This window comes from Ornithorhynchus anatinus, chromosome 4, assembly GCF_004115215.2.
Source record: "Ornithorhynchus anatinus isolate Pmale09 chromosome 4, mOrnAna1.pri.v4, whole genome shotgun sequence".
NCBI lineage: Eukaryota > Metazoa > Chordata > Mammalia > Monotremata > Ornithorhynchidae > Ornithorhynchus > Ornithorhynchus anatinus.
Genome location: NC_041731.1, coordinates 99,565,679 through 99,709,857, shown reverse-complemented (window position 1 = coordinate 99,709,857; position 144,179 = coordinate 99,565,679). Strand labels below are relative to the sequence as shown.

At 43.1% G+C, this 144,179-nt stretch overlaps 1 long non-coding RNA gene and 4 other non-coding genes across 5 annotated transcripts; 1 reads left to right on the top strand and 4 right to left on the bottom strand.

Annotated features, from left to right (window-relative positions):
• Nucleotides 1–14,544: 14,544 nt before the first annotated feature.
• Nucleotides 14,545–14,682, bottom strand: LOC114811419. The gene has a single exon (XR_003759123.1). It is a non-coding gene; the product is annotated as a small nucleolar RNA SNORA7 (small nucleolar RNA).
• Nucleotides 14,683–48,197: 33,515 nt separating this feature from the next.
• On the bottom strand, nt 48,198–102,660 carry LOC114811364. The gene is made up of 2 exons (XR_003759069.1): nt 102,620–102,660; nt 48,198–48,828 (listed from the first exon to the last, which is right to left on the bottom strand). It is a non-coding gene; the product is annotated as an uncharacterized LOC114811364 (long non-coding RNA).
• LOC114811736 lies at nt 65,279–65,416 on the top strand. Its single transcript, XR_003759432.1, has one exon. It is a non-coding gene; the product is annotated as a small nucleolar RNA SNORA7 (small nucleolar RNA).
• Nucleotides 100,122–100,259, bottom strand: LOC114811575. The gene has a single exon (XR_003759272.1). It is a non-coding gene; the product is annotated as a small nucleolar RNA SNORA7 (small nucleolar RNA).
• A 2,734-nt stretch (nt 102,661–105,394) lies between the features above and the next one.
• Nucleotides 105,395–105,533, bottom strand: LOC114811638. Its single transcript, XR_003759334.1, has one exon. It is a non-coding gene; the product is annotated as a small nucleolar RNA SNORA7 (small nucleolar RNA).
• Nucleotides 105,534–144,179: the final 38,646 nt, after the last annotated feature.

The following is a 144,179-nucleotide window of genomic DNA, read 5'->3' as shown; positions in this document are numbered from 1 at the left end:
AGTGCACCCTGAAATTCAAGCATTTCATTTTATTAGTAGAGCAATCTTCCAACTATTTTCTCACTTTTCCCAGTCCAAATATACTTATAAATGTAAATATATTTGCTTTACTTCATTCCATCTAAGTTGGGCTCTTAGTCCCCTTCCTCTTCCTCTTTAAAATCTGTTTTTAAGGGACCGAGCTTTGAAGAGGAAAAAAAAAAGAAGCAAACAAAGCAACAATTCAACAAATGTTCATTTTAAGATTTGTTGTTATAATAGCACTCCTGGGCATGGCTATTATACCTTGGCTTCTTTGGAAAACTGTTACTTTTTTGATGTTTATCATTTCTTTATTTAAACAGTTAAAGGAGGTTTTGCGGAAAACTAGACTTTGTCTCTGAGACCTATATTAAAACTCTAGACTAGACGTAAGCGAGAATGGAGTTGGAGGACTCAAGCTACTCCCTCATCAGCTTCTTCCTACATTATAAAATCTGCACTCTGGCACAAAGGAGAGGTGAGAAGAGAGGACGAAGATTCTGGGACTCACTACATTAAGAGCTACTGTGAAAACATAGAAGGAAGTGTTAGTTCTAGCTGTTAGCAAGGGGAACATCAGAGGTTTACACGTTATTCAGTATTCATATTCCTAGAAGATAGGGCCCATTTTAAAACTTTCACGGCACATCTGTGCATTGCTACATTTTTAAGGGCCTGCTAGGACTGGAATTATGGTAGATAGGAAGCTCGCTACTGAGCTGCCCTGGCAGAGCTACATAGGGGAATTAAGGATATTGAAGACTCGAAAAAAAATTACAGCTTCTGCAAAAGAGGCCCATAATAAAGTGATGGAACGGAGGAAGCCTCCAGCTTCACATAGAAGAATCAAATCGGGAGTACTATTGGACCCTGTCAACAGCAGCTGTGAAAACAGGATATATTCTCCTAATCAGAATTAGCAAATCAAACCCCAGGCACTGATTCACCCTCCTCTATTCTCCGGATCTGAATTGACTTGTTGCAGTCATCTTTTTCTTTTCTGCTAGGTATCCCAATAGCAAGGAAACAGGAAACTGTGTTAGCACAAAACTCACAACACAGCTGCTTATCGGACTACTTTACCTATATTTGATCAATAGCTGCCGTTGACATTGAGCAGAGCACTGTATTAAAGTTCTGGAGATTATCTGGACATTATTCATGCAAATGCAGCAGTCTTTGGCATACAAGGAGCTCATCATCTAAAAGGAGGAGTGGATGCAGGCGGGCACAGGGACAAATCAACAATTAGAATAATGCTTACCACTTATTTAGCTTTAATAGTTACTTTAGAAGTTATCGTTGGAAACTAAAATACAAGTTTTTGGGGTTTTTTTAATCACCATTAACAATGTGATGGACTAATGCCTAAATTCCAAATGCCTGTCAATCAGTCAGTGGTATTCATTGAGCACTTATACTGTGTGCTGGGCATTCATTCAATAGTATTTATTGAGCGCTTACTATGTGCAGAGCACTGTACTAAGCGCTTGGAATGTACAAATCGGTAACAGATAGAGACAGTCCCTGCCCTTTGACGGGCTTACAGCATTGTACCACTACCCTGAATAAAAGTTTTCTGAAAGATATTTTTCAATATTATTGCTCCAAGCCATTCTGGTATATTTAGTCATCTCTCTTTTATATGCTGAGACGGTGTTGGGCTGTAAAATACTTCCACTGTATCTCCTGGGAGACACATTCTCCTTAGGACAGAGGTTCAGGAGAACTTAGATCAATCTGGGATAGCTCATTTCTGAAACGATCCTGACCGATTCTGCCTTTCCCTGATTTCTGTTCACCACTGGAATCTGGAATCAGTGTTCATGCCTTCCTGAAGATAAACTCCTCTTCATGAAAATCCACTGTTGGGAACAGGTTTTAATTGGCTGACCTAGGCCCGCAGTTCTCTAATGCATAAATTTGCAACTGAATCCATCAGAAGAGTTGGGAAACACCCACCGATATAGCTTCATCGCATATGCATCTGGCATCTCATTAGTGACAAGGGAGCTCAACGGAGACTCAATAGCCAATCAGATTCTGTGATTTGGCATTCACTTTGGGTGTGAGTACAGAGAAGCAGCATGGCGTAATGGATGGACCATGGACCTGGAGGTCAGAAAGTCATGGGTCTAATCTCAGCTCCACCACTTGCCTGCTGTGTGTCCTTGGGCAAGTCGTTTCACTTCTCTGGGCCTCAGTTACCTCATCTGTAAAATGGGGATTGAGATCGTGAACCCCACATGGGAAAGGGACTGTGTCCAACCTGATTTGCTTGATTCCACCCCAGTGGTTAGTACAGTGCCTGGCACAGAGTAAGTGCTTTACAAACAACATAATTATCATCATTACTTTGGGGGCAGCCCCCTTTAATGAGTGAAGAAACTAAGGGGCAGAGGAGTTGAAGACCATATCCATCAGGTAGTGAGTTTGAGACCCAGTGGGGATTGGAATCCTTCACCACTGTATTTATAGTCTTCTATGGACAAGTGTTTGTGGTTTTGTTTTTTTTTCATAGCCAGTCCAGGATTGGAAGTAAGACAGAATGGGGCACTGGTAACACAATAGGTGCCCCTGCACCCATTCCTGAATGATGTATTTCAGCAGAAGGGATGTTTTGGCCATGTTGGACCACCAGGCTGGTTGTTCCCTTCCTGGTGTGTGCACCAGAGAGGGGTACTTGACCCCGACTCGGTGCCCAAAGTCACGGCTTGGGCCCAGAAAGCGGGTGTGGTGTGAGACCACTTTCTGCTCCTACAACATGCCAGCCTGGTCCTGGGTTGCTCATGTGGACTTCCTGAAGGTAAGAGTAATAATAATACTAACAATAATGGAATTTGTTAAGCACTTACTATGTGCCACCCCAAGCACTGTACTACACACTGGAACTGTCCTTGAGTTGAGAGGAAACCTGGTCCAAGGACGCAAGGTATAGCCCTAGTAGGACTGGTGGTGTTCCACCCATCCTCACCAGGCAGGAGGGTCAACTGGAGCAGCTCTCACCTCTACCACAGGCCAAACGACCTCCTCCAGCCCCTGTCCCACACTCACACTTGGTCTTATCAGAACAACCGGAATCTGAACCGCCAGGAACTGGATCACCGAATCCAGACCACTGGGATCCGAACAGTCAGGCGTGTAAGTGCTTCAGCCCCACCCCCTGTCCCATGCCTCAACAGATCCCACCACGAGCCAGAAAAGAAAGGAAACACTGACACTCCAACTGTCTACAAGACAAGACCTGCTGTGGGATGGGACTTCTCTCTTCAGCCATTCAGAATTTCCCCACTACTCCTGGGGAAGGCGAGCTTGCAGTCCAAAAGGTAGCACAGTCTAGTGAATGAGCATGGGCCTGGGAGGCAGAGGACGTGGGTTCTAATCCCAGCTCTGCCACATTTCTCCTGTGTGACCTTGGATAAGTCAGTTAACTTCTCTTTGCCCCAGTTACCTCATCTGGAAAATGGGGATTAAGACAGGGACTGTGTCCAACCTGAATACCTTATGTTCACCCTAGTACTTGACACATAATAAGTGCTTAAATACCACATTTATTAATATTTATTATTGGGGAACTCTGCTTTCTAAATCAGAACTATATTGATGCAGCACTCTGAAGCCCAGACATGCAAGGACAGGGCAATGCCAAACTCAGAGAGAATCCCAAGCCCACACGTTTCCTAAAAATGTTATTAGAAATGTCTCCTTTTCAATCCCTGAAAGTCGGCTGGGTTACTAGTTCATTCATAGAGTCATTCATTCAATCGTGTTTACGAGTGCTTTATGGGTGCAGAGCACTGTACTACGTGCTTGGGAGAGTATAATGCAGCAATAAATAGACACGTTGCCTGCTCACAATGATTTTATGGTCTAGAGGAGGGGACCATTCTTCTGGTCATCATTTCTTCAGTTGGACTCAAAGACATTTGTCTGAGCCTGAGCATATATGGAGCTTTGGTCAAGTGGTAATGAGATCATATGTGCTTCCCAGCGGCTCTGGGATTTTCTCGATTGCTATCCACATGGAGTCTGCATTGTCCTCCTCCCTTCCATCCCTCACCCCATTTCCAGTCTGCTCAAAGCCAGGCAGCGTGGCAGAGACCTGCCTGTGGGTTTATGGCCTCACAGTTCCTGGTGGAGGCAGATCCCAGAGAATGACCCCATCAACATTACCCAACCCAGTCTGCTCAGTCATATTCCACCCCCTTATATGCTGAGTGTTAGATTTGCCCCATGGAAATTTGGATCAAAAATGATTATTTCCAGGAAGAACATCCTTTCAAAAAGACACTTGTTCCGTGCAGCGACAACTCCTGTAATTACGCAGATCTCAACGCACAACAGCAGACTGAAGTAGGAGACGGAATGATGGCCCTCCGTGTCAACAATAAAAACACTGAAATCCTCTCCTAATCCTGCACATGTAAAATCTTTCTGGCGGAACATAAACATTTAATAAAAGTGTAAGTGTAAATCATCCCCAGAAACAAACCGTGGCAATTGTTCGATCTAAAACATGATTTTGTGCCCTTATTAACTGGTGATTATCGAGTCTGATCCACATTACAATTCAGTTGCAGACGTTACTGACATTAAGATGTATGATGCAGTGGCTACAGACAGCCTATTTAAGACAGGTGAATATTTAGCAGTTATTCAGCACATGCAGCACACAATGTCTTTCATAGGAGTTCAAGGATTTTCCCTCTTTTCTCCTTGCATTTTTATGTGAATGTTTATAAATAATATGAGAAATGAAAGTCCCTTTGGCAGCCATTTGATTTTCTCTAGCATAATAACCATTTAAAATTTCCCAATTCATCATTATACATTTCTTTCTCATCTGAGTTTCTGCATTTTACTACCCATCTTTATAAGAAATTCAGGCCAAGTTAATCTAACCCATCTATACCCCCCACCACGAAGAGCTGTAATGGTCAACTGGTAGCTCGTAAAGGAGGCTTTGCAGTCTTGCTAGTTTCGCTCTCTTCAGAAGACTGCTTTCCCACATCCCCTAATTTTTCTGAAGAAATCCTGCTTTTACACTTGCTGTGGGTAAGCCTCCAAATCTACTAAGTGCCAAATTCTAGGTTTCACCAAGGGCTAGGGAACTGGGGAATTAGTTAAAGCGAGGAGGCAGGATTCATAGAGCAGTTAAACTCTTGGGAAGAAAGGTTGAGGTGAGACCCTAGTTTCTTCAGAAGGAGGGAATAATAATAATAATAATAATGGTATTTCTTAAACTTTTACTATGTACCAGGCACTGTACTAAGAGCTGGGGTGGATACAAGCATTTTGGTTTGGACACCATCCTTCTCTCCCATGGGGCTCACAGTTTCAATCCCCATTTTCGAGATGAGGTAACTGAGGCATAGAGAAGTGAAGTGACTTGAAGTGAAGTCACACAGCAGGCAAATAGGGAAGCCCCTAGGTGTTAGAGGATCTAAACCAGTAACTTATGAGATAAAGTCATGGTTTCCTCCTTGCTTCTGAGAAGGAAACAGGAAGAAGGAAATGTGAGAGAATAGGGGAGAGGGAGAGAGAAGAGAAGAGTACCACCTTCTTTTTTCTATAGTATCTGTTAAGGGCTTACTATGGGCCAAGCGCTGTTCTAAGAACAGGTGTAGAAACAAGGTAATTAGGTTGGACACAGTCCATGTCCCACATGGAGCTCACAGTCTTAATCCCCTTTTTACAGAAAAGGGAACTGAGGCACAGAGAAGTAAAGTGACTTGCCCAAGTTCACACAACAGACAAGTGGAGGACCCGGGTTTTAGGACTAAAATCCAGGTCCTTCTGACTCCCAGGTCTGTGCTCTATCCACTAGGCACATTGCAGGTTTCAGTCTCCTAAAAATGAGCATAGGGTATTATTTTTAGATTCGGTGACTTCTCAATGTCATTCATATGAATGGACTCCTCTCTCTTTTCCTTGGCATTTCAGATTCTATTTCTCCCCAGTGTGTTAGCCCTACACCCATAGCCAAAATCCACCCAATTTTATCTTTTGCTCTGCCTTGTCCCAAAGTAACTATCCTGTCCTTTCCCCACTGCATGGTTCCCTGCCAGCCTCACCCTGCCAACTGGGATACCCTAAGCTGTCAGAATGAAAGTGAACCGGGGGCCAGTAGCAGCCACCACCACCCATCCCACTCTTCCTCTCCTGTCTGGTTCTGTCCTACCCTAGTCCGGAAGCTTTGAAGGTCTTAGGAGGCGCAGGCTGTGGGGGACCAATTGGGTAGGGACAGTCCTGACAAGACAAGTTAATCAAATAATCAAGCACTTAGTACAGCGCTTTGCACACAGTAAGCACTCAATAAATACGATCGAGTGAAGGAAATAAAGGCCAGTGGGCCAGTGATGTGCATGGGGAAGCCCCATGGAAGAGACAGGGAGCCCCTCTAATTTAATTCCATTATTATTTATAAAGGAACAAATCGTGTCCCTGATGAACTTTACCCGTAAGACAGTTGAAGAAAAATTGGCCAAAAATAGAGTTCTCTGTAAAACATGGCACTTGGGGTCAATCTAGCTTACCTCCACCCACCCTGAGGTTACCAGAAGGCTGGACCGAGGCATAACAGGATGATAGGAGATGGCGTAAATATCGTTTGTTTCCAGATCAACCAACACAGCTCCAATTACTTATACAAATCTCGACCCGGAGGCGAGCACGGTACCGATAAGGAGCGATGGGTTGCTATGAAACATTTTATCACGCTCCCAGGGCTAACTGCCAGATTTAATAAAGTGCCTTGAGCTCAGAGGGAAAACCCTACAAAAACACAAAATAATGATGAAGTTGAGAACAACAGTAATAAATGCTCCGTCTTTGTCAGGAACAGAGAAATTTCCATTTTGCAAAGTATTTCACACTTCCTACATCTCTGCATAACATATGGTATGTTCAACTGGAATTTAATTAAGGCACACATTTGACTTTTGATTCATGCCTATTTTGAGGCACAGTGGCGGGGAAAGGTGCTAGTACAATTTGGGAGCTATCACAGAATTATCACAGACAATTTGGTCTTTCCATTAGCCTGATATGCAATCAATTAAATTTCAAATTGTAAATTGCGTCAAAGTTACAGAAAGTAAAGGCTGCCAGTTAGTTGCCAAATTTTCCATGTTCAATCAACTACCTATGCTTGTCAGCTTTGTGACTTGGGCAAGTCACTTAATTTCTCTGTGTCTCAGTGACCTCATCTGTAAAATGGGGATTAAGACCGTGAGCCCCACGCGGGACAACCTGATTACCTTGCTTCTTCCCCAGTGCTTAGAACAGTGCTTGACACATAGTAAGCACTTAACAAATACCATCATTATTTTATGAGTTCTCCATTCCAGGAGACATGTGAATTCTTCTTATCAAAAATATGCAAAAATATTGTGGAATATTAAGAACATACTCTATTCTCCTTATGGGTATAGTGGTACGGTGGGGCTTCTTTGTCACCGTGTTACTGTATTGCCGCAGAATAATGTTCAGGTTCTATAGTGAGGTGCTTAAAATACAGTAATTACCGTTACAGAGTATGGAGGATAATGTAAGAAATGCATCTAGAGCAAATATGCTGAACAGTGATAGGACAAACAGCTGTAATTTTGTTTTAAATATGTTTATGAGTATTTTGAATGGTTTGAGCGTGCTGTGCAGTGTATGGCTTTAATTTTCTTTATAGATGTAGAGGAGCAATGAAATGCTGACTTTTGATACAATAATCTTTTGAGGTTTAGGAGAAACTATAGGAGGCCGGTCAGAGCCCTAAAATCTATACTTTATAAATCTCTCAGTGGTGGCTCTAAGTTAAAAGAAATTATACCTACTTTTCTTCAACATGTCTTGAACCTAAGATTTGAATGAGCCTTTGCAGTGGGTTGCTATGCTGGTTTAGGGAATCAAAGAACTTATATCACGTGTAGGTACACGTCTTACAAGCACATACTGAAATAACTACTTTCTTTGAAAAAGAAAAAAAATTAGCTTCTGAGAAACAAATTCAATTTCCTTATTTACTCTACACAATGCTCATGAAATGCTTGTTTTTACACTGAAACTCATATTTAGACAGACTTCAGGCAAGTGTAAAATTGGTCACTTCTAGGCAAACAATAAAGAAGATTTGGTGGTAATCAAAGACAAAATGTTTGCAACTGCAGTTACTGCAAGTTAATTTTATCTAGGCAGAAGACTCTCCCTGTTCAAGTTACCAGTTAAAAGGCTTGAGGAGGAAGAGAAGGAGAAATGGATTATCTAGGGAGATATGAAAAGGAATTTATAACCGGCATCTTCAAAAAACATCAATGGGGAGTGAAGGGAAGGGCTGGTAGTGTTCCCCGCCCAACCTTGAAGAGGCTATTTGGCTGAAGTAGGAAGGCAGGAAAATTCCGATTCACAAAGGAATCCCCACGGGGTAGGTCTTTGACAGGTAATTTCAGCTGCTCCTAAGAAATACCTTCCGGTAGTCGTCTTCTATGAGTACCGTACCTCTTATTTTTGGAATTGACAGTATTGCTTGGGTAGGATCCATTTTCAGTTTTTAAAAGCAAATTTGTCAATAAAGTATCCACGCTGGCTGTTCTTCTTTTGAAGTTCACACTGAATTCAGCTCAAGGCAGGTCTATCTTCAGTAGATGGTGAGTAGCTGGGGGAATTAACAGCTATCCTGCTAACCTGAAGAACAGTCATGTATATGGAAGACTAAACCAAAAGTATCCGATGGATCATTTGCCCAGTCAAGACAAATTAAAAAACCCAGTGTCCATTATAATTACACTACTATTAGTGTTGTGAAGAACCATGAATCTTGCCAATACAAGACTACAAAATGCTGCAAAAAGGTGGGTCTACTTGACATAACTAAGCCTTTGTTCTTGCTTAAAGACAATAATCATAGTATTCTTAAGTGTTTATTAAGAGCCAAACTCTAGGGTAGATATATGATAATCAGTGACCATCTCCGGGGGGGCGCACGGCCTAAGGGGGAGAGAAAATAGGTATTTAAGCACCATTTTACAGAGGAGGAAACTGAGACAGAGAGAATAATAATAATGTTGCTATTTGTTAAGCGCTTACTGTGTGAAGAGCACTGTTCTAAGCATTGGGGTAGATACAGGATAATCAGGCTGTCTCACATGAGGCTCACAGTCTTAATCTCCATTTTACAGATGAGGTAACTGAGGCACAGAGAAGTTAAGTGACTTGCCCACAGTCACACAGCTGACAAGTGGCAGAGCCAGGATTCAAACCCATGACCTCTGACTCCCAAGCCCAGGCTCTTTCCACTGAGTCACGCTGCAGTGTTGCCTAATGGAAAGAGCTTAGGCCTGGGACTCAGAGAGAATAGATTCTATTCCTAGCTCTGTCATTTAATAATGAAAATGATGGTATTTGTTAAGCACTTGTGATGTGCCACGTACTGTTCTAAGTGCTGGGGTAGATACAAGGTAATCACGTTGACCCACGTGGGGCTCACAGTCCTAATCCCCATTTTGCAGATGAGGTAAGTGAGGCACATAGAAATTAAGTGACTTGCCCAAAGCCACACAGCTGACAAGTGTTGAAGCGGGGATTAAAACCCATGACCTCTGTCTCCCAAGCCCATGCTCTTTCCACTAAGCCACACTGCTTCTCACAGTACAAGCCACTCAGGTTGGACACAGTCCATGACCCACCTGGGGCTCACAGTCTTAATCCTCATTAAGTCACAAGTCATTTAACTTCTCTGTGCCTCAGTTACCTCATCTATAAAATGGCAATTAAGACTGTGAGTCCCATGTGGACATGGATTGTGTCCAACCAGATTAGCTTATTTTTACCCCAGTGTTTAGTACAGTGTCTGGTCCATAGTAAGCCCTTAATAAATATCATTTTACTTTTTTTTTTTAAATTGATTTGCCCAAGGTCACACTGTAGGTAAGTGGTGAAGCTGGGATTGGAACCCAAGCCTCCTGATTCTCATGGCCATGTTCTTTCCACTTGGCCACACTGCTTCTCTGAGGACACTCTCTCCCCTTTTGCTCTCTCCCCTTTTGCTCTCTCCCCTTTTGCTCTCTCCCAAGAGGTCTTCCTATTCTCTCAATTTCCCCATCTCACTGGGAAAGGGAGAGGTTGCTGCCTGCTCTTCCTTTCCCAGTGTCAGTCTTGCTCTATCTTACCACCTCCCCTTTTCTTCTCTTCCTATGAATTCCACCTTGTCCATCTTAACCATCTTTTTCAGTTACTAGTCCCACATATCCCTATACTCTGCCATTTCCCAAGCAGTCCAGGACTCTTCACCCAGTTAAGCGCTCAGTAGATACCTTTGACTGTCCTGTCTTGGACTCATTCATTCATTCATTCATTCAGTTATATTTATTGAGTGCTTACTGTGGGAGAGTACAATACAACAATAAATAGACACATTCCCTGCCCACAATGAGCTTACAGTTTACGGGGGGTAGACAGACATCAATACAAATAAATAAAATTACACATATATAAATATGTGTTGTAGGGCTGGAAGGGGGGAAGAAGAAAGGCAACAAGTCAGAGTGATGCAGGAGGGAATGGGAGATTAGGAAAGGTAGGGCTTAGACTGGGAAGGCCTCTTGGAGGAGATGTGCCTTCAGTAAGCCTTCGAAGGAGGGAAGAGTAATTGTCTGTGGGATTTGAAGAGGGAGGGGGTTCCAGGCCAGAGGCAGGACATGGGCTAGGGGACGGTGGCAAGATAGGCAAGATAGAGGCACAGTGAAAAGGTTAGCATTACAGGAGCGAAGTGTGTGGGCTGGGTCGGAGAATGTCGGTATTTGTATTTGTTAAGTGCTTACTATGTGCCAAGCACTGTTCTAAGCACTGAGGTAGATCCAAGATAGGCTGCCCCATGGGAGCCTCACAGACTTCATCCCCATTTTCCAGATGAGGGAACTGAGACACAGAGAAGTGAAGTGACTTGCCCAAGGTTACACAGCCAAGTGGCAGAGTCAGGACTCGAGCCCATGACCTCTGACTCCCAAGCCCGTGCTCTTTCCACTCAGCCATGCTGCTTCTCTATAAAGGAGAAGGAGAGAAGCGATGTGAGGTAGGACGGGGTTAGGTGGTGGAGAACTGCTGATGGAGTGATTTAAAGCCAATGGTGAGGAGTTTTTGTTTGATGCGGAGGTGGATGGGCAACCACTGGAGTTTTTTTTGAGGAGCGGGTTGACATGTCCTGAACACTTTTGTAGAAAAATGATCTGGGCAGCAGAGTGAAGAATGGACTGGAGTGGGGAGAGACAGAAGGCTGGGATGTCAGCAATGAGGCTGATGCAGTAATCCAGAATAAGTGATTTCACTGACATGGTAACAGTTTGGATGACAAGGAAAGGGCAGATTTTAGTGATACTGTGGGACCAGCAGGATTTAGTGATGGATTGAATATGTGTTGAATGAAAGAAGAGTCAAGGATAATGCCAAGATTAAGGGTTTGGAAGACTAGAAGGATTGTGGTGTTGTCTGTAGTGATGGGAAAGTCAGGGGAAGACATGGATTGAGTGGGAAGATAAGGCGCTCTGTTTTGGACATGCTAAATTTGAGGTGATGAGAGGACATCCAACTAGAGATGATTTGAAGGTAGGAGGAGATTTGAGCCTGGAGAGAGAGAGAAAGATGAGGGTAGAAGATTTCGATTCAGGTATCATCATGGTAGTTGAAGCCATGAAAACAAATGAGTTCTCCAAGGGAGTGAGTGTAGATAGAGAATAGAAGGGGTTCCAGAACTAAACATTGAGGGACCCCCATAGTTAGGGAATAGGGGACAGGAGGAGGAGTTTGTGAAGAAGACCGAGAATGAATGGCCAGAGAGAGGAGAACCAGGAGAGGACAGAGTCAATGAATCCAAGGTTGGATAACGTTTCCATGAGAAGGGTGTGGTCCACAGTGTTTAAGGCATCTGAGAGGTCGAGGAGGATTAGGATGAAGTAAAGGTTGCTAGATTTGGCAAGAAGAAAATCATTGGTGACTTTTGAGAGGGTGGTTTCTGTGGAGTGAAGGGGATGGAAGCCAGGTCAAGGAAAGAACTGGAGGAAATGAATTTGAGAAAGAGGGTGAAGACAACTCACTTAAGAATTTTAGAGAGTAATAAATAGTAGGAGGCAGATGGGGTGATAACTGGAGGGAGTTGTGGAGTCAAAGGAAATTTTTTTTAGGGTAGTCGAGATGTGGGCAAGTTTGAAAGCAGTGGGGAAGAAGCCACTGGAGATCAAACAATTGAAGATGGCTGTTAGGGAGGGAAGAATGGAGTGGGAGAGGGTTTTGACAAGGTGTGAAGGAATGGGGTCGAAGGAGCAGGTGGAGGGGGTGGCTTTTGAGAGAAGGCAGGAGATCTCCTCTAGAGATATCGCTGGGAAGGATGGGAGAATGGAAGGAGGGGCCAGAAGGGGGATGGACTGAGGAGGTGTGTGGGCGATTCTAAGGAGCTCACACCTGATGGTGTCAATTTTCTTAATGAAGTAGGTGATCAGCTCATTGGGGATAAGGGATGGGGGGAAGCAAGGGGTCAGGGGGCTTGAGGAGGGGACTCTCACATTCAATCTGCCGTCAGTTCCTGTCTTTTCTTCCTGCACAACAACTCCCAGATACACCCCTTCTTCTCCAGCTGAACTGTTACCGCTCTGGTCCAAGCTCTGATCATATCACGTGCAGACTACTGCATCAGTGTCCTTGCTGGTCTCTATGCCTCCAGTCTTGCCCAAATCCAATCTGTAATAATAATAATTGTGGTATTTGTTAAGCACTTACTCTGTGCCAGCCACTGTACTAAGCACTGGGGTGGTTACATGCAAATGGGGTTGGACACAGTCCCTGCCCCCACGTAGGGCTCACAGTCTTAATCTCCATTTTACAGATGAGGCAACTGAGGCCTGGAGAAGTGAAGTGACTTGCCCAAGGTCTCAGAGCAGACAAGCGGTAGAGCCGGGATTAGAACCCATGACCTTCTGACTCCCAGGCCCGTGCTCTATCCACTACAAATCTGTACTACAGTCTAGCATGGATCAATCATTCATTCAATATTCATTCAATAGTATTTATTGAGCGCTTACTATGTGCAGAGCACTGTACTAAGTGCTTGGAATGTACAATTCGGCAACAGATAGAGACCATCCCTGCCCAGTGACGGGCTCACAGTCTAACCGGGGGAGACAGACAGCAACGCAAAACAGAACAAAACAAAAACAAGACAATATTATCAAGATAAATAGAATCAAGGGGATGTACACCTCATTAACAAAATAAATAGGGTAATAAATAATATATACAAATGAGCACAGTGCTGAGGGGAGGGGAAGGAGGAAGGGGGAGAAGCAGAGGGTCGGGGGAGCAGAGGGAAAGGGGGGGCTCAGTCTGGGAAGGCCTCTTGGAGGAGGTGAGCTCTCATTAGGGCTTTGAAGAGGGGAAGAGAGTTAGTTTGGCAGAGGTGAGGAGGAAGGGTGTTTCAGGACAGCGGTAGGATGTGGGCCAGGGATCGATGGTGGGACAGGTGTGAACGGGGGACAGTGAGGAGGTGAGTGGCACAGGAGCGGAGTGTACAGGGTGGGCAGTAGAAAGAGAGCAGGGAGGTGAGGTAGGAAGGGGCAAGGTGATGGAGAGCCTTGAAGTCAAGAGTGAGGAGTTTTTGTTTCGTGCAAAGATTGATAGGCAAGGTTGATTAGTTCAATCATATTTATTGAGCCCTTATTGTGTTCAGGGCACTGTACTGTACTAAGTGGTGGGAAAGTACAATATAACAATAGAACAAGCATATTCCCTGCCTACAGTCAGCTTGCAGTCTAGAGGGACAATCTTCCTGAGCATCACTTGGCCCACATCTCTTCCTCTCCTCCACTAACTCCAAGAGTTTCTCTGCATCAAACAAAACGTCCTCACAGTCGGTTTGAAGAGTTTCCTTAACCCACCCCACCTTACTTATGGATGGCCTTTGACTTTTCCCCAGGTGGATCCCTTCATTCCATCCAGGTCAACCTTCTAGCTGTTCATCACTCTCTACGCTCCTTCTCTCTCCTCCCATCTTGGAATTCCCTCCTTCTCCAAATCCAACAGACCACATACACCTTAAACAACTAACTAGCTCACAATCCCTAGATGGCAAAGACTGTGTATTCTCCTTTTGGCAAACACTCCTAGGCTCTGCTTTTGGTCCAGTGGGACAAGTTTCTAATTCCACCTCCACCACTTGTCCACTGTGTGACTTCGGCCAAGTCACTTAGCTTCTCTGTGCCTCAGTTCCCTGAGCTGCAAAATAGGGATTAAAACTCTGAGCCCCATGTGGGACAGGAACTGTATCCATCCTGATTACCTTATATCTATCCCAGTGCCTAGAACAGGGCTTTGCACATAGTACGCGCTTGTCTTGTCTTATGCTGCCGAGTCATCTCTGGACACACCTCTCCCAGTATGCCCCACTTCCATCTCCAACCGTTCTGGTAGTGGATCCATAGAGTTTTCTTGGTAAAATTATGGAAGTGGTTTACTATTGCCTCTGCTGCATAGTACAGGCTAGCTTTGACTTGTAGCAGATTGCCTTCCGCTCTCTAGCCACTGGCCAAGCTAGGAATGGAATGGACAGGCCTCTACCTGACTCTCCCTCCCATAGTCAAGACTGGTGGAGTACTGGAAACTCTCCAGGTCTAAACCTGAGGGGGCAGTAGCCTCTTAACAAATACCATAATTATTATTATTAAGAGCTTGACTCTGGGTATCAGAAGACCGAGATTCCAATCCCGGATCAGAAAATATAGGAATGCCTACTGAGGCTGCGTTACTAACGTAGATGTATTCTGCCAATAAATCAATCAATCGTATCTATTGAGCACTTACTAAGTGCAGACCGCAAACTGCTTGGGAGAGTACAATATAACATAGTTGGTAGACACGTTCCCTGCCCACAACCAGATTACAGTCTAGAGGGGGAGACAGACGTTAATATCAATGAATTACGAATAGGTACGTAAGTGCTGTGGGGCTGAGGGAGGAGTGAATAAAGTGTGCAAGATAGGTCCATCAAAAATGCTGAAATATCAGTCCCAACTACCACAACGGCTACCAAGACAACCACCCACTGGGATATGGCTCTGCCACACAGGTTCAACTCTACGCTACAGTCATTTTAGCTGTAAAATACAAAGTGCTTAGTACCATGCTCTCTACATAGTATGCTCTCAATAAATACCATTGATTGGTCAAATAAAATGGGCCCAATATGTGAAAAATCATCTGCATCTATTATTCAATGTGTTGTTCTCCTGCCTGCTTATTTCCTCATGGCGCTTGGTACCTGGGCAGAGATTTCACTTGTAAGACCAAGAGTTTGTGAGTATGACTGCTCAAACCACTGGCATCCTAATCAATTCCTCCAAGTGTATTCTCTGTCCTGCATCACCCTGACTTGCTCCCTTTATTCATCCTCCCTCCCAGCCCAGCAGTATATATATGTATGTACTTTTGTATGTATAAAACCCGTAATTTATTTCTGTATGTATATTAATTTATGTCTCCCCCTCTAGACTGTGAGCTCACTGTAGGCAGGGATTGTGTCTGTTTGCTGTACTGTACTCTCCAAAGCTCTTAGAACAGTGCTTTGCACACAGTAAGCACTTAATAAATACAACTGAATGAATGGCATCTCAGGAATGAGGCCTATCCACCATTCTCAATAGGACACTTCATCCCATGCCTTTCCCAGGGCTTAGTATGGTGTTTTGGACACCGTAAGCCCTCAGTACATACCACAGATTGATTATACATCATAATAAACACTGCAGGGTGGAGTGAGCCCCTGATGACCTGTACAGGGTACCACCTTCACCAAAATCATCATAAATCGGATACTATTTCTTTTGGTCCAAGTGGTATATACAATTTTTTCCTCATTAAAGCTGGTACTTATTTATACAGTGAAAAAGTACAGCATTTCTGATCTTTAACATCCTCCCTTTTCAATTATTCTCCCTACCTCCAAAGGCTTATTGAAGGTACATTTCCTCCAAAAGGCTTTCCCTGACTAAGCCCTCATTTTTCCTTTTTTCCCCAGCCCCTTCTGCATCACCCTCACTTGCTCCCTTTATTCGTCCCCCCATCCAGATGCCCAGAGTCATTTACACTCTCTTGTCCCTGACAGTAAAGTTCACACAGGGGCAGAAAGGGCACCTAGTAAGCAGAGGGGGAGGGAGTCAAGAAGTTGAAAATAGCCTAAGACATTCATTCATTCATATTTACTGAGTGCTTACTGTGTGCAGAGCACTCTACTAAGGGCTTGGAAAGTCCAATTCAGCAACAGATAAAAACAATCCGTACCCAACAATGGACTTCACCCCCATTGCCAGCTACTGGCAAAACTGGGACTAGAACCCATTATTCTTCACTCATCTCTCTTATTCAACCCAAACATTCATGAAATCCTATTGGTTCTACCTTCATAACACCTCTGAAATTTATCCTTTTAGTCTAGTGGATAGAGCCCGGGCCTGGGAGTCAGAAGTTCATGGGTTCTAATGCCGGCTCCATCACTTGTCTCCTGTGTGACCTTGGTCAAGGCACTTCACTTCTCCATGTCTCAGTTATCTCATCTGTAAAATGGGGATTGAGACTGAGCTCCTCACATGGGACAGGGACCGTGTCCGACCTCATTTGCTTGTATCCACCCGAGCACTTTCTACAATGCTGAGCACATAGTAAGTGCTTAAATACCATAACTATTATTATTATTATTATTATTGCTACTAGCATGCTGATCCAAGCACTCATCACTTCTCGCCTTGACTACTGTATCAACCTCCACACTGACCTTCCTGCATTCTGTGTCTCCCCTCTCCAGTCCATACTTAATTCTGTTGCTGAGATCATTTTTCTACAAAACTCTCTCTGTTTCTCCACTCCTCAAGAGCCTCCACTCAATCAGGTTTCTTCGTGCCACATAATCTTGCCGATCACCTACTACAGTCCCACCACACAATCCTCTCCTTTGCTACCAACCTACTCTATGTACCTGAATCTCATCTGTCCTACCACCGATCCCTTGCCCACATTCTTTTTTGAGCCTGGGACTCCCTCCAGCTTTATAACTGACAGTCCTCCACTCAACCTTCACTTTGCCCCTTTTTACGTCACTTCCCTTCTCTCGTTCTACAGCTCAGCCTGCACACTCAGCTCCTCTGCCACTGCTAACCTTCTCATTGGGCCTCATTCTCGCCTGTCCCACTGCTGATCCCTGGCCCACATCTTACCTCTTGCCTGGGATGCCCTCCCTCCTCACATCTGCCAAACTATCATACCTCCCCCCTTCAAAGCCCTAATGAGAGCTCACCTCCTCCAAAGAGGCCTTCCCAGGCTGATTCCCCCTTTTCCTCTGCTCCTCCTCCCCTCCCCATCGCCCTGACTCCCTCTCTCTGCTCTATCCCCCCTCCCAACTCCATGACACTTGTGTATATATGTACATATTTATTATTCTATTTATTTTATTAATGATGCGCATGCATCTATAATTCTATTTATTTATATTGATGCTATGGATGCCTGTCTACTTGTTTTATTTTGTTGTCTGCCTCCCCCATTCTGGACTGTGAGCCCATTGTTGAGCAAGAATTGTCTCTATTTGTTGTGAATTGTACTTTCCAAGCACTTAGTACAGTGCTCTGCACACAGTAAGCACTCAATAAATATGATTGAATAAATGAATGAATGAACCCTCCTTCAAAACTGTCCTAAAATCACATCTCCTCTAAGAGGGCTTCCCAAAGTAATCCCTTTATTTCCCCATCCTCCTTCCCCTTTGAATTAAGTACGAACTTATCTGTGTACCACTCACTATTAGCAATAATGATTGAGATATTTGTTAAGCACTTATTATATACCAAGCACTGTACTGAGCACTGGAGTAGCTACAAGATAATCAGGTCCTAAATGGGGATCACAGTCTAAGTAGGAGGGGGAAGAGGTATTAAATCCACATTTTGCAGATGAGGGAACTGAGGCACAGAGAGTTCAGTGACTTACCCAAGGTCAAACAGCAGGTACATGGAGGAGCCAGGTTTAGAACCTAGGTCCCCTACTTCCAGACCTGGGCTTTTTCCAAAAGGCAATGCTACTTCTCATATGCTTAAGTACTTTGATAACCCAGTCTCACAAAACTTTTGCAAATATTCTTATACTTGACTATTTTTCCTCTTCCTAAATCTCTTTAAATGTCTGTTTCCAGCTTTAGGCGGTAAGCTTATTGGAAACAGAGATCACGTATAACAACTCTAGTATATCATACTTTCTCAAGCACATGGTACAGTGTTCAGCACACGGTCACTGCTTAATAAATACCATTGACTTAGTGAAGTCTCTTGATTCCCAGGGGACTTTCCAGCATTCCAGAAACGACCATTTTAAAACAAAAAGTAGACTTGTTAAAACCAACAACCTGATTAAAGATGCCAATAAAGATCAAGTATTCACATTTTTAATTCATACCTCTATGAATTAGCCATCATAACTTTGTGAACAACCATACACTCACCAGCTTAAGCATACTAGTGTTTTTCAGCACTTCATTTGAAAAAATAACCAGAGGAAGTAAAGTAGAATGCCTATGCTCAAAGAGAAGCTTGAAATTTCACAAACTCTCTGAGAAATTGAGAAAACACTGAGCTCATTATGGGCAGGGAACATGCCTGCTGATTCTGTTGTAGTGTACTCTCCCAAGCGATTAGTACAGTGCTCTGCATAGAGTAAATACTCCAAAATACCACTGATTTATTTTAAGAATCAGTTCATGGAAAAATGTTTCCAGCTCCATAGCCACAAGATGGCCAAAAGCTTCAGTACCTTCCATATCTCAAAATGATCGCATCAATTCATAAAAAAAGTTACATAATCTGCGGGCTGAAGAATAAGCTGAATTCGACTGTGACTAACAGAAACAAGCTGGAGAACCCCCAACCTTCCATAACAGAGGGAGACAAGACATCACGCCACACCAATGGTAAGACGTAAAGTCATCTATCAAATGGAGTCTCAGACCAGAGAGACAAAAATGTCATATTGGATAAGAATGCACTTAAGTAACCAAGAGCCTTGTGTAATTCCAGAAAGCTAGACAAAGCCATAAAAAAGAACTTAGGCCGGATGGTTCAGAAGAGTCTTCTCTGACCCACTGAGATGGGGTCTGAGATGAAGGGCTCTCATTTCTCTGGCAAATTGAAAATCAACAAATAAAACAGATCTGGGTGGGACATGATTTTCTGGCAGACATCCAGAAACAAGTATCTGTCTCTGGAGAACCAACGCCACTTCAGAACGGTAACCTAAGTTATGCTCATTAGATCCTCTGACCCGTGACCACATATGTCTTTAGCTAGCCACAGACTGTCAAAAATTTACTATCAGAAACTAATCCCTTGGACGGATATTTAGGGGCCTCATTGGTAGATATGAAGAAGGGTGTCTGAAATCTTGAGTTACTATTTCCCCTTCAAGTGACACTGTAGAGCAATAGTAAAGAAAAAGTAGACACAGAAGTGTATTGCAGAAGTCTTGCACGATTTTTTAAAAGCAATGAATGTAAAAATATTGTGAATCAACTGCTGGTGCCAGAATACTCCGGTGGGTGGGAAAAATGGAGGGAAAATATGTATAGATATATATCTGTATATATCTGTATTTTATTTATCTATTTATTAATTCAATAATATTTATTGAGCTCTTATTATGTGCAGAGCACTGTACTTAGAGCTTGGAATATATAATTCAGCAACATATAGAGACTATCCCTGCCCAGTGACGGGCTTACAGTCTAATCGGGGGAGACAGACGGACAAAAACAAGACAACAAAATCACGATAAAGATTTATATATATATGCATTTATATTAACGTCTATCTCCCCCTAGACTGTGAACTCATAGTGGGCATGAATATGTCTGTTGTTATATTGTACTCTTTATGCATTTATATTAATGTCTATCTCCCCCTCTAGACTGTGAACTCATAGTGGGCATGAATATGTCTGTTGTTATATTGTACTCTCCCAAGTGCTTAGTTCAGTGCTTTGCACACAGTAAGTGCTCTATAAATACCACATACAAATGAAAGGATGAGAACAGCGGCCAACGCAGCTCTAAATCCCACCACCCGCAACAGCAAAGGACTTATGAAGGTCAAGGGAGGCTCAAGTCACCAATCAGGGGCTAGAAGTTTCCATAGCTATGGACTCCCTTTCTAGGTCACCCGACAACTATTTGGACAAGAATAAGCCTGTCCAGAGGGGTGAGGAGCCTGGGAACCTTTCATTTTCAGCACCGATGGACAACTATTCTTATTGTTTTTGTTGAATCATTTCTCTAGACTGTAAGCTCCTTGTGCCCAGGGAATGTGTCTACCTACTCTGTTATATGATGATGATGGTATTTGTTTAGCACTTACTATGTGCCACTCACTATACTGTAATCAATCTCATTTATTGAGCACTTACTGTCCGCAGAGTACCGTACTCAGCACTTGGAAGAGTACAGTATAACAATGTAACAGCCACATTCCCTGCCCACAATGAGTTTCCAGTCTCCCAAGTGCTTAGTAGAGTGCTCTGCATGTAATAAGCACTCAATAAAGATCTTTGATTGATGCTGCTTATTCAGTTCCTATGACTTCATTCTTCCCCACTCAGCCACCTAGCCCTCTGGGCGCTCAAACTGTCCTCATACCTGCTTCTCACGTTTTAAGTTCTTACTAAAAGCTGTTCCTTCAAATGTGTCTGCCAATTCTATCGTAGTGTATTCTCCCAAGCACTTGGTACAGTGTTCTGCACAGGGTAAGTGCTCAATAAATATAACTGATCTATTGATGGTTGATTTTCCTTCTGAGACTCCAATTGCTCTTAATTGAGGTTGATCACTCTTACCATAGTCTAGTGAAGTATTTGGTGAATTGCAGGGCACTTTTCATTATTAGCTGTGTGACTTTGGGACGGTCACTTCACTTTCCTATGTCTCAGTTCCTTCATCTGGAAAATGGGGATGAAGTCTGTGAGCCCCCAGTGGGGCAGCCTGACTACCTTGGATCTACCCCAGTGCTTAGAACAGTGCTTAGCACATAGTAAGAACTTAACAAAAACTGTTATAAGTGCTTAGTACAGTGTTCTGCACACAGTAAGGGTCAATAAATACAATTAAATGCATTGCATTTCCTAGAGCACAAGGCACTTGTGGGCAGTGATCATGGCATCTTGTGCTTTAGTTGAACTTTCCCAACCATTTAGTACAGCACATCTCACACAGTGGGTGCTCAATAAAGGCTATCACTATTTCTAACCCAGTGCACTGAAAGACTCTGATTTTATGGGATTATTACTCCCAATGAATAGTTTATCACTCTTACTCCTCAAAGCAGCATGATCTAAAATCCAACCATTAGGCTAGAGCTTGGGCCTTGGAGTCAGAAGGTCATGGGTTCTAATCCTGGCTCCATCCCATGTCTACTGTGTGACCTCGGACACATCACTTTACTTGTCTGGGCCTCAGTTACCTCATCTGTAAAATGGAAATTGAAACTGTGAACCCCACATAGGACAGGAACTGTATCCAACTTGATTTGCTTGTATCTACCCCAGCACTTAGTACAGTGCCTGGCACATAGTAAGTGCTTAACAAATACCATTATTATTATTAATTGGGCATTATGGCCTTGGGCATGCTTGAAGACAAATATTTCATTCTTCACGTTTCCCAGATATTTTCATGAATTCTCATTTCAGTAAGTCTGCCAATTTTGAGCAATTTGAAGAGCCATGTTTCTTATTCAGAGACACCTTTAATAAATACCAGCAGAACATAATCCTATTGCTATAGGTTGTGCTGGCAGAATACATTGATAGATCCAAGATGGGTTTGGATAAAATCACTGAAAATATAACCTAAAACTTTCTTATACCTTTTGATAAAATCTGTCTATACACTGTCCTGTGCTAATGAACTCCAAATGTTTTCAACCTGCCAAAGAGATAAATGTTTCCCGAGGTTTCCAGCTTCAGTAGGAGCATCTTGTTATGGTAAAGCTGTGTTTGTTTAACAATAATTTGGGGTCAGCCCTGAACACTTCTGGATTTTGCAAGCTTCAATCACATCCCTTCTCAGGCTTCATCCTTCTGTTGAAGGAATCTGAATCTTTTCAGGTTATTCTCTTTTTGAAGTTCAATTGGCTTTGGTGGTTAAGCACCTTGAGGGAAGGAATCAAGTCTAATAAATAACGTTATTGAAACCAAGAAGCAACATGGCCTACCATGCCACTGGGAGTCAGAAAGACCGGGGTTCTAATCCCAGCTCGGCGACTTGTCCACTGTGTGACCCTGGGTGAATCACTTCACTTCTCTGTGCCTCTGTTCCCTCATCTGTAAAATGGAGATTAAGACTGTGAGCCCCAACTGGGACAAGAACCGTCCAACCTGATTAGCTTGTATCTCCCTCAACACTTAGTGCTTGACACATATTTAGCACTTAACAGATACCATCATTATTAAGTGCTTAGCACAGCAGTCTGCACAGGGTAAGTGCTCTATAAATGCCATTGAGAGAGAGAGATTAATTATTTAGATGCAACAAATGTAGCTATCAAACTGGTTTGTGTGAAAAGGCTCGTGTAGATTTTCTGGTAACATCTAAACGTGTCGAAAGATGGCCTGATTTTTGAGATTCCGTCCATTCATAAGAATGGGATCCTTCATGGTATAACAGTATTTTTAGAGTGCTCAAGTCTTTGCATTAAGTATCTGTCCTTCACTTGCACTTTATAAGTTAATTTATAGAAATACACCTGGACAAACACCTAATGACCTATTTTAACAATTGTGATTCTGCTTTAAGTAGCATGATTAAACCCCATCAAGAAAACAAAGTGCAGGAGCCCTTCAACTGAAGCAGCTTCTTCGAATTCCCAAGCTCTGCCAATTCGAGTTGAGGTAGAGAGCCTGGGGGAAAGATTAAGGCACAATCTGGGGAAATAGGTAGAGGAAAAAAAAACAGTGAGCTTGCTGATGCTTCCTAGCTTCATTTGCTCTGCAAGGATAACAAGACAGGCATCCTACAGAGAACCTCGAATAGGTGAATGGAAACAGCCATAATCAGGTGTAAGGATCCCAGCAATTTCTTCACTTGAAGAAAATGCCTGATGCCAAGGCTTGGATGCATTACGGAGATGCCTGATCTTATCAGTTACATATCTTTGATGAGTACATTTTAATTTATAATGTGGAAGGTAATAGGAGAGTTCAGTGAAGAAAGTGGCTGAGAAGAAGTGCATGAAGTAAAAGACCAATAATCCATCCAGAATTTTGTCTAAGGCTCAGATGATTGGTTTCCTAGAGAAGCAGCCCAGCCTAGTGGGAAAAGCCCAGTCCTGGGAGACAGAGGACCTACTTTCTAATCACGGATATGACATTTGCCTGCTGTGTGACATTGGGAAAGGCACTTTATGCCTCAGTTTTCTCAAGTGTAAAATGGGGATTCAATACCTGTTCTCTCTCCTACTTAGCTTGTGAGCCCCACGTGGGACGGCGACAGTGTCCAACCTGATTAACTTGTATCCACCCCAGTGCTAGAATAGTGGTCACAGTAGGCGCTTAAATAAAAATCATCATCATTATTCTTAATACAGGGGAAGGGCCTTCCTTTCCCACCGTTTTTTTGTGAAATTCTAGCTATTTTTCTGGCATTATCTGTTACAGAATAATAGGGATAATCAGGAGAATGAGATTTAGGCTTTAAGATATTCTTCCAGGGCATTAACCAAATATTAGCCTTGAAGGCAGTGCAGATTAAGGGCAAAAAAATCATCACAACTGCAGGGAAAAGAAGGGTCAAGCATAAGGGGCATGTTCAGGATAAGCTGCAACCTCTTGCTCACTGGCTTTGAAATGTTACACAGTGTTACAATGTGTGATGTTGCCAGCTGGGGCTCAGAGTCCAATAGCTAGGGGACTCTGAGTGGGATCTCAAAACATCTGGTCCAGAACTGTAGCTCCTATGGTCTATGGCTTTGACCCAGAACATCTGATTTTCCATCCTGTGGTCACTATCCCCATTCAGAGCAGGAGCAATGCCAGAATAAGTCTTTTTCCTCTGCCAACTCAGCCAGCTGCTTCTCTCCTCTGGTTGAGAAATGTAACTACAGTGTCAGTTACACACAATATGGAACTCAGTATGTAGTGGACGACCCACTTAAAGACAAAATTCTCCTACGGATATCCATCTTTTACTTATCTACTATTTATTTCTATTAATGTCTGTCTTCCCCTCTAGGCTGTACACTCACTGTGGGCAGGGAACTTGTCTATCAACTCTGTTACATTGAACTCTCCCAAGTGCTTAGTATAGTGTTCTGCACATGGGAATAATAATGGCATTTGTTAAGCACTCACTATGTGCCAGGCTTTGTACTAAGTTCTGGGTGGTACAAGCACATCGGTTTGGACATAATTCTTGTCCCATGTGGGGGTCACAGTCTCAGTCCCCATTTTACAGATGCGGTAACTGAGGCCCAAAGGAATGAAGAGATTTGCCCAAGGTCACATGGTGAACAAGTGGCAGAGCCGGGACTAGAACCCATGACCTTCTGGCTGCCAGAACTGGGCTCTATCCTACTTCTAATACTTGTCAGGATGGCAGGGCAGAAAGCTGCAGCGACTAATTTCCACCACTTGGTTGGACCCCAGAAGGGAGGAGCTATCAATGTGTCATCTGGTATCTGCCCAAGCTTTGCTTCTTTTTACCTCCCAAGCACTTAGAAGAGTGTTCTATCCATATTAAGCACTCAGTAAATACCACTGATTGACTGGGACATCATTTAGTACAGCTCTCCGCACTCGGTAAGCGTTTAATAAATATGATCAAATGAATGAACGAATAATTGCTTAATGAAAACCATTAAAATGATTTTTTAAAAGGAGACTGTGTTAATAGAAAAACTATTTGATTCATTCATTCAATAGTATTTATTGAGCACTTACTATGTGCAGAGCACTGTATTAAGTGCTTGGAATGTACAAGTCGGCAACAGATAGAGACAGTCCCTGCCCTTTGACAGGCTTAAAGTTGATGCCTTTTGAGTGATGAATACTATTTTTTCTGAACTCAGATGCTACCTGTCACGGCACACTCACTGATTTGTTCTCCTGATAGTTCACAGTGTTCCAGAAGTTGCTTGGAATTACTAGTCCATTAAGGGGCAAATGACCTCAAAGTAATATGCTATCAGGCTGGGGTAAAGTGGCTACCAAAATACACTCCTCTGTGAAGCAGTTAGTACTTAATCACTTGTGGAATGGCAATTCTTGATTGCCTCAAATCACTATACTGTATTTGGAAAATAAAATCTGAATCCTCAAATTGAAATCTAAGAGCATTTTGACACTCTGATTTGAAATTGAAATTAGATTCAGAAGAAAGGCTTCTTCAGAAATAATTGCTCTGTGAGACATGCTTTGAGATCATCAGATAAAATGCCTATAATGTAGAATGATTTTTTATAATTACATATATATTCTATTCCACAACACTTAGAAAAAGGGGGGAATAATATTACTAAATATGGATATCATATTTGGTATTTACCTCTTCAGGTTTTTATTGCTATATGAATAGCATTCAGATAGTCTTCTGGAGCCAGGTCCTCTGTTTACTTAGAATAATAGATCTTGACTGAAACAAATACTATTGAAATCATCCCCACAAAACTGAAATGAAATAAATTTGACTCATCTTACACACAGCATAAAATGAAACAAGGAGAGGAAATATATGACTTTCTGAGGGCGATAACCTCGTGTCAGTGATAGGCAGGGCCCCTGGCAAAAATGGTCTGTCCCAGAGCACAGCTGAGGTTTTAGAGCCTTGCCTGAAACCTGGAACTTGGGGTGTGTTCAAAGCTGACATCAATACCCTCTTAGCCCTCATTCTCCTGACCTGCTTCCTCTCTTCCTCCCCTAGCACTTGTTTTCATTCTCTGTTGCCCAGTTGGCTGGTAGACTGCTCAGAGCCAAGTGGACCCTGGACCCCACTTTGATTTCCAGTTCCAGTCACTTACTCCAGCAGCAGTTGATTGTGAGCAGCCCCGAGGAATAAATAGGGCATCCAGTCATTCTCTTTTATACCAGTCTGGTTTTCAGATGGTCCAATTCAGTCCAGTACAGATACAGCACTTTGCTTTTATTTCTGGTACTTAGATGACTTCCTCCTCCATGGCTCCTTTCACTGAGTTCTTCAGATAGTGTGAAGGAATTGGGAGGGCAATGCAAGGACTGGGGAGCTAGAGGGGGGAGGGGAAAAGAGAGCATCAAATTTTCACTGAGAACAAAGCTAGAGGTTATTGAGACTGTACTTGGCCACCTTTAAGAAAATGGCACAGATTAGCATCAGTACCTACACAGGGTATTCAGCATAACACTTGTAATGTCACATGAATATCCAAAGGGGCCATCAGTGGCTGCCCTGAGGAATCTGAGACAAAATCTACATGAATCCAGGGAAAGGGTGAGCTTGGTAATTAGTACCTTCTATTTCCCAGGTTCCTCCAAAATACTGTTTGAACATCCACTACAAAACAGAACCTGCATGGTGGAGTGGATAAAGTAAAGGCCTGGGAGTCAGAAGGTTATCCGTTCTAATCCTGGCTCCACCAATTATCTGCTGTGTGAACTTGGGCAAGTCACTTCACTTCTCTGTGCTTCAGTTCCCTCATCTGTAAAATGGCAGTTGAGACTGTGAGCCCCAAATGGGACAGACACTATGTCCAACCCAATTTGCTTGTATCCACCCCTGCACTTAGGACAGTGTCTGGTACATAGTAAGTGCTTAACTAATACCATAATTATTACTAGTTGTGTTCACTAACTCACTTTAACAAATAATGGGCCATTACCTGGAAAAATCAGTTTTGAGTCAAGTATTTCTTATGGATGCTACCAATTTGCATGTCTCAGAAACAAATTTTAATTTATTATTATTATTATTACCTCATTTCTTAAGCACTTATTATGTGACAAGGACTGTTCTAAGCACTCGGTTAGATCCAAGTTAATCAGAGTCACTGTCCTGCATGGGGTTCACGGTCTAAGTAGGAAGGAGAAGGATTGAATCCTCATTTTACAGTTGAGGAAACTAAGGCACAGAGAAGATAAGTGACTTGCCTAAGATCACAGAGCAGGCAAATGACAGAGTCAGGATTAGAACCCAGGTCTTCTGACTCCTAGGTCTGTTCTTCCACTGGGCCGTGCTGCTTCTCAATTTCATAATCTATACTTTAGCAGCAAGTTAAATTTAAATCCTTTAATTCAACAGCTAATTTGGCAGCGGGGGCGGGGGGGGGGCGGGGAGGAGGCGGGCAGAAAGGAATGTCTTAGAAGGGTTGAAGACTGGGGTCCTGAAGAACTACAGGAAATAATGGAAGGGAAAACCAAAGAGACCTAGGTCATCAAAGTCACTTCCTGCTATTGAGTATGATTATGAAGTTCTAGTGTAGCCAAGTGGCCTAGTTAGCAGGAATGGTCCCAGATTTTTATAGGCAGTCCGAAACCCTTTTAGAAGAATGAGAAATCTCTTGGAGTTAGCAATGCCGAGCAAAATTTTTCAGCCTCATCCTTCACCAAGGTTTAGAACACCTTGTTCACTTGAATGCTTTAAGTGGCGAGGTGGCAGAACACCGGACTAGTAGCCGGTGGACCCAAACACGAGTCCGAGTTGTGCCACTAACCTACCATGAGACCAGGGGCAAATCACTTAAACTTCCCCTATTTCAATTTCCTCTTCTGAAAAATGGGGATAATAATGCCTGTCCTTCTTACCTACCTCACAGGGTGGTTGTGAGGGCCAAAATGAGCTAATTAGTGTAAGAGCGCTTTGGAAACAAAATTGCTGTAGAAAACCCAAGGTATTATTATTAGTACTCAACTATGATTTTCCCTCTAGACTATAAGCTCCTTGCATCTACCAACTCTGTTCTACTACTCTGCCGTTTAGTACAGTACACCGCACACAGTAAGCAATAAATTTGATTGATTGAATGACTCCCTCATTGGGGCTGATGCATACTCCCAGTTTGTGGTTCAGTTTAGGTCACAAAAAATTATGGGACTTGTCCCTGGAAGGCCTAGAATGATGTTAACCCTCAATTTCCTGTCTCCCATCTTCCCACATCTGCCCTCATTCTCAGAATGGCCAAGTAGGAATGTGAGGGCATAAACACAGGGACGGTGTTGGATTTGGGGTGACTCTGTATTGAATCTGGGGGTGAATTCAGTTCCTCTCCCACTGAACCAGAAGAAATTTATAGTGCCACATAGAAACTATGCAGACGACCTAATGGTTTCCTATGGTTTGGCTCCAAACCAGGCTAAACATAATTCTCTTTAAGCATTCAGTTTGTTCAGGCGGCAACTCAAAATCCTTGGGATGCAAACCCATTCAGTCTGCAGCCTAACAAAAGATTTGCTGAACTCTTTGCAAACTGAGTTCTGTGCACGCACTCCTGATATCTCCCATTATCTCTCTGATAAATCCAGCCCAATGAATCAAGTGCATAATACATACGAAATGACACATTAAAAAAAGATACCGAAAAAGATCACATAACTACATGCATAATTTTGTTTATAAATTCAGTCCTACCAGTTATGGGAAAATATAAAAGACACTACATTTCTAGATAGAAGCTGCTACACAATAGAAGATGGATTAGTTATTATTCCACTGTAATAACCGATTGTCTAGCGGCTAATAATCCCCTGGACTCAGTAAGGTATATTCTCAAAGGAGACCAAACTCCATCTCCAGAGTCTCCAGGGAGAAGTTTTAGCCTGATATCCTTACAAATTCAAAAATCAAACAATTATAGGACAAGATGCCTAGCGTCCTGCTTAGCTGGTGTTCTCAATAAGAAGATACACTATAATCATTACCATTAGGAGACTTGAGTCTAATTTTGCCTTTGCCCTTGACAGTGTAAATATCGAACAAATCTCACTCTTAGGAAGTTTTGCTGACTATAAATGGGAATTTTCTCACCCCTTCTGTCCTTAAAGCTTTATAGGAATTCACAAAAATGCCCAGACACAGCCCTGGGAAAGGAATCTTTCCTTGGGATTTGGAGAGACCTGATATGGAGGCAGGGCGGGACTCCCTGGACAAAATACAGTACCCCTATTTTGGCTCACATGAAAAATCTAAAGTACAGGACCACCTAATGATGCCCACTCCACCAGGGTGTACACTTGAAAATACCTCTAAATATTTTCTCTGGTTAAACTGCTATCTCAGTTAAAGAACAAAAATGAATCATATTTCTTGACACTCTCTACGGTCCTCACGAAAAGGGATGTCACCCCCACATTCTACACGGAGTCAAGTTCCTTATTGAAAGACATTATACTGGCAGAAAATGTTCTCTTTCAATTTCCTTTCAAGGGCTTTATTTCATTCCAAAATCATCCCCTTGAATTCTAGGTCCGAGCCTGGCTGAGTTTACATTGGCTTTGGGAATAAGTGGGGAGAGAAGGGAAGAAGAGAGGTAAGTTTATTCAGTAATATTAGTCCTGCAGAATAAAGAGGAAAAACTCTCCATAGCATTGGGGCAGCTCTTTCATAATCCCTCCTTATTCTGGCCATTCATTCAAATGAATCGTATTTTATTCAGTCATTGTTTCCGAGCCCAGGTGATTGCTCTTCTGGGATTCCTTTTGAGATCTAAGGTTTCTGAGTCCATCCAAGTGACAGCAGAGCTAGAGTGTGAACCCTGAATCCCTACCAGAAAAAAAAAAATCACTGCCCTACCCAACTGTGAAGAAGATTATCTCATTGGAAGAATATTTTATCCAAAGATATCCAAGAGATCTCGTTTCATTATCTGAGAATATGTCTCACCCCCATTTTACAGCAGGACAGCTCAAGGCACAGAACAGTAGAGGAAGCAGCAAGGACCAGCCAGTGGTGTCTGAGAATGAGCTGGAATTCGATCTAGAGAAGTCTGCCTTCTAAACGCAGAGCTCTAGCCGCTCAACCGTGCTGCTTCCCATTAAGGCTGTGCCTCTCATTAAGATAGAGCATAATCATTAAAAATCCTTTAGTTTCCTAATCTTAACTACCGTTGTGCATCACAGGTCTAATACTTTACGAAGACTTTGAAGTGCATTAGTCGTTTTATTTAAACACTACTTAACAAAAAGTTTAGAGGCATAATTTTCCATTGCAAAATAAGAACCAAAGAGACTAATTTGGTGGAGTTGTTAAGTTTTACAAAAGCTGAGCCTCAATCTTTAAAAAATATTGTACATTTATTTATTGAAGTGAATGAAACATTTGATATAAAACTATTCAACTGAAAGTTTGGTAACAAAGCATAATTTACTCTTCATTTACAGAACAATGAGAAGTGAAAAGAAATCTCCTCCAAGGTATTAGAATCAGGTACAGTTTCCTATTTGACTAAAAAATTATTTCCCCAGTCTGTTTTCTCAACACTAAGAATATGCAGAAAAGTATCACTTGCATTCATCATGAAAATTACTGAAAAATGACTGGAACTACTGAGAACATTTTTAAATAAAACATATAGTTATTATCTTTTTGTCTCCGTCATTGTAGTCTATGGTATACAGTACATTGACTTTCTCACTATTCCGCCCACTCAGAAATTTAATTTCACTCAGCTCCCAAAGTGTGGCAAGTCACAGAACTTCCATAAAACTTGAACTAGGCATTTCAATGTAAATCCACACAGTGTCCATGAATTTCTACTCTAAGTATCTAAATATCTCCTTATATTTAAGGGTCACAGATTTGGCTACAGGAAATTGTCACTGTGTCAGCAGATGGTAAGTAAAATCTGAGGTTCTTTATTCAAAATGAATTAAAGTTCAAAATTTGAGTGTGCCCCTTCTATCCATTTCTTGTCATCCTGATATGCATCCATATAGAGTTTCAACTCCAACACCAAGAAAATCAGTAACTGCTTTTCTGCCCACTAATTTAGAAGGATGAAGGGGGTGGAAATTTATTCTTGCAACTTCCCATTATCGGGACTTGGTTCCAAAAGCTCAGTCAAGACCTCCTGCCACCTTGAATCCCAGGCAGGAGAAACCAGACTCAGAGGCAACTTTGCCAAAAAAACCATAAAGTTTTGATGCCTAATGGAAGGCAGTCCTACGAATCAACAAGGTCTGTATGCAACCAAGACTCCTCCTGACAGTCAAGCTTCTCACGTAGGTATGCACATTCTGAGTACCTCTTTTGGGAAGATGGTTACTAAGGGAAATAATTGTTCTATTCATTATTAATAATAACAATGATGATGGTATTCATTAAGCACTTATTCTGGGCCAAGCTCTGTTCTAAGAGCCTTGGTAATAATAATAATAATGATAATGGTATTTAAGCGCTTACTATGTGGCAGACACTGTTCTAAACGCTGGGGTAGATACAAGGTAATCAAGTTGTCCCACGTGGGACTCACAGATTCAATCCCCATTTTACAGATGAGGTAAATGAGGCAGAGAGAAGTTAAGTGACTTGCCCATAGTCACACTGTTGATAAGTGGCAGAGCTAAGATTAGAATCCACGACCTCTGATTCCCAAGCCTGGGCTCTTTCCAGTAAGCCATGCTGCTTCTCAAGCATTTACTATGTGCTGCCAAACCCTGAACTAGACATTGGGATAGATAACTACTAATAACAATGATGGTATTTCATAAGTGCTTACTATATGCCAGGCACTGTTCTATAAATACAAGACAATCAAGTCTGACATAGTCTCTGTCCCACGCGGATCTCCCAGTCTAAGGAAGAGAGAACAATATTTTAATTCTCATTCTAGAGATGAGGAAACTGAGGCACAAATAAATTAAGTGATTTGCCCAAGATCATAAGGCAGGCAAATAGGGGTTAGAGCTGGGATTAGAATGCTCGTTCCACTAGGCCACACTTAGTCATGCTATTATTGCCATTGTTCTTGTTTTATTGCCATTGTTCTTGTCTGTCCGTCTCCCCGATTAGACTGTAAGCCCGTCAAACGGCAGGGACTGTCTCTATCTGTTGCCGACTTGTTCATCCCAAGCGCTTAGTACAGTGCTCTGCACATAGTAAGCGCTCAATAAATACTATTGAATGAATGAATATTAGTATGTCCCAGTGCCAGGAACACATCTGGATTGCATTGGCTGGGTAAATACCCAAGAATACAGACACTTAAACCTCAGGGACACTACCGGCAAACGTTCCCAATTTTGAATGGATTATTTCCACTTGTATCCATTAGTACGTCTTTATTTACCACCTGACGAGTAACGATGTAACGAAGTCCTGGCATCCTGACTCCAGAAGGAGGTAGAGTGAAAGCACACATTTACGATCAACCTGCCTAGGTCAACCTCTGCTTCACGTTTTCTTTGCTAAACACATGATGAGACATTGCTGAGAACTTGTACAGATGGCTGTGTGGAACAAGGACAGCTTTTCCAGGCTTGTCTCATCATCGATGCCATTATACCGCGTGCTGAGTGCTTGAGCTCCCCTTTTCTTCTGCTCCTCCTCTCCTCCCCATAGTCCCAACTCCCTCCCTCTGCTATACCCCCCTTCCCCGCCCTACAGTAGTTGTGTGTGTGTATATATATATATATATATAATTCTATTTATTTTATTAATGATGTGTACATATATCTAGAATTCCATTTATTTATTTTGATGCTATTGATGCCTATTTGTTTTGTTTTGATGTCTGTCTCTCCCCTTCTAGACTGTGAGCCCATTGTTGGGTAGGGATTGTCTCTATCTGTTGCCGAATTGTACTTTCCAAGTGCTTAGTACAGTGCTCTGCAAACAATAAGCGGTCAATAAATGATTGAATGAATGAATGAATGAATGCCAGGCATCACACTCAGCACTTGGGAGAGTCCAGCAATGCTCAGGGACCTCACAAGCGGCCTCAAGTCCTTGAGCCAACCCACAGAAGAAATGTATAAACCTGAAGCAGAGAAGAAAAACACATTTTGCTGCTGGGCATAAAACATCATCGAGCCATCAATCACTCAGTGGTTTTTATTGAGCGCTTATGTGTGCAGAGCATTGTACAAAACACCTGGGAGAGGACAAGCCAAAAGAATTGGTAGATACGATTCCTAACCACAAGAAGCTTATTGTGTTTCAAAAGTTCTGTTAAGGATTCTGCTTTGCCACTCTCATCCAGGCAGTGGTTCCATAAGATTCAAGAGTTTGATTGAATAATTTGGCTTTAACCTTCCTGACTTGCATTCAGGATAAAAGAAAAAAGGAGAAAAAGGGGAAAAAAATGTTCATTCCTTCTTGGAAATATCATTTTTGATTTGTCAGCTTCTAGCTACACTTGGTGTACCCCTGTCCAGACCTCTCAGAAGGCCAGGATCCACAGATTATGGATTTGCAGACTGTCTCCCAATGACTCATTTTCAATTTCAAAGAAGCATTATCTCCAGCCATTAAATTAACAACACTCTAGTGCACACGCTCTGTCATCCATCTGCTTAAGGCTCTTGTCAATTGACACCAGTCTTGTATCTGCAGTCTTCATCTGGTATTCAGAGCTATCAAACTTGGCTCCAAGATAGCCCACCTTCTGCTCCAGGCTAGAAAATTGACTCTGCGCTTTCAATTCTAATGCTACGGGCATTTTTTTTTCCATTAAGGAGCTGGTGTCCTTTGAGTACACAGACTCTATTCACTGCCTTTTCTGGGGATTAAAAGTGGTGGGGAGAGGTTTCGAAAAGAGGCTGAGGTGGCAGGTTCTTGCTGAAGTAAAGATCCTGATTTCCAGGCAACTGTTCTCTTGTCCCTAGTGGCACCTGTCAAATCAATTTGAACAGACCCTCAAAATCACTCCTGTTGGCAAATCGTGTCTGAACCAAAAACAGTCACCCCAGCATATAATTTAACCATCATGATCTATTTAGGTCTAGGTAATAGTTCCCACTGTAAAGGAACCCGACTCCAACACTTGCCTGCTGCGTGACCTTGGGCAAGTCACTTAACTTGTCCAAGTTAGAGTAGCGGCAAGGCCCAGTGGCAAGAGCACAGGCCTGGAAGTCAGAGGACATGGGTTCTAATCCCGGGTTCCACCCCTCGTCTTCTGTGTGACCTTGAGCAAGTCACTTAACTTACCTGTGCCTCAGTTACCTCATCTGTAAAATGGGGATTAAAATAATGTAGGATATGGACTGCATCCACTTTGGTGATCTTTTTTCTTTCCCAGCACTTAGTACAGTGCCTGGTACTTAGTGTTTAATGAATACTATTTAAATAAAAATTATGCATTCAACACAAAGAAAATCAGAACATTGGTGAGGTGGGGCAAAATGGGATGATGAAATAATAATAATAATGTTGGTATTTGTTAAGCGCTTACTATGTGCAGAGCACTGTGCTAAGCGCTGGGGTAGATACAGGGAAATGAGGTTGTCCCACGTGAGGCTCACAGTCTTCACCCCCATTGTACAGATGAGGGAACTGAGGCCCAGAAAAGTGAAGTGATTTGCCCACAGTCACACAGCTGACAAGGGGCAGAGTTGGGATTCGAACCCATGACCTCTGACTCCCAAGCCCGGGCTCTTTCCACTGAGCCACGCTGCTTCTCAAAGAGAGAGCCCAGAGTTCCCAGAGGTGTCTACAATCAGAGCAAGGAGGGATGGCACCACCAGAGGCCCAAAATGCCCTGGAGCTACCTCCTTTAAGCCCAGGAGCGCAGGGACACGATGCCACCTGATGCCGATCCAGTTCTGCAACCCCCGGAAAGACCAACCCCGGACAGAAGTCTGCCTTCAGATAGCTTTGAACGGTGGGGAGGCAGTGATCATTTAGAAACATAGACTGTGCCTGGAGCTGTGAGGAATTCGAGCACTCTCCCTTCCAAGGACTGTGTTTGGCTAATTTGTTCAAGCTCAGGTTGTTGATTTGTGACTGCACCGTGGTCTTGAATTCCACTGCTATTATTCTACAAGTCTGTTGTCCCCATGAAGACTTTGAGCCTCTTTTGGGACAGAGACTGTGACTCCTCTGTAAATGTGTAATTACCCCAGCCCAGTGCAAAGTGCTTTGTACATGGTAAGTTCATTCATTCAATCATATTTATTGAGCACTTACTATGTGCAGAGCACTATACTAAGCACTTGGAGTGTATAATTCAGCAACAGATAGAGACAATTCCTGCCCAACAGCGGGCTCCCAGTCTAAACGGGGGAGACACAACAATACAAAACAAGTAGACTGGCGTCAATATCATCAAGATAAATCGAATCATAGATGGTAATAACAATAATTTTGGTATTTGTTAGGCCATTACCCTATGTCAAACACTGAATTCATTCATTCAGCCATATTTATTCAGCAATTACGGTGTGCAAAGCACTGTATTAAGCGCTTGGGAGAGGACAGTATAACAGTACCAATTTACTTGTATCCACCCCAGTGCTTAGAACAGTGTCTGGCACATAGTAAGTGCTTAACAAATACCGTTATTATTACTAATATAATAACAACAACAACAATAAACAGACACATTCCCCGCCTGCAACAAGCTTACTCTACTAAGGGCTGGGGAAGAGACAGGATAATCGGGTCCCACGTGGGGCTCACAGTCTTAAGAAAGAAGGAGGTTCCCAATTTACAGTTGAGGGAACTGAGGTACAGAGAAGTTCAGTGAGTGGCCCAAGGTCACACAGCAAGTAAGTGCTTAACAACTACCATCTCTAACTACTAGGGTTAGGGGGAGTCTCCCTCAGATAGGAACAACACAATCCAAGACCTCCTCTAGACCGTATGCTCATTGTGGGCAGACAAATGTCTATTATACTCTCCCAAATTCTTAGTACAGTGCTCTGCACACAGTAAGTGCTCAATAAATATGATTGACTGACTATGATTGATTGATTCCATGATGGCAGAGCCTTGTAGACTACCTTGGACCATGTAATGGGCAAAGAGGCTTCCCAGGTGGTTTCAAGCTTATAGCACTTGTGCATATATGTATATATGTATAAATCTATTCATTTATATTAATGCCTGTTTACTTGTTTTAATGTGCATATATCTATAATTCTATTTTTTATTTTAATGCTATTGATGCCTGTTTACTTGTTTTGATGTCTGTCTCCCCGCTTCTAGATTGTGAGCCTACTGTGGGCAGGGATCGTCTCTCTTTGTTACTGAATTGTACCTTCCAAGTGCTTAGTACAGTGCCCTACACACAGAAGGCGCTCAATAAATATGATTGAATGAATGAATGAACGAGCCCCCTGCAGTTAGAACAACAGAAGAGCTATAGCATTTTCTGTCCAAACATTGTTAGCTGAGAAGCAGCATGGCATAGTGGATAGAGCATGGGCCTGGCAGTCAGAAGATCATGAGTTCTAATGCCGGCTCCACCACTTGTCTGCTGTGTGACCTTGGAAAGTCTCTTTACTTCTCTGTGCCTCTCTTCCCTCATTGGAAAATAGGGATTGAGACTGTGAGCCCCATGTGGGACAGTGACTGTATCCAATCCAATTTGCTTGTGGCAACCCCAGCTCTTAGTACAGCTCCTGGCAGAAAGTAAGTACTTGACAAATACCATAATTATTAATTAGTATTATCAGAAGTGTAAGTTCCCACAGCTTGTCCCCTCCATATTCTACTTAACTCACTTGTCTTATTGTTGATCTCTCTATTGACTGAAGTTTCACTTGTTTGCATTGACCATCATATCATATTTTTACTGTCCTTGGGTAAGTCACTTAACTTTACCTGTGCATCAGTTACCTCATCTGTAAAATGGAAATTAAAGCTGTAAGCCCCACGTGGGACATGGACTATGTCCAACTTGAGTATCTTTTATCTATCTACCTCAGTGTGTTTCTGGCACACAGTAAGCATTTAATGAATACCATTTTAAAATAATTAAGTTGATTTTTAACTTAAAAAATTAATGAGTTGGGACAAAATGTGATGATGAAAAGAAGAGCCAGGTCGCTTCAGTTGAAAACCTCAGTGGCCAGGGCCTGGGTCTGAATTTGACTTTAAGATCGATCAAATAATCAGTGGTATTTATTGAGCACCTACTACTGTGCTATGAGCTCGGGAAAGTACAGTACGACACATTTAGAACACATGATCCCTGCCCTCAAGGAGCTTTCAATTAAATTAGGAATAGGGGAAATAGTAGAGCATAAGAATATTTATTCTTGTTATTGTGGGGTTGCTGTGAGTATCAAAGTGCACAAGGAATACTCGGCCAAGTTCATGGTTGATGCAGAGGGGAGAGTGGATAGGGAAAATAAAGGGCTTAGCCTGGGGAGATGTCTTGGAGATTTGAATTTCGAAGGGTTTTGTAGATGGAGAGAGTGGTGCACTGTCAGATAGGAAAAGGGAGGGTGTTCTGGACCCAAGAGAAAGTGTAGGCAAGGGGTCGGTGGAGGTATAAATTAAGGTAATATATTGAGTTACAAGGAGTAGGTTGGTGTTAAAGGAGTAAAGTGTGTGGGGTGGGCAGCAGATCAGTGAGTCCAAGTATCAATCAATCAATCAATCAATCAATCAGTGGTATCTAGAGTTTTTACAATTTGCAGAGCACTATAGTAAGTGGTTGGGAGAGTACAGCACAACAGAATTAGCAGACATATTCATTCATTCATTCAATAGTATTTATTGAGCTCTTACTATGTGCAGAGCACTGTACTAAGCGCTTGGGATGAACAAGTCGGCAACAGATAGAGACGGTCCCTGCCGTTTGACGGGCTTACGGTCTAATCGGGGGGAGATGGACAGACAAGAACAATGGCAATAAATAGAGTCAAGGGGAAGAACATCTCGTAAAAACAATGGCAACTAAATAGAATCGAGGCGATGTACAATTCATTAACAAAATAAATAGGGTAATGGACATATATATAGTTGAGCGGACGAGTACAGTGCTGTAGGGATGGGAAGGGAGAGGTGGAGGAGCAGAGGGAAAAGGGGAAAAAGAGGGTTTAGCTGCAGAGAGGTAAAGGGGGGGTGGCAGAGGGAGGAGAGGGAGAAGAGGAGCTCAGTCTGGGAAGGCCTCTTGGAGGAGGTGAGTTTTAAGTAGGGTTTTGAAGAGGGAAAGAGAATCAGTTTGGCGGAGGTGAGGAGGGAGGGCGTTCCAGGACCGCGGGAGGACGTGGCCCGGGGGTCGACGGCGGGATAGGCGAGACCGAGGGACGGTGAGGAGGTGGGCGGCGGAGGAGCGGAGTGTGAGGGGTGGGCGGTAGAAAGAGAGAAGGGAGGAGAGGTAGGAAGGGGCAAGGTGATGTAGAGCCTCGAAGCCTAGAGTGAGGAGTTTTTGTTTGGAGCGGAGGTTGATAGGCAACCACTGGAGTTGTTTAAGAAGGGGAGTGACATGCCCAGATCGTTTCTGCGGGAAGATGAGCCGGGCAACAGAGTGAAGAATAGACCGGAGCGGGGCGAGAGAGGAGGAAGGGAGGTCAGAGAGAAGGCTGACACAGTAGTCTAGCCGGGATATAACGAGAGCCCGTAGCGGTAAGGTAGCCGTTTGGGTGGAGAGGAAAGGGCGGATCTTGGCGATATTGTAGAGGTGAAACCGACAGGTCTTGGTAACGGATAGGATGTGTGGGGTGAACGAGAGAGACGAGTCAAGGATGACACCAAGATCCCCTGTTCATAGTGAGCTTACAGTCTAGATGGAGAAGGAGAGAGCTGATTGAGTGCCTTAGTAGTTACTAAGGTAAGGAGTTTCTGACAGGATTTCATGACACTGAATGGATGGACTGAAGAAAAGGAACGAGTCAAGAATAATGGTTAAGTTTCGGGTTTGGGAAATCGAAAGGATGGTGGTGTGGCTTACTGTGATGGGCAAGTCTCGTGGTGACAGGGTTTGGTGGAAAGACAAGGAGTTCTGCTTTGGACATAGGAAAAACCTGTTCCATGTTCCATGAGTACATGGAACATTCAAGTAAAGATGGCCAGAAGGGAGGAGGAAATGTGAGAATGCAGGGATGGAGCGAGATCAGGGTTGGAGAAGGAGATCTGAGAATTATCCATATAGAGATGGCATCTGAAGCAAAGAGAATGGCTGTAGATGTAAAATAGAAGGAGACTCAGATTTGAACCTTGAGGCACCCCCACAGTTAGAAAGTCAACATCCCAGTCCTTAGTATGCTCCTCTGCAAGTGGTAAATGATGATTATTAGCCTTGTACTCTTCAAGAATAAGTTATCACCAGTGTATTTTAAAATGAATAAAATGGATTCAATAGAGAGAAGACAGAAAGTTTCCCTCCCCCCCAACCACCCCATCCTCCAGTTCTTTCTGCTTGGCAAAACCCTAGCCCAGTCAGAAGCCTACACCTAATCCAGGGGAGAAAAGGAAAAAAGAGGTGTCCACAGGACTTGGGCTCATCTTTTTGCTCTTTTTTGGAAAAGCAGCATGGCCAAGTGGAAAGAGCCCGGGTCTGGGAGTCGGAGGATCTGGGTTCTAATCCCAGTTCTGCTACTTGTGTGCTGTGTGACCTTGGGCAAGTGACAATTTCTCTGAACCTCAGTTCCCCCATCTGAAAAATGGGGATTCAATGCCTGTTCTCCTTCCTACTTAGACAGTGAGCCTCATGCGGGTTTATTACTTAGTAAAGTGTTGTTGTCTTGACTACCACATCAGCCTCCTTGCTGACCTCCCTGCCTCCTGTCTCTCCTCGCTCCAGTCCATACTTCACTCTCCTGCCACTAACTTCCACTTCAAAGCCTTACCTAAGGCACCTCTCCTCCAAGAGGCCTTCCCTGACTAAGCTCTCTTTTCCTCTTCTCCCTCTCTGCATTGCCATGACTTGCTCCCTTTATTTATCCTCATCTCAGCCCCACAGCACTTTAATATTCAATCATATTTATTGAACACTTACTGGGAGAGCATGATACAACAATAAACAGACATTTCCTGACCACAACAAGCTTACAGTCTAGAGGATAGCTGTAATTTGTTCATTCATATTACTGTCTGTCTGCCCCTGTAGACTGTGAGCTCATTGTGGGCAGGGAATGTGTCTATTTTTGTATTGTACTCTCCCCAGTGCTTAGTACAGTGCTCTGCAAGTAGTAAGTGCTCAATAAATATAATTGACTGACTGTGTTTGTTCATAGTAAGCGCTTAGCAAGTACCACAATTTTTTTTTCCTACAAGGCAAATGAATAAGAACTTGCCACAGATCCGCCCTGCCCCAGTTCCCCTACTTCCTACTTGTGGAAGCCAGCACGACCTAGTGGGTAGCGGGCAGGATGGGGTTCTAAACCTGGGTCCTCCACCTGTCTGCTGTGTGGCTTTTGGCAAGCCTCTTAACTTCTCTGTGCTTCAGTTACCACATCTGTAAAATGGGGATTAAGACAGTGGCTGTGTCCAACCCAATTGACTTGTATCCACCTTAGAGCTTAGTACAGTGTCTGGTACATAGTAAGCACTTAATAAATGCTATAATTATTACTTCCCCTCCCTACCCATAAAATAGATTCTGAACCACCCTCGGACACTGGTTCAGAGTGGACCAGAAATGCACACCACCAGCAAAGGAAAACACACAGCATATTCTCTGATCATATTCTCCTCATTTTATAATTGTGTTATTCATCTCGGAACCCCATTACAAGCCAAGACTGAGATTTATTATTCTCTTAAAGTGACAATGACCCCTTTCATTTCTCCTCTAGGGCACTACACTCAAACCTATCGAGAATGCCAATTGAATCATCCACTCTTAGTTTCAGCAACACCTTGAATGTTTCACACTTGGTCTCCCATCCATCCAATCATTCACTAAGTCCAATTTTGCCTCGGGCTTGGGAGCGCTACATTAGTCAATCTATATTTAGCTAGTAGTTCTACATTTACATAGCCGATCTATTTGGGAAATCTCCCAGGTACCTATTCCAGCTCAAAACGAATGCCAAAAGCGTGGAATTGGACAACCCACATTCCCATCACGAGACCAGAATAGCAATGCGAAAGCCGAGGTACATGAATCCCAAACAAGATAAGACAGTCCCTTGGCCGTATACGGAAACCGCTCTGAAGACAGGAGTGAAACCCCAAAGAAGCATTAAAACTGCAGCTGTAAGTAACGACAGGGCACTGACTTAGCAGGAGGAGTTAGAAGGGAACCTAAAAGAACTCCAACCCACTGTATATTATTTAAGGCACCACTGCCTTAAGATATATGACTTCCAAATCCCGACTTCACCGTTTTATAGATCCCACAGCTTCAGCATCACCTACCCCTGTCAGAAACACACACGGCATCAGGGTCGAGCATCAGTGGAGGCTGCAACTAGCAAACAACAATTTTACAGAAGCAAGAGGAGAGGGGAAAATAAAGTACAGACGCTCCATCAATCCAGATCATACCGTACAATCCATCTCTTCTCTTTCAATACCCGTGAACCGACAAAGCTAAATACATTAGGTGATTATCCATCTAGACAGACGGACATTTTAGACTTCTCGTGGATCTGAATTTCTATGCCTCCTCGGCAGTGGGAAAGACAAAAGCACCAATGTGGAGGCTCCTGCTTCACACGCCGAGGGCTCAAATGCAAGCGGGAGGAGGTGCACGCAGTTTCAGTTCTGGTTGAAGGTGAAAGGCTGACTTCACAAAAAAGTTTCCCCCCTCCTCCCCCCTTCTTCAGTTCCATACAACACCTGTCTCATCAGCAGGACCACTCTGAAGGGACAGGCCTCAAGGCACCTCAGTCCCAAGATTCTCCATGCCTCATTCTTCATCCACGCTGCTAGTAATGTACCATCACTGGCACAGTTACACCTGAACACTCTGGTGCTGCCAAACACCTGGCTTGATTTTCCACTGTCCAAATGAAAAATAAGCATAATCTGCTTTTTGAGGATACAGCAAATGAGGGAGTTCATGACAAATTGTGTTGGTTTATGCAGAATAGTGATAATAAGATACAAATGAGAATTTTTTTTTTTTTGCTTAATGAATAATACTAATCACGTTTCAACAAATGCTGTGCCCTTCTAATTAGAGAGACTGCATAAAATCAGCTTAATTTATTTGTGACTAGTTATACAGAGTTTAAATATTTACTAGAGATTTACTCAAATGTTTGAGAGGATTTTAAACATTTCCTATATAGTAAGAGCATCCTGCATGTTTTGCATTGTAGGGAGGGAACATGTCTAGGAACTCTGCTGTGTTGTACTCTCCCAAGCGCTTAGTACAGTACTCTGCACAGAGTAGGTGCTCAATAAATACCACCGACTGATTGATTATATAGCAGGTTGAAGTTCTAATGTGTGATCTCTCCTGTTATGCAGAATATGACATATAATTTCAGTTTTCAGATGTCAGAGGAAGGACATTATTGATATACATGCTAATTTTCCAACTGTTACTAATTTTCCTGATTCCGGCTTCCAAAATTGTACTCCCAACATTCATCATTGCAGTACACTAGAGGGGGTGAGCATCTTTTTCAATAAATTATGAGAACTATGACTAATTACACCGATATCAACTATGCAAAGTAATGTGTAACTTGAAATGGATACATTTAATCATTTCAAATTTTTCTTTTGATTTCTGTTGGCCTAATACATGTATATACTTTGGACACCATATAAGTACTATGCTTGCAGGGAATTTTGCTCAATTTTTTTCTCATTGCTATCATTATTATAGTTATTATTGCACCTTTTAAAAGCTATGTGTTAGTCATCATTTTAAATGCTGGGGTAGATACAAGTTAATGAGGTTAGACAAAGTCCCTGTTCCACATGGGACTCATGGTCTAAGTAGGAGGGGGAACAGTCATGGACTTCCCATTTTGCAGTTGAGGAAAATGAGGTACAGGGAAGTTACGTGACTTGCTCAAGGTCACACATCAGACAACAGTCAAAGCTAGGATTAGAACCCAGGTCCTCTGACTCCCAGACCTAAGCTCTTTCAATTAGGCCAGCCTGGTCATGAACATGCTAATTTAACTAAAAAACACTTAAACCTTCCAGGGAAATAAAAGATAGCAAAGATCATTAGCCTTTCTGTGGTAACATTTCCTCCTGGAAGCCAGCCCTGATTATTCCTCTTGTCCCCATGTTATATTCCACCTCCTACCACTTCAAGACTTCTGTGCCATCTATTTTTAATGGTATTTGTATGAAGCACTGTACTAAACACTGAGACAAACTAATCAGATTGGACATAGCCCATGTCCTATATGGGGCTCAGAGGCTTAATCCCCATTTTACAGATGGGGTAACTGAGGCACAGAAACACTGATTGACTTGCCCAAGATCACACAGCAGACAGGTGGCAGAGCTGGGTTTAGAACCCAGGTCATTCTGATCCCCAGGCCCATGCTCTATCTAATATGACATGCTGCTTCTCTGTACTTCTAATCACAGCCACCCATAACTTTCCTTCACGTCAATTTATATTCTCCACTATTTAAGCACTAAACTCATATGCATATCCAATTGTTTTTTCTCAGTTTAAATGAGGAATCAAACTGCCTTCTAAGGTTATAAGACTCTGCAGGAAAAAAAGAAACTAAATCCAATGTGCATTATAACAAATATGTAGAGGTGGGAAAACTAATTAATCAAGATAGAACTGAAACAAGCATTTTCTTAAAGGCTAATTCCATCACATAACCCTTTTCCTCAACTTGTCATTTCCAACATACCTGATGTGGAAGAAAGAATAAAAGGCTGGGTGGGAATTTGGGAGAAAGCAAAAATACTTCAGGTAACTCCTTAGTTCACCTTCTTCCAGCTTTGACAGTGTCTAAAGGATCCACCAAATTCAAATGCTTTAGACCATGCTCCATTCAGGGGCCAGACTGCAGAAAGAGCCATGAAGAATGAGAAAGTCCTCACTAGTAAAGGCAACACAGATAAATGAACATTTGTTTAAGCATCTCAGGCACTTCAATACATTTAGATGAGAAAATGCCTCAAGCAATCAATGGTATGTACTGACTCCTTACTATGTGCAGAGCACTGTACTAAGTGCTTGGGAGAGTACAGTGTAGGAAATCTCTGCAAAAATACAATGCAGAGAGTACAGGGCTATAGAAGCAGTGTGAGCTAGTAGAAAGAGCACGGGCTTGGTAGTCAGAAGATGTGGGTGCTAATCCCGGCTCTGCCATTTGTCCACTGTGTGACCTTAGGCAAGTCACTTAACTTCTCTGAGACTTGGTTACCTCATCTGTAAAATGGGGATCAAGACTGTGAGCTCCATGTGGGACAGGGACTGTGTCCAACCTAATTACCTTGTGTCTACCCCAGCTCTTAAAATAAATGCTTGGCACACAGTAAGTGCTTAATTCCATTATTATTATTATTATTGCAATACCACAGAATTAGCAGACATATTCCCTGCCCATGTAAAGAACCCTGCCATCACTTCCACATCCAGTCAAAAAGACAAGAAAGCAACTTCAGAGACCATCAATACACCTTACTACTCTCCACTGACTAGCACCAACTTAGCCAAAGATTTTTTTTAATGGTTTTTGTTAAGCATTTACTTTGCCAGGCACTGTACTAAGCGCTGGGGTAAATACAAGTTAATCAGCTTGGACATAGTCCTCATCCCATCTGGGACTCACAGTCAATCCCCATTTTCCAGATGAGGTAACTGAGGCACAGATAAGTTAAGTGACTTGCTCAAGGTCACACAGCAGACAGTGGCAGAGCCAGGCAATTGTATTTATTTAACACTTACAGTGCGTAGACCACTGTACTAAGCATTTGGGAGAATAGAATATAACAGTATAACGGACACATTCCCTGCCCACAGTAAATTTATAGTCTAGAGGGAAAGACAGACAATATAAATAAATCAATTATGGATACGTAAATAAGTGCTGTGGGGCTGGGAGGGGGGATGAATAAAGGGAGCAAGTCAAGGCAACAAAGAAGGGAGTTGAAGAAAATGAAAAGAAGGCTTAAGCAGGGAAGGCCTCTTGGAGAAGAGTAATTGAATGGAGGGAGAGGAATTGTCCACAGGATATGAGCGGGTAGAGTATTCCAGGCCAGAGGCAGGGTGTTGGCAAGATAGACTGAGACTGAGGTACAGTGCGAAAGTTACAATTAGATGAGTAAAGTGTGCGGATTGGATTGTAGTAAGAGAGTAGTGAGATGAGGAAGGAAGGAGCAAGGTGTTTGACTGCTTTAAAGCTAAGGGTGAGAAGCTAAGGGTGAGAAGTTCCTTTTGGATGTGGAGGTGTACCGAAAACGACCGGAGCTTCTCGAGGAGTCGAGAAACACGGTCTGAATGTTTGTGTAGAAAAATGATCCAGGGAGGAAAGTTATGTATGGACTAGAGTGGGCTAAAACAGGAGGCTGGGAGGTCAGCAAGGAAGCTGATACAGTAATCAAGGTGGGAAAGGGTAAGTGATTAGATTAGCATGGTAGCAGTTTGGATGGAGAGGAAAGGGTGAATTTTAGTGACGTTTAGTGATTAGAACCAGGTTCTTCTGACTCCCATGCCCATAGCTTCCCAGAGATCTCTCAGGATGATGACTCTAATTCACAGCATTTACTATGAGGTCCTTGAAATTTAATATAGCTGTAAAGGACACAGCAAAAGGAGGCCTTGAGAATTTATCCTGGGCGGGGAACATGTGGGTGTGGACTAGATCTTATCACCACGTTTCTGTCAATTTAACATGAATTTAAATCCAGTGAAAAAATTTCCACGAAGCAACTGCGAATTTACAAAACCACTGAGATTCTGACATTGCCCCCTCTTTTGAGGGTTGCACTGTGGGTCGAGTCCCCAGTTGACAAATCATCACGGATCTCTACCAAACACGATTGTGGCAGCATATCAGGTACAAGAGAAAGCAAGAAACAACATCAAGATCTCCACATGACATTCACTGACCTTACCAAAGCATTTCATATTATCAGAAGGCTTTGACTCTGACAGCTAAAGTAAGTCTAAAATGATTAAAACTCTAAAGGTCCTTAAATGAAAGGATTGATGGCATCACATTCAATGAAGCCAAATTTTGTAATAGGTCAAGTTTTATTCGCTATATTTATGCAACCCCTCTTGAAGATGCGAAAGGATTGCAGATGCTAGTTTTAGAAAATGCTTCTGGTCCTTTAGGAATTTTTTAGGATGCTTGGAATTTTAGTGGAAGCTTTGAAACTGAGATTAAAAGAAGAACCAGCACATCCTCTTCTCATTTAGCTGGCATTTTAAGACCTATTGCCTAATACAAGATTACTCAGAGCAGAGGGGCAGCAGAAGACAGGAGGGAGCAACAGGTTTTTGTCAAAAGGCAAACAATGCCTATTATATGCACTAATTAAATGGCCATTAAACCTCAAAATATTCAGAAACTGCTTTATGTTGTATGTTGAAGACATGACTTAGGAAACATCAATTCCAGGAGGAAGACATTCAAGAAAGTAGGAAGAGCTGAAGTCACATCTCCTTCAGGAGGACTGCACTGAGTAATTGCTGGTCTCCCCAATCTATGTCCCCCACAACTGCCACTTCATCGTTTCTATGCCACCAAATTACTTTTGTATTCTCAATAACTGCCCAAACCATTATGAAAATACCTTACTTAAGCAGTGTCAATCACTGATATTTATTTGAGTGATTACCTTTTGCAGAGAACTATACTAAGCATTTGGGAGAGTAAAATAGAATTGGTAGGCATGATCCATCCCTCAAGGGGCTTACAGCCTAGGTATATATCCCCTCTTCTTGATTTTTTATGGTATTTGTTAAGCATTCACTCTGTGTCAAGCACTGTTCTAAACCCTGGGGTAGATACAAGTAAATCAGGCTGGATACAGTCCCTGCCCCACATCAGCTCACAGTCAAGTAGGGGGAAGCACAGTTTTTGAATCCCCATTTTGCACTTGAGGAAACTGAGCATGGAGAAGTTAAGTGACTTACCCAAGACCATACAGCAGGCAAGTGTATTGCCTGCTTATTGACTCTTGACTCTTGACTTTTGACTCTATTTATTGCCATTGTTCTTGTCTGTCCGTCTCCCCCGATTAGACTGTAAGCCCGTCAAACGGCAGGGACTGTCTCTATCTGTTGCCGACTTGTTCATCCCAAGCGCTTAGTACAGTGCTCTGCACATAGTAAGTGTTCAATAAATACTATTGAATGAAAGTGTAGAGAAGTAGCATGGCCTAGTCGAGACAATATAGGCCTGAGTCTCAAAGGCTCCAGGTTCTCATCCCAGCTCTCCCAATAGCATGCCATGTGAATTGGGGCAGTCATTTAACTGGAGAAGCAATATGGCTCAGTGGAAAGAGCCCGGGCTTGGAAATCAGAGGTCATGGGTTCTAATCCTGGCTCTGCTGCATGTCAGCTGTGTGAGTTTGGGCAAGTCACTTAACCTCTATGTGCCTCAGTTACCATATCTGTAAAATGGGGATTAAAACTGTGAGTCTCACGTGGGACAACTTCATCACCTTGTATCTCCCCGCAGCGCTTAGAACAGTGCTTTGCACATAGTAAGCACTTAACAAATGACATCATTATCATTATTATTATTATTCTCTGTGCCTCAGTTTCTTCAACTATCAAATGGTAATTCCAAGGCTGTTTCATCTCCTACGCAGACTGCGAGACCCATGTGGGATAAGGGCTTTGTCCAACTTGATTAACTTGTATCTACCCCAGCGCTAAGAACAGTGCTTGACACATAAATAAGAGCTTACTGTAATGATAATAATCCAATGGTGGAGTTGGAATTAAAACTCAGGTCTTCTGGCTCCCAGGCCTATGTTTTATTGCCTCGACCACTGGCTCCCTATCAATAATTTTAGTGTCTATCTCCCTAGAAAAACTCTAAAGCTCCTTGAATGCAGCCTCATGACTACTAATACTATACTTTTCCAAGTGATTAGTGTCATGATTAGCACACAATAGGTGCTCAATAAATGCCTTTGATTGATGGATTGGAGGAGCTCAGAATCACAAGCGGCCTTAGGCCTGAGGTTAAGCCCCCCAAATTCCTCAAAAGTCCAATATGATATCAAAGATTTTCTTTGAAAATGAAAAGCTTCAGGTCATGACTACATTCAACTGTGTGGCAGCTTATGGTTAAAAAATGTTCTTCCAGAGTTGAATGACACGTCTGTGAAAATCAAACTAATAGTCAAGCTATGACACATTTCCACGGTGTCAAAAAATTGAAGTTTAATCATTAACAAAATCAATCCCCAAAGACTAGGTGAGGGCAGGGGTGAGGGTTAAGGAAGGCTATAGTTAGGTCTTGGGTCTAAAGTTCAAGAATGTTTGATGACTGCTTTAACTGACTCGGAGTGATGTTGATTTAACTTTTGATAACTGGATGGGGTGACGCTTAATCCATTAATTGCTTGACTCTTGATGATTCATCATCGTACCAAAAACTGGGTCAAGAAGGAGTTTCATTCTTCGAGAGGCTAATCAACAGTGTAGAAGCAGGCATCCTCAGGCTTGTGAGAGAGAGAAAAGATCTTCAAGAGCTGTGGTGAAGCATTCTTCAATGGCACGGAGACCTTCCTGGACGTTCCTCCCCACCAGATATCAAATCCACCTCTTCATTTTCAGAGATGAGGCTACTGATGGCGATATCTTATCCACGAATGGCGATGTGGTCAACACTCCCTTCTGCACCAGGCAGCCATAAAGTTACTTTCTTCACAAGGCAAGATCACCAATAATGAGATGCTGGAATACAGCCAGCGTCCCAGCATTGAAGCCATCCTTACTGCGCCTCGGTCCTGCTGGGCTAGGCATTGGAGGAAGATGGATGACACCAAAGCAGCTGCTAAACGGAGAAGAAGAAGAAGAAGGGCAATGAAAGGAGGGCAGCACATGAGCAATGAAAGGACATGCTGAGGGAGAACAATAAAGAATGACTGAGAATCACTAAGGCTGGGGAATAATTACTGACAGACCTGCAGCTAGCGAAGGCAGCAGGCTTATTTTCAGCAAAGTCACGTGCAGGCCAAGGAGAAAGACAGGTAGAACTACCACCAATATCAAGCCCAACAGGAAGTTACCTCAAAGCCTAGCCATGCATGAATGAGAGCACACATTGACTTCCCAAAGAGAGCACTCCGACAGAGTTTAAATCCAAAGGGCAGTTTCAAGAGGATTGAGCACAGTGAAAAATATAACTGGGTTTCTGATTTCTGACCCATTAGGCTGAAAAGAGAGTGTAGTTCTCTGGGACCGTGTACTAAGCTCACATAGATTTGATATATCAGTACCTAAGACTGCTTTCAGAGCAAAACACCAATCATACGGTGCTTCCTTCAGTGGTTGCTGAAGATAAGACTGCACATATATTTATTTGTTCAAGGTATGGACTGAGATCCCTTAAGTTACTGGGGAAAAGAGGAAAAAGGCATCACCCTGAAACCAACAGGAAGCAACAGTAAGGAGACAGGTTAGAATGCAAATAGAGGGTAGTCCTTTCCTGAAGAGATTTAAATTTATTTAAAATGGTGCCTCTTTGTCTGGACGTACACTCGGTTTCACACTTTGTATCACATCAGTTTTGTAACAGTAACACCTTCTGTGGCACTAGGCTTGGGTATATGGCCCATAATGGGGGTGAGGAGAACGTTCGGTCATGCTGCTTGCCTTTAAATTAGTGGTTTTGCTCATTGCCATGAAGCAGTGCTGTCCAATCCTGGGAGTCAGAAGGCCCTGGGTTCTAATCGCAGTTCCACCATTTGTCTGCTGTGTGACCTTGGGCTAGTCACTTTGCTGGGCCTCAGTTACCTCAACTGTAAAATGGGGATGAAGATTGTGACCCCAATGTGGGTCAGGGACTGCATCCAACCCAATTACTTTGCATCCGCCCCAGCACTTAGTACAGTGTAAGTAAGTGCTTAACAAATAGGACAGTCATAATTATCATCATCACTTCTTAAGCCTTCCTTTCTCCATCCTCCAGCTAGGACTAAGGGTATATGCTCTGCTGCAGAGTAACCAGGAGTCTCAGAATGGTCATTTTCCGGGCCTCTTCATTGACTCGTTTAGCTAGACGGAGGCAGACAGGCAGGTGGACTGATGGATGGAATAGATCTTGCTGCAGGATCTATTGAAATGAACCACAGAAAGCATGGAGACGCCATGATTGCAACTGGCTTTCCAGCTCAGGGCTCTGCTGGCTAATGTGGCAAGGCTTTTTCTAGGCTTGAGCTATTGGACACTCCTACCGCTGGTCAATCAGATGTTCTGCCCATGTGAATACATCAAATGACAGTTTATCAATCTATTGACAGTATTTATTGAGCGGTTACTATGTTCAGAGCACTGTGGCTCATGTTAATGATGCCCATTATTGATCTCTTTCCTATAATAATGTTGGTATTTGTTAAGCACTTACTATGTGCAGAGCACTGTTCTAAGCGCTGGGGTGATCAGGTTGTCCCACGTGGGGCTCACAGTTTTAATCCCCATTTTGCAGATGAGGTAACTGAGGCACAGAGAAGTTAAGTGACTTGCCCACAGTCACACAGCTGACAAGTGGCAGAGCTGGGATTCGAATCCATGACCTCTGACTCCCAAGCCCGTGCTCTTTCCACTGAACCACACTGCTATAGCAGAACCCATCATGCCAGCCACATGCTGATCTTCTCATCGGGCCTCTGGCTAAGACAGCCATCAGGTGGCACACACAGAATAATAATAATAATTGAGATATTAAGTATTTACTATGTGTCAAGCACTGGGGTAGATGCAATATATGCAGACTGAATGCAGTCTCTTTCCTCCATGGGGCTCAAAATCTCAGCAGGAGGGAGAAAAAGGATTTAACCTCACATTTTACAAATAAGAAAACAGAGGCAAAGAGAGGTGAAGTGACTTGACCAAGGTCACACATCAGGCAAATGGCAGAGTTGGGTTTAGAACCCATGTCTTTCTGAATCTCAAGCTCATGCTCTTTTCAAGAGGTCCTGTATCTTCTCAACTATAGCCTTCTAGTTTGGCAGACTTAGGCTTCACAGTCTTCCCATGTCCTAGCAGTGTATAGCTTTAATGAAACAATAACTCTTTCCCACCCGCTATTTCTATAATAATAATGAAAGGAATACCACCTTCAATCATAAAGCAACTTTCTTTCTAAATCTCATTAAAAACTAAAGGACCAGCAAACCAAAGCTCTTAAAAGGAAAAACAAAGAAGATACTTAGAATGGGTTTGGGGGTAGGGATAGATTTAGGATAGTGGGTGAAGCTGCATCATTTATGTGGAAAGGTTAGAGTAATCCAAACAAGGATTAGGAAAGAGACCACATTCAGATAGTGAGATAATGGTAGCCTTTGAGGGTCACCCATGCTTCAGTCTCTACCTCTCCAGGATATGATATGGGACGATAAGACTGTAAACTCACTATGGGCTAAGAATGTGTCTGTTTATTGTTCTATTGTACTCTCCCTAGCACTTAGTACAGTGTTCTGTACACAGTATGCACTCAATAAATATGATTGAATGAATGATAAATAGGCCATCTTTTTCTAAAGGGTTTGGGAACAGGAGTACTTTATAAATTAGAGGGGTTACTATTATCATCTTCTCAGGGGTAAGAACAATCCTGGTTATGACCTGTGCCCTCTGCCACTTTTGATGCAAATTTTCCTCCTCCTCTTGCCAGGAGTCTTCTGTCAGAGCCTCTAAGTCTTCAAGACTGCTGCAAACCACCTCCTCTCCCCTTTCCTACCCCCTGCAACCTCTCAGCACTCAAGAAATCAAATAATCACATTTATTGTTTGCTTAAAATGTGCAGAAAACTGTACTAAGCCTTTGGGAGAGTAAAGTACAATAGAGGAGGTAGATACTCTGCGTTCCTCCTGAAAGCACTCAGCCCACTGTGGAAAACGGATGGTTTGGGAAGATCTAGTTGGTGTTTCTCCAGATGGAGGAAGATGAGGGGTGGAGAGGAAAGAAGGATACGTGCATGGCTCCTGCCTCTCTTTAGATGTAGAATTGTAGAGTTATAAATGTACAGTTGGCTTTAGAAAGAATCCATCTCCAAAAGCTACATAGCTTGCTTACACAACTTCCCCTTGTATATAGCTACAGAAAGTCATTTAAGGAGTGGTGTGAGAGGAAGAATATGAAGAATTGAAGGGGTCATAGGAATGAAAACTGAGGAAACATAAGATATATAGGTCAAATGGGAATGACAGGGAGAGAAAGAGACTAACAAGTGAGTGAACAGCATCTGTGTGTATAAGGATGGCCAGTTTTCCAAATGGGAAAGCTAGGGCAGCCTAGCCTTGCCCCAAGCAAAGACTGAAAGATTCTCATACAGACCTGGCTCTGCTACTTGTCTGCTGTATGACCTTGGGCAAGTCACTTCACTTTTCTCAGTTAACTCATCTGTATAATGGGAATTAAGACCGTGTGCCCGATGTGGGACTACCCCAGTGCTTAGTTCAGTGCCAGGCAAATAGTAAACATTTAAAAAATACCATTAAAAAACTGAAAAAAACCACACTCTCTTGGAGGAAGATACTTGGAGTGCCTGGGAGTCAAAGCTTATTGTTCTAATCCTGGCACTACCACTTGTCTGCTGGCTGACCTTGGGCAAATCACTTCATTTCTCTGGGCCTCAATTACCTCATCTGTAAAATGGGGATGAAAACTGGGAGCCCAATGTGGGAAAGGGACTCTGTCCAAACTGATTTGCTTGTATTCCCCCCAGTGCTTAGTACCGTGCCTGGCACATAGTAAGCTCTTAATAAATACCACAGTTATTATCATCATTATATGTGCTTCATCAACATCACCAATTGATCTGTCCTTTTCTCCTTCCCTTGCCAGTAGAGCAGATGAAGGTCATCCTTTGGCGAAATGGTCATCTCTTGTTTGATATCACCCTCAGGCTCCTCCTGCAGTGGGAGCAGTGACCAGAGGGACATCATGTACAAGACACAAGAGAACTAGTAGAAGATGATTTGGGTAAGTTCTACCAGTGCATTTGTCTTTTCCCACTACATCCTTCCTATAGCTTTGGAATCAATCAGTGGTATTTATGGAGCGCTTTCTGTATGGAGAGCACTGTACTAAACATTTGGGTAAGTACAATGAAACAATATAACAGGTAATCCCTGCCCACAGTGAGCTTCCAATCTAGAAGAGGAGGCAGAGGGAATGGGGAGAAACCGTCCTCAGCAGCTCTGATTTGGCTCTCTCTTTTTCTCCTTTCCACCTTACCCCACACAGTGTTGCTTTCCTTTATTCCCAGAAACCAATCATAAAATCAGAAAAGCCAAACATGGTCAAGCCCACATTCTAGCGGGTACCATAAGAGGCCTGGGAAATAGTATGTATTTTCTACCACCCTTAACCTTTCCTCTATTAACCTACTATAAATCTACTGGCAATGAATCTAACTCATCATCACCAGTGGTATTTATAAAGCCCTTACTGTGTGTGTGGAACACTTTGCTAAGCACTTGGGAGAGCACAGAGTTGGAAGACATGTTCCCCTGCCCTCAGTGAGCTCAACTTAATATTCCTGTCCTTTCCCCCCTAATAACTCATCTTGGATCTATCACTCATATATTTGTCTAAAGCCTTCCTGAACCCACTGATATTTTCCCCCTAGACATCTTCTTGGAGTGGAAAATATGCTTACTATTCACTGTGTCTTTTGCCCACCTGTCTTTTTTCTCATGCTTCTTTGGTTCCCCCTAGCTTTTGTGCTAAGAGAATAGTGAGCCATTTGGTGTTCACTCTGATAGCATTCTTCATATCAATCAATCTTATTTATTGAGCACTTACTGTGAGCAGAGCACTGTGGTAAGCACTTGGGAAAGTACGTTAGATTTGGTTGACATGTTCCTTCACGTACAAGATTATAGCCCCCTCAACTTTAGTCTTGACAAACAATAGAAATCTATCACCTTCATTTTATCACCAAAAAACTCACGCCATCTTCAGTCTTTTACTGTCAACTTAGGTCTGGCTCAGGTGTTAAGAAAATCGTCATTATAATAAGTGATAAGAAGGCATTTTTCTGCCATCAAGTTTTACAGAAAACTTTCCTTAGCATAAAAGGAAGTTTTGTGTGTTAGATGCAACCTAGTGAATTTATAGTCTGTAACTCAGGGACCAAAGACCTTGAACATCAAGAAAATCTCTTACCCTTATTTATATACATTGTTCTTTATCAGAAAAGAATAGCTGGTACCCATCCCAAGTAGCCAATCGTTATGCAAGGAATATTCTGACTCAAACAGCATCTTTAATCAGCCGACACTGTGCCAATGGAGAGAGCCCAGAAAGAAGTCACAGCATCCATTAATAAAAAATGACTGGGGCTTTCTATCAACAGAAGCATCATTAGGAAATGTACGGTAGAAAAATACTGTAGGTGGTAGATTTGTGTGGCAGGAACAGCGGTGGAATACTAACATTTGTAACCTCTTAACCATATTTTTGAATGATGTTCGAATCTCAAGAGGAAACCCACTTGCTGTGTGGTCAAAACTCTTGCTAATTCGATCATTATGGAATGTGTGTCCATAAACATAAAGGGCTAGATAAATTCCACACACATACACACACACAAAAAAAATAGATACCTATCATGGATCTATGGAGCCAAATTATGTAGTGAATCCACTTTACTATTCTCGTGGTGTGAAGACATTTCAAGTGAAAACAACTGCTAAGTGGGGAAATAAATTAAGGTCAAAGCTATACTCCCCCAAATCAACTAATATCCCAGAGAACCAAGAGAATCCTGAACAAAGCTGTTAACCTCACATTTTACAAATAAGAAAACAGAGGCAAAGAGAGATGAAGTGACTTGACCAAGGTCACACATCAGGCAAATGGCAGAGTTGGGTTTAGAACCCATGTCTTTCTGAATCTCAAGCTCATGCTCTTTTCAAGAGGTCCTGTATCTTCTCAACTATAGCCTTCTAGTTTGGCAGACTTAGAGATAATGGTAGCCTTTGAGGGTCACCCATGCTTCAGTCTCTACCTCTCCAGGATATGATATGGGACGATAAGACTGTAAACTCACTATGGGCTAAGAATGTGTCTGTTTATTGTTCTATTGTACTCTCCCTAGCACTTAGTACAGTGTTCTGTACACAGTATGCACTCAATAAATATGACTGAATGAATGATAAATAGGCCATCTTTTTCTAAAGGGTTTGGGAACAGGAGTACTTTATAAATTAGAGGGGTTACTATTATCATCTTCTCAGGGGTAAGAACAATCCTGGTTATGACCTGTGCCCTCTGCCACTTTTGATGCAAAGCCTCTAAGTCCTCAAGACTGCTGCAAACCACCTCCTCTCCCCTTTCCTACCCCCTGCAACCTCTCAGGAAGGAAAAAATGCAGCAAGTTAAAATATGCTGCCGTATGTTATAAACCAGGATTATAACCCCGGTCCTTGTTTTCAATTTTATTTTCCCTTAGAATTTGTCAAGCCCTGGTCTAAGTGATAATAATAATAATAATGTTGGTATTTGCTAAGCGCTTACTATGTGCCGAGCACTGTTCTAAGCGCTGGGGTAGACACAAGGGAATCAGGTTGTCCCACGTGGGGCTCACTGTCTTAATCCCCATTTTACAGATGAGGTAACTGAGGCACCGAGAAGTTAAGTGACTTGCCCAAAGTCACACAGCTGACAAATGACCGAGCCGGGATTTGAACCCATGACCTCTGACTCCAAAGCTCCCACAAGTCCTGTAGGAAATAAAAAAGGTGACTCATGTTCTTGATAACATCTTGTTATTGAAGATACTTCTTGCTGCATTTTTTCCTTCCGTATGTATAATAATAACAGTGTTTATTAATTGATCAATGGTATTTACTGAATGCTTATCGGCACTTACTAGCACTGTTCTAAGAGCTTAGAGAATATAATAGAAGAGAATTAGCAGTCACACTCCCTGCCCTTAATGAATTTACGGTCAAGAGTTTGCAAATCATTCAATCAAATCAAGAAGAAGGGGAGAGAAGAGGAGAAGGCAGGGTAAAGGGGACAGAATAGGAAGACGGGAAGGGGAGAAGAGGAAAGGAGGAAGAAGAGGAGGGGAGGGGAAGCACTGATTATTATGTGCCAGACATGGGATAGTCAGGTCAACCCACACTGAGCTTTACTCTTGAAAAGAGGGAGAGCAGGAATCTTATCCCCATTTTTCAGGTGAGAAAACTACGTTTTATAAAAGATAAGTGACAAGATCACACAGCATGCCAGTGAGACAGCTGGGACTAGAACCCAGATGTCCTGACTCCCGATCCAGGGCACTCGGCTACCCTGCATACTCAGGTGACGGAAAATAAATTCTATCTTTAAAAACAAAGCTTTCCCAATTACTATTCTAAATTGAAATGGGACTTCCATTAACAGAAATCCTCTTTCCAACTGAAAAGTGCAAACCCTCTAAGAGAGATTTCCTGAGACATCCATCGTGTAGGAGCATTATACATTCCAAAACGATCCACAAATCTTCCTAAGGAGCTCTTCTCAAGTACTTCTCAGGGGGCTGCCTTGAAACCACAAGAATCCCATCACCACATAACTTTCTAAGTATTACTAATGTGTCACCAGTTAATTGACTAGTAGTATTTCTGCTTTAGTAGCATTTCTGCTCTGTCATTAACCCTAGCATGGTCCATAAAGCCACTCTAGTATCCACGGCAAAATAAGCTTATTTCAAGAGCACGTGATCTCCTTTCATCAGGGCAGCAGTGACAACTGGGAAAGAGTGATCACTTAGATTCTGAGATCTGTTATCATTATGCCACAGTTCTGGGCACCCCAGGAGAGGGAAAAAGCAGGATGGGGGTTCAGAATGCAGTCTGGGTCCTTAAAGAATCTAAAAAAGGTTGTGGCTCCAGCATCTGCTTCCCCACCCTGACTTTCAAGTGGATCCTGGAATGGGAAGGGCTTCCTATTGTGCCTTGATAGTCATAACGATGATATTTGTTAAGCATTTACCACGTGTCAAACATTGTTCTAAGCGCTGGGGTAGATACAAGCTAATCAGATTGGACACAGTCCCTGACCCACCTGGGGCTCACGGTCTTAATCTCCATTTTACAGATGAGGTAACTGAGGTACAGAGAAGTTAAGTGATTTGCCTGAGGTTACACAGCAGGCAAGGGTGGAACCAGGATTATAACCCCGGTCCTTGTTTTCAATTTTATTTTCCCTTAGAATTTGTCAAGCCCTGGTCTAAGTGATAATAATAATAATAATGTTGGTATTTGCTAAGCGCTTACTATGTGCCGAGCACTGTTCTAAGCGCTGGGGTAGACACAAGGGAATCAGGTTGTCCCACGTGGGGCTCACTGTCTTAATCCCCATTTTACAGATGAGGTAACTGAGGCACCGAGAAGTTAAGTGACTTGCCCAAAGTCACACAGCTGACAAATGACCGAGCCGGGATTTGAACCCATGACCTCTGACTCCAAAGCCCGTGCTCTTTCCACTGAGCCACGCTGCTTCTCTAAGTGCTGGGGTAGATACAAGATAATCAGGTTGGACACAGGCCCTCTCCCACATAGGGCTCTCATTCTAAGTAGGAGGAAGAGTAGTTATTGAACCCCACTTTTACAGATGAGGTCTCTGAGGCACAGAGAAGTGAAGTGACGTACCCAAGGTCACGTGGCCGGCAACTAGCAAAGCTGGGATTAATACCCAGGTTCTCTGACTCCCAGACTTGTGTTCTTTCCACTAAGCCATATTGCTTCTCGAAACTCAACTGTCAGGACACAGCAGAATGTGGTGCCAGAAAAAGGATTTACGCATGGATGCCGGGCATGGGAGCCAGGATGCCAGGCTTGCATCCTGGGATAACTGGCTGGTTGTTCCCAAAAGTAGTGACTGTCCTGGCTGGAAGCCCTTTACAGACTAGGTTGCAAACTGATGCTGAGGGTAAGGCTCAGTGGAAAGAGCCCGGGCTTGGGAATCAGAGGTCATGGGTTCGAATCCCGGCTCTGCCACTTGTCAGCTGTGTGACTGTGGGCAAGTCACTTCACTTCTCCGTGCCTCAGTTACCTCAACTGTAAAATGGGGATGAAGACTGTGAGCCTCATGTGGGACAACCTGATTACCCTGTATCTACCCCAGTGCTTAGAACAGTGCTCTGCACATAGTAAGCACTTAACAAATACCAACATTATTATTATTATTTACTATGTGCCAGGCACTGTACTAAGCACTGGGGTGGGTACAAGCAAATCGGGTTGGACACTGTCCCTCTCCCACATGGGGCTTACAACCTCAATCCCCATTTTACAGATAAGAGAACTGAGGTGCAAAGAAGTAACTTGCCCAAGTTCACAGAACAGACACCTGGCGGAGCCAGGATTAGAACCCATGACTTCCTGACTCCTAGGCCTGTGCTCTATTAACTGTGGCATGCTGCTTTCCCCATGGCTTCTAGCTGGTCCCAAATGCCACCCCTGCTTCACCTTCGAAAGATGGTTTGATGCAATGGCAAAAGGCTGGGCCTGTGCCAAGATATCCCAGTGACTCAATCATTCATTCATATTTACTGAACGCTTACTGTGGGCAAAGCACTGTACTAAAAGTTTGGAAGAGTACAGTATAACAATATAACATACAAGCTTATATAACATCAAGCACAGTGCTTTGCATTCCCTGCCCACAATGAGTTGACAGTCTAGAGGACTGGTAGATGGTGACTAAAGAAACCAACCTTTTCTTTAAAAGTAGTGGTGACCGTTTGCTATAATAATAATAATAATGTTGGCATTTGTTAAGCGCTTACTACTTGCCGAACACTTTTCTAAGCACTGGGGTAGTTACAAGGTAGTCAGGTTGTACCACGTAGGGCTCACAGTCTTCATCCCCATTTACAGATGAGGTAACTGAGGCACAGAGAAGTTGTGACTTGTCCAAGGTCACACAGCTGACAAGTGGTGGAGGTGGGATTAGATCCCACACCCTCTGACTCCCAAACCCATGCTCTTTCCGCTAAGCCAGTTTATGATGCCGCAGCAGTCACCAGGTAAGAAAAAGGTGGCTTCCTGGTCCAGGACCTGAGCGAAAAGGGTCAGTCAGTCAGTCAATCATATTCAGTGAGTGTTTACTGTGTGCAGAGCACTGTACTAGGCGCTTGGGAAAATACAGTACAACAATATAACAGACACATTTCCTGCCCACAACGAGCTTACAGTTTAGAGGGGGAGACGAATCTTAATATAAATTACAGATATGTACTTAAGTGCTGTGGGACTGGGATTGGGGGAGAATAAAGGGAACAAGTCAGGGAAGCGTAGAAGGGAGTGGGAGAAGAGGAAAGGAGGGCCTAGTCAGGGAAAGCCTCTTGGAAGAGATGTGCCTTCAATAAGGCTTTGAATGCAGGGATGAGTCTTTGTCTGTTGGATACACGGAAAGAGGGCATTCCAACCTCACAACCTTGTATCTACCCCAAAGTTTAGAACAGTGCTTGGCACATAATAAGCACTTAACAAATACCACAGCAAGAGAGAGTGAGAGAGAGACAATAGAGAGAAAGAGAGAATATATTTAGAGAGAGAGAGAATAGAGATCAAGGCTGGTTTAATCCTTTTTATCATAAGGGAATTAAACAGGGGAGGAATACTAATTGACTCCATTCTGAGCTTTGTCTAGCCTTTCTGAAGGCATTTCCAGCCCTGACATCAACTCCCAGGCAGTGCCTTCATCTTAGGGCAAACAGCTGTCAGTTTCATGAGTACAGTACCACTTTGGAGCATCTGCCTAAACGTTACCAATGTTCTAAAAATGTCTCTGAGATCGGCTTTAAAACACTCAATCACCTTGCCTCCTCCTACTTCACCTCACTACTTTCCTACTACAACCCAGCCCCCTCACTTCGCTCCTCTAATGTTAACCTTCTCACTGTACTTTGATTTCATCTATCTTGCAGCCAACCTCTCACCAAAGTCCTGGCTCTGGCCTGAAATGTCCTCCCTCATCAGATCCAACAATTAGCTCCCCTCCCCTTCAAAGCCCTAATGAAGGCACAACTCCTCCAAGAGGTCTTCTTTAAGCCCTTCATTCACTCTCTCTCACTCCTCTCTGCATTATCCTGACTTGCTCCCTTTATTTATTCCCCACTACCAGCCCCTCAACACTTATGTACATAACTGTAATTTATCTGTATTAATGTATGTCTCCCTCTCTAGGCTGTAAGCTCATTGTGTTAGAGAAGCAGCGTGGCGCAGTTGAAAGAGCATGGGCTTTGGAGTCAGGGCTCATGAGTTCGAATCCCAGCTCTGCTACTTGTCAACTGTGTGACTGTGGGCAAGTCACTTAACTTCTCTGTGCCTCAGTTCCCTCATCTGTAAAATGGGGATTAAGACTGTGAGCCCCGCGTGGGACAACCTGATTCCCCTGTGTTTACCCCAGCGCTTAGAACAGTGCTCTGCACATAGTAAGCGCTTAACAAATACCAACACTATTATTATTATTATTATTATTATTAAGGAATGTATCTGTTTTATCACTGTATTTTACTCTCCAAAGAGGTTAGTACAGGGATCCGCACAGAGTAAGTGCTCAGCACCAGACAGCAATCCACACTCTGTGAGCAGGGACCTCCCAGGGTGGTGTCAGTTTATGTCATATGATTTGGGGGCTGGAAGGAGGAAGGGAGCTCCATGCCCACTCTTTTGCCTCAGCATTGGTAGAATTGATAGGTTGCCCAGACAACTTCGTAAACCAACCAACCAGCTCTTCTAAAAATTGCAACTCTTCCTGCGCTGGTACAAGACCAAAAAATGGTCTCATAGGGATGGTGATACACTTATTAGCTGGTTGCCTGAGGAGCAGTTAATCAATCAGTGGTATTTATTGAGCACTTACCATGTGGAGAACACTGTACTAAGCTCTTGGGAGAGTATACTACAAATGAATTGGGAAACACGTTCTCTGCCCATAATAAATAACCCTCTCTGACCCCTCCTCCTGTCTCATTTGCTGGCTCATCTTCCACCCCACTTCTCCCTGACAGTGAGTTCCCACAGTGTTCTCTCCTGCATTTACACTTACTCTCTCAGGAAGCCCACCGCCTGACACAGCTTCACCCGCCTCCTCTATTTGGATGATTTTCCAAATGGATACCACCAACTTCTGATCCTGATCCTGTCATGTCATCTTGCATTTTCTGTCGTGTCCAGGACATCTCCACCTGGAATCCCACAGGCACCTGGAACTCAGCATGTCTAAATATGGGTCACCTTGGTGTCATCTTTGATTCCTCCCCATCTTTTAACCCTCACATTCAGTCTCTCACTAAATTCTGTCAATCTTTCTCCACAATATTTAAACAGCTGCCAACCTTGTTCGAGCTCTTCCCATTTCTCAATTACATCAATCAATAGTATTTCTTGCACTTTTACCAAATGTACTTTCACTAAATATTATTGATTGATTTTTGATTAGGTGGGGAGAACTATGTGGTTCCACAGAAGCTGCTTTCACTCTCTCTCTAGGAAACAATAATAACAATGATAATAATAATTGTGTTATTTGCTAAGTTCTTACTTTGTGCCAGGTACTGTACTACGTGCTGGGGTGGATATAAGGTAATTGGTTTAGACATAGTTTCTTTCACATTTAGGGCTCACAGTCTCAATCCCCATTTTACAGATGAGGTAACTGAGGCACAGAAAAGTGAAATGATTTGCCTAAGGTCTCACAGAAGACATATGACACAGCCAGAATTAGAACCTAGGTGCTTCGGACTCCCAAGCCCATGATCTCTCCATTAGGCCATGCTGCTTCTCTGGAAAACAAGGTGGAAAAAGGTACCTAAGCCAAAGTCTCCTTTTGCCCCTTTCCCAATTCTATTTTCCTCTTTCCTTCTCTCACTCGTCCTCTCTCCCATCTGGCCCTACGATTTATAAACTCCACCCATTTAAGTTCCACTCAGTCCTGCTTTAAACCCCAAACAATCTGGTCACTTGAAGTGTCAGTGAAATGGTGAGCTACTTTTACAATGGCCTTGGGCTCAGAAATGCAGCTGCTACAAGCATAGAATACCTCTCAAAGCTATCTCTCTTCCCCTGTTTTGGGTCTCTTCCTCTCTCTTTCTCTGTGCATCTATTTCTCTTTTTTTCCCTTTCTTTTTTTTAAAGACTGTAAGCTCATTATGGGCTGGAAATACGTTGGCTAATTCTGTTATATCGTACTCTCCCAAGTGCTTAAAACAATATTCTGCAAACAGTAAGTGCTCAGTAAATACCACCGATTGATTGTTGTTGTTTTTTTAAGGCCTTACTATGTGCCAGGCACTTCATCAAGTAGTCAGATTGCACATAGTCCTTGTCCCATACGGGGCTCACAGCTTTAATTCCCATTTTACAGATGTGGTAACTGAGGCACAGAGAAGTGACTTGCCCAAGGTCACAGAGCAGACAAGTGCCAGAGCCGGAATTAGAACCCAAGTCCTTCTGACTCCCTGATTTGTGCTCTAATCACTAGACCATGCTACTTCTCACTGGGATGTGTTTGAGTGTTTCTGTCTTGTGGAGATACAGGTGTCTCTTTCACTCTCTTCCTTTTCCTCCCCTAAATTTGCTTTTGGATGACCCCTGGAAACTCCATCTCCTCACCCCAGTAAATCTAGTCTCCACTTGACCATCACCTCACTGGTGCACTTGAGATTCACCAGGGGCCAGATCCTTGCTTGTAATCCCCAAATGCAGACCAAAAAAAAGTTTGGACTAAACCCTGTCTCTGAAGGCCCTGCTATAGCTGGGCTCCCTTCAGAGTTGTTAGTGGGGCCCCGAGAACAGGGGATTGATGTTTGGAGGGGGATAATGCTGAAAATCATAGGTAATAATAATAACAATTGTGATATTTGTTGAGTGCTTACTATGTCCCGGGCACTGTACTAAGCACTGGGATGGATACAAGCAAATTGGGTTGGATAGAGTCCCTGTCCCACGTGAGGCTCACGGTCTCAATCACCATTTTACAGATGAGGTAACTGAGGCACAGAGAAGTGACTTGCCCAAGGCCACACAACAGTCAAGTGGCGGAGCTGGGATTAGAACCCATGACCTTATGTCTCCCAGGCCTATGCTCTATCCACTATGCCCTGCCATTTCATTTTGAGTTTGGGGGCAAATAGGAGGTGGGGACTTTAGTAGGAGTGGAATATGGGAGGGGACATCCTTCAAAGCGCCAAGAAGACAGAGAGCCACCATTTTGAGCTCTGTCATTCATTCATTCATTCATTCAATAGTATTTATTGAGCGCTTACTATGTGCAGAGCACTGTACTAAGTGCTTGGAATGAACAAGTCGGCAACAGATAGAGACAGTCCCTGCCGTTTGATGGGCTTACAGTTTAATCGGGGGAGACAGACAGACAAGAACAATGGCAATAAATAGAGTCAAGGGGAAGAGCCTTGACTGGAAGCTGGCAGACCTTGTCAAAGACCTGGGATGAAGAAGGTTGGGGGTTCAGTGCCCAAACCTGTAGGGACCACCACCTCTGTTGCCCCTTTGGACTCCGCACCTACTCTGGCAATTTTAAATGACTGGATCAGAATACTACTCTTTGCAGCTCAGTGAGGCATCAGCCTAAATCAAAATACTTGAATCCCATCTCAAAATTATGTAGAAAAAACACTGTAAAACAGTTAATCCAGTGTAGACCCACTTTAGCGACTTCTTTTCTCTTCCCCACACAGCCAGCCCTTAGGCAATCCACATTCCCATTTACCACTAACCCTCTGAGCTGCTCCGTCTCTCTTTCTACCCGTACAAAATCAAAAATTCACCAAGGCTCATAGGTCAGCCATTTAAAATATTTTTAGGTTTTTCTAACAGCACTTTTATCCATTACAAATGATGGGCATAAGTGCAGAGCAAGTAATACAGTGTGGATTCCTAAGGAGAACACATTGTGCTTTGGTTCTTTACATGTACAATTCTCAAGGAGAGAACCAAGTCTTTAAGGATCTCAAAGAACAGCAGGGGGAATCTTTCCAGGGAAAGGCCATTTGAATAGGGTAAGAGCACAATTCTAGAAGGGGTGGGGGCTGGAACTGGTTTCTAGGAAGGATCAGCATCTCCCACTGGATCCTGAGGAATCCTGTCCCACTCATTTTTTCTCTGAACAGTATTTGAGGGCTTACTAAGTGTCCAGCACTGTACTAAATGCTGGGGCAAGTATATATTCCCTGACCCACATAGAACTCCAAATCTAGTGGTGAGGAAGCAGTGTGGCTTAGTGGATAGAGCGAGGGCCGGGGAGTCAGAAGGACCTGGATTCTAATATTTTTCTTTTCCTCAGATCCCCCTCTCCTCCCCATTGCCCCAACTTGCTCCCTTTGCTCTACCCTCCCTCCCCACCTCACAGCATTTGTGTATATAGGTACATATCTATGATTCTATTTATTTATATTAATTCCTGTTTACTTGTTTTGATGTGAATATATCTATCTATAATTCAATGTATTTACAATGTTGCCGTTGATGTCTGTTTATTTGTTCTGATGTTTGTCTCCCTCCTTCTAAACTCTGAGCCCGTTGTGGGCAGGGATTGTCTCTCTCTACTGCTGAATTTTACTTTCCAAGTGCTTAGTAAAGTGCACTGCACACAGTAAGCACTCAATAAATACGATTGATTGAATGAATGAATGAATGAATGAATAAATGAATAATCTCAGCTCCACCATTTATCCGCTGTGTGATCTTGGGCAAGTCGCTTCACTTTTCTGTGCCTCAGTTTCCTCATCTGTAAAATGGGGAATGAGACTGCGAGCCCTATGTGGGACAGAGACTGTCCAATTTGATCCCAGCTCTGACCCACATCTGCCGTGTGACCTTGGGCAAGTCACTTCACTTCTCTGTGCCTCAGTTACCTCATCTGTAAAATGGGGATTGAGACTGAGCCTTAAGTGGGACAAAGGACTGTGTTCAACTCGATTTTCTTGTATCCACCCCAGCGCTTAGTACAGTGCCTGGCACATAGTAAGTGCTTAACAACTACCATTATTGTTATTATAAGCTTGTACCTACTCCAGGGCTTAGTATAGTGCTTGGCACATAGTAAGAGCTTAACAAATACCATGAAGAAAACAGGTATTTTACCCTCGTTTTACAGATAAGGAAACAGAGGAACAGAAAAGTCAAGTGATTTGCCCAAAGTCACACAGCAGGCAAGTGGTGGAGCAAGGATTAGAACCCTCATCTTCTGATTGCCAGGCCTATAGGGCCTAGACCAAGCAAAACCTGGCTGCCCCATGTTTTCTGTGATGTACAAACCCCCTCTCAGGGTGGCACCTGGAGAGTTTCCAGTACTTTATCAGTCTCGACTATGGGAGGGAGAGTCAAGTAGAGTCCTACCCATTCCATTCCTAGCTTCGCCAGGAGCTAGCGAGTGGAAGGCAATCTGCTACAACTCAAAACTTAGCTGTGCTAGGCAGCAGCGGCGTGGGAGAGGGTCGAGGGCAGAGACTCAAATTTACCACGCAGAAGGCGGCAATGGTAAACCACTTCCACATTTTTACCAAGAAAACGCTACCAGAACAATTGCAGATGAAGGTGGAGCATTCTAGGAGACGTGTTCATCGAGTCACTGTGGGTCGAAGATGACTCAACAGCATAAGACAAAACAAGTGTACAAAAGGTATCATGAATCCACTCCAACGTTTTGGTCAGATAGTCTCACATCTGAGTAATTTACCAAGACTGATAATTTCTGAGGCAGTTTACTAAGTAATTATTCCCTTTCTCAAGTGTACAATGGTATGGCTTTGGCACTGCTAGCAAAGAGAGAGTTAGGGGGCTGGGGCAGGGAGGAAGCAGAGTGAATCAGGATCCTGTCTGGGTATTTTTTCTTTCATTCAATCATATTTATAAAGTACTTAATGTGTGCAGAGCACTGTACTGAGCACTTGGAAGAGTACAATATAACAACAAACAGACACATTCCCTGCCCACAATGAACTTACAGTCTAGAAGGGGGACAGACATTAATATAAATAAATGACAGATATGTACATAAATGCTGCAGGGCTGGAAGGGAGGATGAATAAAGGGAGCAAGTCAGGGTGACGCAGAAGGGAGTGGGAGAAGAGGGAGGGAGGATTTAGTCAGGGAAGGCCTCGGAGGAGATGTGCCTTCAATAGGGCTTTGAAGGTGGGGAAAGTAATCTTCTGCCGGATGCAGGGATTCACAGATATACAGGAAAGAGCTTGTGAGGAAAGTTCTTCTAGCTCCTCCCTGTGTGGGACCCAAGTCCAGCCACATCCCCTGAAGACCCCCATTAACCCCAATTTTCCTGGAGCTGGAGCCTGGGTCCCCACTGGACTCCTCCCCTCTCACCCCGCACCCCCATCCCTCGACCTTTCTCACGTCAGGGAAAGCCCATGGGTTTTTCAAGGATTCAGAGGGAAGCATGAGAAAATCTGCAGGAGAAAATAACATTTTCTGCTCTCCCACTTGTTTGCATTTTATTCCTGGCCCTTAAAAGGTATTGAAACTCCAACTGGCTCAGGGGAGAAAAACACCTCTCTCCCCTCTACCCCAAATTCCAGTGACTCTTCCTCCCACACCCTTTCATGATTTCCAATATCCCTTTGCACAGAGCCTTTGCTTTTCCTATGGAAAGAGCATGGGATTTGTAGTCAGGTGACCTGGGAAATAGAGTCCCTGCTGCCATTCTATTCCACAGGAATTGTACATTCCAAGCGCTTAGTACAGTGCTCTGCACATAGTAAGCAGCGCTTAGAGAAGCAGCGTGGCTCAGTGGAAAGAGCCCGGGCTTTGGAGTCAGAGGTCATGAGTTTGAATCCCAGCTCTGCCACTTGTCAGCTGTGTGACCATGGGCGAGTCACTTCACTTCTCTGTGCCTCAGTTCCCTCATCTGTAAAATGGGGATGAAGACTGTGAGCCCCACGTGGGACGACCTGATTCCCCTATGTCTACCTCAGCGCTTAGAACAGTGCTCTGCACATAGTAAGCGCTTAACAAATACCAACATTATTATAGTAAGTGCTCAATAAATACTATTGAATGAATGAATGCCATGAGGGGCAAGATATAGTGGGTTCTGAGTGCCCACCGTATCTACCTTCTCAGTTCAAAATCAGAGAGCAGGGGACGACAAATGCAGTTTTTTCCTACCAATCAGATTGCGATCAATACTTAACAGGCAGGATTGTCCACCTATAGATCCTGCCTGAGAACCAATCAGAGGGCAAAGTGCAAACCAATGCTTTAATTGGAAGAATCTGAGCAACAAATATTTCCCAGCAGGCTTTCATTTGTCGTGACATTCATAGCTTAGCAAACCCTGAACCTATTATGTACATTATGTACCTTATCTCTCCTTATGTATCTGTCTCTTCTCTTCTTTTATTTTATTTTTCTTTTCTTTCATTTTATTTTTAGATGTTAGCCCCCTGAGGGACAGGAACCAGATCTATTTCCCATTTGTAGTATAGTGTTCGTCACACAGTAAATACTTAATAAATACTTTATTGCTATCATAACTACTCCTGTAAAGACTAGTCTGTCTCCATAGCCGCAGGAAAATGAATATTAAGAAGCACCACTTCCATTTGCCTAACACCAAATATTTACCCACTAACCTTATCCTCTTAAGAACATAACTAAGCAGGTGGCACCACCTTGCAGATAGTTTTCAAGTTTTTTTAGGCTCTCAAGCTCGGGAAAGATGGAAGATCAACCCTGCCCCCTCCATATTTGCCAATAACGTTCCTTCCCAGGGTTGGTCTTCTCACTGGGTTGAGAAAACAAGACTCAGCTTCTGGCAAACCAACCAGTGAAACCTAGGCTAAACAGGAATAGCAATCAGAGCCAGAGTATTAATAATAATAATTATGGTACTTATTAAGCACTTACTATGTGGCAAGCGTTGTTCTGGGGTAGAAACGAGGTAATCAGTTGGACACACAAGCCCTTACCCAAAATGGGCTCACAGCCTAAGTAGGGGAGAGTATGATTTAATCACCATTTTACAAATGAGGTAAATGAGGCACAGAGAGGTGAAGTGACTTGTACAAGGTCACACACAGCAGGCAAGGTTTAGAAGCCAGGTCCTTCTGATTCCCAGGCCTGTGCTCTGTCCTTTAGTCTATGCTGTTTCTATACAAATATACAATGGTATCACATCTTCAGTTATGCCCACCAATTATTTTATGCTTATTATTTCTCTCTACTACCACCCGGCCTGCCCAGCCTCTTCCAGAGTCCCAAAATTTTACATTTGGTTTGACACTGCTTACTCTAGGACCTATAGGATATGGTGTGACATGCCATGGCAGCTAAGGTAGGTCAGAATTACAATTGTTCAGAGCCGGTCAGATAACGATGGTAGTTGCTAAGCGCTTACTATGCGACAGGCACCGTACCAAGCACTGGGTAAGATACAAGCAAATCGAATTGGACACAGATTCTGTCCCGCTTGGGGCTCACAGTCTCAAGCCCCATTTTACAGCTGAGGTAACTGAGGCATAGAGGGAGTGAAATGACTTGCCCAAGGTGACACAGCAGACAAGTGGCAGAACCGGGATTAGAACGCATGACCTTCTGACTCCCAGGACTGTAATAATAATAATAATGATAATAATGTTGGTATTTGTTAAGTGCCTACTATGTGCAGAACACTGTTCTAAGCGCTGGGGAAGATACAGGGGAATCAGGTTGTCCCAAATGAGGCTCACAATCTTCATTCCCATTTTACAGATGAGGTAACTGAGGCACCGAGAAGTTAAGTGACTTGCCCACAGTCACACAGCTGACAAGTGGCAGAGCTGGGATTTGAACCTATGACCTCTGACTTCCAAGCCCGGGCTCTTTCCACTGAGCCACGCTGCTTCCCTACAGTGCTTCCCTGCACTCTATCTATTACCTGATGCACCCAGGGAAGGAGTCACAAATATTAGTGATAGCAATGCACCTGTACTACCTTAAAATATAAACTGATCATGAAGTGGACTTGACTGATTGGAATCTGGGGCAGCTGAGAAAACCCAAGCCCAGTGGACACGACTATAGTGAAATAAGGTCCCAAACTCAGTTAACCAGTCAGCTGATCCACGGAAAAAGGGGGAAGGAGCAGGATGGAGTAATTCATTTCACTGGGCTATTAGATTTGCATTATCAACGTTAACACATTTAGTTAACACATTTATTTAACACCTACAACAAGCTAACGCTGCTAGAGAAGCAGCGTGGCGCAGTGGAAAGAGCACGGGCTTTGGAGTCAGGGCTCATGAGTTCGAATCCCAGCTCTGCCACTTGTCAGCTGTGTGACTGTGGGCAAGTCACTTAACTTCTCTGTGCCTCAGTTCCCTCATCTGTAAAATGGGGATTAAGACTGTGAGCCCCACGTGGGACAACCTGATTCCCCTGCGTCTACCCCAGTGCTTAGAACAGTGCTCTGCACATAGTAAGTGCTTAACAAATACCAACATTATTATTCCAAAAGCCCTCAAATCCAAGGCCACACAAATCTCCTGAAGGCCAGACTCCACTTCCTTTGAATACCATACAAATTGTATAAACACTTTGTCATTAAGGTTCAGAGTCTCCATTTCGCTCCTTTGCCCAGTGGCAATTCTGAAAGCCTCTGGAAAGAATCAGGTCATCTATTTTCCTCCCTCCTTTTTTCATGTATATATATGTATATATCATGTACATATATATATTTATAGGTGAAAACTGTGTGTATGTATGTATATACATATATATATATAAATATATATATAAATATATATATGTATACTTATGTATGTATTTTCCAGGAGATATAGATAGATCTATCTATATCTCCTGCAAACTTAAGAAAAGCATTAGAGTTGACAGAAGATCTGTATCCAGGCAATTCAAGTTTGGCATAGCTACATGAGTCCCAAGCAATTTCCCAGGGCCATTCAACATTTTCTTCTTTGATGGTTTGGGTGATTATAGGATCTTTTAAAACCCAGCAAAATTCTAGAGGAACAAGCATTCCTGCTGGGATGAGAGAGTACAATGCTGCCAAATCAACAGAGCTTGCCAAACGAGCATCAGGGTTATTTGTGCCTCCTTCCCCACCACACGCTACTCTACTGCCTCTTTGCTTCTCCAAGAAGAACTGGTTCCTACTAATCTACGTTAGAATACAGCCCACTCATTTCTCCATCACCAAAACCTGCCAGGCTCACCTTCGCAACATTGCCAAGATCCACCCTTTCCTCTCCATCCAAACTGCTACCTTGCTGGTACGATCTCTCATCATAACCCGACTGGATTACTGCATCAGCATCCTTTATGACCTCCCAACCTCCTGCCTCTCCCCACTTCGGTCTATACTTCACTCTGCTGCCCAGATTATCTTCCTATAGAAACGTTCTGGGCATGTCATCCCTCTCCTCAAAATCTCCAGTGGTTGCCTATCAACCTCCCTATCAAGCAAAAACTACTCACTATTGGCTTGAAAGCTCTCCATCCCCTTGCCCCCTCCTACCTCACCTCCCTTCTCTCCTACATAGCAGCCCACACACTCAGCTCCTCTGTTGCCACTAACCTCCTCACTAGGCCTAGTTCTCACCTGTCCCGCTGTCAACTCCTGGCCTACGTCCTACCTCTGGCCTGGAATGCCTTCCCTCCTCAAATCCAGTAAACAATCACACTTCCCCCTTTCAAAGCCCTACCGAAGGCTCCCCTCCTCCAAGAAGCCTTCCCAGACTAAGCCCCCTTTTTTCTCACCTCCCCCTCCCCATCGCCCCAACTCACTCCCTTTGTTCTACTCCCCTCCCCACAGCACTTGAGTATATATGTACATATTTATAATTCTATTTATTTATATTAATGATGTGTATATATCTATAATTCTATTTATTTTTATTGATGCTACTGATGCCTGTTTACTTGTTTTGATGTCTGTCTCCCCCCTTCTAGACTGTGAGCCCATCATGGGCAGGGATTGTCTCTATTTGTTGCAGAATTGTACTTCCCAAGCACTTAGTGCAGTGTTCTGAACAGAATAAGCGCTAAATAAATACCATTGAATGAATGAATGAATTTCCTTGGCTCTCCATGTCCTCTTAGAAACCTGACTTTGCAAGCCGTCATCCTAACAGACACACAGTCTCTTATTCAAACACTCACCACAGCTTCCCACCCAGTACTGAACCCTAGTCTGGAAAATTTATCAACCAGAGTCAATGAAAAGGTTAGATATACTTGAGCTATGAGCTCTAACTCATCCTTTCTTCTTTTCCAAGACAATAGCTATCATTTCTGAGTACTGGAGGAGCTCACTAGGAAAAATAGAAGCTCTTTCCAGTACTATGGCTGATTTTTTTTACCTCCGTAATCATGCCACGAGGGTAATTCAGATGCTGAAAATCTGGATTGAAAAAAGGGGGGAAAAGTGGTAACTGTGAGCCCGTCCTCTAGACTGTGAGCCAGTTGTTGGGTAGGGATTGTCTCTTTCTGTTGCTGAATTGTACTTTCCAAGCACTTAGTACAGAGCTCTGCACACAGTAAGCACTCAATAAATACGATTGAATGAATGAAGGAACTCAAATTTTTGAACCCTAGATCAGTCTCCAATACACCCAATTAAAGAGAGACTAGAGCTAGCCATGAGGGCTCATACCTCTCTTCCGTCCTCTTTCAAGTGAAAATAGGGATCCAAGTCAACCGGCTAATCACCTTTATTTGCTCCCAAAAGCCAACAGCCTCTCTGCTATGTTACATTTGTAGGCCGCAAGCTAGTTTCTAACGTAGCATCATCTACCAAAGATGCCAAAGATAAAGTTGATGAATGATGCAGAACCAGAGAACACGATATTTCCATCAGCTCCACGTGCCTTCACAAATGGTGGGATCCAATCTTTCACATGACTCTGCTGTTTATACCCTTTGGGTTGTTCAAACTTTTTCTTCAATTGCGGGAAGTGTCAAGACCCTTACTCGTTACAATTTAATTCTGTGCTGCTGAAGCAATTACAGTTCGATGAATGATGATTCAAACACACAGAACTTTTCATTACTCTTTGCTTAATTTGTCAGCTAATGCCTTTGAGTTCTACTCCTTTCTGGCAGTCTTAACTTTCGGTTAAAAACCTGTCATCTATTCATGGATTCTGTTCTTCTGAACAGTTTCTCCCTGCCAACCCTATCTAAAAAGGACCCTAAGGCTCATGTTCTGGGTATGGAAATTAGGAACTCACTCAAAAGAACCATAATCCGCGCGTCTGCTAAAATTGGGAAAAGGTTGGAATAATTCGGTAGTAGTGGTCCGTAAGACAAGAATCCTGCCATAAAGACAAGAAGTAAGGATTTCATGTATCACCTATAGATCAGAAGAATGTAGCTTGCTCTCGGTGTTTCTTAGTGCTTTATAGTTACTTGATAAATGTGGGTCTTTTACACTTCTCTTCATGTCACGAGCATCCATTACATTCACCCAGTTTATATTTCTTTAATATTTTTGCAATCCATTTCCCTGCATCGGCTGATGACATTTAATATAATGGTTAAGACAGTATAAAACCTTAAGTGCTTTTGCTTATTCTGGAAAAAATTGTGCACATAGATTGGATTTCAAATTAAAAACTATGTTGATGTACCCAGCATTTTTTTGCTCCTGCTATACATATTAAAATATAACTAAAAGCTTCTTCTTATGCAATACTGCAGCATCAGGACAAATACAAGCTCCTGTACTTACAAGCGAGCTATATGATTAAGGAGCTATTAATGAAGTGAAACAAAACCACAGTGCTAGGATGTAATAGTCCATGAAATTCTTATTGGGAGAAAGGGAATCCGTAGTAAATAAATATTAACCTAAATATTATAGAAAATACAAAGCAACAGGAAAGAAAGTGTATTTTTAAAGCCAAAATATAGGTAAAAACTGCTGACTACTTAGGGAAAGTCTATTTGCATACTACAGGGCTCCATCTGCTGTGGAAAATATAGGCTGCAAGAATGATTTAATATTTAATAGAAGTAGTGGCCGCTGTTAATTATAATTTGCACATTTACAAATCAGCACTGATAGCAATACAAATTATGAAATATAAGGGTGTTATGCTGGATACTGGAGAAAATAAGATGACAGACAAAGTTAATGGAGTATCCCTAACAACAGTTCTGTCAGAACACATCAGAGAACTAATCCAGTTACAAAGAGCCTGCAATGGAAAATCTATTTAAAATATTAAAATGCTGTTTGGTAAAAGCTTTTTCATAGTGCATTTTACTTAAACAGTTGCTTATTGCTCATGGGTCATTAGCTGTACACCCAGATGCATTCTGCAAACTGCCATTTGAAAGAATAGTAGAAATTAAATAAGAAATATATTTCTGCAGCATTTCTTCCTGAAACATAGATACAGTTTACCGCAGACCGAGAGATGGAAAAATATTAGGTAGCTGCACAGTTCTCGGGAAACTGCAGAATTAAACACTTCTACCTTATCTACATAGAGCCATAAAATTAAACACAACTTTTCCCTTTAGACCTAATCTTGTTCCCATTTTTACTTTGATGCTAACACCAAAACCACAAATTGACTCTTATTTAGTAAGATGACCGAAATTAGCATTGATTTTTTTTTTTATTAATTTTCTATTTCACCTCACTTTTCTCATCATCATCCAATACGGATCAAGGGTGGAAAACATTAGATCCTCTATGTTTTAATAGGAACTTTACTAAAATATGGATGCTGATAATTTCGGTCTTCCTAATCGTCACAGTGGTAACCATAATAGATAAAATATCAGCAGTAACTCAATTAACGGTCATTAGGAAAACCCTGCATTACAGTTAATGTTTCTTTTATGTAGTAAGGTTGCACTGAGCCTTTGTGAAAATGTGGCATTCAGCTGAAGGTGGACTAAGTAGACCGGCTCTACTCTTCATCTGAAGAGCTACCAAACTTGAAGGAGGAGGGCAGAGGGATGTAGGAACCATGATGGAGCCAGCTGAAAAGTGAGAGGAGGGTCTACAGAGGACAATCAAGGTAAGGGAAAAGTTAAAAGGCAGAATTAAGGAATTGAGGGCTGTGGTAATGAATAGTCGGGGGGGAGAATCTGTGTCCGTGGCCAGAGTTCACCAGATGTGCTAGGAAGGGCCACAGAGATAGCAGAAAGAGCTGAGGTCAACCAATCGTATTTTTTTTTTAGCACTTACTGTGTGCAGAGCACTGTACTCCTGGGGGAGTCTTCAAATGCAATCGTTTCCAATCCCTAGCAACTCCATGGACACACCCTCTCCAGGTCGTCCCCCTTGAGAAGCAGCAAGGCATAGTGGATGGAGCACAGCTCTGGGTTAGAAGATCTTGGGTTCTATTCCTGGCTCCTCCACTTGTCTATTGTGTGACCTTGGGCAAGTCACTTGACTTCTCTGGGGCTCGTTTACCTTAGCTGTAAAATAGGGGTTGAGACTGTGAGTTCCACGTGGGACAAAGACTGTGTTCAACCCAATTTATTTGTATCCACCCCAGCGCTTAATACAGTGCCTGGCACATAGTAAATGCTTAACAAATACCACAATTATTATTATTACCATAAATTAATTCTGGTATGTGCATACAAAGAGTTTTCTTGGTAAGGATATGGAAGTGGTTTACCTTGTCCACTTGGGAGAGTATAGTATAGAAATACAACAGAGTCAGGAGATATGTTGCCTGCCCATGACTGCCTTATCGTTTAGAGGGGCATAGGTGAGCTGAGGTGGTGCCAAGGCATTATCAGAAGTAGATATGACAGATAGCAATTCCAAGGGAATATAGGAGAGGAAAGGAAAAAGGACTGCTAAGAGCGAGTTGTAGACAGCCTAGTTTGTTTTTTTCCCCCACTCTCCTGCCGAGTCTCCCTCTAGCTCCCAATGGTCAGACTCACTCGGTGGACCAGCTCTCTCTCTAGTCCTGAGAAACAAGTCCTTCTGCTATTTTCAAGATGGTTTAATTCCATCTAACGCATGCTGGTTGGTTCTCCTCGGCTAATGCAAAGTGAAGTGTCGAGCAATTACTCAGTGAAGTTAGAGAGCACTGACATTTAGTGGGGATGATTCACATCAAAAAATCTCAATTGTTCTAACATTCCCCTTGCTCTGCTGAAGTTGAAAAACCACGAGACTGTGGGGGTGTCCCCTGTAACTGACTCTTCTCCATGAGAGGGTCTCCTGAAGTGATTCCATAAATTGATCCCAGAGCAGTCCCAAGAGGCTTTAGGCAGAGCTGTAAAGTTGGTTCAATCACTGGCGCAAACTTCTCCAATTTACGACATTATCCTATATAAAACAGATGGGGTCATTTTTTGAAAAATGTCATACAAAATGTTTCATACCCCTTCTCAAAAATCTCCAGTGGCTCTGCACTTCTCATAACAGGAAACAAAAATGCCTCAGCCTTAGCTTCAAGACTCACCTATCATCTCTTACTATATCCCAGCTCACAGTCTTAACTCCTCCCAAGGTTTCCTTCTAGCAAATGGCTCTTCCATTGTTCAAATCCTTCCCTCAACAGGTATCTTCCTTCTGCAGTAGCAGCGTGGCCTAGTGGATGGATCATGGGCCTGGGAGTCAGAAGGACCTGGGTTCTAATCCCAGTTCTGCCACTTGTCTGCTGTGCGACCTTGGCCAGTCACTTCACTTCTCTGGGACTCAGTTACCTCATCTGTAAAATGGGGCTTGAGACTGTGATTCCCATGTGGGACAGGGATTGTGTCCAACCTGATTTGTTTGTATTTACCTGAGCGCTTAATACAATGCCTGGTGTTTAGTAAGCACTTAACAAGTATCATTATTATTATTATTAATTACAAATATTTCTTACACTCTATTTTAATGTCCATCTCCCCCTCCTCCCAGTGTGCAGGGATCAAGTCTGCCAATTAAATTGTATTTTACTTTTCCTAAGTGTTACATATACTGCTCTACATACACAGTAAGCATTGACTGATTGATTACAGCCTGAATTATCAGTAAATTTGGGGGGATTTGAATAAATTTGTGGAGTAGCAATCCATAGTAATAACAATAATAATCATGGCATTTGTTAAGCACTTACTATGTGCCAGGCACTGAACTAAGCTCTGGGGTAGATACAAGATAATAGGGTCAGACACAGTCCCTGTCCCCAATGGGGCTCACAATCTTTGTCCCCATTACAGATGAGGTAGCTGAGGTAAAGTGAAATTAAGTGACTTGCCCAAGGTCACTCAGCAGACAAGTGGCAGAGCCAGGATTAGAACCCAGGTCCTCTGACTCTCAGGCCCATGCTCTTTTCACTAGGCCATGCTGCTTCTCAACAGGTTATTAGAGAGAAATGTGGGGCTGTAAAGGATAAAAATTAGGAATGCTACACCCTTAAACATTAGAATAGATGTCAGAAAGTGCAATGATCCCACTGGTCCTCCCAGCATCCTCTGTCACCCCTGGAGCAGAATACAGGGCTGAATGGACCATTGGCCTGAGCCAGCAATGGCAGTATAGCCTAGTAGAAAGAGCACGAGCCTGGAAGTCAGAGGATATGGATTCTAATCCTGGCTCCACCACATATCTCCTGTGTGACCTTGGGCAAGACACTTAACTTCTCTGTGCCTCATTTACCTTATCTGTAAAATGGGGATTAGGACTGTGAGCCCCATGTGGGAAGGGACTGTGTCTCACCTGATTACCTTGTATCTATCCTAGCGTTTAGAATAGTGTTTGGCACATACTAAGCATTTAACAAATATCGCAATTATTAAATGCGATGGTCTAACGAAATGAAATCATCATCATTATTAGAAGTGCTACTCTTGCTCTCCCCTTTGATATCCTGATTATTTGAACAGGGGAAGTATGGGTGGGAGGAGTGCAAAGACGATGGGTGGTTCTCAAAATCTTCCCGGGGCTGAAGAAAAAAAGGAGGGCAGTGACAGTATGAAAGAAAACCTTGAGAAACATTTCAATAAGATATAAAAATTCTGTGATTGGAAGCTTGAGCCCCTTACTGCCAGAGATTGACTGAATGACCTTCGGCAATTCACTTAACCTCAGTGAGTTTCTTAATTTGCTAAATGAGGAGAACAATACCCCATTTCCCTTCCAGGGTTGTAGTGCAAACTAATTAATAACTGTTGTATAGCACTTAAAAATACAAAGTGCTCCATGAATGCTAAATTATAAGCCATGGAAGATTGAAATTCTTACAATAAAGTCAAAATAATGAGTATTTTTGCTCCTCTCCAGATCGTGATACGAAAGTATATGGTTGATGGCCGTAGTTGTTTCAAAAATGGGGAACGTGATAGATTACTAATTTTATTCTAAAAATTTTTTTTTGTTAGTTCAGATTATTCATGTATCAACCCAAATGCCACCAAAATAACAGTGTACCTAGCTTTCGTCTTATGCTACAAAGCAAAATACCATTGATGGTTTCTCTAGGAAACCAATTCAGGGCTGGCTTTCCCAAGTTACACCACCTACCAACTTTACTATCCCATTTCTAAACTAGAAATGAGCATTTTTGTGCTTGTGATCTTACAGGGTAAAAATATCAATTCATTAATTCACTCATTTATTGAACGCTTACTCTGTGCAGAGCATTGTACTCAGGGCTTGGAACTGAGTCAGATCAGGTCAGTGCCTGTTCCTGGTAATATGGAAAGAGGAACAACCATGTTCAGAATGATACATTCCTGGAAGCATAAACGATCTCCAAGTAGGGTCACATTTTCCTGCAAATAACATTCAGAAAGCTCTTCTCTCAGGAAAGCATTAAAAGCAGCACTCACCCTCAGCAATTAATATTATCACCTGACATTTGGTACACGACACTTAAGCATTATCAGGATAACTGAGTAAAGATCGGCAATGACTCCTTGCTTATAAGGAGTTTACTATATGGGGAGTAGAGAACATCATAGAAAAAATATTTATCAAGAACTCTATCAATCAACCCATGGTATTTATTGATCACTTAATGGAAGTATGGAATAATGGGGAGCCCCTCTAGACTGTAAGCTCATTGTGGGCAGAGAATGGGTCTGTTTATGGTTGTATTGTATTCTCCCAAGCACTTAGTACAGTGCTCTGCACACAGTGCTCAGTAAATGTGTTTGAATGATTGAACGGAGAGTAGTGAGAATATATCTGGTCTCTTCTTTCAGAGGAGAGGGGTTCTCAGCTGTGATTTACAGATTTAAGGGCTGCTATTTTGTGTCTGGTGCTAGTGGAATTGCCTGAGCAGGGACTCAGAGGCAGAAAAGGAAAAGCTTTTGCAGTGAAAGAGTGAAACCCTTCATTGGAGTGAAGGCAGGAATTGGCTGGAGTGTATTGGAAAGTGATTATTGTAAAGGCAGTGAAATCAGCCGTTGGCATTTGTTCAAGATGTGTCACAATTTAAAGAGCCAATAAAGGATTTTGAGCACAGACCTGGGTGATCTGCAGCAGATCCTCTAGATTGTAAACTCATTGTGGGCAGGAATGTGTCTATTATATTGTTACATTTCACTCTGCACACAGTAAGTGCTCAATAAATATGACTGCCTGAGAAGGGGACTAGAAGAGAACACAATTCAAGAGCCTGTGCTGGAATGACATAGTACAGATGAGTGGGTTATTCCTGACTGAGACTGTTTCGTTCTGTACTCATAATTTAGGATCAATCCCATTCGTTCATTCATTCAATAGTATTTATTGACTGCTTACTATGTGCAGAGCACTCTACTAAGCGCTTGGAATGTACAAATGGGCAACAGATAGAGACAGTCCCTGCTCATTGACGGGCTTACAATCTAATCAGGGGAGACAGACAGACAAAAACAATAGCAATAAATAGAATCAAGGGGATGAACATCTCATTAAAACAATAGCAATAAATACAATCAAGGTGATGTACATCTCATTAACAAAATAAATAGGGTAATAAAAATATATACAATTGAGTGGACGAGCTCAATGCTGAGGGGAGGGGAAGGAGCAGAGGGAAAGGGGGGAAAAGAGGGCTTAGCTGAGGGGAGGTGAAAGGTGGGTAGAGGGGGAGCAGAGGGAGAAGAGGGAAAAGGGGAAACTCAGTCTGGGAAGGCCTCTTAGAGGAGGTGAGCTCTAAGTAGGGCTTTGAAGAGGGGAAGAGAATAAGTTTGGCGGAGGTGAGGAGGGAGGACATTCCAGGATAGCGGGAGGACGAGGCCCAGGGGTCGACGGCGGGATAGGCAAGAATGGGGGACGTTGAGGAGGTGGGCGGCAGAGGAGCGGAGCATGCGGGGTGGGCAGTAGAAGGAGAGAAGGAAGGAGAGGTAGGAGGGGGCAAGGTGATGGAGAGCCTTGTAACCTAGAGTGAGAATAATCCCAGTTATTCTGTATTTCAAAGGATCAGAGGAAAGATGGGTCTCAAAACTAAGCACATCCAGAATTCCCTGAATAAGGGTGTAAAGGCTTCTGTGACTAATGATGACTGAGCAGACCTACAAATTGGTAGGATAAACAGGATTGAATTGGAAGCAAAATTGAGAAAAATGACAGAGATTAAATTCAGTTAGTCAGTCAATCGTATTTACTGAGGGCTTACTGTGTGCAGATCACTGGACTAAGCACTTGGGAGAGTACGATATAACAACAGACATATTCCCCACCTACAATGAGTTTACAATCTAAAGATTTAAACTCACAAACTAAGACTTAGACCAATAAAATAATCTACAGTTGATCATCAACTCCTGCTTTCCTGGCCTACTTCCCATCTCCATAATCTAGCTCTCAACATGTTTCTCATTCACTCAAGATGAGAATGAGAAAAAAATAGACCCAGTTCAGAAACTCTTTCCACTTCTTCAAGATCAGGCTGGGGTTTGGCTCCACCCAGGACCACCCCTTAACAGGTCAGAAGTTCAAGTCCCTTTGTTTTCTGGGAAATGTAGTTTTTTTTCATTTCCTTCCATACAACTCCCTTTCCACCTTCAAAACTTCTGGATGACCAAGCATTGACCATAATGCAGCACCTACAACAGAGATAAAGGAGGCATGCGGGTCCAACAGTGGTTTGAGTATAAGGAAGGGCAAAATCTCCAGTGTGTTACAATTTCAGGCTTCTTCAGGCTGAGGCTACTCAGGGGAAGGAGAAGAAAGAAGGAATCAGTGAGGGTAAATCATATCAAGAGATGAGGTTAGTGAATTAACCTAGTGTATCAGCCCAGGTAGAATTTAGTTGGTCAATCATGGGGTGATGAAAGGAGGAGGGTCAGTTGGGCGAGGAGAAGAACACACCTCTGGGAAATTAGTTTGGCTACCCTGTTGAAGATCACAATGGTGTCGATCTCAGACCCCACCGAAGGGGTAGAGTGGACTGTGGGGCCGGCAAGGGAGTTCTGTTTCTAATAGCCATGCTTACAATTCAGTATTTGTAGCTACTCCTCAGTGGAATATGTTAAGCCTATCTAATACTCCTCTACTGCATGTGTTATTAGCAGCACCATTTCACACAACACTATTTATATTTATAACTTCTACTAAAATCTTCAAGTCATACCCTTCCTATAGGTTGAAAATATGCTAAGCGCATACCTCCCAAGGGATGCCATTGTTAGGATTTAAGTTAATGCCTGACCAATCCATAAATCTAAGTCTGAGCAGGAAGGCTACCCCTGGTAGGTAAAAGTGACAATTTTTTTTTGAAATGGAGCTTCGGCTCGAGGGTCTGTAAGGACATGCTAGGATCCAGAGGCCAGAGCGGAAGGCGGTGAATGGCCCCGCAACCCCAAGAAAGAGCTTTCAAATTCATTCAAAGACTCAAACATCACCCATCACACCTCATGTCGGGGAGGGGGGAGTCAACCACTCAAAGCATTCACAGACCTAAAACTAGGCAACCGTTGAGTAATTGGAGCCCCAAAGTATATTATTAAAGCCATAATAAAATATGCTTCGCTTGTTATTGTGGTTGGCTGATTTTGTCTAAGTTACTGTTCCCCAGACATTGCAGGATACCATAAAGTAAATAAGCAGTATTGCAAAATTGCTTTGTAAGTGTAAGTACAGAATACAATACAGTTATATCTTTAAGTATAAGCACAGAGCGCTCTCTACACTATTTATAACCTTTGAGGGGGACTGTACCCCAGATAGCGCCAGGGGAATTTACATTCATACATCCTCATAGGAGAAAGTGGCATTTGAAATGCCAGCTGAGACCACTGGACCTTCAGTTCTACGATTCTTCCCCTGACAGCGGCCAGGGTTTCCAAGTAGGGCAAAAACAAAAGCCAATCATTCTGCACCTGGTGAATTGTTCAAGGCTGCATAAGGAAGAATAGGGCCCCAGCAGGTAATCAGATTCAGCTTCAAAGCCCGAGATGTGATTGTCCTTATCAAAGCTTGTGTGATTGCAAATAGTATGCTGGTTATACTTGTCCTGTGTGAGTATCCAAAGATGTGTCAATGGGATCCTTAACAACACACTGACCCTAAAGTAGCCCATTGAGCTTTATGTGGGAAAATATCCAAAACTGGAACGACCTATCCTGTAGACTACAAGTCCATTGTGGGCAGAGATAGAATCTACCAACTTAGTCATTCATTCATTCATTCATTCCATCATATTTATTCAGCACTTACTGTGTGCAGATCACTGGACTAAGCGCTTGGGAAAATACAATATAGTAATAAACTGTAATATTCCCTGACCACAACGAGCATCTACTGCATTAAGCGCTGGGGCAGATGATACAAGATCATCAGGTGCCAGGTAGGGCTCGCAGTCTAAGTAGGAGGGAAAACAGCCATTGAATCCCCATTTTGCGGATGAGGGAACTGAAGCATAGAGAGGTAAAGTGAATTGCCCAATGTCAGGCAGCAGACAAGTGAGTCTGGATTAGAACCCAGGTCCTCTGACTCCCAAGACTGTGCTCTTTCCATCAATCTAAGCAGTTTCTACAGTTCTACTGTACTTTCCCAGGAATTTAGTAGAGGACTGTGAACAAAGTAAAACCTCAATAAATACCACTGATTGATCAATAATGTACATTGAGTGTCTACTGATTCTACAGCACTGTCATTCATTCATTCATTCAATCATATTTATTGAGCGCTTACTGGATGCAGAGCACTGTGTAAGTGCTTGGGAAAGTACAATATAACAATAAACAGTGACATTCCCTGCCAACGTTGAGCTTTCAGTCTAGAGGATGGGAATTAGATATCAATACAAATAAATAATATTACAGATATATACTTTAGTGCTGTGGTGCTGAGAGGGGGGAAGACCAAAGGGGGCAGAAGGGAATGAGAGAAGAGGAAAGGGGGCTTGGTCAGGGAAGACCTCTTGGAGGAAATGTGCCTTCAATAAATCTTTGAAGGCAGGGAGAGGAATTGTCAGATTTGAGGAGGGAGGGCGGTCCAGTCCAGAGGCAGGATGTGGGTGAGGGGTAGGCAGTGAGAGACGAGAATGAGGCACAGTGAGAAGGTTAGTATTAGAGGAGCAAAATGTGTGGGCTGGGTTACAGTAGGAGAGTAGCGAGGTGAGGTAGCAGGGGGCAAGGTGATGGACTGCTTTAAAGCCAATGGTGAGGAGTTTTTGTTTGATGCAGAGGTGGATGGGCAACTACGAAAATGTTCAGGACATGTCTCCCTACTCCTCAAAAAACTCTAGTGGTTGTCCATCCTAGCACTGCACATAGCAAATAGTAAGAGCTCAATAAATATGATTGAATGAATGAATTCATCCCCTGTTTCCAGCCCCGTGGCACTTATATACATACCTGTAATTTATATTAATGTCTGTCTCCCTTCTATACTGTGAGCTCATTGTGGGTGCAGAATGTGTCTGTTTACTGTTATATTGCATACTTCCAAGCACATAGTACAGTGTTCTGCACACAGTAAGTGCTCAATAAATCTGATCAACTGACCGATGGAGAAAAGGAAATGAATCCCCATTTTACAGATAAGGAAAGCGAGGCACAGAAGAGTTAGGTGACTTACTCAAGGTCACGCAGCAGACAAGTGGCGGAGCAGGGATTAGAACCTGGGTCAGTCCATCAATCAATGATATTTACTGAGAGCTAACTGTGTGCAGAGCACTCTACTAAGCATTTGGTATAGTACAATATAACAATGAACAGACATATTGAACTGCCTGCAATGAACCTACAGTCTACTTACATAAAAGCAGCATGGCTCAGTGGAAAGAGCCCAGGCTTGGGAGTCAAATGTCATGGGTTCGAATCCCACTCTGCCACTTAGCAGCTGTGTGACTGTGGGCAAGTCACTCAACTTCTCTGTGCCTCAATTACCTCATCTGTAAAATGGGAATTAACTGTGAGCCTCACATGGGACAACCTGATCACCCTTATCTATTCCAGCTCTTAAAACAGTGCTCTGCACATAGTAAGCGCTTAACAAATACCAACATTATTATTAATGGAGAAACAGACATTAATATAAATAAATCATTGATGGGTATGTACATAAGTGCTGAGGGGCCGATGATGGGGTGAATAATAATACAAAGGTACTTGTTAAGCACTTACTAAGCGCCAAGCACTGTTCTAAGCACTGGGGTAGATATAGATTCATCAGGTTGGACACAGTCCCTAACCCACATGAGGCTCATATTCTTAATCCCCATTTTGCAGAGGGGTGACTGAGGCCCAGGGAAGTGAAGTGAGTCACATAGCAGACATGTGGCAGAGTTGGGATTAGAACCCAGGTCCTTCTTATTCCCAGGCCCGTGCTCTATCCACTAAGCCACATTGCTTCTCAATACCAAGTGCCCAAAGGGTATGAGGTCCTTCTGACATCCAGGTGTGCGCTCTTTCCACTAGGCTACACTGCTTCCCAATTAGTAGAGGAGTACAGGAGGCAGAGGATGATTAAAACTTCAACTTCCCCAGCACAGGATGGGTCCCTTATCTGACTGTCTTGTGTGCTCATCCTACAGAAGTACAGCCTCCCCTAAACTGATAATTTCCTCCCCATCTTTTCTTTCCAAACTCCTCTTTTCTAAGCCCTCATTTCCTCTTCTCCCATTCCCTTCTATATCACCCTTATACTTGGATTGGCACCCTTAATTCACTCCTCCTTCAGTCCCACAGCACTTATGTACATATCCATCATTTATGGATATATATTAATGTCTGCATCCACCTCTAGATTGCAAGCTCGTATAGGTAAGGAACTTGTCTACCAACTTTGCTAGATTGTGCTCTCCCGAGCACTTAGTAAAATGCTCTGCACACAGTAAACGCTCAATAAAAAATGATCGAGTCATTGATGCCTCCGTTCACCCTTTCCCACCTAATCTTTGCAATGGACTACACTACACTAAGCACTGGGGTAGTTATAAGTTAATCGGAGCAGATGCAGTTTCCCCATCCCACATGGGGCTCACAGTCTAAATGGAAAGGGACAACAGTAATTTGAGTCCCATTTTACAAATGAGGTAATTGGGGAAAAGGAAAGTTAAGTGACTTTCCCAAGGTCACCCAGCAGGCAAGTAAGGAAGTCAAGGTTACAACCCAAATCCTCTGCCCTCAAGGCCTGTGCCTTTTTCACTAAGCCATGCTGCTTCCCCTGAAGAAATGATAGCTGAAGCCATCAGCAGATGAGCTCCCTAAACCATGAGTATAAATTATTATTATTATTATTATTATTATTATTATGGCATTTGTTAAATGCTTACTATGTGCCAAGCACTGTTTTAAACGCTGGGGTAGATATAAGGCAATTGGGTTGTCCCACGTGGGGGGGGGTCACAGTCTTTATTCCCATTTTACAGATAAGATAACTGAGGCACAGAAAAGTGAAATGATTTGCCCAAGGTCACACAGCAGACAACTGGTGGAGGCGGGATTAGAGCCCACGTCCTCTGACTCCCAAGCCCATGGTCTTGCCAATAAGCCCCACTGCTTCTCAGTGAGAACAAGAAGAGTAGACGACCCAGAAGGGTCCCTTAGGAGACTCCCCGCCCTCCTCCATTAAGGGTGAGAAGGCAAGAGACAAAGGAAGAGCCAGCCAACAAAACCGAGAAGGGGTGACCAGAGAGGTAGCAGGAGAACCATGGTGTGTCTGTTAACCCTCAAAGCACTTTATCGGAAAATCTTTTATAGGATAAAAATTTATATTTATAGCCACAAGGTATTATTGTTCATAGTACCATTATTTCCATTTTTTATATAGAAAATGTTAGGCAGAGTGACTAAAATGAGTAATAAATTCCAAAGGAGAAGCAACATAGCTTAGTGGACAGCAAGGGCCTGGGAGTCAGAAGGATAGGGGTTCTAATGCCAGCTCCGCCATATGTCTGCTGTGTGACCCTGGGCAAGTCATTTCACTTCTCTGGGCCTCAGTTGTCTCATAGGTAAAATGGGGATTAAAAGTGTGAGCCCCATGTGGGACAGGAACTGTGTCCAACCAGCGTTACTCAGTGGAAAGAACCTGGGCTTGGGAATCAGAGGTCATGGGTTCGAATTCCGGCTCTGCCACTTGTCAGCTGTGTGACTGTGGGCAAGTCACTTAACTTCTCTGTGCCTCAGTTACCTCATCTGTAAAATGGGGATGAAGACTGTGAGCCTCATGTGGGACAATATGATCACCCTGTATCTATTCCAGAGTTTAGAACAGTGCTCTGCACATAGTAAGCGCTTAACAAATACCAACATTATTATTATTATCATACCTATCCCAGCACTTAGAAGAGTGTTCAGCACCTAGTAGGCACTTAATAAGTACCATAGTAATAATTATTATTATTATAGGACATTGAAGTCAATGGAGAATCGTGACTTTTGGGCAACATGATAAATTAAAATTTAGAGAATCCCTTTGATATGCTAAGTCTAACCCAGGAGCATCACAGTTCAATATTAATGACATCTGCTAATGTCTTATAACCTGGGGAACGCTGTAGCTGTGGTACTCTACTAAGTGCTTAGTAAAATGCTCTGCACACAGTAAGTGCTCAATAAACACGATTTATTAGTTGACTGCAGCCATCACTGTTGGATTCGGAGCCTTGAGGAGCCTGGAACTCTGTTCTTTTAGCCACAGTGCCTCTTTTCCCTTATAAATATTGCTTATCTTGTTTTTTGTATTGCTTTCATGTTTTAAATTGTGTCATCCTTCCTTATGTATCTGTCACCCGTCCCCTTATACCTAGATTTTGAGCTTACTGAGGGCAAGGGACCACGTCTGATTTTCACCTGGGTATTTTCTTTCTCAGAACTGAGTACAGTATTCTGCACTCCTCTTGCGTGTCTTACCCTCAAAGAAAACATGGCAGACATGCATATCTACAGTTCTCTTTGGATGCTGCTTCTTTTTCAATACCTCCTTTTCCCTTTTTCTAGAGCATAGGGCAGACCTGGAAATGATTCACAGAGATGACCAGTCCAGAATCTAGATCTTAAAACTAGTTTAAACATCCATTATACTAGGCTGCTTCCCGAAACAATGAAGTCCAGAGCAACGAAGGTCAGAGGTTACAAGGCAGAGTAGAGACTGTAGCTGTATTTTCTGTGCATAATACTGGATAAATCCCTTTAAAATGCATTTGTCATGTTTTTCTATCCACAGCCATTTTGTGCACCTACATTCAATACAAGGATTAATAGGATCATGTTTGAAAAATGTCTTGAACCCTCTCAGCAGAAAAGTGCTACGAAATATAAATAATACTCTTCTAAGCAAACACGGTCTACTTAAAAGATTCTTGAGAGATTATTTTTTCAGTGGTTTGGAGCTGAATTCTATAAGTTCGTCCCTTATTGTTCTTTCCGTTAAAATACAAACACAAGTCAGAAAATGTTGCAATTTAGCAGAATTAGGAGCCTGTTCCTTAGCATACTTCAAGAGCACAATTAGCACAATTATAGCCCATTATTCTGCCCTTCCTCAAGCTGTTCTGTACCTAAAAGCCCTTTCAGCTTTACAATTCAAAAGCTGAATCTGGGCCATCAATTTATCTTTCTGTTCAGCTCCCAACATGCTTGCCAGAAAGAATCTTCAGATATGTGCAGGGTGGCTCAAGACGAGGAGACTCCATTGAGTGGATTGTTTTGATTTTTTTGTGTGTGTGTCTGTGTGTAAATGTGGGAGTGTATGTGTGTGTTGAGCACATCCAGTTCATAAGCAGAATAAGGCAGTCAACTTGCTACTGAGCAAGAATAAACCAGTTTGAGCAAGACTAGACAGCATGTATTTGTGGGAGTCTAAAGCAGTAAGGTTCATCATGCATCTAACAATCGAGACATGAAAAACCAAATGGGACGTTTTGAACTCTAGGCCATACAGAGTTTGGATAACCCAGCATACTGCCTCAACTCTTCTTCACCAACTAGAGTCAACAGAGTCTCAGCATGGGCTTTCAAGATAAGAAAATATAATGGGGGAAGGACTAACTCCACCATAGCATAATTATTCATACGTGACATTGTCTTCAAATCCCCTCCGCAGCCTACCTACTTCACCTCTGTCTCTACTCGCCCACCCACTCATTTCCCTTCAGTCAAGTCACTGGTTCGGAAAAGCAAAATCCTAGGGAGCAGGGACTGTACCTTTTGAATCCTCTGAACGGCAAGGAACATAATGTGGTCATTCAATAAACATTAAGCAATCAATCAAAACGGCAAGACAATGACATCAACATACCTTGTGCCATGTCAGGACGAGCATATAAAGAAGAAATTAATCTCTTCATCTCCTATCGTTTGCTGATTCCATCTGTTCAGTTGTTGTACCGCTCTCCCTGCTGATGATTTTCAAGTTTCTCCTAGGGGCAGTGGTTTCACCACAATGGTAGTGTTAACTTCTGAGTCTAATAGAAGCAAAACACTGAGCTGCAGCTTTCCGGTCTTCTTCACAGAGATGTGCTTCCCCAGGGAACTGGCTTTCTCTCAAGTTTGGGCTCCTTCATCTTAGAACGAGTCGTCTACAATCGATGCCTAGAATTCCTTAACTCCCATTCTCTCCTAGACCCCCTCCAATCTGGCTTCCATCCCCTCCACTCTACCGTGACTGCTCTCTCTAAGGTCACCCGTGACCTCCTTCTTGCCAAATCCAATGGCTCCTACTCCATTCTGATCCTCCTTGACCTCTCTGCTGCCTTTGACACTGTCGACCATCCCCTCCTCCTCCATACCTTATCTCACCTTGGCTTCACGGACTCTGTCCTCTCCTGGTTCTCCTCTTACCTCTCTGGCCGATCATTCTCGGTCTCCTTCGCTGGAGCCTCCTCCCCCTCCCATCCTTTAACTGTTGGAGTTCCTCAAGGGTCAGTTCTTGGCCCTCTTCTGTTCTCCATTTACACTCACTCCCTCGGTGAACTCATCCGCTCTCACGGCTTTGACTACCATCTCTACGCAGATGACACGCAGATCTACATCTCCGCCCCTGTCCTCTCCCCCTCCCTTCGGGCTCGCATCTCCTCCTGCCTCCGGGACGTCTCCACCTGGATGTCGGCCCGCCACCTAAAACTCAACATGAGCAAGACTGAGCTCCTCATCTTCCCTCCCAAACCCGGTCCTCTCCCAGACTTCTCTATCACCGTGGATGGCACGACCATCCTTCCCGTTTCTCAGGCCCGCGATCTCGGTGTCATCCTTGACTCGTCCCTCTCGTTCACCCCACACATCCTATCCGTTACCAAGACCTGCCGGTTTCACCTCTACAATATCACCAAGATCCACCCTTTCCTCTCCACCCAAACGGCTACCTTACTATTACGGGCTCTCGTTATATCCCGGCTAGACTACTGTGTCAGCCTTCTCTCTGACCTCCCTTCCTCCTCTCTCGCCCCGCTCCGGTCTATTCTTCACTCCGCTGCCCGGCTCATCTTCCTGCAGAGACGATCTGGGCATGTCACTCCCCTTTTTAAACAACTCCAGTGGTTGCCTATCGACCTCCGCTCCAAACAAAAACTCCTCACTCTAGGCTTCAAGGCTCTCCATCACCTTGCCCCTTCCTACCTCTCCTCCCTTCTCTCTTTCTACCGCCCACCCCGCACGCTCCGCTCCTCCGCCGCCCACCTCCTCACCGTCCCTCGGTCTCGCCTATCCCGCTGTCGACCCCCGGGTCACGTCCTCCCGCGGTCCTGGAACGCCCTCCCTCCTCACCTCCGCCAAACTGATTCTCTTTCCCTCTTCAAAACCCTACTTAAAAATCACCTCCTCCAAGAGGCGTTCCCAGACTGAGCTCCTCTTCCCCCTCTACTCCCTCTGCCATCACCCCTTTACCTCTCCGCAGCTAAAGCCTCATTTTCCCCTTTTCCCTCTGCTCCTCCACCTCTCCCTTCCCATCCCCACAGCACTGTACTCGTCCGCTCAACTGTATATATTTTCGTTACCCTATTTATTTTGTTAATGAATTGTACATCGCCTTGATTCTATTTAGTTGCCATTGTTTTTACGAGATGTTCTTCCCCTTGACGCTGTTTATTGCCATCGTTCTCGTCCGTCCGTCTCCCCCGATTAGACTGTAAGCCCGTCAAACGGCAGGGACTGTCTCTATCTGTTGCCGACTTGTTCATCCCAAGCGCTTAGTACAGTGCTCTGCACATAGTAAGGGCTCAATAAATACTATTGAATGAAGGAATGAATTTGTCCGGAGATGGCATTTCGGGTGAAACGTTCCAGTCAAATTAAGGGGAAGATGACGAAATAATGGATTTCCCAGAATCAAAGGTCACCAAGCCAAATGATGAGGGGCTCTTCTTCCGGACGATCTCCAAGAGAATATTATTACTCAATCATTTCTTTTCAAATGATCTATATGAATTACTTTTAGTTTTAACGTTTTATCCTGTTCCCTCGAGACTTGCACCTGGTTATGTGTGGGAGTTATGTCAATCAATCAAAGGTATTTATTGAGTGCCATCTCTGTGCAGTAGATTGAACTAAGAACTTGGGAGATTAAAATACAATCAATCAGTGGTATTTATTGAACATTTACTGTGTGCAGAGGACTCTAGTAAGCTCATGGGAAAGTACAACAGAGTTGGTAGACAAGTTCCCTTTCCTCAAGGAGATTACAGTATACAAGTTCAATCTACGTTTTCCCACTCCTCAAGAACCTCCACTGGTTGCCCAACCACCCCCACATCAATAAGAAACTCCTTACTAATGGCTTTAAAGCACTCAGTCACCTTGCCCTCGACTACCTTATCTTTCTGCTTTCCTTCCACAACCCAGCCTGCACATTTTGCTCTTCTAATTCCAACCTCAACCTCTTCTACCTCACCACCCACATCCTGCCTCTGGCCCGAAACAGTGTACTTCTTCACATCTAATGATCAATCTCCCCACTTTCCAGGCTTTATTGAAGGCACACCTCCTCCAAGAGGCTTTCCCTGAATGAGCTCCTCATTTCCTCTTATCCCACTCCCTTCTGAGCCACCCTGGCACTTGGATTTTCATCCTCAATTTACCCTTCACTCAGCCACCCAGTACTCATTTGCTTAGTAAAGTGGTTTGCACACAGTAAGAGCTCAGTAAATCCAACTGCATGAATATCCACAATTCAGTCTATTTATTTATATCAATATCTGTCTCCCTCTCTAGATTTTAAGCTTTTTTTCTTTGCAGGGAGGAGATACTTGTGGTATTTGTTAAACACTTATTATGTGCCAGGCACTGTATTAAGCACTGTGGTTCATTCATTCATCCATTCATTCAATCGTATTTATTGAGCGCTTACTGCGTGCAAAGCACTGTATTAAGCACTTGGAATGCACAATTCAGTTGATACAAGATAATCAGGTTGGACACAGTCCACATCCCATGTGGGAGCTCGGTTTTTTTAATTTTCATTTTACAGATGAGGTATCTGAGGCACAGAGAAGTGAAGTGACTTGTCCAAGGTCACCCAGCAGCTAAGTGAAACAGTTGAGAGTAGAACCCAGGTCCTTCTGATTTCCAGGCCTGTACCCTGTTCACTTGACCATGCTCCTTCTCACGGTCTAGTGGTTAGACCACGGGAAGCCCTGCCTGCTTTGTGGAAAGGGAACGTTTCCACCAGCTCGGTTATATTGTACTCTCCCAAACTCTGCACACAGTAATTGCTCAACAGATATGATTGATTGAGGGAAGACAGACATAAAAAAAATGAAGAATATTTACATAAGTGCTATGGGGCTGATGGTAAGGTATTGAGGCTGGGGTATCAAGTGTGTGCATGACGTATACATGCACACCATGTATGTCTGCTGCAAGAAGGCGTTCCTAAGTATTACTAAATGGGAAACAGCACGATCTAATGACTACTGCAAAGGCCTGGGAATCAGGAGGACCTGGCTTTTAATTCTGACTCCGCCACTTGTCTGCTGTGTGACACTGTGCAAGTCATTTCACTTCTCTGGGTCTCAGATGAGATCAGGAAAATGGGGATTAAGACTGAGAGCCCCATGCGGGACAGGGTCTGTAATCAACTTGATTACCTTGTGTCTACCCCAGCACTTAGAACAGTGTTTGACACATAGTAAGCGCTTAACAAATACCATTATCATTATTATTATTATTACATAAGTTGGCACAAGATACAGTTCTTTAAATAGATACCCCAAAATATATGCACATAACCACAATGTAGTGGATAGAGCTCAGGTCTGGGAGTCGGAAGGTCGTGGTTTCTAATCCCAGCTCCCCCGCTTCTCTGCAGAGTGACCTTAGGCAAATCACTTCACTTCTCTGAGCCTCAATTGCCTCATCTGAAAAATGGGGATTGAGAAGTGAGCCCCATGTGGGACAGGGATTGCGTCCAACCTGATTTGCTTGTATCCACCTTAGCACTTAGTACAGTGCCTGGAACATAGTAAGCACTTAAATACCATAATTATTATAACCACAGATTTTTTTTTATTGGCAACGCAGAGTTAATCACTGCCACCAAATTCAGCTACCTATGGAGCAAACTTACCAATGTGCAATGATATCTTTCTTTCGATCATATTTATTGAGTGCTTACTTTGTGCAGAACACTGTACTAAGCACCTGGGAGGATACAATAAACACAAGGAAGTAGAAAAACAAATCTACAAGGCTGGGAGACTGTGAAACAGAGTGGGGTAGTAAAATGGCCTCAGGGACTAGACCAGGTTACACAGACAACTACAGAGCTGTGGTGTTGTCTAATCTCTACATCGCTGACATCTGAACCCCTCACAGCAATGTGCATAAAGAGCTGTGCATATCTTTTTATTATATACTAAAAATTACTTATTTATATCAATGCCTGTCTCTCCCTCTAGACTGTAAGATCGTTAAGGGCAGGGAATGTATCTGTTAATTTTGTTGTACTCTCCCAAGACCTGAAGTTCAGTGCTCTGCACATAGTAACCCCTCAGTAAAAACCACTGATTGATTGAAGTCCAGCTCCTTGAGCTGTTTCAACAGCATCATTTATGGCCCATGCTCAAGTGGCAAGACAAAAACTCAACAAGGAAGCTCTGGAATTCATTCATTCAATCGTATTTATTGAGCGCTCACTGTGTTCAGAGCACTGGACTAAGAACTTGGAAAATACAATTCATCAATAAAGAGAGACAACACCTGCCCACAACAGAGACACAATTTAGATGGGGGGAGAGAGACATCAAAACAAGTAAACAGCATCAATAGCATCAATATGAATAGCATCATAGATATATATGCATCAAAACAAGTAAACAAGCATTAATATAAATAGAATTATAGATATGTACATATACACACAAGTGCTTTGGGGTGGTTGGGGTGGGGGAGTAGAGCAAAGAGAGCCAGTCAGGGTGATGGGGAAGGGATGGGGTGCTGAGGAAACGGGACGCTTAGTCTGGGGAAAAAGGGGGGCTTAGTCTGGAATGTAGTCAAGCATGGCTCAGTGGAAAGAGCCCGGGCTTGGGAATCAGAGGCCATGGGTTTGAATCCCATCTCTGCCACTTGTCAGCTGTGTGACTGTAGGCAAGTCACTTAACTTCTCTTTGCCTCAGTTACCTCATCTGTAAAATGGGAATTAACTGTGAGCCTCATGTGGGACAACCTGATTACCCTGTATCTACCCCAGCACTTAGAACAGTGCTCTGCACATAGTAAGTGCTTAATAAATACCAACATTATTATTATTATCATCAGACTATACTCACTTTCACATACTAAGAAGCAGTATCACTCAGTGGATAGAGCATGTGCCTGGAAGTCAGAGGTCCTGGGTTCCTATCTCAGCTCTGCCACTTGCCAGCTGTGTGACACTGGACAAGTCACTTTACTTCTCTGTGACTCAGTTACTTTTTCTGTAAAATGGGGATTAAAGCTCTGAGCCCCATGTGGGACAAGGACTGTGCCCAACCTGATCATCTTATTTCTACCCCAAGGCTTAGTACAGTGTCTGGAACATAGTAAGCCCTCAACAAATACCATAAAAATTGTGAGGAGAAAGGGCGATAAGCAGGATTTCCAAACAACTGCTACATGGGAAGCTGAAATTGGGAAACAATAATGTTGGTGTTTGTTAAGCGCTTACTATGTGCAAAGCACTGTTCTAAGCACTGTGGGGGGGAGAGACAAGGTGATCAGGTTGTCCCACCTGGGACTCACAGTCTTCATCCCGATTTTACAGATGAGGTAACTGAGGCCCAGAGAAGTGAAATGACTTGCCCAAAGTCACACACCAGACAAGCGGCGGAGCCGGGATTAGAACCCATGACCTCTTACTCCCAAGCCCTAGCTCTTTCCACTGAGCCATGCTGCTTCTCTGAAATGGAAATGGAAGGCAAAGAGGGCAGCAGTAATATTTGAAGGCAGTGTGCATTCACTCGTATTTATTGAGTGTTTACTCTGTGCAGAGGACTGTACCAAGCACTTGGAAAGTACAATTCAGTATAAAAAAAAAGCCTCCGACAATGAGGCATCTCGGTTGAGAACTGGGTGGGAGTCAATTGTTGAGGACAGACCCATACGGTGTATTGCCATCTGGAATGGAGTGGCTCTTTTGGGAGCAAAAGCTCAGACAAGGAGGCAGAAGAAAAGAGAGAGCCATACCTTGCAAACACTAAACACGGCAACCCACAAGGAACAGTTTTTTCTCTATATACTGTAGCTGGCTAGTGGGTCATATATTGGCCTTTTCGTCTACACACGCATTCTTGGTGGATTTCACAGTGCCTTCTTTGAATATGGAAGGGATTCCAAAGCATCAAGCAGCTCTGAGAATCAGTGTTGCCTAATGGAAAGAGCCTGGGCTTGGGAGTTCGGGGACCTGGGCTCTAATCTCCGCTCTTCCATTTGCCTACACTGTGACCCTGGACAAGTCACTTCACTTCCCTGGGCATTGGTTTCCTCATCTGTACAATGGGGATTAAGACTGTGAACCCAATATGGGAGAGGGACTGTGTTCAATCAATTACCTCATATCTATCCCAGCACTTAGTACAGCACCTGGTACATAGTAAGTGCTTAACGCATACCACAGAAGAAAGAAATAATAATTATTATTATGGCATTTGTTAAGTGTTTACTTAACTCGCTTACTCTGTGCCAGGCACTGTACTAAGTGCTGGGGTGACAGAAGCAAATCGGGTTGGAGACAGTCCCTTTTCTGCATAAGGCTCACACTCTTCATCCTCATTTTACAGATAAAATAACTGAGGCACAGAGAAGTGAAGTGACTTGCCCAAGGCCACACAGCAGACAAGTGGCGGAGCCGGGATTAGAACCATGACCTTCTGATTCCCAGGCTTGTGCTCTTTCTACTGTGCCGTGCTGATTCTATGGTATGTCTGTGCAGGCTTTTTCTCATAGGTTTTTCTGTCCCTCCACCTGGCACGTGGAAAGATTGGACTCAGAGGCACCTCTTTGGTGTTCTCTGGGCAATTGTCAGTGATATTACATTTAGATTGTGATTTTCTGTCTCCTGTTGTCTTTTTTACGGTATTGGTTAAGTATTTACTATGTGCCAGGTACTGTACTAAGAGCTGGGGCAGATGCAAGTTAGATCGAATCCAATCCATGTCTCACAAGGGGCTCCCAGTCTTAATAATCATTTTACAGATGAGGTATCTGAGGCTCAGAAGAAGTGAAGTGACTTGCCTAAAGTCACACAGCAGACAAGGGGCAGAGCAGGGATTAGAACTCAGGTCCTCAGACTCCTAGGCCACTGCTTTTAATCACTAGGTCGCATTGGTGCCTTCTACTCTTCTGGCTAGCAACTGACCACCTCCTACTACCTCAGTGTCTGGGGACGGTTGGGTGGAAAAACAGCTTCAGGAGCATGGTTTTGCTCTGCGATTGGTAAACCTTTGAAGCGGAGGTAACAGTGGGAAATTGAGTTCAGAAACTGATTGTGAGGTCTGTAGGACTATCCAGTTGGCGTGCCTGTAGAGTAAATTCAATAGCATTATTTCCCTGCAGACTTATAGCATGATCCCTCGTTGACTAGAGATTCTCATCTTTTAGCTTCTGATTGATTAAACACTCAGTGTTAGCCTTGTACAGTGCAAAGCAATGTACTAATAATGATCTTGGGAGAACACCACGGAAATCACAGCGTTACAAAAGAAACAAGACACACTTCCTTCCCTCAGGGAGTAAGTGGTCTGTAGGAAGAGATCAGCAAAAGTTCTATACAAATTATGTGTGTGTGTGTGTGTGTGTGTGTGTGTGTGTGTATAGCTAGAAAAGGGTCCAAATCACCTGGTGAAATTGCAAAAGCACTCAGTAATAAGGATAATTATGGTACTTGTTCATTCATTCCTATTTATTAATAATAATAATAATGTTGGTATTTGTTAAGCACTTACTATGTGCAGAGCACTGTTCTAAGCGCTGGGTTAGGTACAGGGTAATCAGGTTGTCTCACATGAGGCTCACAGTCTTAATCCCCATTTTACAGATGAGGGAACTGAGGCCCAGAGAAGTTAAGCGACTTGCCCAGTCACACAGCTGACAAGTGGCAGAGCTGGGATCAGAACCCATGACGTCTGACTCCCAAGCCCAGGCTCTTTCCACTGAGCCACACGCTCACTCTGTGCAGAGCACTGTACTAAGCACTTGTTAAGCACTTATCATGTACCAAGCACTATTCTAAGAATTAGGGTAGATATAAGGTAGTCAGGTTGGACACGGTCCCTGTCCCACATGAGGCTCATACTCCTAATCTCCATTTTACAAATGATGTAACTGAGGCCCAGAGAACTGAAGTGAGTTGCCCAAGCTGTCACACAGCAGACATATGGCAGAGCTGGGATTAGAACCCACGACCTTCTGACTCCCAGGCCTGTACCCTATCCATTAAGTCACGCTGCTTCTCTACAGTGCAGTCAATCAAGTGAATTTATCGCGTGCTTACTCTTTCCTAAAAGCTTGGGGTAAAATCATTCATTCATTCATATTTACTGAGCACTTCCCGTGTGCAGAGCACTATACTAAGCACTTGGGAGAGTACAATACAATAAACAGACACATCCTTGGCCCACAGTGACTTACATTACAGAGAATAACAGATTTGGTAGGCATGATCCCTGCCCCAAGTATTAGTAGTAATAGTAAGAATAATAATAGTATTTATTAAGCACTTTCTCTGTGCATAGCACTATACCAAAACTTTGGGAAACAGTACGGAGCTGGGAGACAGACCACCATGCAGCTCACAATAAGAGGCAGGGTGGTCTAGTGGCTAGAGCACGGGCCCGGGAGTCAAAAGGACCTGGGTTCTAATCCCAGCTCTGCCACATGTCTGCTGCGCGACATCAGACAAGTCATTTAAATTCTCTTTGACTCAGTTACCTCATCTGTAAAATGGGGATTAAGAACGGGAGCCCCAATGTGGGACATGGACGATGTCCAACCTGATTACCTTGTATCTACCCCAGTGCTTAGAACAGTGCCTGGAAGTTCTCTGCACATACTAAGCGCTCAATAAATGCAATTGAATGAAATAATAAAAGCGCTTAACCAATACCAAATTTAAAAAAAATCTAGAAGTGGAGACAACTGCTAAAATAATTTATGATTGAACGCACTGCACTTAGCTATCATTCAAATACCATTACTCTTAGTGATTGAATATGTGAATTAGTGTTCAGCCATCCAATCAGTAGTATTTATTTAGTGCTTACCAAATGAAGATCCCTGAACTAAGTCCTTTTTTGCCAATGGTAATTGGTGGAGTGTTTTTTCAAAAATGGTACTTTTAATGGTAGTTTTAATGCCAACCTACTCACCTTACCTCGATCTCATCTGTCTCACAACGAACCTCTTACCCACGACCCTCTTCTTAACCAACAGACCACCACTTTCCCCACCTTCAAATCATTATTAAAATCATATCTCTTAAAGAGACCTCCCCTGAATAAGCTCTCATTTCCCCTACACCCTTTCTCTTCTGCATCACCTATGACCTTGGAACTGTTCCATTTAAGCATTTACTATTCACCGCCCCCTCAGCCCCACAGCACTTACATACATATCCAGAACTTATTTTCATGTCCGTCTTCCCCCTCCCGACTGAAAGCTTCTGGTGGGTATGGAATGTGTCTACCAACTTTAATGTATTGCTCGCCCAAGCGTTTAGTGTAGAGCTTTGAACACAGTAAGCACTCAGTTAATATGACTGAACGATTGATTATGTTTCTGACAATATGTGGCAGTCTTCATTTAGGATACAGTATGATGCATTGTTGGAAAGAAGTCTGGTGCTCATGTGTATGTGTTAGTCAAGACAGCTGTTCCCGAGAGGTGAGTTTCCCTTAGATAAGCCTCACCAGAGGCTTAATTTACAGGAGGACTGAGTGTACTTGGACGTTTGTTTGTTTTTCACGGTACTTGTTAACCACTCTGTACCAGATACTGTACTAAGCACTGGGGTAGGTACAACATAGGCAGAGTAGACACAATCTCTGTCCCACACCAGACTCACAGTCTTCGTAGGATGGCGAACAGCTCTTGAGCCCCCATTTGATAAATGAGAGAACTGAGGCTCAAAGAAGTGAAGTGACTTGCCCAAGGTCACACTGCAGACAAGTGACAGTGCCGGGTTTAGAACCCTGGTCCTCTGACTCACAGATCTGTGCTCTTTCTATTAGGCCAACCTGCTCTTTCCCCAGAAGTCACTTTAGCCAGGGCATTGGCAATAGTGGAGAATAATGAGATGCTCGATGAGTCGCCGCCATCAGCTTTTTCTCCTTTTTTTCTTGCAGGCAAAAACAATAGTTGCATTTTTAAAAGTCCTGGTGCATTTTCTACATATGTCAAGGAAGAGTTCATGTAGAAAACAGCAGCACCTCATTTCCCTGCTTGAGTACCTTGACTACAGTGCTGATGTCTTCAAGAAATAACACAAGTTTTCACACTGTCACATTTCAGTAGAGTCTCTCCGTTGCTCAGCAGCTCAGCAGGGATGATAGGATGTTTATTAAAGAGATCACAAACTGCCAGTTTTGCAGAATTCCCTCTTTTCAGTGATGAGAATAGAGTCATCTGTGCTTATCAGAGGATCTGTGGTGATGATTGCAATTCAATTCTATTCAATAAGCATTTACTAAATGCCTTCAGGGTGAATGGCACCAGACCAGATAAAGGCTGCTTACTGCAGTTTAGAAAATCTTAGGCTGGCTGTTGGTCCACATGACTTTGAATAATAATAACAATAATAATGATTGTGATATTTGTTAAGTGATTACCATTTGGCAAGCCCTGCTTAAAGCTCTAGGGTAGAACAAGATAAGCAGATCAGAAATAGTCCCTATCCCAAATAATAATGATGATAATTGTGCCATTTGTTAAACATTTACTATGTGCCTAAACGCTGGGGTGGATACAGGATAATCTGGTCAGACATAGTCTTTACCCATTGTGGGACTCACTGTCTATGGGGGAAGGAGAACAGATATCTCATCTCCATTTTACAGATGAGGAGATCGAGGCATAGAGAAATTGTGACTTTTCCCAAGGTCACAACAGCAGTCAAGTGGCAGAGACAGGATTAAAAGCCAGGTCCTCTGACTCCCAGGCCCTGGTCTATCCACAGACTAAGAGGGAGGCAAAATCAGTTATATTATCTGAATTTTTCCAGATGAGAGACATGTAGAGAAAAGTTAAACAACCTGCCCCAAGTCTCAGAGCAGGCAAGTGGCCAAGCCAGGATTAGAACTCTGGATTCCTAAATCCCTGCCTGTCTCTCCCTACATCAGTCCGTATGTCCTCTGCAGCTAAAATCATCGAACAGAAACTCCACAGCACTCCTCTTTAAAGCACTCAATCAACTAGCCCCCTCATTCCTCACTTCTCTGATTACCTACTACAACTCAGTTCACACACTTTGCTGGTCTAATGCCAATTTACTCATTGAGTCTCAATCTCATCTATCTTACCACCGACTCTTCGCCCATGTTCTCTCTCTGGCCTGGAGCTTCCACTCCCTTCTTATCTGACCGCTACTCTCCCCACCTTCAAAGACCTCCAAAAATCACGTCTCCTCCAATAGGTCTTCCCTGACTGAGCTCTCACTTCCATTTTCTTTCCCTTCTGCATCATCTATACCTTTGGATCTGCACCCCTCACAACTTGATGTTCCCACAGAAATTACGTTCTTTTCCTTCTACTCTGCCATTTCCTTGATCTGGAATTTACTTAAATGCCCATCTCTCCCTAAGACCGTAACCAACTGTGGGCAGAAGTCATGTCTACCGCCTCTCTCCTACTGTACTCGCCTAAGTGGCTAGGACAAGGCTCTACCCACAGTAAGCACTCATTAAACATCATCGATTAATTTCAAGTCATGCTGCTTCTTGAAGTCCTGTCTCCTGCCGAGCAAGTCTCTAAAGTGTCAAATTGCGAGGGGATAGTTGCTCCCAAGTGTAACTGAGTCAGGAGTTCCACATATTGCTGGCATATTCTTTGTTACAATAATAATAATAATATTCATTAAGCACTTACCATGTGCCAATCACTCTGCTAAGCACTGGGGTCTTGTCTCATGCTGTCGAGTCGCTTCCAATCCATAGCGACTCCATGGACACATCTTGCCCAGAATGCCCCACCTCCATCTGCCATCGTTCTGGTTGTGTATCCATAGACGCTTCTTGGTAAAAATCCAGAAGTGATTTCCCATTGCCTCTTTCTGCGCAGTCAACTTGAGTCTCCACCTTTGACTCTCTCCCATGCCACTGCTGCCCAGCACAGAGGTGTTTTGACTTGCAGCAGATTGCCTGCCACTCGCTAGCCACTGCCCAAGCTAGGAATGGAATGGGTAGGCCTCTGCTTGACTCTTCCTCCCATATTCAAGACTGGAAGAATATTGGAAATTCTCCAGGTGCGACCCTGAGAGGGGAAAACACTGGGGTTGAAACAAAATATCAAGTTGGACTTGTCCCTGTCCACATGGGTTTCACATGGGTAGGAGGGAGAATTTAGGCCCCATTTTACAAATGAGGAAACTGAATTACAGAGATGTGAAGTGACTTGTCCAAGGTCACACAGAAGTCTAATAATAATCCCTGCGGTATTTGCTAAGCACTTACTAGTGCTAAGGACTGGGGTAGATATAAGTCAAAGAGGTCTCACATGGGGAATCACAGTCCAAGCTGGAGGGAGAGCAGGTATTGAACTCCCATCTTCCAGAGGAGGAAACTGAGACACAGAGAATGTGCCTTGCCCTATTTCACACAGCAGGCAAGTGGCCAAGGCAGGATTAGAACCCAAGTTCTCTGACTCCCAGGCCAGTGCTCTTTCCACTCATCCACACTGTTTCTCTAGCACTATGAGCAGAAGCTTGATCTCAATGCCTGCCATTCTTACTGACCTGGACTCAGTGCCCTCAGCACTAAAGTTAGGCTGCCTGAGAAAGAGCCCCTCCTTGCTATTTACAGCCACATTTTAAATGACAGTTTACTATTTCAGAGATACAGTCAAGGCATCCAAGATCTGAATTCAGTGAAAGTTGGTCTACCAGGATGGAAGAACTGGAAAAAAAACTTTATGACACCTTGTTCTTGGACAAGTCACTTCGCTTTTCTGTGCCTCAGTTACCTCATTTCTAAAATGGAAATTGAGACTGTGACTCTCATGTAGTACAGGAACTACGTCCAATCCGATTTGTTTGTATCCACCCCAGCACTTAGGACAGTGTCTGGCACAGCGTGGCTCTAGAGAAGCAGCATGACTTAATGGAACGAGCAAGGGCCCGGGAGTCAGAAGGACCTGGGTTCTAATCCCAGCTCTGCCACATGTCTGCTGCGTAATGTCAGACAAGTCACTTAAATTATCTTTGACTCAGTTACCTCATCTGTAAAATGGGGATGAAGACTGTGAGCCCCACATGGGGCAACCTGATTACTTTGTATCTACCCCAGCGCTTAGGAAAGTGCACAGAGCTTAACAAATACCATCATTATTTATTAACAAATACCCCAATTATTTTCATTATTATTACAATAACATGAGTGTGGCAGTTTGCTGAATCCCCATTTAAGGATGGCTCACTTTGTGATAGGGATCGTGTCTGACGGCTCACAATTCTTCCAACTGCATTACACTACACTTTCGACAGCACTAACAATAATAATAATGGTATTTAAGTGCTTATTATGTGTCAGGCACTATTCTAAGCACTGGAGTAGATACAGCACAATCGGGTTGGACGCAGTCTCTGTCCCACTTATGGCTCACAGTCTTAATCCCCATTTTATAGATAAGAGAACTGAGGCACAGAGAAGTTAAGTGACTTGCCCAAGGTCACACAGCAGACATGTGGCGGAGCCAAGATTAGAACCCATGACCTTACACTAGACTGTAAGCTCCTTCTGGGCAAAAAATGTTTCTATAAACTCCACTGTACTGAACTCTCCCAAGTGCTTCACACACCCTATAAACACCAGTGATTGTTGACTGATTCCATCCCCATGTCTTACTGTTTTCAGCCTGGTTTCCATCGCTGTGAAGACAGATCCCAACTTCATGTTCTGGCCAGAAACATAGTGAAAACACTTAGTGTTCAAAGACGTTTACTTAAAAGCACAGGGCTTGAAAAAGGAGAAAGTCCAAACAGGGCAAAACACTTACGCTATATTAGACAAATAATTGTGGTGTTTGTTAAGGGCTTACTGTGTGCCAAGCATTTTACTAAGCCCTGGGGTAGATACAAGATAATCAGGTCCCACGTGGGACTCACTGTCTAAGGAGGAGGGAGGACAAGAATTAAATTCCCTTTTTGCAGATGAGGGAACTGAGGCACAGAGAAGTGAAGTGATTTGCCTAAAGTCACACAGCCAACAAGTGGCGGAGGAGGAATTAAGACCCAGGTCTGTGGCTCAGCGGAAAAAGCACGGGCTTGGGAGTCAGAGGTCATTGGTTCCGATCCCGACTCTGCCACTTGTCAGCTGTGTGACTGTGGGCAAGTCACTTCACTTCTCTGTGCCTCAGTTACCTCATCTGTAAAATGGGGATTAAGACTGTGAGCCTCATGTGGGACAACCTGATTACCCTGTATCTCCTCCAGCGCTTAGAACAGTGCTCTGCACATAGTAAGCGCTTAAATACCAATATTATTATTTGATTCCCAGGCCCATGCTCTTTCCACTAGGCCATACTGCTTCTCTAAAGATATAAGCTTCAATAAATACAAGCAAACATGTACATACACAATAAAGCCTCCTGACCTGTAAAGATAAACTTCTGAGGATGGCTACTCACAAGTCAGCATTGTGGAAGAGGTCATCCAGCAAAAAATCAGCACATGACTCAGCAGGCTGGAATAGAGAGCAAGTGTTTCCTCTCTTGAATTTAAAGGTTCTGCCCTATTTGCTGATTGGGTCTCATTCCCAGACGATTCTGGGAAATGTAGGCCTCTGAGAAATGTAGTTCTCAAGCAGCAGGTGCCGCAACGATAAGTCTCCTTCTACCCTTTCGGCCCTCTGACCCCGAGGGTTCCCCAAAGGATCCCGAGCATTTCAACATCCACGCTCTGTCAACGGCATGGAAATGGCATTGATATGCAACAGTTATTTCACTAACAAATTTCTAGAGAAAGAATAATGATGAGTATAGTAAATAACTTGGTGCAAGAAACCCTGAAAATGAGCACAGACTACCGCAGATATCTGCAGTTCACCAGAAGGGAAGCAGTTTTTATTTTGTTAATGAGATGTACATCACCTTGATTCTATTTATTTGCTATTGTTTTAATGAGATGTTCTTCCCCTTGATTCTATTTGCCATTGTTCTTGCCTGTCCGTCTCCCCCGATTAGACCGTAAGCCCATCAAAGGGCAGGGACTGTCTCTATCTGTTACCGATTTGTACATTCCAAGTGCTTAGTACAGTGCTCTGCACATAGTAAGCGCTCAGTAAATACTACTGAATAAATGAATAAGGGAAAGCGCGAAAGTCTGGGAGTCAGGAGACCTGAATTCTAATCTCCGCTCTGCCATTTGCCTGCTGTGTGACCTTGGGTTTAATTTCCCTGGCCTCAGTTTTCTCATCTATAAAATAGGGATTAAATGCCTGTTCTCCCTCCCCTTTTGAATCCCATGTGGGACAGGGACTATTTCTGATCTGCCTCACAAGAAGCAGCATGCCGCGGTGGATGCAGCATGGGAGTCAGACGGACCTGGCTTCTAATCCCAGTTCCTCCACCTGTCTCTTGTGTGACCTTGGGCAAGTCTTATCTCTTGTACATTTCTATCAAATCTTATAATAATAAATATGGCATTTGTTAAGTGCTATACTAAGCAGTGTAGAGGATACAAGCAAATCGGGTTGGACGCAATCCCTTGTCCCACGTGGGGTTCACAGTCTCAAACCCCATTTTACAGAGGAGGTAACTGGGGTTCAGAGAAGTTAAGTGATTTGTCCAAGGTCACACAACAGACAAGTGTCAGAGCTAGGACTGAACCCATGACCTCTAACTCTATCGGGCCTGTGATCTATCCACTACATCATGCTGCTCCTATTTATTGTCCTCACCCAAGTGGTTTGTACAGTGCTCTGTACACAGTAAACATTCAATAAATACAACTGATTGATTGCCCAAGGTCACGCAGCATGCAAATGGAAGAGCTGGGACTAGAACCCAGGTCCTCTGATTCCGACGTCTGTGTTTTTTCCACTAGGCTACACTGACCCACAGAATTTATACATTTTGTCTGAGGGCAATTTCATGTTGGCTTATAAAGATTATAGGGATTGTCTCTATATGTTGCCGAATTGTACTTTCCAAGGGCTTAGTACAGTGTTCTGCACACAGTGAGCGCTCAATAAACACAATGGAATGAATGAATGAATATCCTAACAAGTTTACCAAAAGCCTGATGTGTTTCCTTCAGCCTGATTGGGGAGTGTGGAGGGGATGGGGTGCGATGGTCAATCAATAAATCGTATTTATTGAGCACTTACTGTGTGCAGAGCACTGTACTAAGCATTTGGAAGAGTATAATATGAGTTGGTAAACACCTTCCCTGCCCACAGCAAACTTACCTTCTAGAGGGGGAGACAGACATTCTGCGTCACCATGACTTGCTCTCTTTGCTCTTCCCCACCTCTCCCCAAACATGTGCAGCGCTTATGCATATATCTATAATTCTATTTATATTGATGCCTGTTCACTTGTATTGACGTCTGTCTCTCCCACTTTAGACTTTGAGCCTGTTGTGGGCAGGGATTGTCTCTCCTTATTGTTGCACTGTACTTTCCAAGTGCTTAGTACCGTGCTCTGCACACAGTAGGCGCTCAATAAATACGACTGCATGAATGAATAAAGAGGCATTTCACTGGCACCCAATGGAGCCGTGATACTTTTGACTGAAAAACAAGTACAATCAAACTAGCCTGTCCTCAAAGCTGAAAACTAATAAAAGCAAAAATGCAAATATACAAATAAATACATTTCATGATTTGTGGATAAATTACAGTATTTTGTCATGAAACAGTGCATCTTAATGCAAACAGCACAGGCCCGAGAGTCAGAGGACCTGGGTTCGAATCCCCACATCGCCATTTCTCTGTTGTGTGACTTTGGGCAAGTCACTTCATTTATCTGCATCTCAGTGTCCTCAACTGGAGACCTGGGGAATCAGTACCTGTTCTCCCTCCTACTTAAACTGGGAGCCCCATGTGGGACAGAGATTATGTCTGACCTGATCAATTTGCATCTGCCCCAGGGCTAAGAACAGTGCTTGACACATAATAAGTGCTCAACAAATACAATAATAATAATATTAACAATAATAATGATAATCTGTGGATACATTGTCTTATCCTGTCAAGTCATTCCATACCCATAGCGACTCCATAGACACATCTCTCCCAGAACGTCCCATTTCCATCTGCAATCATTCTGGTAATGGATCCATAGAGTTTTCTTGGTAAAAATCCAGAAGTGGTTTACCATTGCCTTCTTCCACACGGTCAAGTTGAGTCTCTGCCCTCGACTCTCTCCCATGCCACCGCTGACCAGCACAGTTGAGCTTCAACTTGTAGCAGATGGCCTTCCACTCGCTAGCCACTGGCCAAGCTGGGAATGGAATGGGTAGGCCTCTGCTTGACTCTCCCCCCCCGTATCCAAGACTGGTAGAGGACTGGAAACTCTCCAGGTGAAATCCTGAGAGGTTAGATTGTGCTACTGTTAAGAAATGATTTTTGCCCCACAATTAGTATTCAGGATCAAGTCTCAGAATTAATTTAATCCTGGAATATTTTTGTTAGAGCTAAGGCAGTTTAATATATGCTGTTTACTCTTCTGGGGGTTGGGCGAGGTCATAATGAAAGATGAACTTATATTTTTAAAAATAACCCCTCTAGCATGTTTTGTGTCATGTGATCTAAAAATGTAAGAAGCATCTCGCCACACACTGCAATGGCTGCCAACTTCCCACAGCCTTTTTTTGTGGGGGAGGGGGTATGATATGCTATAAAAGGATTGTAAGCATAAATTATCAGTAATCCTCATGGAAAAACAAATTTTTCTTGCTTTTTGTGGCTGTGCTTATGGGTGAAAATTCCATCACCACAGGCTATGGCTTTGAATCTTCCCAGACCCATCGCTATTTCATCTGTGACTTGTCCATTATTAAAAATCTCTTGATTTGTTTACCCCATGATGGATGTTTTGTAAAAAAAAAATTCCTTTCCTGAATAATGGAGGTCTTCTCTTCCCTGACTAAGCTCTCATAATAATAACTCTACGGATACACTATCAGAATGATTGCAGATGGATGTAGGGCACTCTGAGAGAAATGTGACCATGGAGATGTTATGGGGCAGAGACGACTCGACAGCATAATAATAATAATAATAATAATAATAATAATAGTATTTGTTAAACTCTTACAATATGCCAAACACTGTTCTAAGCTCTGGGGCAGATACAAGGCAATCAGGTTGTCTCATGTGGGGCTCACAGTCTTAATCCCCATTTTAGAGATGAGGTCACTGAGGCATAGAGAAGTTAAGTGACTTGCCCAAAGTCACCCAGCTGACAAGCGGCAGAGCCTGAATTAGAACCCATGACCTTTGACTGCCAAGCCTGTGCTCTTTCCATTAAGCCACAATGACAAGACAAGTGATAGTAGCAATACTAACAATGATATTTGTTAGTGCATGCTTTGTGACAAACACTGTACTAAGCACTAGAGTAGAGATAGTAACTGTAATATTTTTGTTAAGTTCCAAGAACTGTACTAAGTGCCAGGGTAGATAAAAGATAATCATGTTGGACATAGCCCCTGCCTCTCATGGGGCTCACTACCTTAATCCTCATTTTAGAGATGAAGTAACTGAGGCATGGAGAATTCAAGTGACTTGCCCAAGGTCACACAGCAGACAAATGGCAGAGTTGGGATTAGAACCCACATCCTCTGACTCCCAAGCCCGATCTCATTCCACTAGGCCATGACAACTTTCAGATTATCATGTATGACGAGGTCCTCGTCCACAAGGGCTCTCACAGTAATTAAATTGCATTTTGCAGATGAGAAAACAGGAAGGGAGAACTTCAGTGATTTGCCCAAGATTACACAGCATACAAGTGGAGGATCTGGGATTAGAACTCAGATCCTCTGGCTCCCAGTCCCAAGCCCTTTTGGCTGGGCCACGCTGCTTCTGCATCATGCTTCATGCTTTCACTTCCCCACCCTGTTTTCCTCACTACCATTCTATCTATGGACTTGAGTTCTAACATCGTAAGCACTGAATTATTCACCGCACCCAACACCCACATCACTTATGTATACGTCTTACGTGTGCTCCCTCTCTAGACTGTAAGCTCCATGTGAGCGTGGAACGGCTACCGACTTGTATTATATTCAACTTATACTGTACTCTCCCAAGCTCTTAGTAAATGCTGTGCGTACTGTTTGAGCTCAATAAATATGATTTGATGCTAATAATAATAATAATAATAATTGTGGTATTTCTTAAGTGCTTACTGTGTGCCAGGGAGAGGACTAAACGCAGGGTTAGATACAAGCAAATTGGGTTGGACACAGTCCCTGTCCCACATGGGGCTCACAGTCTCACTCCCCATTTTACAGATGAAGAAACTGAGGCACAGAGAATCGAAGTGACTTGCCCAAAGCCATGCAGCCGACAAGTAGCAGCTCTGGGATTTGAACCCACAACCTTCTGACTCCCAGGCACGTACTCTATCCACTACACCATGTTGCTTCTCCTGACCTTTAAACACCATTCCTTCCCCTATCCTTAATAATCCTATTTATCTCTTAGCTAAACTGTAAGGTCCTTGAGGGCAGCGATTATGACTATAATTCTATTCTCCCGAGCACTTAATACAGTTCTCTAAACAGGATAAGTGCTCAGTAAATTCTAATCATTGACTGATTGAGTAGGTGGTCTGGGGTGAAGAATAGTGCAAAGTGCACATATATAATTTGCCCATGTTAGCCAGCTACAGGCGAAACCAGGCATCGAACCCAAGTTGTCTGATTCCCATGGCAGTGCTCTGGACATGGGCTAACAGCCACACTCCCCTCCCCACCCTGACCCATATTGATAAAACAGCACAAGAAAGGAGGACTCTTGAGACCCAGAATCATCAAGTGAGCTTACTGATTCCCCAGCTGGCTTTCTGCTCTTGATGTATTTGAAGAATCTTTCCAATTAGCTTAGTTATCCTTCATTAAATCAATCAAACAATCAATCAGAGCACTCTATTAAGCAGTTGGGACAGTACAATATAACAGAGTTGGTAGATATGTTCCCTGCCCAGAATGAACACATTCTAGCATGGTTGTGGGCAGTTGACAAGCTAGCATGCTGGGTTGTAGTAGGAAATCAGTGATGTAAAATAGGAGAGAGACAAGCCCACTGAATGCTTTAAAGCAAATAGTAAGTTTTCAAGCTTCTTTTTGTCTGACTAGTTTCCTTCTGGCACCTGATCTGTCAGTCATTCATTCATTCAATTCAACGAGCATGGGTTTGGGAGTCAGCGGTCACAGGTTCGAATCCCAGTTCTGCCACTTGTCAGTTGTGTGACTGTGGGTAAGTCACTTAACTTCTCTATGCCTTAGTTACCTCATCTGTAAAATGAGGATTAAGACTGTGAGCCTCACGTGGGACAACCTGATTACGCTGTATTCATTCAATAGTATTTATTGAGCGCTTACTATGTGCAGAGCACTGTACTAAGCGCTTGGAATGAACAAGTCGGCAACAGATAGAGACAATCCCTGCCGTTTGACGGGCTTACGGTCTAATCGGGGGAGACGGACAGACAAGAACAATGGCAGTAAATAGAGTCGAGGGGAAGAACATATCGTAAAAACAATGGCAACTAAATAGAATCGAGGCGATGTACATTTCATTAACAAAATAAATAGGGTAATGAAAATATATACAGTTGAGCGGATGAGTACAGTACTGAGGGGATGGGAAGGGAGAGGGGGAGGAGCAGAGGGAAATGGGGGGAAAAGAGGGTTTAGCTGCGGAGAGGTGAAGGGGGGCGGTAGAGGGAGTAGAGGGAGAAGGGGAGTTCAGTCTGGGAAGGCCTCTTGGAGGAGGTGAGTTTTAAGTAGGGATTTGAAGAGGGGAAGAGAATTAGTTTGGCGGAGGTGAGGAGGGAGGGCGTTCGGGACCGCGGGAGGATGTGGCCCAGGGGTCGACGGTGGGATAGGTGAGACTGAGGGACGGTGAGGAGGTGGGCGGCAGAGGAGCAGAGCGTGCAGGGTGGGCAGTGGAAAGAGAGAAGGGAGGAGAGGTAGGACGGGGCAAAGTGATGGAGAGCCTTAAAGCCTAGAGTGAGGAGTTTTTGTTTGGAGCGGAGGTTGATAGGCAACCACTGGAGATGTTTAAGAAGGGGAGTGACATACCCAGAGCGTTTCTGCAGGAAGATGAGCTGGGCAGCGGAGTGAAGAATAGACCGGAGCGGGGCGAGAGAGGAGGAAGGGAGATCAAAGAGAAGGCCGACACAGTAGTCTAGTCGGGATATAACGAGCCCGTAGCAGAAAGGTAGCCGTTTGGGTGGAGAGGAAAGGGCAGATCTTGGCGATATTGTAAAGGTGAAATCGGCAGGTCTCGGTAACGGATAGGATGTGTGGGGTGAACGAGAGAGACGAGTCAAGGATGACACCGAGATTGCGGGCCCGAGAGACGGGAAGGATGGTCGTGCCATCCACGGTGATAGGGAAGTCTGGGAGAGGACTGGGCTTGGAAGGGAAGATGAGGAGCTCAGTCTTGCTCATGTTGAGTTTTAGGCGGTGGGCAGACATCCAGGTGGAGACATCCTGGAGGCAGGAGGAGATGCGAGCCTGAAGGGAGGGGGAGAGGACAGGGGTGAAGATGTAGATCTGCTTGTCATCTGAGTAGAGATGGTAGTCAAAGCTGTGAGAGCGAATGAGTTCACCGAGGGAGTGAGTGTAAATGGAGAACAGTAGAGGGCCAAGAACTGACCCTTGAGGAACTCCAACAGTTAGAGGATGGGAAGGGGAGGAGGCGCCTGCGAAGGAGACCGAGAATGACCGGCCAGAGAGATAAGAGGAGAACCGGGAGAGGACGGAGTCCGTGAAGCCGAGGTGAGATAAGGTATGGAGGAGGAGGGGATGGTAGACAGTGTCAAAGGCAGCAGAGAGGTCAAGGAGGATCAGAATGGAGTAGGAGCCATTGGATTTGGCAAGAAGGAGGTCACGCGTGACCTTAGAGAGAGCAGTCTCGGTAGAGTGGAGGGGATGGAAGCCAGATTGGAGGGGGTCCAGGAGAGAATGGGAGTTAAGGAATTCTAAGCAGCAATTGTAGACGACTCGTTCTAGGATTTTGGAAAGGAAGGGTAGTAGGGAGATAGGGTGATAACTGGAAGGGGAAGTGGGGTTGAGAGCGGTTTTTTTAGGATGGGGGAGACGTAGGCATGTTTGAAGGCAGAGGGGAAGGAGCCCTTGTAGATTGAGTGGTTAAAAATAGAAGTTAAGGAAGGGAGGAAGGCAGGGGCGATGTAACTACTCCAGCGCTTAGAAGAGTGCTCTGCACATAGTAAGCGCTTAACAAATGCCAACATTATTATTATTATTATTTATTAAGTGCTTACCATGTGCAGAGCACTGTACCAGGCAATTGGAAGAGTACAATATATCAATAAACAGACATTCCCTGCTCACAATAAGCTTACAGTCTAGAGGAGGAGACAGACTTTAATATAAATAAATACTTACAGATATGTGCATTCATTCACTGAATAGTATTTATTCAGTGCTTACTATGTGCAGAACACTGTACTAAGCACTAAGTGCAGTGGGGCTGAAATGGGATGAATGAAGGGAGTAAGTCAGGGAGACACAGAGGCAGTGGGAGGAGAGGAAAGGGGGGCTTAGTTAGGAAAGGCCACCTGGAGAAGATTTGCCTTCAATAAGACTTTGGAATGGGGGAGAGTAATTGTCAGATTTGAGGAGGGAGGGGGTCCTCCCTGCTTTATGGATCACTCTTTATGGAACTCCTTGTCCTGCTGGATAAGCTTTCCCTAGTTAATGGGATGTTGTTTTCCTCTGATAACCTCCTCTAATGACTTCCTCCAGTCTGCCAATGTCCATCCAGGGTTCTGTTGGCTCTATTAACTATTTTGGTACTGTGGCACTCATTTAACCCACCTCTTTAAAATAACAGGGCTTCTTTGATCTCTAGACTGTAAGCTCCTTGTGGGCAGGGAATGTGTTTACCAACTGTGCTGTAATGTACTCTCTCAAATGCTTAGGGCAGTGCTCTGCCAACAGTAAGCACTCAATAAATACCGATGATCGATTCGACACCTGCTAATCTTCATAAGTCATGTGGGGATTGTAGCTTGTGTAGCTACTGTAGAATTGTAGCTGTACCAATCTAAACATGTTTGTTATTAAGCTAATAATAGTGGAGGCAGTCATTGCCAGTATCAAGTCTATCACCTTGCTGTGTCAATGATCAGAGCCTGGCTCAAAAATCCCAACAAAAAATATTGCCAAAGAAGTAATGCTCATTTTCATCTTCATTTTGGAGCAGGTTCCCTTGCTTGGCTCCCAATAAGAATATTTTAGGATACTTTTATATTGAATCTTGAAAACGTTTCCCAGTTTCTAAAACGACATGATTTTCAGAAAAGAGCAGACCAAATGGTAAAAGGATGGACAAGATTGCAAACACTTTTAAAATCCATTTGGACATATTCCATGTATCACATTATATATGAACTGAGAAATGAAACATCTGTGACTAATACAAATTTGAATCTGTCTTAAATTACAATTAACAGCAATGAGTAGATGTTGCCTGTTCACTTCTTTATAGATATCATCATCTTTGTACAATTAAAAGTCTAAATCTATGATTTACTAGGAAGGGAATGCAATAACTGGATTGAGGGAGATATCAGGAGTGTGACCTCCCACACACATCTCTTGCCTCTCCAGAGAAATACTTTTAGGTTTGGGGCTTTCAAATAGACTTCCATATGATGTCATTAAGCTATACTGGGTACACATATAATAATAATAATAGCAATGATAATAATAATAATGTTGGTATTTGTTAATAATGTTGGTATTTGTTAAGCGCTTACTATGTGCCGAGCACTGTTCTAAGCGCTGGGGTAGACACAGGGGAATCAGGTTGTCCCACTTGGGGCTCACAATCTTAATCCCCATTTTACAGATGAGGTAACTGAGGCACCGAGAAGTTAAGTGACTTGCCCAAAGTCACACAGCTGACAAGTGGCCGAGCCAGGATTTGAACCCATGACCTCTGACTCCAAAGCCCGTGCTCTTTCCACTGAGCCACGCTGCTTCTCTGTTAAGCACTTAGTGTCTGCAGAGCACTGTTCTAAGTGCTGGGGTAGATACAGGGGAGTCAGGTTGTCCCACATGAGGCTCACAGTCTTAATCCCCATTTTACAGATGAGGTAACCGAGGCTCAGAGAAGTTAAGTGACTTGTCCGCAGTCACACAGCTGACAAGTGGCAGAGCTGGGATTCGAACCCATGACCTCTTACTCCCAAGTCTGTGCTCTTTCCACTGAGCCACACTGCTTCTGTTAAGTGTTTACTTTGTGTCAAGCACTGTTCTAAGCATCAGGGTAGATACAAGCTTGTCAGTTTGGACACTGCCCCTGTCCCACACGGGGCTCACAGTCTTAATCCCCCTTATATGGATGAGGTAACTGAGGCACAAAGAAGTGAGGTGACTTGCCCAAGGTAACCCAACAGACAAGTGGCAGAGCCTGGATTAGAAGGCAGATCGTTCTGACTCCCAGACTGTGTTTTATCTATTAGGCCATGCTTGTTTGCCATTTAACCCAGAATGGAAGGCAAGAGGAGTTGGGCTTCCGCTCAACTGTAAATTCACTTTGGGCAGGGAATGTGCCTACGAACTCTGTTATACTGCACCCACCCAATAATAATAATAATAATAACTGTAATAATAACTGATAAGCAGCAGGGCTCAGTGGAAAGAGCCCGGGCTTGGGAGTCAGAGGTCATGGGTTCTAGTCCCAGCTCCGCCTCTTGTCAGCTGTGTGACTTTGAGCAAGTCATTTAACTTCTCTGTGCTTCGGTTCTCTCATCTGTAAAATGGGGATTAAAACTGTAAGCCCCACTTGGGACAACCTGATTACCTTGTATTCCCCCCACCCGCCCCCCAGCACATAGAACAGTGCTTTGCACATAGTAAACGTTTAACAAATAGCATTAAAAAAAAACTGTAGTATTTGTTAAACACTTACTATGTGCCAGGCACAGTTCTAAGCACTGGGGTGGATACAAGAAAAGCGGGTTGGACGCAGTCCCTGTCCCACATGGGGTTCACAGTCTTAATCCCATTTTACAAATGAGGTAACTGAGGCACAGAAAAGTGAAGTGACTTGTCCAAGTTGAGTATTGTAATTTCCACATAGTAAACACTCAATAAATATGATTGATTGATTGATTGATTGTAAGCCATTATCCAACGCAAGGAGGTCAAAGGTCTGAGACCAGACTAGATACAGCTCCTTGCCCTCTAGATGGTAAAAAACTCACTGTGAGCAGGGACTGTACCCTTTATATTAATATATTGAAGTCTTCCAAATGCTTACTTAGTACAGTGCTCTGCACACAGTAAGAGCTCAATAAATACAACTGATAGGCAGACTAACTGTCCTGGAAAATATCTTCCCTGCCTTCACTAAGATAAGGCCAATGGAGGTGATTTCCCCAGAGTCTCTCAGCTCCTGATAAGATGCCACCAAGTGGAGGAAGAAGGGGAGATAAAGGGACAATCAATCACTCAATCAATCATATTTATTGAGAACTTCCTCCTTTATGCAGAGCATTGTACTAAGCACTTGTTAGAGTATGATAGAATTGGTAGACACCTTCCCTGTCCACAGTGAGTTTACAGTCTAGAGGAAGACGCCCAAGCTCCTATCCTCCTTGGGCATTCCCATGTGTCAGTGTTTTCTGGAGTCCTGATTTCCAGGAAGATCAGTGAGGAAAAATAACGTTACCACTAACATTGGTCTGGGGAGCAGGAATGAGAGGTATTTGAGGATGGAACATCTGCTTTTTAAAATGGCACTTTTCCTAATCTCCAGGATTAGTTTCAGGAGTTACTTTATCTGCAAATGGGGTTGCAGGTCCCAATTTGCTCCCCTTGTGGCAGTATTTCTACCTCTCATATCAGGACATTCGATTTCATCTTTATAGGGAAGGAAGCATAATTCCCGATCCAGCCAAAAAGTAAGCACACTAGCTCTGGTCACCAGATAAACTCTTAATGAAGGGATGCTCTACCTAGAGACTGTCGTTCAGTCTTTACTGTTACCTGAATGATCATTGCCCTCTCATAGACACTGTCTGTGATACAGAACACAAACCCAGTTAGTACAATTATTTGTTCAGAAGCCAGCGGGACAGCAGGCATACTTAACACTCCCTTGAGTCTGATCACCTTATCTTCCATCTACCCCAGTGTTTACTATAGTGCTTGGAACATAGTAAGCTCTTAAAATATATCACTCTGATTATTGATGATTTATTATTTATAAAATAATGAAATATTTATCATCATCATAATAAACCCCATAAATGAAGTAAATGATCAGCATTATATTCAGCCCTCTTCTCTGCTATTCAGGACCCCCATCTAACCCCTTTGTCATTATCCTAGTCCGAAGCCTGGCTCCTCTGTTCAAAACTGGGAAAACTTCCCTTGGTTCTTTTCATCTCCTTCCCACTCCTGATTCCGATCCTTCCATCAGAATGTCCCCCAGCAGTCAACCACCTTTGCATCCAACCCCACACCTCCTCCCCTTTCTCCTAAATGTCTCTCAAATCCCATTCCCAAAAGGAAACCTTCTCAGTCCACCTCCCTCAATCACTGGTGTCTAGCTTTGTCTTTCCTCATGGCCACATCAAGTTTACCAAACTGGACAAGTGATGGAGACAGAAACACAGCCAAGGACTCCAAACTCCAATAGGTGGTGCCGTTTATGGGCAGTTGGGGTGATGTGCCTATCCATGTAAACATTTGGCATCAATCAGGCAGGCAATAGCATTTACGGAGTGTTCAGTGTCTGCTGAACTCCCGACTCCACAAAATTCTCCAACGGCTGCCTATATCCCACTGCGTTAAACAGAAACTCCTTACCATCGGCTTTATAGCACTTAATTGGCTTGCCCTATCCTTCCTCACCTCACTGATCTTCTGCTACAGCCCAGTCTACACACTCCACTTCTCTAACACCAGCTTGCTCACTGTTCCCTGATCTCGTCTATCTCGCTGTCGAGCCCTATCGCACATTCTCTCCCTAGTCTGAAACTCCCTTCCCCTTTTTATATACCAGGCCACCACCCTCTCCTCCTTCAGACCATTACTAAGATAACATTTTCTCTAAGAGGTCTTCCCCAATTAAGTCTGCTTTTCCCCGGCTTGCACTCCCTTCTGCGTCATCTGTGCGCTAGAATTTGTGACCTCTGGACATTTGATATTCATCCATCTCCAACGTCAGAGTTTTTATCTTTAAATTATATGTTATAAATTCATACTATAGATAAACTATATATTATATATTCATGCCAATTTATCTCTCCCTCTCTAAACTGTAAGCTTGTTATGGGTAGGGACCATGTCTGCTAATTCTGTAGTACTATATTTTCCCAAGCGCTTAGTACGGCTCTCTGCACATAGTAAGCACTCAATAAATATCACCAATTGACTGATTGATTGCCGAACAAGAACGTAGGGAAAAAAACATGTGGTCTACTCTTCTTCCTACAAGCATTACATTGAGAGTGGTCACTGAACTCATTTCTTCCCACCACACATTGAAGGAACCAAGACCCTTTTGAGTATGAAAAGGGATGCAGAGGAAAGAAAAGTGAGAAGGAAGGGGGCTGAGTTCTGGGATTTCTTCCTAGGGGCATGGTATTTTCCGTGTGAGAGAAAGAGTAGCCCTTCAGTCAGTAGTATTTGTTGAGCAGTTACTGTGTGCAGAGCACTGTATTAAGCACTTGGGAGAGTCCAATATAGCAACAAACAGCCACATTCCCTGTCCTCATTGAGCTTAGATAGAGAATTGGTATGGTTCACATTGAACACTCCCTCTAAAAATGTCCTTCAGTGAAAATCGATGAATGCAGATGATGGTGCTGAGCACAGAGGATTTTGCCATTCCCCTGGGTACCTATAAAGAAACTTCTTGCTGAAGGAAAAGGAACTGAGGTGAATGACAAGGACGTGAGGCTTCTGTCCCACCCACCTACTACCAGAGAGGACACTGTGGAGGCCTGGCCTCAGGCCGCCACCACTCCTAGCTATGAAGAGAAGTTAATAATAATTGTGGTATTTGTTAAGAGCTTACTATATACCAGGCACTGTACTAAGCCCCGGGATAGATACATGCTAATCAGGTTAGACACAGTCTCTGTCCCACATGGGGCTCATAATCCCCATTTTACAGATGAGGTAACTGGGGGACAGAGAAGTTAAGACTTTTCCCAAGGCCACACAGCAGACAAGTGGAGGAGCCGGGATTGGAACCCAGGTCCTTCTGACTCCCAGTCCTGTGCTCTATGCGTGAGGCCATGTTGTGTGCCATAATGATTCTTCCAAAGGTCCAGTTCCAGTTGGTCAGTCAGTCAAGCGTATTTATTGAGCACTATCTGTGTGCAGGATATTGTACTAAGCACTTAGGATTTCTGAGATCCTGGAGACAATATAAACAGAAATCAATGACTGCTTCACTTTATTTTTTTTAATGGTATTTGTTAAGCACTTACTGTGTGCCAGGCACGTATTAAACGCTGGGGTGAGAATGACAGTACTTGTTAAGCACTTACTATGTTTCAGGCACTGTACTAAACATTGGGCAGGTTACAAGTAAATAGAGTTGGACACAGTCCCTGTCCCACATTGGGCTCACAGTCTCAATCCCCATTTTGCAGATGAGGTAACTGAGGCACAGAGAAGTGAAGTGACTTTGCCCGAGGTCACATAGCAGACAAATGGCAGACTTGGGATTAGAACCCATGACCTTCTGACTCCCAGGCCCATGCTCTCTCCACTACACCATGCTGCTTCTTGGACACAATCCATGTCCCACATGGGGCTCACAGTCTCATTTCCCATTTTGCAGATGAGGTAGCTGAGGCACAGAGAATTTAATTGACTTGCTGAGGGTCACACAGCAGCCAAGTGAAGGAATGGGGATTAGAACCCAGGTCCTTCTGATTTAGAGCAGTGGTAAGAATATTGTTATTTAGGATAATCACCAGAAGAAACCTTCCCTGTCTCAACCTAAAATCCATTTCTGTGACTGATTCAAGATCCTGCCTCCCAAAGATATTCATCCTTTCCAATAGAAATGCATTTAAAATATAGTCCCCAGGATCAGATATTACGATATTTGTATTAAAATCACTGGTTTAAAGTGTGATTAATTTGATTTGATATTCAAAATAGGCAGTAACGAAAGCCATTAACTATGTTGCAACGCAACATTGACTCAAGTATATATCAAACATAAAACCCCACTACAATAATGGTCACAGAGCTCACAGAGGCTAAGAAAAAAATTCCATGACTCATTTCACCACATCTCACTATATATAGAGAGTACCAAGTACTAGGGAATACACGAGATAGGTGAGACACAATTCCTAAATCACATTGGGCTGACAGTCTAAACAGGAGGGAGAACAGATATTCCAATCCTCATTTTACAGTTGAGGAAACTGAGGCACAGGGAAGTAGAGTTATTTGCCCAAGGCCACACACTGGGCAAGTCTGAGTACTGAATTTTCCACAGCTCTCTGTTGAAGGACCCCAAAAGAGAGGGTGAAGTTCCAGACACAACGTGGCGGAAGGAGCTAAAGAAACTCTGGCTATGATGACCTTAAATAGGTTGCCTATCAACCTCTGCACAAACAAAAACTTCTCACTCTAGGCTTCAAGGCTTTCCATCACCTTGCCCCCTCCTACCTCTCCTCCCTTCTCTCTTTCTACCACCCACCCCGCACGCTCCGCTCCTCTGCCGCCCACCTCCTCACCGTCCCTCGGACTCGCCTATCCCGCCGTCGAGCCCTGGGCCACGTCCTCCCACGGTCCTGGAATGCCCTCCCTCCTCACCTCCGCCAAACTAATTCTCTTCCCCTCTTCGAAACCTTACTTAAAGCTCACCTCCTCCAAGAGGCCTTCCCAGACTGAGCTCCCCTTTTCCCTCTGCTCCCTCTACCACCCCTTCACCTCTCCGCAGCTAAATCCTCTTCTCCCCACATTCCCTCTGCTCCTCCCCCTCTCCCGTTCCATCCCCTCAGCACTGTACTCTTCCGCTCAACTGTATATATCTTCATCACCCTATTTATTTTGTTTAATGAGATGTACATCACCTTGATTCTATTTATTTGCTCTTGTTTTAATGAGATGTTCTTCCCCTTGACTCTATTTATTGCCATTGTTCTTGTCTGTCCGTCTCCCCCGATTAGCCTGTAAGCCCGTCAAAGGGCAGAGACTGTCTCTATCTGTTGCCGATTTGTACATTCCAAGCGCTTAGTACAGTGCTCTGCACATAGTAAGCACTCAATAAATACTATTGAATGAATGAATCTAACAGCCTCCTTGTTGACCTCCCTGCCTCCTCTTTCTCCCCACTCCAGTCCACTCTTCATTCTGCTGCCCGGATGATTTTTCTACAAAAACGTTCAGGCCACATTTCGACACTCCCCAAGATGGTTGCCCATCCACCTCCGCATCAAGCAGAAACTCCTTACCATCAGTTTGAAAACATTTAAGGACCTTGCCCCCACCTCCTCATCTCATTATTCTCCTACTACAAGCCTTCCTTCACACTTCAATCCTCATATGCCAACCTATTCAACGAACCACTATCTCATCTATCTCACCACCGACCTCTCACCCATGTCTTGCTCCTGGCCTGGAACACCCTCCCCTTCATACCCGACAGTTACACTCCCCAAATTTATCGCCTTATTGAAGACAGATCTCCGCCAGGAGTCCTTCCCTGACTAAGCCCTCTTTTCGTTTTCTTCCACTCCCTTCTGCATCGCCCTGACTTGCTCCCTTTATTCATCCCCCCTCCCTGCCCCACAGCACTTATGTACATATCTGTCATTGTTTATTTTATATGTTTATTTATATATATTTATTTTATATAGTTTATTTTATGTGATTTATTCATATCAATGTCTGCCTCTCCCTTCAGACTCTAAGCTCAGTGTGGACAAGCACTGTGTCTGTTATCCTGTTATATCCTGAGTCAGAGGTCATGGGTTCGAATCCCGCTCTGCCACTTGTCAATTGTGTGACTGTGGGCAAGTCACTTCACTTCTCTTTGCCTCAGTTCCCTCATCCGTAAAATGGGGATTAAGATTGTGAGCCTCACTTGGGACAATCTGATGACCCTGTATCTACTCCAGCGCTTAGAACAGTGCTCTGCACATAGTAAGCACTCAAAAATACCAACATTATTATACTTTACTCTCCACCTTGCTTAGTACATCATTCTGCACACAGTAAATGCCCAATAAATACTATTGATTGATTGATTAATGATGCAACTTGTTTCATTTATTTATTCAATTAGACATTAATGTTTTTGCTGAAAATGTGATAGGGCTAAAAGAAAGGACAAAACCAGAAGCAAGAGCTGAAGCATAGAGGAAAAACTTACTGTGCCTTCATTTGTTTCCAGTTTAGTGGTACCAGATATAAGTCAGCAAATAAAACTAATCAGTACCAATTAAATTTCCTGGAAGTGAGAAGCCAAAAATAAAAGAGCGAACTATAAAAAGTACCTTCAGCTCTGAACAAGCAACTAATCTTCGGGTAGTAAAAATAACACGAAATGACATTCCTGACAAAATGCTAATTACTACCTGAAACAACACTCATAAGATACACCAGCAACTGGAAAATAGCCAGAAATCAAATTATCGGTGGTATCACTCACAGACTACCCAGCCAGATGCCATTTTCAGTGCCATCACCCCTAGGAATGAGATGTAGATGAGATGCTGCATGGCACAGTGGATAGAGCACCGGACCGGGAGCCAGAAGGTCTTGGGTTCCAGTTCCAGCTCTGCTGCTCATCTGCTGTGTGATCTTGGGCAAGTCACTTCTCTTCTCTGGGCCTCAGTTGCCTCATCTGTAAAATGGGGATTGAGACTGTGAGTCCTGCATGGGAAGAGATTGTGTTCAAACTGATTTGCTTGTATCCACCCCAGTGCTTAGTATAGTGCCTGGCATGTAATAAGTGCTTAAAAAATGCCACAATCATTATTAATATTATTATTAGAAATATGGTCTTGTAAAAATGAAGATCTCTTTTCCATGTTGGAACTCTCAATTCAGCTTCAGTGATTTCGGGGTTTAGTGGATAGAGCACGGGCTTGAGAGTCAGAAGGACCTGGGTTCTAACCCTGACTCTGCCACATGTCTGCTGTGTGACCTTGGGCAAGCCATTTAACTTCTCTAGGCATCAGTTACCTCATCTGTAAAGTGGCGATTAAGACTGTGAGCCCCATGTGGGACAGGGACTGTGTCCAACCTGATTAACTTGTATCTGAACTATAAGCTCGTTGTGGGCAGGGAATGTGTCTGTTTTTTGCTATACTGTACTCGTCCAAGCACTTAGTACAGTGTTCTAAACAGTAAGCACTCAATACATAGAAAAGTGCTTGACACATAATAAGCATTTAACAAGTACTATTGTTATTACTAGGGATAATAATAGTAGTAGTAGTAAAATAATAATAATAATAGTAAGATTTGTTAAGCACTTACTATGTGCCCAGAATACCTTAAAAAAGCACTGTACTGAGATAAGATACAAGATATTCAGTTTGGACATAGTTCTTATCCTACATGGGGCTCAAAGCCCAAGTAGAGAGAGTGAGGTTTAATGCAATGTAGAGGCTTCTAATAATAATAATGGTGGTATTTATTAAGCGCTTACTATATGCAAAGCACTGTTCTAAGCCCTGGGTGGGGGATACAAGGTGATCAAATTGTCCCTTGTGGGGCTCACAGTCTTAATCCCCATTTTACAGATGAGGTAACTGAGGCACAGAGAAGTTAAGTGACTTGCCCAAAGTCACACAACTGACAAATGGTGGAGGCAGGATTAGAACCCACAACCTCTGACTCCCAAGCCTGTGCTCTTTCCATTGAGACACACTGCTTCTCTGCTTCACTGCTTCTCTGTACCCCCTCTCTAGACTGTAAGTTCGTTGCAGGCAGGGAACAATTCTACCAGTTCTGTCGTATGTATTCACTCATTCAATTGTATTTATTGAGAGTTTACTGTGGCCGTGCTCACTGCACTAAGCTTGTGGGAGAGTACAATTCAGCAATAAACAGATACATTCCCTGCTCACCACATGTTTAGTACAATGCTCTACATTCAGTAAGAGCTCAGTAAATATGACTGATTGACTAATTGTTTGTTGGATACCCCACTTGCCCCATTACAATGGATAATTCTGCTGTATTACCATGGAAAGTCACCATCAGTATGGAAGCTATTAAAAATTAGGCTTTCTTTTAAGAAGGGAAACTCACGCAGAATTTAACACTTGGTTGTGTGTTGAGGAAGTGTTCTGAAACTAAAGACTATTAATATTCATGGAGAGTCTAAAATAATTCATGACTTTCTAGAGCAATGCGAGATGATGTATGATGGCAAACCGTATCATTTACATTGAACCTTAAAAATATTGACAAAGACAAGTTCCTAAACACTGATGAAACCTTGTATTTTGTGTTATGATTTCTTGGTTTTATACCGCAAACAGACTTTCAATTAACTGCACTGTATTCAGAGTAATTATTCATTTATTTTAGTCAGTTTAGATATGGTAAAGATTAGAGTAGTAAAACAAATCATTTTAGTGACATTGGCTAGTGATACATTGTTATTATTCAGATTTCTCTCTGCCTCTTGCTCGAAAAGATTTATAGCAACTGTTTTTAAATGCTAAGTCTGATTTTTTTAGTCTCTATTTTTATGTTGTTAAATAATTGAAAATAATCATAAGATTTGAATTCTTATTACCTATGTGATATATCAGTGCAATTCACAAACACGCGCACTGTTTTGAAAATGTTGCGATTAATTACAAGGAACTCTAGATTAGGCGAAATAAAGGACTTTTCTTTGGGAAATAATCAATCAGTGGTATTTATTGAAGGCACACTCTGCACAGAGCAATGTACAGAGTGTTTGGAAAGTACGATACAACAGCCTTGGTAGACACATTTCCTGCTCACAGTTTATAGTCAAGAGAGGGAGATAGACACTAATGTTAATAAATGATTTTTAGATAGGAACGTAAGTACTGTGGGGAAGAAACCAAATGCCCAGAGGGTAATGGATAATATTTAGGGGGTACCTTCAGTGGATAGAACATCGAACAAAGGATTTCCAGAGAACTATCAAAGAAGGAGACATAAGCCCTGTCCACAGGGAATTTACAATCTAATAGGTAGGAGACTGACATAAAATCATACTGTGTCATTCTCAGAGAAATTGAAGACATGAATATGCAGAGAATATTTTGAGAGAATTCTCTAATACCCCAACTGCACGTGAATGTAAAGAAAATACCTTAAGAGAATACATTAAGAAACTGCATTGAAACTGCAGTAAACAGTACATAATAGGAAGTCGAAAAGTATCTGGGCTTTGAGCCCCAGGGACTGTATCCAGCCTGATTGTCTTGTATCTAGCCCAGTGCTTAGTACAGTGGGTGGCACATAGCACTTAACAAGTTTTTTTTTTATAATTTTATTATCATTAAATCAATAGTAACAACAATAATAATAATAATAATGATAATGAAATAGGGCTAAGCCCAACCCTTCAAAATAACCTAAAGAGTGGTTTTCCCCTCTTGACATTTGCAGTGAGCCATTTTACTTATCTGACGGTTTTCCCTGTTTATAAAAATGTGTTAGATATCAGTAAAGTTTATTTTATGCATTATGCATTAAAGTTGTCATTAGGATTTAACAAAGCAGCTTGCATGGAAAGAATAGAAATGAAATCTCTGTATACCAAAACGATTTGGATAGTTTAGTGATGCTGGCTTCAAAAATATATAACATTTCACTTTCAGTTGCCACGCTTTCATACAAGAAGAAAAAGAGAACCCGTTAACAGAGCTGAAATGCGCAGCATTGTAGCTGATCTTCCTGTAGACAGTACTGTATAGCTCCCTTCCGTTTGTTCATTCTACTTCCTATTCATTGGATGCCCTATTCATTGGATGTAACATTTGTCTACTTCCTATTCATTGGATGCCCTATTCATTGGATGTAACATTTGTCATTTCAAATCACAAGAGGGTACACGCTAGCATTCCTTCTGTGAATCCTCATTGCTGGCAGGGGCTCTCAGGGAGAGGGGAGGAGCTTCACGGTGGAATTTCCACCACTCTCTGCCACCTGCTTGCTCCTCTCCATATGCCTGGGAGTTAGGAGACTAATCCGAGCTTGGCCACTTGTCTGCGTGACCTTTACCGGTACTTCAGTTTCCTCCTCTGTAAAAGCAGGTCAAGGTACCTGTTCTCCCTCCACATTAGAATGGGAGCCTTATGTGGGGCAGGGACTTTGTCTGATCTGATTGTATTGTTGCCTACCTCAGCCCTTACTAAGGTGTTTGGCAGAGAGTTAGTGCTTAAAATATGCCAATATTGGGATTACTGCTATTTCCTTCCCATGAATCCCAAACCCTGAGGACTTACACCTGCCCCTCCCAGGGAATACTCTTGCCTATTAGAATGAAGGTGTGTTTCAAGGGATCAATGCCCCAAAGTCTAGGAACAGTGAGGAAGAGTTCACTTTCGATGGGCGTTTCATGGACAAAAGTCATGAAAAGAAGTCACGTGGCCTAGAGAATAGAGCACGGGCCTAGGAGTCAGAAGGACCTGGGTTCTAATCCTGATTCCACCAACTGTATGCTGTGTGACCTTGGGCAAGTCACTTAACTATTCTGTGCTTGTTATCTCATTCATAAAATGGGGAGTAAGACTGTTTGCCCCATGTGGAAAATAGGCTATGTCCAACTTGACAAACTTGTATCTATCCCTGGAACAGAGCAAGTGCTTAACGAATACTTCACAAAAACTAACAAATAAAAAAGACATGGTTGCCTTGAGAAATGGATCAATTCTATCAGACTCCATGTTGGACTTTGGTGGCAGGTACAGGTGCTGTTTCCTCCCTAAATATATTTTTCAGAGTTGTTGCTCATGGAAGTATTTCTATTTATGGACAGATATTTCTGGGGAGAAATTATTCAAGTCTTATTTTCCCTTGATATGAGGCTTTTGGGCCAAGAGTTCAGTGCTGTTGTATTGTATTGTTGCATTATACTCTCCAAAGGGCTTAGTAGAGTGCTCTGAACACAGTAAGCATTTAATAACTACCACTGATGAAGATTATGATTATGATGATTATGATGATGAAGCAGCATGGCTCAGTGGAAAGAGCACGGGCTTGGAAGTCAGAGGTCATGGGTTTGAATCCTACCCCATGTGGGACAACCCTGATCATCATGTATCTACCCCAGCACTTACAACAGTGCTTGGCACATAGTAAGCGCTTAACAAATGCCATTATCATTATTTACAGACATTAATGTAAATAAATAAATTACAGACATGTACATCTATATGTACACATTGGTCTGTTCTTTCCCAAGTTCCTATCTGGACCTTCACTTACCTTCACCTTCACATTGGACCTTCACATTGGGAAGCAGCACGGTATAGTGGATAGAGCGGGGCCTTGGAAGTCAGAAGGTTGTGGGTTCTAATCTCAGCTCTGCCACTTGTCGCTGTGTGAACTTGGGCAAGTCATTTTACTTCTCTGTGCCTCTATTTCCTCATCTATAAAATGGGGTTAGAGATTGCGAGTGTCATGTGGGAAAGGGACTGCATCCAACTTGCTTTGCTTGTATACACCCCGGAGCTTAGTTCAGTTCCGGGAACGCAGTAAAAGCACTTCACAAATACCAGAATTATTGCTATTATTATTAGCAGTATTCTATGCCCAAAACAATCAGAATCCTAGAAAGAGGTGTATAACAAAGTTTGATTAGACAAGATGCCTTGTCGTTTTTAAACTGTTTTCTTTCTAGGACACACAGTTCAGTATGTATCCGTTCTGTGTAGGGACATTTGGAAATTAGGTAAATGGAGGAAATGACGCAAGATAAGCTATTAATTTAGGCCACTGAAAAATGTTGTCTTTACTTTTTTTTTAAATGATCACCCCTGAATGTGCACTGAAGTTATGTGATTACTTCTTTATTGAAATTGAAGCACTTAGAATTCAGCCTAATAATAACAGTTTATCAGAGAGTAATTGAAGTTATCCAATTCCTTCCCATTGAAAATGACCTAGAGAATATAAGCACACAAACACACTCACAAAATCTGTCATGCAATTTCATTTAAACTGAAGTAAAAAGGGGATACAGGCTTAGCTGCTATCCAGGCATTTGACGTCTGCTAAGCGATGATCTGGTAAGAGAAAATTATCTCTTTCTCTTATGTACCCCTTGACAAATTCTCAGCTTCTACCACACCCCACAGAGCCCTGAGTGATTTCAAAGAAGAGGTCAATGGGGTACAGAGCGAGATGTGAATTGGGCCCCTTTGCTCAAACTCTTTGTGCCTCTGCCTCATTCACAACATACACAATAAGCACTAGATTTGAAAAGGCTCCAACAGAAGCTGATAATGACACTCAAATGATCCCGTATCTTCTTAGAGCACTAACAATATGGACAATTCTGCCAGAGGAAACCGCTGCTAACTTTTTCAGAGAGTCCACGCTAACTCATTGTAGTTATCATCTCCATCATCCTTGGCGTTGTCATTAATATTTATGCATTATGATCATCAAAATAACATTCCCACTATGGGTTGTGTTTCCCAAGTCTCCCAAAAGGTCCATTGCAAGAGATGGAACACATCTGAAAAAACATAAATTCCTTCCCCGGGGACTTGAACCACCTCAAGGCACAAAGTTTCATCTCACAGGTCAGGTTACCACAAGATGGTTGTGTTTCACATGGGACAAGCCTAACCAGAAACTGATAAGCACTTAGTAGAGTGCTCTGTACACAGTAAGTGCTCAATAAATATGATTGAACGAATGAATAATGTGTCACAGAATCCACATGCCTCTTAATGACCCTAATGACCTCATTTTATCACATTAAAAAGCACAGCACCACATTAAAATTGCCCTGGGTGGTGGATGGTATGTGTTAAGTACTTACTGTGTACCAAGCACTGCATGCACCAAGCTCTGGATAATCAGGTGCCACAGTGAGCTCACAACCTCGTTGTGGGAAGGGAAAGTGTCTGTTATATTGTCCTCTCCCAAACACTTAATACAGTGCAGTGTACAGAGTAAGTGATCAATAAATACAAGTGATCTACAGACTGATTGAAGGAGAACAGGGATTGAATCTGAGAGCTCACCTCCTCCAGAAGGCCTTCCTAGACTGAGCCCTCCCTTTCCCTCTGCTCCTCCTCCCCTCCTCATCGCCCCTACTCCCTCTCTCTGCTCTATCTCCTTCCACTCCCCACAGCATTTGTATACATTTGTACATCTTTATTGCTCTATTTATTGTATTAATGATGTGCATTCATCTATAGTTCTATTTATCTATTTTGATGGCAGCGATACCTGTCTACTTGTTTTGTTTTGTTGTCTGTCTCCCCCTTCTAGACTGTGAGCCCTTTGTTGGGCAGGGATTGTCTCTATCTGTTGTCGCATTGTACTTTCCAAGCGCTGCACACAGTAAGTGCTCAATAAATAGAAAATCTGTTGCCGACTTGTTCATTCCAAGCGCTTAGTACAGTGCTCTGCACATAGTAAGCGCTCAATAAATACTATTGAATGAATGAATGAATGAGTGAATGAATCCCCAGATGAGAGGTGAGGTATAGAGAAGTTAAATGACTTGCCTGAGGTCACACAGCAGATACGTGGTGAAGTCAGGATCAGAACCCCAGTTCTTTGACACCAAGACCTGGCTCTTTCCACTTCTGCTTGGCTGCGTGGGGTGAGGGAGGTGCTCCTCAATAGGTAGCCTCAGGTACCCAGGTGCTGCAAAAAGGTTTTTATATTTTCACAGCAATGGAATAACATATTTCCTGAACTTCCCTACTGTCAACAATAGGTAAATTTATTTTACTTGCTCAACAGCGGTGACGGGTTGAGCTGAGTCGTTTGCAGTCTCAATCTGTTAACCTATAGTGTCAACCTGGATGTCACTTTATCAATTGCCTCATCAATCAATCTATCAATGGTATTTATTGAGCACTTCCTATGTGGAGAGTACTGTATTAAGCATTTGGGAAAGTACAACAGAATTTGCAGACACATTCCCTGACCATAACAAGTTTACAATCTAGAGGGGGAGATAGATATTAATGCAAATAAATAAGTTATAAGTGATTATTTATCACTTATTACCTTAGACTGTGAACTCTATGTAGGACAGGAGCTTGTCTTGTAACTACCACAGCAGGTAGTACAGTGCTTGGCACAAACCCCCACAACGTGGATGATTCCCAAATCTACATCTTCAGCCCTTCTCCTTCTGTGCACACTTTCATTTCCTCCTGTCTTCCCACCAACTCATCAAACTTAGCATGTCCAAAGTAGAACTCATCTTCTCAGCCTAATCCTGTCCTCCCTCTGAATTTTCTATCACTGTAGACAGCACGACCATCCTCCTTGTCTCACAAACCCTTAGAGAAGCAGCGTGGCTTAATGGAAAGAGCACAGGCTTGGGAGTCAGAAGTCTTGGCTACTAATCTCAGCCCCGCCACTTGTCTGCTGTGTGACCTTGGGCAAGTCACTTAACTTCTCTGTGCCTCAGTTACTTCATCTGTAAAAATGGGCATTAAAAAAATGTGAGTCCCACATGGGACAATCTGATTACCCTGTACCTACCCCAGCACTTAGAACAGTGCTCTGCACATAGTAAGTGCTTAACAAATACCATAATTATTATTATTATCATTATAACCGTGGCATTACCCTCTACTCCTCTCTTTCATTCAATCCACACATTCAATCTGTCACCAAATCCTGTCGTTTCTACTTTTACATCGCTAAAATCCACCCATTCCTCTCCTTCCAAACTGCTACCACAATGATCTGAGCACTCAATTCCCACCTTGATTACTGGATAATCTTTTCGCTGACTTCTGCTTTCCAATTCTCCAGTTCCATACTCTACTCGGCTACTAAAATCGTTTTTTCTGAGAAAACTTTCAGTCCACATCTCTCCACTCCTAAAAAACCTCCAGTGGTGGCCCATCCACCTCTGCAACACACAGAAACTCCTTACCATCAGTTTTAAAGCACCAATTCTGCTCTCCCCCTCCTAACTTACCTCACTGATTTCCTACTACGACCTAGCCTGCACACCTCACTCCTCTAAATTCTAATCCCAGTTCCTCCACTTGTCAGCTGTGTGACTTTGGGCAAACCACTTAACTTTTCTGTGCCTCAGTTACCTCATCTGTAAAATGGGCCAGACATGGGACTACCTAATTAATCTGTATCTACCCCAGCACTTAGAACAGTGCTTGACACATAGTAAGTGCTTAACAAAAAACATCATTATTATCATTATTATTGTTCATTCATTCATTCATTCAATCATATTGAGCACTTAATGTGTGCAAAGCACTGTACTAAGCACTTGGAAAGTACAATTCAGCAACAGATAGAGAGAATCCCTACCCAACAACGGGCTCACAGTCTAGAAGGGAGAGACAGACAACAACAAAAAAAAACCAAGTAGACAGGCATCAGTGGCATCAAAATAGATAAATAGAATTATCGCTATATACACATCAGTAATAAAATAAATAGAATAATAAATATGTACAAATATACCCAAGAGCTGTGGGGTGCGGAAGGAGATAGAGCAGAGGGAGGGCGTAGGGATGATGGGAAGGGGAGGAGGAGAACAAACCTACTCTTTATACTTTGGTGTCATCCAACTCACCACTGACCACTTGCTCACATTCTCTCTTGGGACTGGATCTCCCTCCCTCTTCAAATCTGACAGACCATCACTCTCCCCACCTTTAAATCCCTGTAAAAATCACATCCCCTCTAAAAGGCTTTCCCAGACTAAGCCCTTTATTTCCATTATCTGTCCTTCCCTGTGTGTCGACTATGAGCTTGGCCTCTGATACTCTCCCCAGTACCACAGCACTTAGGAAATATCCTTTTCCTCTTCTATTTCCCCTATGCCTTAACCACTTTAGTATCTGTGTCCCCATGAAGACTGTAATCTCCTTGTAGACAGGGTTCATGTCTACCAATTCTGCTGAATTGCACTTTCCCTAGCGTTTAGCACAGGGCTCTTTACACAGTAAGTCCTCAAAAAATGCCTTTGATCAACTGACTGATAGTAAGCACCTAACAAATGCAACCATTATTATAATTGATTCATCATTTTTCAAAATGATGATAAGCAGTGTGACCTAATCGATAGAGGAAGGGCCTGGGAGTCAGAAGGACCTGGGTTCTAATCCCCATTCCACCACTTGACGGCTGCATGACCTTGGACAAGTCATTTAATTTCTCTGTGCCTCGATTACCACACGTAAAATGGAGACTGAGACTGTGAGCCCCATGTAAGATATGGACTGTGTCCAATCTGATTAACTTGTATCTACCCCAGTGCTTAGTACAGCGCCTGGCACATAGTACGCACTTTACAAATACCATAAAAAAGTCTTAGCTTCTAGCAAGAAATGGTGACCTTAACCAGGACTACTCTGACTCATCTGTTGTATATACCACTGTTGGGTGAAACTTCCCTCTCAGAATCACACCTGGTGAGTTTCCAGTCCTCTACCAGTCTCAACTACCGGAGGGAGAGTCAAGCAGACACCTGACCATTCCATTCCTAGGTCGGCCAGGGGTTATCGAGTGGAAGGTGATCTGCTACAAGTCAAAACTCAACTGGGCGGCTTGGGAAAGAGTCGAGGGCAGAGACTCAAGTTTACATCAATGGTAAACCACTTCCATATTTTTACCAAGAATACGGTATGGATTCACTACCAGAACATTTGCAGTTGGAGGTGGGGCGTTTTGGGAGAGATGTATCCATGGAGTTACTATGGGTTGGAGATGACTCGACAGCATAAGACAAGACAATACAACTTGGGTGAAGCATTCGGGTCTGCCGCACAAATCACTGAGGTGTTCACAATTTAACCTAGTAGAGTTTGGTGCTCAATGGAGTAAGTGGGTGTGGTATACCTCATAAAGTGCTCTGGATGTTACACGTCATAATCATTCGATTCATTCAACAGTATTTATTGAGCACTTACTACGTGCAGAGCACTGTACTAAGCACTTGAAATGTACAATTCGACAACAGATAGAGACAATGCCTACCTAATGACGGGCTCACAGTCTAAATGGGAGAGACAGCGGAGCAAAACAGAACAAAACAAAAACAAGACCACATCATCAAGACAAATAGAATCAAGGAGATACACCTCATTAACAAAATAAATAGGGTAATAAATAATATATACAAATGAGCATAGTGCTGAGGGGAGGAGAAGGGGAAGTGTAGAGGGTGGGGGGAGGAGAAGGGAAGGGCGCAGAGGGAAAGGGAGGGCTCAGTCTGGGAAGGCCTCCTGGAGGATGTGATAGGAGCCATAGTATCTTGTAGTGGATAGAGCACAAGCATGGGAGTGACCTTCTGGTCATGGGTTCTAATACCTGTCTGCCACTTGTCTGCTATGTGACCTTGGACAAGTCATGTCATTTCTCTGTGCCTCAGTTGCCTCATCCGTAAAATGGGGACTGAGATTGTGAGCCCCACCTGGAACAGTGTCTGTTTCCATCCTGACTACCTTGTATCCACCCCCACGTTTAGTACAGTGACTGGCATATAGGAAGTGCTAAGCAAATACCATAATTGTTATTATTATTATTATTAGGCCTATGGGAAAAAAGCCAAACACAAAATTTTCCCTACTTACTAGTTATCCTGGCCATATTCCAATTCTTGAGACATTATCTGCTTTCCCCCTACAACAGCCCATTTTTTTCAGGATGCTCAGTGCAGAAAAACACTGCCAAAGACAGCCCAGAACAGAATGACAATACATACTGTTTGTTAGTTATTTTGATTGTATGTTTGCCCCTCTTGTCTTCTGTTTAAAGGGGTCATGCTTATCCTTTAAAGCATATCCTAAGGGGTCACATGCAATCGGTCTCTGGAGGTGTGTAATAATTACTTTCAGGTAATGATAATATATGGCTTTTATTGTTTTAATTCTCTTAGGGAAGACTATTCTCTCAATGCAGAGGATTACAACTGGAAAGAAAAAATCAGAGGAAAACTTAATCAGAGATTCTGTAAATGGAAATACACTGGTAGAATTGTACTCGATTTGTGAGGAGAACTTTGGAAAGCATAATCATCATTTACCAAGGGAAAAGGAAAACAGTCTCAAAGACAGATCAGAGTCTCTTAAAGACCAAGGTGTGCTTTGGGCTTTTTTTTATCTCCAGTCTCTGCTGCACAAGTTTATTCCTTAGGCATGTAATTCATCTACTGTTGCCTCGTCATTTTTCATAATCCCAGTTTCTAACGGATAATCACATTCTTAACCAGAACTACTGTCCCTTCATCTCGCTGATGTATATGATGAGCTAAACATTTATGCATTTATTTATGCTCATTCTATGCACTTTATCAACTGTATGACTTTGGGCAAGTCATTTAGCTTCTCTGTGCCTCAGTGACCTCATCTGTAAAATGGGGATTAAGACTGTGAGCCCCATGTAGGACAAGCTGATTACCTTGTATCTACCCCTGCTTAGAACAGTGCCTGGAACATAATAAGCGCTTAACACACAGCAGCAGCATCCTCATTATTATTACATGTATACTGGTCCAACTGTCAATTTTATTTATTTTGATTGTACTTTTCGTGAAGATTTCCATCAAATGTCCCCTTTCAAGTGTAAGTTTGTTGCAAACAGGGATCACACCTTGGGCTTTTATACATCTATAAATGCACTGCACTCAATAAATGCTATTACTGATTACTATTACACCAGGGTATGTTTGCAATTCACCTACGACAATGAATTAACAGCACCAGTAATTACAATAATGTCGATTCGCAGTTTTGAAGTATTCCCCTCTAAGGGGCTCATAACACTTCAAAGCTCAATTATACTCGTATTCAGATTCACAGTCTGTAGGTTGAATGAGGAAGCAATCTTGCCATTCCCATATTATATATCACTTGGGCCCAGGGCAGTTAAATAACCTACAAAAGGCCACACAGTAGAGTCAGCACAAGAGATGAGAATAAACCCTTGGTGTGTCAGGAAGCCTGCTGGAGAAGGAATAAAACTTCTCGCTTTATGCAAATACAATATATACAAATGCCTCTTTGCTCTTGATTGGATTTCCACCAAACCTCACAGAGCAAATATAAACAGGACATCTGGATTTCTAGACATTCAAAATAGGAGAGGAGGGTGGCCGGACAGAGGTAAAGAGGGGGCATCGGAAGAGGAAACAGAGATTGACACAATCAATTGTATTTCAATCAACCGCATTAAAGCACTCGCTGTGTACAAAGCATTGTACTAAGCATTTACAGAAAGACAGAAGAGGAGGAAGAGAGAAGGAAACCAGGATCCACCCCTTCTGAGCCCGTTGTTGGTAGGGATTGTCTCTCTTGCCGTATTGTACTTTCCAAGCGCTTAGTACAGTGCTCTGCACACAGTAAGCACTCAATAAATACAATTGAATGAATGAATGAATGAATGAAATTCAAATGGTCACTATGCTGGTCCAGGCACTTGTCATATTCCCGCTTAACTATTGCATCACTGTCCTCACTGTCCTCCCTGCCTCCTGTCTCTCTCATCTCCAGCCCACATTTCACTCTGCTGCCTGGATCATTTTTCTAAAATATCCTTCTGAAAACATCTCCCCACTCCAAAAACCTCCAGGAGTTGCCCATTCCTCTCCGAATCAAGCAGAAACTCCCGACCATTGGCTTTGAAGCACTCAATCAGCAATCTCCCTCCTACTTAACCACTGTCTTCTCCTTCTATTCCCCAGCTAGCGCTCTTCATTCCTTACAAACTAACCTACTAACTGTGCTCTGCTCTCCCCTCTCCTGCTGGCAACCTCCTGCTCACATCATTCCCTCTGCCTGGAACTCCCTCCCAATTTATATCCAACAGACCACAGCTCCCCACATCTTCTGAAATCTCATCTCTCCTAGAATGTCTTCCCTGATCAATTTCTAATTTCCCAAGGCATATCTCCCCTAGTGCCCCTTCGTGACGTCTGTGCCATCTAATCCTGGCTCTGCCACTCGTCTGCTGTGTGGTCTTGGGCAAGTCACTTAACTTTTCTGTGCTTCAGTTCCCTCATCTGTAAAATGAGGATTAAGATTGTGAGCCCTCTGTGGGCCAGGGACTATGTCCAACCCGATTTTCTTGTATCCACCCCAGTGTTTAGTACAGTGCCTGGCACATAGAAAGTGCTTAATAATAGAGAAGCAGCGTGGCTCAGTGGAAAGAGCACGGGCTTTGGAGTCAGGACTCATGAGTTCGAATCCCAGCTCTGCTACTTGTCGGCTGTGTGACTGTGGGCAAGTCACTTAACTTCTCTGTGCCTCAGTTCCCTCATCTGTAAAATGGGGATTAAGACTGTGAGCCCCACGTGGGACAACCTGATTCCCCTATGTCTACCCCAGCGCTTAGAACAGTGCTCGGCACATAGTAAGCGCTTAACAAATACAAATACCAACCAACCAACCAACCAACCAAATACCATAGTTATAATTATTATCTAATCATTTAAATACTCTCAACATCCTGGGACAAAACCTTACCTCATTACTTCTATAATAACTCATGCACATGTGCATCTTTTTCTTCTTCCTACCTATCTGGGATTTATTTTAGTGTCTGACTTCCCCATTAGATGATAAACTCCTTGAGTCAGGGACCATGTGTACTTATTCTACTGTATTCTACTGAGCAGTTAAGTACAGTGCTCTGTGCAATAAATAACATTGATTGATTGATAGAAAGGGGGAAAGTGGGATTAGGAGAAAAAGGAAGAGAGGAAGTGAAATTAAGAAAGACAGGGGAGATGGGAGAGTAGATGATGATGATGGTATTTGTCGAGCACTGTTCTAAGCACCCTGCTAGATACAAGTTAATCAGGATGTTCATCTTCCGTGTCCCACATGAGGCTCGCAATCTTAATCTCCAGTTTCCAGATGAGGTACTGAAGCTCAGAGAAGTTGAATGACTTGCCAAGGTCACATAAGACAAGTGGCGTAGCCGAGATTAGAACCCAGGCCCATGCTCTATCTACAAGGCCATGCTGCTAACTCACTGAGTCAACAAGGTGCCTACTAATAATTGAAGTACTTGCTAAGCACTCACTATGTTCTAAGCACTCTAATAATGGTATTTATTACATGTCAGGCACTGTACTAAGCACTTGGGTGGATATGAGCAAATCGGGTTGAATACAGTCCCTGTCCCACAGGGAGCTCAGAGTCTCAATCCCCATTTTTCAGATGAGTTAATTGAGGTACAGAAAAGTGAAGAGACTTGCCCAAGGCCACACAGCAGATAATTGGTAGAGCTGGGATTAGAGCCTGTACTAAGCACTGGTGAAGAAACAGTAAATGCATGCTCCTCCTCCCCTCTCCATCGCCCCGACGTCCTTCCTCTGCTCTACTCGCCACCTCTCTCCACAACATGTGTATATATACATATATATATATAATTTATTTTATTAATCTATTTATTTTATTAATGATGTGTATATATCTTTAATTCTATTTATTTATATTGATGCTATTCTTGCCTGTCTATTTTTTTGTTTGTTTGTTTTGTTGTCTGTCTCCCCCTTCTAATAATAATAATAATGTTGATATTTGTTAAGTGCTTACTATGTGCTGAGCACTGTTCTAAGCGCTGGGGTAGACACAGGGGGATCAGGTTGTCCCACGTGGGGCTCACAGTCTTCATCCCCATTTTACAGATGAGGTAACTGAGACACCGAGAAGTTAAGTGACTTGCCCAAAGTCACACAGCTGACAAGTGGCCGAGCTGGGATTCGAACCCATGATCTCTGACTCCAAAGCCCATGCTCTTTCCACTGAGCCACGCTGCTTCTCCAACCAGTGCTTCTAGACTGTGAGCCCATTGTTGGGTAGGGAATGTCTCTATTTGCTGCTGAATTGTACTTTCCAAGTGCTTAGTTTTGTGCTCTGCACACAATAAGCGCTCAGTAAATTCAATTGAATGAATGAATTAATGAATATAGTCTCTGTACCACATGGGGCTCACGGTTAATGGGGAAGAAGAACAGGTATTTAATCCCCATTTTACAGATGAAGAAATTTGGGCCCAGGAAAGTTAAGTGACTGCACAAGGTCACACAGTAGGCAAGTGGCAGAGCAGGAAATAGATCTCACATTCTCTGATTCCCAGGTCTGTGCTCTTTCCACTAGGCTACACTGCTTCTCCCTCTGTTTACAATAGTCCATTTCTGATCAACTCCCCAGCCAGCAACTCCCCTGCTCCTATAACTCCCTAATCTGTTGTACTCCACCTGTTTATGGTCTCCTCTCTGCCACCTTCTGTCCTCCATCCCAAGAGGCCACTCCTCATTTGGCTTTAGGAACTATTTTATGATTTATGGCAGTATCGGCATTTAATGACTTTTTAACCCGAATGTTAGATGCACTGTAGACATTTACAACTAGACTGGACACAGAGAACTTGAGAGCAGTGTATAAAATGATCCTTTCCCCGGGGGGAAAAGTGAATAGTCCAATAGGTCTTCAAACAATCAATCAATAACATTTATCGAGCAACTCCTATGTGCACAGTGTTATATCAAGTGCTTTGAGAGTACAATAGAATTAATTGACATAAAGATTTAATAGTTTAGAACTAGGCAATCCACCCAGCCCTATAAAGTCAGACGTAAGTGTCGAAAGCACACGTACACATTAAATTTCTGCAACAATCCTTGTCTTCCGTGGCTATAAGTGGGGGAAGATTATCCTTTTAGCAGGGATCATTTTATTTTTCACAAGATATCTATCAAATAAAAGAGTACAACAGAGCAGCTGAACACTGGAACCTACATAATGTATTGCACATTTTAATCATGTTGGATACAACACTCTTTATATGGATATCAATTATACTAATGACTCTTATATAATACCCTCATGTGCCAAAGGGATATATGTTGTCACCTCTCTTTTGTCATAAAAATAGTTAGTAGTTCTGGTTCCACACTAAAGTGGTTGCTTTCATTTTTATATAATGAATGAGTAACAGTGTAAAAAAAAGTCATTTTATCCCATATTAGTTTAACAGAGTGAAGAGATTTCACATATGACAGTGCTAAATATACTCTTAAACTGCTAATAAAGACATTGCCCGAGGGGAAAAATTCAAATGATGAGCAATGCCAGAAGTTTGGATTTCTGAAACTCAAGCAAAAACGTTCCATTCGGATATCATTTCAAATCCAGCTTCAGAGGAACCGGGAATCCTAATAATTTGCTTTCTGATAAATCTCTTCAGTCAATTTGCAATAATCTGGTTTCAGATAAATCTCTGCGTTCAGTTGTAAGTGGAAAACAATTTTTTTTTTCCGATGAATGTTTCAGGTAAAACTTCTTTTCAAGCAGTCTAAAATTAATAATGATAACAGGCTTTGTGATTCATAACAGAATCACAGCATGCTTTGTTTCTGTCAGGAGCGCCAGAATTTCCTGTAGAAGAAAGGGAAGACTATCCATACAAAAACAGAGCAAAGACAAACGCCAAACAAAGAACCCAGAGTTAATTCTTCAGGTGGAGGTCTGCAGTGCCACAGTTAAGAGTCTGATAACTCTTCCATCATTATGGGGTCAGCCCCTGGCATCTCTGGACTCGGTACTAATGATAATGGCATTTATTAAGTACTTGCTATGTGTCCAGCACCCTTCTAAGCACTGGGGTAGATACAAGGTGTTAGATCAGACGCAATCCCTGTCCAACATGAGGCTCACAGTCTAAGTAAGAAGGAGTCCTCCCCGACCTAGAGAAGCAGTGTGGCCCAGTGGAAAGCCTTGGGAGTCAAAGGACCTGGGTTCTAATCCTGACCTTCCACGAACCTGCTGCGTGATCTCAGGCAAGTAACTTAATTTCTCTGTGCCTCAGTTCCCTCTGCTGCAGAATGGAGATGCAATCCTTGTTCGTCCTCCTACTTAGACCGAGATCCGTGTGAGACTGATTATCTTGCATCTACCCCACCACTGAATATAATGCTCAACACATAGTAAGCACTTAAATAACACAATTATTTTTATTTGCTGCTGTCAATTCCTATTTCCCCTCTAGAGGGTAAGCTCGATGAGGGCAGGGAATGTGTCTGTATGTACATATCTGTAATTTATTTACTTTATTCAATTATATTAATGCCTGTCTCTCCCTCTAGACTTTAAGTTCACTGTGGGCAGGAAATGTATAATAATAATAATAATAATAATGTTGGTATTTGTTAAGCGCTTACTATGTGCCGAGCACTGTTCTAAGTGCTGGGGTAGACACAGGGGAATCAGGTTGTCCCACGTGGGGCTCACAGTCTTAATCCCCATTTTACAGATGAGGGAACTGAAGCACCGAGAAGTTAAGTGACTTGCCCACAGTCACACAGCTGACAAGTGGCAGAGCCAGGGTTTGAACCCATGACCTCTGGCCCCAAAGCCCTGGTTCTTTCCAGTGAGCCACGCTGCTTCTCTGTATCTGTCTGTTGTTGTATTGTACCCTCTCAATAGCTTAGTCAGTGCTCTGCACACATCAAGTGCTCAATAAATTCAATCGAATGAATGAATGAACTGCCATATCTGCTAAGGTCAACATGGGGCTCACATCTAGATAGGGTTTATCTGCAAAAGGTTTGGAAGTTGGCACTGTAGTCTCCCAAGTGCTTAGTACTGTGCTTTGCTCACAGTAAGCACTCAGTAAATACGATTGAATGAACAAATGAATATTAATAATAATAATTATGGTATTTGTCAAGTGCTTACTATGTGCCAGACACTGTATTAAGTGCTGGGGTGGATACGAGCAAATCGGATTGGACACAGTCTCTGTTCCACATGGGGCTCACAGTCTCGATCCCCATTTTACAGATGAGATAACAGGGGCAGAGAAGTTGAGTGACTTGCCCAAGATCACACAGCAGACAAATGGTGGAGCAGGATTAGAATCCTTGACCTTCTGACTCCTAGACCTGTGCTCTGTCAGCTACACCGCGTTACACTGTACTCTCTCAAGGATTTAGTATAGTGCCCTGCACATGGTAAGCACTCAATAAATACGATCGAAGGAATGATTATTAGAGACTCAGAGGAGGGCGGAGGACATAGCTGGATCTGCAGCTCCCTGTGAACCCCTATTTCTGAGCCCAGCCTCCACCTAGCCCCTTTGGGGGGAGTGGCTCCATGGACCTTTAAAGGTTCCAGAGATTCATTTTGTATTTTCAAACCTGTTTCATTGAAGCTTACGTGAATATCAGCGAGAGCTACATGATGTTGACATTACACACTGTATATTCTAACTGGGCCCATGTGGGTAAAATAATCTCTTCATCTTTCCTCCCAAATCACATCCTACCCCTAAGTGTGCCATCACAATTGAATAAGCTACGACCCTCCCCATCCCTGAAGCCCCAAATCCTGGCATTTTCAGCTTCTTTACTTTCAACCCTTGTATCTAGTCTATAGCTAAATCCTGGTGTCTTTTCTCCCCAATATCTCCTGCCCTCTAGACTGTAAGCTCATTGTGGGCAGGGAAGGTGTCTGTTTGTTGTTATATTGTACTTGCCTGAGTGCTTAGTATAGTGCTCTGCATACAGTAAGCACTCAATAAATACAATTGACTGACTGGTCCACAGGTATGTAGACGTGAGCCGTGTCCCTACCCCTGCTTCCATCCTGCCCTTCCCATCATCTCCCTCTCTTCCCTCTCCCCACCCACTCGAAGCAGGTTGGGGGAGAGGGCTTCTCTAATGATAATAATAATTGCGGTATGCGTTAAGTGCTTACTATGTGCCAGGCACTGTATAAAGCACTGGGGTGGATACAACCAAATCAGGATGGACACAGTCCATGTCCCACATGGGGCTCACAGTCTCAGTCCTCATTTTACAGATGAAGTAACTGAGCCACAGAGAAATGAAGTGACTTGCCCAAGACCAAATATCAGACAAGTGGTGGAGCTGGGATTTGAACCCGTGGCCTGCTGAGTCTCAGGCCGTGCTCTATCCACTACACCACACTCTAGACCATAATCTCCTCTCTAAACTGTAAAGACATTATGGGCAGGGAATGTGTCTGCTTATGCTGTTGGATTGTACTCACCCAAGCACTTAGTATAGTGCTCTGGACCTAGTAAGTGCTCGATAAATACCATTAATTGATTAATTGATTGATGGATTCAGTAGGAAAGGTTCTGGTTCCTTTCCTGGTGACACAGTAGTAACAATAATAACAATAATGATGGTATTTTTAAGTGCTTACTATGAGCGCTTTTTATGAGCGCTTACTATGACGTCTTTTTAAAAGCCGTCAAGTCGTTTCGTATTCATAGTGATTTTAAGGACATATTTTCTCCAGATCATCTTATCTTCAGTCGTTCTGGTATGTATTTCCACAGAATTTTCTTGGTAAAAAGCACTTGGTAGAGACAAGCTAATCAAATTGGACATAGTCCCTCTCCCAGTCTTAATCCCCATTTTACAGATGAGGGAACTGAGGCCCAGAGAAGTTAAGTGACTTGTCCAAGGTCACACAGCAGACAAGTGGTGGAGTCGGGATTAGAACCCAGGTTCTTCTGACTCCGAGGCCCATTCTCTGTCATTCGGTCTTTCATTCAATCGTATTTATTAAGCTCTTATTGTGCGCAGACAACTGTATTAAGCACTCGGGAGAGTACAATACAATAATAAACAGACACATTCCCTGCCTACAAGGAGCTTACAGCCCAGAGTGGGGGTGACAGGCATCAATACAAATAAAATTTACAGATATGTACGTAATTGCTATGGGGCTGGGAGGGGGGAAGGAAAGCGGGGCTTAGTCTGGGAAGATCTCTTGGAGGAGATGTGTTCAATAAAGCACTATCCACTAGGCCATGCTGCTTCTAGTAGAGAGGAATCTGCTAGGCTCTTTCCCCTCAACTGCCCTGTCGTTTGTTTCTGAACGTTGAAAGCTTTTACCGACTGTCATCAGTGTGGTGACCAACTGCCAAACCTAGGAATAGAAGTCCAGTGCAGCACCAGCACAGAAGACCATCTGAGTGAGCAAATGGGCAGAGCTGGATGGCTTCACACCACCTTGCTGAGTGAAGCCACACAACCTGTCACCACGGCAGAGCAGTCCCGACCCCGTGACCATGACACTGACCCAGCAACTATGAGCGGTTGGGGAATGATAATGCTATTTCAATGACTCCGATTGGGAGAAAAATGTGCAGGGATGCAATTGCAGTTTTTTAGGGGGAGGGAGGTGGCCAGAGAAATCACCATTGGTGGAAGGAATAGTGGATCCACTGAGGGGGCGGGTTGGAGAGGAGGGAGTTGAAGGGGGAGGAGAGATTGCTAGAGAAGCTGTAAGACAATGCACTACTAAATTCTGTTCTGTGCCTGCCTCTTTGCTTTCAACTTTCTCAGCCCTCTCTAGGGCAGAAAGGCCCACGTTCCAACTCTTATTTTCACAAAAAAGCAACCTTAGCAAAATAAAGAAAATTTCCCCACACCTCTCAGCATCCTGCAGGCTTCAGACATTGAACACTTGAAGAATGTGCCTCTGAGAATCTGGCTTAAATTGAAAAACACACCACCGGGTCATTCAAATCAAAGCTGAAATTCTTTCTCTCCCTCAACCCCCATTGTCTCAATTTTGACCCACACGGAGCAGGTGAAATTAGTCACTTTTAGAAACACCTTCAGGGTTTCAGAAAAAAACAGGGTATGCTTAAGAACGAAATTAATGCATTTGGCGCTATCCCTCATGGACACCTACATTCACAGTGAAACCTCGAAGGGTTCCTGCTTCTTATTTATGAACTTCTGTTTCAGCTTTGGCATTTTTTCCCTAAGTTAAATCTAGACGGTTCTAGTCTGACTATGCCAACATAAGTCATTCTTAACTCTTTTTGTCCTATATAAACAAGTCTGGGCTTTGGGGTCAGAAGATCTGGGTTCTAATACCAGCTCTTCCACTTGCCTGCTGTGTGACCTAGAGCAGTCACTGACCGTCTCTGCACCTCAGTTTCTTTGTAAAATGGGGATTAAATACCTGTTCTCCCTCCCTCTCTGTTAGCCCCATGTGAGATGGGGATTATGTCCCATCTGCCTATACTGTTTCTACCCCAGTGCTTAGAACATAGTAAGCACTTAAGAAATACCACAGTTTTTGTTATCACCGATGGACCGTAACCTAGAACCATTCACACACGAAAACATGTAAATGATCACGATCTGCTTTTCGGGAATAGAAAAGCACTGTGAACTAAAAATTTGCCTGAAGATAATGTTTGTTGAGGGCAGGGAATGTGTCTGTTATATTGTTATATTGTACTCTCCCTAGTGCTTAGTACAGAGCTCAGCACACAGTAAGTGCTCAATAAGTACGACTGACAATGGGCTGCTGGGTTTCACCTGGCAAGTGATAAAGATAACCAGGGATATCCATTGGCAACCCAGGTGGAATAATGTAAGTGAACTTCCTTATCGAGTTAATCCATCACCCCTTGATGCAATGATGGACAAAGAAGTCCTGAGGGTGAATTCCTGTGTGATGTCAGTGTGACATTAAATTTTAAACCAAACTGAAGGTCTTAAGGACTGCTGTGGTGTTCAGTCTTCTATTTTTCTGTGAGACCTGACATTCCAAATTCCAAATGCCAGATCCAAATTCTGGAAGAGTTGTTTTAATACCAACTAGGTGTAGCACAATATCAGATGAGAAACGGTGTGGTAGAAAAAGCATGGGGCTAGGAAGCAGGATTAAGTGTGTTGGAGAACCACTTTGCCACTGGCCTGCTAGATGACCTTTGGTAAATCATTTAATTTCTCTGGGATTTCTTTTCCTTTACCTTTAGAATAGTGCAACCAAGATTCAGAGCTCTTGAAGATAAATGAGATCATTAATGTGAAAAGATTTCGGAAAAATAAAAGTGATAAATACATTCAAGGTATTACTACTGCAAGACAAAACTATAAATAATGAACAAGGTTCCGAAGTATAATAACAATGATAACAATAACAGTGATGTTTATTAAGTGTTTTCTAGGTGACAGGCACTGTACTAAAATGCTGTGATGGATATGAGATAATCGGGTCAGGCACAGTCCCTGTCCCACATAGGGCTCACAGTCTTAATCCCCATTTTATCCATTTATTCATTCAATAGTACTTATTGAGTGCTTACTATGTGCAGAGCACAGTACTAATCACTTGGAATGTACAATTCAACAACAGATAGAGACAATCCCTACCCAACAACGGGCTCACAGTCTAAACGGGGCGACAGACAGCAAGGCAAAACAGAACAAAACAAAACGAGACAATATCATCAAGAGAAATAGAATCAAGGAGATATAAACCTCATAAATTTTACAGGTGAGGTAACAGGCACAGAAAATTTAAGTGACTTGCCCAAGATCATACTGCAGACATGATGAGAATCCACGTTCTCTGCCTCCCAAGTCCATGCTCTTTCCATTAGGCCACACTGCTTCCCATGAGCTTCCAAGGGAGTGTTGCCACTAATCCCCCATGTCAACCAGATCTTCCAAGGGAAAACCTGAAGGGCAGTATTGCTCTGGCCATTTCCTTCTGCAGTGGAACATAAGGCTCCATCCCCCCACATCACCTGGGGCTTCCATCCTGCCCTCCTCCAAAATGGCAGGAAGACATTTAAACCTCTAGACTATAAGCTCATCCTTTAACCTGTAAGCTCACTTTGGGCAGGGAATGGGTCTACCAACTCTGTTATATTGTCATATTGTTCTCTCCCATACACTTAATACAGTGCTCTGCACACAGTAAGTGCTCAATAAATAGGATTGATTAACTGATTGCCCCTCATTCTGTTGGCCCCATGTGAGTTGGGGATTATGTCCCATTTGCATATACTGTTTCTACCCTAGTGATCGACACATAGTAAGCACTTTAGAAATACCACAGCTTTTGTTATCACTGATGGACCGTAACCTAGAACCATTCACACAGTAAAACATGTAAATAATCACGATCTACTTTGCAGGAAACAGAAAAGTACTATGAACTAAAATTTAGCCTGAAGACAATGTTGGTTGTGGGCAGGGAATGTTCTAGTGTTGGAGACAGGTTGAGAATAGGCAGAGGCTGGGTTGGGCTAGGCCTGTGGTATTATGTGAATAACTGTGGTATTTGTGAAGCTCTTACTATGTGCCAGGTATTGAATCCCCATTTTGCAGATGAAGCGACTGAGACACAGAGAAGTACAATCGATAGATTGATTGATCGAAGGGGTGAGAAGCAGCGTTGCCCAGTGGAAAGAGCATCAGCCTAAGAGGCGTGAGCCCTGGGTTCTAATCTGGGCTCCACCGCTTGCCTGCGGTGTGACCTTGGACAAGTCATTGAATTGATCTGTGCCTCAGTTTCCTCATCTGTAAAAAAAGCTAAAATGCCTGTTCTCCTTCTGATTTAGAGAGGGAGCCCCACGTGGGAAAGGGACTGTGTAGGATCCGATTGCATTTTATCTACCCCAGGGCTTGGCACATAGTAAGCTCTAAGGATACCACAATTTATTAGTGTGCCTTCCCATTTAGAACTTTGTGAAGGCTGTGGTTTTCAGAAATTTGGGACTCCGGAAAAGTCCAGTTGGAGTGGTATAGAACTTAAAAATGGTTGCTCTAGCTATGATGTTCCACATTTCTTTTTCAATTTATTGTTTCCCTTATGTCAAGATGTTATTTTGTTTTTATCATTTAAATTTCCCTTCAAGCATGCATTGGCCACCCTACTTCCCTGCCCACTCCACCTACTTGTGAGCCCTTGATGGTCCATGGATTTTTTTTTTTAAATTTCTCCACTACTGTTCTCTTTTCTAGCATTTAGTATAGTTCTATGAACACAGTAGACACTCAATAAATATCAATCAATCAATTAATCATAC